This window comes from Dioscorea cayenensis, chromosome 20 (genome assembly GCF_009730915.1).
Source record: "Dioscorea cayenensis subsp. rotundata cultivar TDr96_F1 chromosome 20, TDr96_F1_v2_PseudoChromosome.rev07_lg8_w22 25.fasta, whole genome shotgun sequence".
Classification (NCBI taxonomy): Eukaryota; Viridiplantae; Streptophyta; class Magnoliopsida; order Dioscoreales; family Dioscoreaceae; genus Dioscorea; species Dioscorea cayenensis.
The window spans coordinates 29,327,098-29,431,899 of NC_052490.1; the positions used below are offsets into that span (position 1 = coordinate 29,327,098).

General features: G+C 35.2%; 10 protein-coding genes and 1 pseudogene across 16 annotated transcripts; 7 read left to right on the forward strand and 4 right to left on the reverse strand.

The window, feature by feature from the left end:
* The first annotated feature begins 599 nt into the window (after positions 1 to 599).
* Positions 600 to 5,391, forward strand: LOC120251543 (solanesyl-diphosphate synthase 2, chloroplastic). Its single transcript, XM_039260098.1, has 6 exons — positions 600 to 1,042; positions 1,150 to 1,280; positions 3,035 to 3,162; positions 3,248 to 3,351; positions 4,449 to 4,576; positions 4,662 to 5,391. Exons 1-6 carry the CDS (start codon positions 874 to 876, stop codon positions 5,208 to 5,210), a joined length of 1,209 nt encoding a protein of 402 aa, XP_039116032.1. The 5' UTR covers positions 600 to 873; the 3' UTR covers positions 5,211 to 5,391.
* Positions 5,392 to 5,988: 597 nt separating this feature from the next.
* LOC120251544 (transcription factor bHLH148-like) lies at positions 5,989 to 6,545 on the forward strand. The gene has a single exon (XM_039260099.1). It carries the CDS (start codon positions 6,098 to 6,100, stop codon positions 6,542 to 6,544), a length of 447 nt encoding a protein of 148 aa, XP_039116033.1. The 5' UTR covers positions 5,989 to 6,097; the 3' UTR covers position 6,545.
* Positions 6,546 to 14,610: 8,065 nt separating this feature from the next.
* Positions 14,611 to 21,142, forward strand: LOC120251542 (mitogen-activated protein kinase 8-like). 2 transcript variants are annotated; one of them, XM_039260097.1, is made up of 11 exons: positions 14,611 to 14,934; positions 15,008 to 15,083; positions 16,105 to 16,513; positions 16,857 to 16,984; positions 17,063 to 17,122; positions 17,949 to 18,098; positions 18,182 to 18,337; positions 18,507 to 18,718; positions 18,818 to 18,919; positions 20,083 to 20,258; positions 20,335 to 21,142. In XM_039260097.1, the coding sequence occupies exons 2-11, from the start codon at positions 15,060 to 15,062 to the stop codon at positions 20,754 to 20,756; spliced, it is 1,839 nt and encodes a 612-aa protein (XP_039116031.1). In that variant the 5' UTR covers positions 14,611 to 14,934; positions 15,008 to 15,059; the 3' UTR covers positions 20,757 to 21,142. The 2 variants fall into 2 exon arrangements, with proteins under 2 accessions (XP_039116031.1, XP_039116030.1); XM_039260096.1 differs by having other exon boundaries at positions 14,611 to 15,083.
* A 6,783-nt stretch (positions 21,143 to 27,925) lies between these two features.
* Positions 27,926 to 29,572, forward strand: LOC120251147 (serine carboxypeptidase-like 50). Its single transcript, XM_039259685.1, has one exon. It carries the CDS (start codon positions 27,944 to 27,946, stop codon positions 29,411 to 29,413), a length of 1,470 nt encoding a protein of 489 aa, XP_039115619.1. The 5' UTR covers positions 27,926 to 27,943; the 3' UTR covers positions 29,414 to 29,572.
* A 1,167-nt stretch (positions 29,573 to 30,739) lies between these two features.
* On the reverse strand, positions 30,740 to 38,006 carry LOC120251644 (beta-galactosidase 8). 5 transcript variants are annotated; one of them, XM_039260243.1, is made up of 20 exons: positions 37,809 to 38,003; positions 37,600 to 37,704; positions 37,307 to 37,502; positions 37,130 to 37,218; positions 36,975 to 37,055; positions 36,776 to 36,870; positions 35,957 to 36,027; positions 35,224 to 35,314; positions 35,037 to 35,154; positions 34,858 to 34,953; positions 34,671 to 34,719; positions 34,025 to 34,215; positions 33,838 to 33,909; positions 33,542 to 33,691; positions 32,621 to 32,671; positions 32,127 to 32,256; positions 31,376 to 31,521; positions 31,213 to 31,278; positions 30,948 to 31,042; positions 30,740 to 30,869 (listed from the first exon to the last, which is right to left on the reverse strand). In XM_039260243.1, exons 1-19 carry the CDS (start codon positions 37,968 to 37,970, stop codon positions 30,959 to 30,961), a joined length of 2,043 nt encoding a protein of 680 aa, XP_039116177.1. In that variant the 5' UTR covers positions 37,971 to 38,003; the 3' UTR covers positions 30,740 to 30,869; positions 30,948 to 30,958. The 5 variants fall into 5 exon arrangements, 4 of the variants coding, with proteins under 4 accessions (XP_039116177.1, XP_039116175.1, XP_039116179.1 ...); XM_039260241.1 differs by having other exon boundaries at positions 30,740 to 31,042; XR_005533465.1 differs by lacking the exons at positions 30,740 to 30,869; positions 30,948 to 31,042; positions 31,213 to 31,278 and having other exon boundaries at positions 31,386 to 31,521; positions 32,602 to 32,671; positions 37,809 to 38,005.
* Positions 38,007 to 48,906: 10,900 nt separating this feature from the next.
* Positions 48,907 to 66,901, forward strand: LOC120251405 (annotated as a pseudogene).
* Positions 66,902 to 79,018: 12,117 nt separating this feature from the next.
* Positions 79,019 to 82,700, forward strand: LOC120251929. Its single transcript, XM_039260580.1, has 8 exons — positions 79,019 to 79,838; positions 79,998 to 80,116; positions 80,401 to 80,483; positions 81,085 to 81,206; positions 81,342 to 81,512; positions 81,803 to 81,893; positions 82,216 to 82,390; positions 82,492 to 82,700. Exons 1-8 carry the CDS (start codon positions 79,796 to 79,798, stop codon positions 82,522 to 82,524), a joined length of 837 nt encoding a protein of 278 aa, XP_039116514.1. The 5' UTR covers positions 79,019 to 79,795; the 3' UTR covers positions 82,525 to 82,700.
* Positions 82,701 to 83,958: 1,258 nt separating this feature from the next.
* LOC120251645 (heterogeneous nuclear ribonucleoprotein Q) lies at positions 83,959 to 88,185 on the forward strand. 2 transcript variants are annotated; one of them, XM_039260247.1, is made up of 9 exons: positions 83,959 to 84,124; positions 84,785 to 85,708; positions 85,795 to 85,911; positions 86,474 to 86,614; positions 86,753 to 86,926; positions 87,019 to 87,223; positions 87,299 to 87,456; positions 87,548 to 87,633; positions 87,818 to 88,185. In XM_039260247.1, exons 2-9 carry the CDS (start codon positions 85,283 to 85,285, stop codon positions 87,969 to 87,971), a joined length of 1,461 nt encoding a protein of 486 aa, XP_039116181.1. In that variant the 5' UTR covers positions 83,959 to 84,124; positions 84,785 to 85,282; the 3' UTR covers positions 87,972 to 88,185. The 2 variants fall into 2 exon arrangements, with proteins under 2 accessions (XP_039116181.1, XP_039116180.1); XM_039260246.1 differs by having other exon boundaries at positions 85,225 to 85,708.
* Positions 88,186 to 90,424: 2,239 nt separating this feature from the next.
* Positions 90,425 to 94,471, reverse strand: LOC120251786 (polynucleotide 5'-hydroxyl-kinase NOL9-like). The gene is made up of 9 exons (XM_039260433.1): positions 94,185 to 94,471; positions 94,009 to 94,106; positions 93,880 to 93,913; positions 93,142 to 93,311; positions 92,833 to 93,016; positions 92,346 to 92,526; positions 91,720 to 91,834; positions 90,873 to 91,000; positions 90,425 to 90,652 (listed from the first exon to the last, which is right to left on the reverse strand). Exons 1-9 carry the CDS (start codon positions 94,361 to 94,363, stop codon positions 90,551 to 90,553), a joined length of 1,191 nt encoding a protein of 396 aa, XP_039116367.1. The 5' UTR covers positions 94,364 to 94,471; the 3' UTR covers positions 90,425 to 90,550.
* Positions 94,472 to 95,145: 674 nt separating this feature from the next.
* LOC120251896 (protein CLP1 homolog) lies at positions 95,146 to 98,924 on the reverse strand. The gene is made up of 10 exons (XM_039260547.1): positions 98,656 to 98,924; positions 98,493 to 98,558; positions 98,265 to 98,360; positions 97,823 to 98,064; positions 97,517 to 97,655; positions 96,512 to 96,568; positions 95,946 to 96,080; positions 95,564 to 95,799; positions 95,430 to 95,474; positions 95,146 to 95,345 (listed from the first exon to the last, which is right to left on the reverse strand). Exons 1-10 carry the CDS (start codon positions 98,845 to 98,847, stop codon positions 95,258 to 95,260), a joined length of 1,296 nt encoding a protein of 431 aa, XP_039116481.1. The 5' UTR covers positions 98,848 to 98,924; the 3' UTR covers positions 95,146 to 95,257.
* Positions 98,925 to 99,888: 964 nt separating this feature from the next.
* LOC120251845 (probable WRKY transcription factor 75) lies at positions 99,889 to 100,858 on the reverse strand. Its single transcript, XM_039260500.1, has 3 exons — positions 100,559 to 100,858; positions 100,356 to 100,475; positions 99,889 to 100,247 (listed from the first exon to the last, which is right to left on the reverse strand). Exons 1-3 carry the CDS (start codon positions 100,822 to 100,824, stop codon positions 100,049 to 100,051), a joined length of 585 nt encoding a protein of 194 aa, XP_039116434.1. The 5' UTR covers positions 100,825 to 100,858; the 3' UTR covers positions 99,889 to 100,048.
* Between the last annotated feature and the right edge of the window lie 3,944 nt (positions 100,859 to 104,802).

Here is a 104,802-nt window from a genome sequence, read left to right on the forward strand (position 1 = left end):
ACATAATAAGATTGTTCAAATTACTGCATAATTTATGGGAATATTTTTACATTACCGCAAACTAAATCATCTTAAAGGTTAATAAATCAAGCATGTTTTCGAGTAGAGTTAATTATTAGATAAAGCTAATAATAGTTTTACTTTATAACATTTTGTTGAAAGAGAGTCTTTATTCATGCAATCAAAGCTAAATTATATCATCAATTTAATTTTTCATCCTAAACTTATCTCTCAAAGTTATAAAACAGTCATCCTCCCAATAGAATTTTTTACAATACATACTTAAATAATGTATTGAAGTAAAAATTTATTAAATAAACTACTTTATTAAAAATGGCATAAATAAACTACTTTATTAAATAAACTTAAATAGCATTAATAAACATCATTATTTATTAAAAATATATAATTCTATTATTTTAAATATTTATTAAAAATAGGTACAACTACTTTTGTACCATTTTATCTTTTACCCCATAAATAAAAAATAAAAATAATAATTACAATACAAGGTGGCAAGATGAAGACCGCTCAAAGGCAAAGCTTTTCATCACTCCCCTGCCCCTCAAATGATAAGGAGAACCCGGTTCACAAATGCTCATGTGGACTTCATGGATCCACCTCTGAAAAACTTCTCCTTTCTTCAAATCCCACGCCTCCTCTCCCTTCCCCCCAACTTTTCCCACTTTTCCATTGTATAAATCATACTTTAATCACTGATTTAGTAACCACTTGCTTCAAGTTCCAGTCTTTGCTTCCTAGTGAACATGAATCTCCATTGCTCTTTTTACAACTAGTTGTAGCAGTTCTTTGAGTGTTATCTGTTGTAAGGACTGCGGGGCAGTGGTTATTAGTTTGAGTTCTGTGGAAAAGATGCTATCTTTGACTAGCCCAAGCTTGGATCTTGGGCAGAGGGGATTGGAAATGGCTTTTTGTAGTTGTTCTTCCAATTGGAGGTGTTTGAAGGCTTGCAAAAGGTTGGTGATGTCCAGACGCCGACAAGCTGTTCGATGCCGGGTCTCTGCTGCGCAGACGCAGCCAGGTTTGGTTAAAGTTGGGATTTTTATGCACTTGATTCTTTGGTTTGGTTGGGACTGTGTGTTTTGCTTGTGGTTTTAGTGATTTGGTTGTTTCTCTTTGGTCTTGTAGTTGATGTTCGGAGTTCAGGGGCTGTGGTTAGCACTAAAACTTCAGAGCCTGGGAGAATTCCCATTTCGGTGTTGTCCTTATTGGAAGTGGTTGCAGATGACTTGCGAACTCTGAACAATAATCTCAAATCTGTGAGTTTTCATTCTCATTTCTAATTCATTGTGTTTGGTTTTGTCATGGGGAAAGTGTTTGTGCATATGTTTCAAAGAACGTAAGATAGAATTTGTTGTCCATGCATAAGCTTTTGTGAGATAGTATAGAATTTTTTGACACCATGTGTATTATGGATGGATGATTGTCGAACATAGTTTCAGTGATGGTTTTTGCGAAAACATCATTTTCTGGTGGTCCTTGAACACTGGGAGAGAATGACTATAAATTCCTAATGAGTTGATGTCACAAACCACCTTTACAATATAAGGATGGTAACTCCCTTCCTTGCCGAGTGAAAGGCTGAGGGATCAACTCCCTCTTACAATGGTTGAGGTGTGGCTTGTCCTGGTTGTCCACTTTAGTAAACAAAAAAAAAAAAAAGGTTGATGTCACAATAGTTCGTGATTTGCTTATGGTGGAATTTCTTTTATAGATAGAAGTTTGGTAGGATTGAAATACTACTCTTAAAGATGAACGTAGCTCTTCTGACTTATTTTGGATGGGTTATGCTATGATCGTGACTAATCACATCATGGTAGGTACAAGATTTTGAACTTCTTTGTCTTATATCATTTGAGACGAGTGTAGTTGAAGAACATAAGGTGGTTGGATAGGATGCTGGCAATCTTTATCAAATAATTTTACTTATAAAAAGCTGTCTTTTGTGGAGAATACTATGCATGACAATGCTTTGAAAGAAGTTAATGTTTGGTGTTGAAATGTCAATTGTTATCTTCAATATTGTACCTTTAGTTTTGAATCTTAAAGATGTATTGATTTGAGTGTTCAAATATGCTAGTTTTTATCCTAGAACTGAAAATTCTTGATTGATTTGAGGTGCAAATGGTTCATTCTTTCTAGAGCTTGGCAAGCTACAACAGTTATAGTGTTTGGGTTGGGGGAATAAAATGCCACCAGATGTAAAGAGGTTGAGACATTCTGTTGTCAATTTTAAAATACAAGTTGGAGAAAACTCATATTTGAAGTTGGACGTTATGAAGGCGTGTCATAAATATCTATCTTACTGCTGTTACTTAAACATACCAATGATTTTGAGAGAATGTGAATTCATATTTTATCTCCCCAAAAATTTCCTTTGCGGCTTTGCGCCCACTATGCTCTAACTTGGTGGCTTCCACCTCTTAAACTTGAATAACTTTCAAGTAGGTTTTTGCTTTACCATTTTTACTCTTATAAAACAACCGGTATGAAAAATAGGGTTCATTTGGCTCCTTATCCAACCTTATCTGAGTTGCTGCCTTTTCAAATTTTGGTACTAATTGCACATAGTAAATCCTGAATATATCAATCTGTAAAAATAACGAAATTCTCCATGATCAATTGTATAGTTATATTTAGGGCTCACCTTCTCTGTTGAATTAACTATTTTAACTATCACAGAATCTTAACATTAAGGTATCAATTTCATGTCCAAATTTATTCTGGTTAGTCTAAAGTAGTCAAGACTTAAAATTACCCGTGAGTTATAGATATTGCCTTCTTTGTTTTTCGAACCAGACTTATTTTATGCATCAAATTTTTTTTCAGTGCTCCAAAAGACATCCAAGGTACAGGCGAATTGTGAAGTTGATACTAACCCTTAATAGTTTTGTGATGGTCAACATGCTAATAGTTTTGTTGAGATGTCCTGTTCTTGTAAAATACTTATTCCTTTTTTTTTGTATATTTTCTGCTTATTCCATGGATTGTGTGTCTGACAAACTTATAATAGATTGTTGGCGCAGAAGATCCTGTTTTAATATCTGCAGCAGAACAAATATTTAGTGCTGGTGGAAAGAGGATGAGACCAGCTTTAGTTTTCCTAGTTTCCTGGTCAACAGCTCAAATTGCGGGTTTGAAGTAAGTTCTCTTTTTCCACCCAAGATATATTTGAAACAAAATAAAGTACATTGGTTGGTTCATTTATTCACTATTTGAATTTCAGCGAGCTAACTACACGACATCGACGATTAGCAGAGATCATTGAGATGATTCATACTGCAAGTTTGATACATGATGACGTGCTTGATGATAGTGGAATGCGAAGAGGTATCTTGCTTTTCTAATAAAATTTTCAGTTTTTTATTCTATGCTTTCTATTAAAGCTCTTAATAAAAATAAGTAGTTGACGTTGAATTGATTGAGTAGTAAAGATTGTTTTTATTTAATAGAGAAGGAGATAATTGGTGCAATAAATCCAAGTTTATGTATGGGTGAACTGATTTTTATGAGATTGCAAACCTGCCACTAATATTTTTATTGAAAACTTGATGCTTCCATTGCTAACTTGGATCCTTAGCTTCTATTTCTTGAGCTGACAGATCTTCTATGTCATTGTATCAACAATTAGTTTGGATAAAAGAAACCAGATTTGTATTTCTTGTGGTTCATGCTGTTTTAACTTGGTATTGAGATTTACTCGAGAATTAAAGACATTTGCCAATTTGCTTGATTGCATATCCTTGTTAATGTTGTAGTTTTGGCTATCTGCAAGAGTACATATTTCTAGTGGTAGAAGCTATTTTGTTATTAATAGCAAGAGCCGTACCGCATTCTGATGCTATTCATTCTTGTCAAGTTCATGTGTTATGTTGTGCTTGTAGTTACTATTAGTTTATGCCATTCAGGTTTGCACATTCTCTATTACATGTAGCTAAACAAAATGGTGGCAGAACTCCTATTGATCTATCATGGAAAACCCCACAAACTGTGCATAACTCTTATTAATCTTGTAGAAAAAATAAATGCCGACAAAATATTAAACTAAAAATAATGATCAAACTGAATGAAATCAAATAAAATCCTGAAGAGTCAAATGCTAATTGGCTGGAATTGGACTTTGACCATATCTAAAGTTTCTGCTTGAAACACAAGCCTTTTCATGAATAATATGGTGTCAAATTTTGGAATGAGGAACAAGAAAAAGGAGGAGATAAGAACAAAAAGAAAGAATAAAATTTTTATGGTTTGATAATTGCTTGCATCAATGAAGGTGACATGAGATATTTCTCTTATCCGGTACTAGCAAAATTTATATCCTGTTGTATTTTACATCTTGTGGCTCGACAGCAAAATTTATATCCTGTTGTATATTCCTGACAGGGACTTATGTCGAGCCATTCATCAATTTGTTTTTATGAACACAGGAAAAGAAACAATTCATCAACTCTATGGGACAAGGGTGGCAGTTCTAGCGGGAGATTTCATGTTTGCACAATCTTCCTGGTTTCTAGCAAACCTTGAAAACATTGAAGTTATAAAACTAATCAGCCAAGTAAACACCTGAATCAAGCCTTGCAGTTCCCTTCCTGACACCCATATTATACCCCTTTGTTCTCACTAACTTGAATGCACTACAGGTCATCAAGGATTTTGCGAGTGGTGAAATCAAGCAAGCATCAAGCCTTTTTGATTGTGATGTCACGCTCGAAGAATACTTGATGAAGAGCTACTACAAAACGGCATCCTTAATTGCAGCGAGCACAAAGTCTGCTGCTATATTTAGTGGTGTTAACAGCAGCGTTTGTGATCAGATGTACGAATACGGAAGGAACCTCGGCTTATCATTCCAGATCGTCGATGACATTCTGGACTTCACACAATCAGCTGAACAACTAGGAAAACCTGCTGCTAGTGACCTGGTGAAGGGAAACCTGACTGCTCCGGTCATTTTTGCTCTCGAAAAAGAACCGAAACTGAGAGATATCATTGACACTGAATTCACCGAAGATGGTTCTTTGGAGAAGGCAATAGAAATCATCCATAAATGCGGGGGCATCGACAGAGCACGAGATCTTGCAAAAGAGAAAGCTGTCTTGGCAATACAAAATCTTCAATGTCTTACTCCAAGCAAATTCAGATCGTCACTCGAAGGAATGGTGATGTACAACCTCGAAAGGATCGCCTAGAAATGTTACTGTGAGTTGAAGGCTAAAGTATCACGACCGACACAGTAGCAAAGCGTAGAAGGAAAACACAGATAAAAAAAAAATGTTATCGACACACAATGTTACATTGTATTTGCCACCTTATTACAAGTAGGCTGGACAGAAATGTTCTCATAATAAAATCCATAATTTTTAATTATCATATATAGTCTCACTTTGTCACTCATGCTAAGGTTGATGTGTTTGTTGTTGATTGTTGTACTTGTATCAGCATTTACACATTGCTTTTATCTGAATAAATAAATTATTTATCAGTATTCAACCATTGTTTTACAGTAAATGATGACACCTCTTATTCTATATACATATATTTATATATTCCAAAGTTTGAGGAGTTTGTTTGATATGGAAGGGAAGAGCAGAGCATGGGCACCAAAGCCAGGTCAGTCAGGAATGTGCACATGAGAGAGAGGTTGGGCGGAAGAGAGACAGCGTGAAAAGGGTAGGCGCCGCACATGGTCACGCGCAGACTCCGTCGTAGTGTTGCATGTGGCTGCATGTGCTCACCAGCTTACCACAACTACCCTTTCACCTGGCTTCCCTTTTCCTCCCACCTTCTTGGCTTTGGCTTCATTGGCTCTGGCTTGGCTCTATAACTTATCATCCTGTTTGATAATATACACTTTATGACTCTATAAACATAAAATGATATATATATATATATATATATAAGAGCATAAATCACAAAGGGAAGCTAGTTGAAGCCAAACAAAGAAGAAGCTGATGATCATGAGCCAAGCCATGCATGCATGCAAACAAGCTCAGTTTTGGGTCCATTTCTTGCTGGCAGTTGACATTTCTATAACTCTTATCTCTCTCTCTCTTTCTCTTCTTCATCTTCTCCAAACATGGAGCTAGAGAAAAACAAACTTGACTCAAATAAAGCAAGAGATCTCAATGACTCAAGAACTGTAATAGAGAGAGGAAGAAGAATCAAGATAGCGGCGGAGATAGGACTTGTTGCTTCATCTAAAGGACGGCAATGGAGTCGAGCTCTTCACCGTCGTCTTCTTCGAAAGAAAGGAAGAGATTATAGCAACAAGAATGGTTGCAACAACTACCAAATGATGAATAATGTAGGTAAAGAAGATCATGAAGAAGGTGGTGATGAAGTGGTGGAGATAGAGAGAAGGGTTAGGGTCTTGCAAAGTTTGGTCCCTGGAGGAGAAGCTATGGAAATGGAATCCTTGTTTGAAGAGACAGCTGACTACATTGAAGCTTTGGAAGGGCAGGTCAGTGCCATGAGAGCTCTTGCCACCTTTCTTGATGGTTTGGAGAAGAAGTGGATCATGTGAGCTAGCTATATATATATTTTTTAATTTCTTTGATTCTTGGTTTTGGCTTTGTTGTTATTGATTTTATTATAATTTGTTAGGTTTTTTTTGTTTGGGAGAATATGAGTTCTTATATATGTAACTCATTGTGCATGTTATTTGTTTTCTCTAGTCAAGTTTATCAAAGATTGATTTACTAGTTGTTTTCTTAGGTACTTGTTCTCTAATTAACTCTTTATAATGTTGGCTTCTTATTAATGTAAACATAAGAGATGGCAAGTTGTCTTGAGATTTATTAGTTACGTGGAAAATTTTAAGCATATCTTTGTCTTGTTTAATAATATTTAATTCTGTTTGTATGAAAATTTTCATAAATCTTATTTATTCCCTTGGATAAAATTGGTAAATTTGGTTTTATATAAGATTTCCTTGACATGGGTTGAGACACGAGTTCAATTTCGTCCACTGCATGAAAGGTGAGAGAGTGTTGTGGTAGAGTGTGTTCTTTGTATATGAAAATTTTCTTTAATGCACATCTCTGGCATAAATCATACTATTCACCAAGCATGAGATAGGATTTGAACATTAGATCTCTTATGTTGGGCATTATGGCCGGGGTTTCGAAAATTTTTTGATTGTAGCTTAATTTTGTTAGGATACATGCTAAATTAGACTTCATATCTGGTCATTTTAAATTTTGACAATTATTTTAAAGAATGCATGTTTGATGGACCGGAATTTAAAAGAGGAGCACGGTTATATTAATGCAGAGGAGTTTGAAAGATTTTTTTTTTCTTTTGATTAGATTAGGAGATCATGTATGGAGTTATTAAAACTAAGATTAATTAAGAAATTATATTGGTACAAATAAATTTATTAAGAAAAATAAAAGAAATGGATCATAGTTTTAACCTTATAATGCACTAGAGTACCATCCTAATTCTAATAATTTGGTTTCTTAATGTTATAATGCATGAGATAATGTAAAATAATTATGATAAAAATATTATTGTATTTTTTTAAACATACACAATAATTAAATTTATTTTTTTTAAAAAAATAAAACTATTGTAAAACAGAATTATTTTTTTCTTTAATAAAGTAACAAAATCTTAGACGTGTTAATAAAAAAGTTAAGCCCTTCATTTTCACTTGAGAAAAAATGAATTATTATTCTCTTATTGTGAAGGTGTACATAACAAACTATGGCATGCCATGATAGTAACTATATTAATTATTTCATGATTTGATTATATACATTATGAGTAATTACAATATTGACCATTTATGGTGTGACTCTAAAATGCAAATTTTAACTATATATGAAAGAGAAATGATACTAAACACTCTTCTATAGTTCATACTATTAGGTTAAAATTTTTAATTAGTTTTTAATTTTTAGATGTTTTGTTTTATTCACAATATGAATGAAGTATGGAGTAACTTGATTTTAAAGCTTTTCAATCAAAGTTGTTAACTTCAGAAAAACTTCAAGTAATAATCACATCATTAAAATTGAAGAGCAAGAAATATACTCAAGTAATGATGTAATTATATTTTAAAAAACCCCTCCTTTTTTTTAAAGATTTTTACTAGTTATTATTTAATAAAAAATATGAATTTTGTATAATTTTATAGACATCCAAATACAAAAGATCCATTTTCTATTATCTTCTATTTTTGGCTTCAATATCCATTTTAAGTTTTCGATGTCATTTTGCAAAAAACATTTGGATGAATGACCTACTCAATCCACAATTTTAGAGTGATCTAGAATGAATAATGTCATTTATTGTAAAATTTCTACTTAGTTTGTTATCTCTTTTTTTGGTGTTTATGTAAATATTTTTAATCATTATTGCTGGTTATATCTCAACTTATTTTATATTTTTGTATTTTTTTTATTTTTTCATCAAAATAATTATAATATTTTTATTTTTAAATAAATAATAATAAATGGATAAAATTTTTAACATTTGGTCGTATTACACATGTCATGTGATAAACATCACCAAACGTACATACAAAATACATGTCCAAACTAAAACTAAGGGCCATTATCAACATTTGGGATCAAACCAATGGATTGAAATACACAATGAATACTTATCTTATGAGGCACATTGGGAGCCACATAATTTTAATAAATCTTAATACATGTGTGTGTGAGAAGATGTAGGAAAGTCCGTGAAATATTTGCACTTTTCCAATAAGTCCGGTAAGTTTGTCGGCATCGTTAGAGGGGTTTTTTTTTTCTTATTTTATTTGGATATATATATATATTTTTAAGGATAAAACTATGCTAACCCTGTCAACTTAGTAAATTACTTTGTTGCCCTTTCTCTTTTCCTTTTGGTGTGTATTAATAATATATACGGGATGAACAACTTGGCACAGTCTGGCCTGAGCACAGGTAATAATGAAAAGTTAACACCTTAACCCTTAAGTTATTAGGAACATGTAATAATTTCATAAAATAATGACTAAAATATAATGAGAAAAGTCAGACGGATTAAATAGAATTAAAAAATAAAAATTATCAAGGACTTTTGAGTAATTTTCTGATATGTATATATATATGAGACCAATCATTTATGAACCTCTGTAAATAAACAAATCTACCAAAGTTCACATCTACCAAAATTTACAAATCCGTCGTTGAATTAAAATTGAATGGTTCATGACATGAATAACGCATGAGCTTTTGAACAATAATAACATCTTATTAGTAATAAAAAAATGTGGTAAATAATGCATTGATATTTGTCTACAATTTTAGATTGTTAATTCAAACAATAACCAAGTGATTTTTATCTTCGAAACTGATTTATATCCTTTAAAAAAAATAACAAATACCGATGCTCTTTCACCCACCCACATATGTACAATAGTGTCAATATGGTTTATGTAATTGTTACACTCTCCTCTTTGTTATATATTTATCTTTTATTTTTTTCATTTTTTTTTCTTCTCAGGATGTTATTAGTGTAGCATGTGTAAATAATTATGAATAGTTTAGTCTCACATCAAATAAAGAGAAGAATAAATATATGTTTATATAATACATGATAATAAAAAAATCAAATAATTGGATTCAAAAAAAATATAAATGGGCCCTCTAATATATATATATATATATATTATAATATTATATTTATTTATTTAATCTAGGGCACTTGAGTTGAATTAAATTATTTATTTATTTATTTATTTATAATGAAAAGATGTTTTATCAGTTGTTTTCTCTAACCGACAAATTCAACTGTTAGTTCACAACTCTTCATCCTTTATAAATACTGAAAGGTTCTCATAGAAAATTATTACTTTTCTGCAAAGTTTAATTTTGGTGTTGTATCATGAAAGAATTGTTGCAAAACCTGGTGCAGATTTGAGGGCGATAAATTTCTAAAATACAGTGTTCCTACACGCCTCAAAATCCACTAAATCCTTCTCCCTCAATATCTGCTTTCTCTAACAGACGTCCACAGAAGGTATGCAATTTACATTTTATCATATATATATATATATTAAACATCTTTTCTCTTAAATTATTTTCATGTGGTGGTTCTTTCTATGCTCGTCTTCCCTAGAACGAAAAATACACATTCTTAATCAAATCATAAATATTGAAAGTGGTTTGCTTTTGTTGTTGAAAATAATTAAAAAAAATGACTTTAGCTTTGTCTGTATTGTAGATTTTGATTTAAGGATCGGCCTTTCTTTATTCTCCCATTTATTAATTGACATGATAAAAAGCAAGCTTCAATAAACCAACTATAAATCAAATATATATTTTTTATTTGGTTTTGGTTGGTTTCAATTCATAATATTAAAAGTCTGAATTGAATTAAATCGAATATTTTTAAAAAGAGGATGCATTCTCTGCCAACGTTCACAGATTCGTAATTTGTGAACGTTGATATGGGTCGTTGAATTTCAATCCAACGGCTGTACACCGTTCTATGAACAGTAATACTATGCATTATTTATAAACACAGTAAAAAGTGGGATGCATAGTATTTTAATCTGAACCATCCAATCAATCTCAGCACAGTAACTGAATCAATCACGGTCGTCCAATCCTATTAAAGTTACTGTACATCATATGCGGACGCTCTACGAACGTCCGCAGATGTTTAACCTTTTAAAAATTATAAAAAAAATTATATTTGACACGTCTCCTAAAACTTGTTTATATCATTTAAAATTTGCATTATTAATTAAAAAAGCACAGCCCCAAATTTCTTTTTTTAATAGATTAATTGTGATATAATTATAACTTTTTTAATTACCAAATTCTTATGTTCACTTGGATGATTGAATGTTATTCCCCTGATTTATTTATTTATTTATTTCATTTTTTACCTAAATATATTAACACCATTCGTAAATAAGATATTTTTATCCTAGTTTATTTTTCTGTCTGCACTTATATTTTACATATATTTAATTTATTAGTAAGGGTTTCTTTACTTAGGACATTTGTGAGACATCTTATGTAAGTGGAAGGTACAAATATTATAGAGCTCAACTTCTCACATGTACCATTTCTTAACACGTGATTTGTATATATTTGTCAAAAAAAAAAATCAAAATAAAAACCAAGTCAAATTCTTTTCAGTTTAATTTTTTTAAATAAAAAACAATCTAATTAGTTTTCTTTAGATTAAGATTATATATACATGCTCTTTCTTTAATTGAAGAGACACATACCAATGGATTGACATGATCTTATCCTACATTCAGAGAATGAGTTGGCAATTGAAGGTGATGTCTTTCTTGGATGTTGAGTGGTTATCTATGCTTTCACCATTGAATCAAATCAAACCTCTTTTGGACCTTTCAAAGTCCATTAATGGCCACTATATTGCCCATTCATACCATTCTCTCATTATTCTAAGTAGTGGACCTTTTTCTTCAATTATTTATTTCCCTTTCATTTGCTTTCCAACTCTCACTATCCATTCTTTCATTTTTTTTAATATAACTATTGCATTAATACATTAAAGAAAGACTAGATACAAGGCATGGACTTAGAAACATTTTCCTAGAAGAAAACAAACATTTTATGTCATTATTCATGTAATTAGATTGCCCTCAAGGGCAGGCCACATGATTAAAATCAATGCAAGAACCATCCAAATGACAAATTGATGCATTCAATGCTTCTCTTTGTTTGATACTACTCTTTATTTTGTTGAAAACAAATCAAAATCATGAGTTAGAATCATATTGGCAATATATATATATATATATAAATATACACACAATGTAGTTCCCTTTTTGGTATCTCCAAGTTCTTTTTCTCCTTTATATTTATGAACATCCCTTTCATTATTTTTATAGTCTAATATTTTAAAATTTTGATAACTATTTAAGGATTTTTTTTTAAAAAAATGGCATTTGAATAGCATTTGTTTATTAGCAATATACAATATTCTTTCACATGCATAATCTATTTCAATAGATTGTAGTATATATATACACATTATTTTATTTTTTTTGGTTGTTAATTTACAAAATGAGAGGAGTTACCAAGATGCCTAATGTTTATAAAACATATGTATTTTTCCGTGAATATTTTTTTTATATAAAAATTATAAATTAATAAAAAAAAAATTCATATGAATGTCTCGGAATTTGTATTTATGATGTGCCGTTTGAAATATAAAATTTTTCTTGCAAAACGACAATGAAACAATCTAACTAAGGTTATATTTTAGTCTGTAAACAATTGACCAAAACATAGGCCAACTTCATGGCATTCAACGCTTTTATTTATTTATTTATTTGTTAGATTAACTGTAAGCATATTATTCTTCCAAATATTTATGCCAAGGTTAATTATTTATTTCTTATAATTTTAAATGTAAGTTTGATCTTTATTAGTCTTTTTATTTTAAAAATATTTAATATAAATTTATGAAATATAAATATAATGAAACATATGCCATATTATCAATGACAATCTTAAATTTTAATCATTCTTAACAAATTTAAATATTACTTTATATATTTTTTACTAGGGTTCTTTCGATTTTAGAAGGCATTCAAATAAATTTATTAATTTTAATAAATATAGATAACTTACTAACCTTCAACCATTTTGCTGGTATAGAGTCAAATTTTTTGAGAGAAATATAATTACCATTTTCGTTTGCAAGAGTGGCATTTGTAAAATAATTATGAGAATAAAGCCAAGATGAATAAAAATGAATATATGGATATTTTAAATATTTTAGTTTAAAATATTATATAAATTTTCAATAATACTGAGATTTAAAAAAATAAATTTCATGGGATAAACATAATTTTTTTTAATGGGATAATGTAAATATAATTTTTTTATTAGGAAACGTATATATGTAAATTTTTGAAATATTTTTATATGTATATAAGTTTTTGATAAAATTGTAGACACATTACATTATTTTCATAGTCGAAGCTCCGGGTGATAAATAACTATATACTTTTTTAAAAGTAAACTACATTTATTGAAATATAAGATGAAAAATACAATAACATAAATAGAACAACACAAAAAAAGTAAGAAAATATAGAAAACAAAAATTGAAACACATTATAGTTATACTACGGGACCAAAAAAACCAGCAGAAGAGCAGATGTATCACTTTTTAGTCAAAAAAAATTAAAATCAGTATAATTATATATATTTATATATACACTATAAATTAGGGCCGTTTGGATGAGTTCCCGGGTGGAGCCAGAAGTTTTTTTTAGGGGGGCCAAAATTTTTTTTAGGGGGCAAGTAAAAAATGAATGAGGGAAATATTGGATTTTTATAAATATTTTTCTAAAACTATACTCTTTTTTAAATAGCATATATGTACTAATTTTTAGAAAACCATGTCGTGGAACAGTAAATTTTATAAAAAAAAATTGTTACTATATAACAATTTATTAAATGTCAAAAGGTTAAACTATAAAGTTTTATAATTTTTTTTTAAATTATAATATTTTTAGCCTATATATACTAATTTGTAAAAAAAAAAACAACTCATAAAACAAAACAATAGACTCTTACCAATATATATATATATATATATAAATTAATTTGTAAAATATTAAACAACTAAACAATAAAACTTCACATAGATTTTTTTTAAAATATTAGTTTATATATTATAGCCATTAATTTGATATATATTATTAAAAAAACAAAAACAAAAACCATGGGGCCATGTGCCCTTCTTTGGCCATCCCTAGCTCCGGCCTTGTGGATGAAGGAATGGGATAAAAATGAAGAGAATAGAATAGAAATGAAAATGAGAGGAATGAAGAGAAAAATGAGGATGAAAACTTTATTTGGTTGGTAAGATAATTTTTTCGGAAGCTAAAAAGTACGATAATGGGGAATGAAGTGATTTTTATATAAAAATTATTTAAATGATTTTAATTTTTAATGTATTTCTGATTATTTATTTTAATAATATAATTGAATAGTTTAATTGAAAATTCATTTTTTTATTGGTATAATATTTCAATATTGTAGTTTTTTTAATTAAATATTTTAAGTTAATTAAATGGATTGATTATTTTTTGGGGAGAGAGAGATTGCTAACACGTGAGAAAGAAGCTATGAGATTTGAGAAAAAAACCCTATCTTATGACAATATGAGTAAAATTGTAATTTTTTCTCAATAGAATAATTATTCCGGCTATTTTCTTTAGAGAAATAAATAAAGATGTTAGACGACTAAATAGCGAAATATTTTTATATAAGTAATGAATTTTTTGAGAGGATTCATTGCAGCATCCAAATAGACGGGTAAAATGTAATAAAATGTTATATGGCCAAATGTAAAAAAAAATCTGATGTACACGTGTGATTTGAGATTTGCAACCAACAACGACACGTGTTCAAGTGACCGTACGATGCGGATGCTTGACTGCCCGGCATCCTCCGGTCGGTTGGATCGCGGGACCCACACGCAAAAGCATCCAACGGATAAAATGGGGGGTCGATTTCACCCTCTAAAGTCCTCAAATTTACTATATACTGCCACTGTCGTATATACGATGCTCTTTTCTAGAAACCCCCCTTAAATACGGCCCAACGTTCGTGATCTCCAAGACCGTTCATTGCTCTTCTTTCTCTTCCGAATTCGATCGAAGGTTAGGGTTTGGATCCAGTTTGATCTCCTTCGCTGGTGGTGGTGGAGGTGAGGGTTGGCGGTGGTGGCGGAATTGGTGAGCTTTCTATGGTCGTGGTAGCGAGGGAGGTGAAGGCTAAGGTTTGGTTGAGTGATTGGCAGACCTGGGAGTGCATGAGGGTTGTGGTCCGATCTCTATGTTTTACGGAGACGAGAGGGCGAGACTGCGTGCTGTTGATCCGGAGCAGGGGCAGGTGGGGCAAATGCGGCTGATTTCTACTGCGACGATCGCGTCTGGTTTGTTTTCGTGGTAATTTATTGGGGTTTTTCATCCGAGGTTTGAGATTTTGAGTGAGGGTGTGGTGATTAGGTGAGGAGTTGGAAGAATTCGGAGCTTTTTGTGTTTGGATCTGGGGGGAAAGATGCAGCAAGATCAGAAGAAGAAGGTCTTGAATTCCTACTGGCTATGAACTTTCTTTTGTGTAGTTTTATGTGATTCGGAATTCCAGATGATTTGTGAACTTTGGGAGTTTTAATTGGTTGTTTTATGATCTCTTTCACTGCAAGATCGATGGTTTTTGAAAAAAATATAGTTTTCCGTCGGATATTTTTGTTTTGTTTTGCTTTGATTTCTGTTGCTTGTGATCTAGATTGCTTTTGACTTACCAATTTTGGACGAAGTTGTTTACTCGGAGAAAAGGCTGAAAAGCATTTTGCTTTTGGGATCAAGATCCTGTCTGTCCACAAACGGGATGATATATCATAAGTTTATAACTCTTGATGTTCTTCTTCTATTTTTGGTTTAGTGAGATGATTTGGTGTTAGCTTAATTTTACATGTAATTCTCCATCAAAATTTCTATTAACTTGCCCTTATTTATGTGAGAGTGACAGATTGTTTGTTAGAGTTAATCAGGTGTTGAGTTAGTGAATACTGTATAACTGGATGTGGCATAATGAATCAATGCATGAATGAATGAACTAACTGTTGCTGCAACGAAATTCAACTTGCTATGACTGAGAGTTGATGTGACAGATGCCTGCTTGACAGAGACTCAATAAGCCCACTGATTTCGGGAATGAGAGCTTGTTGTTGTTGTTGTTGTTGTTGTGGATAAGGAGAAGAAAATTAAATTGACTCTGAAATGTTCTTTTTCAGGCTTAGCTTTCTGGTTTTAGTGCATAATGGGTTTTTTCCCTGCTGAGCGTTCATTTATTTTTAGTTGCCCAGACATTTTAAGACCTTTCATAATGAGTTTATGTGTTTGATATGAATCATGCAATTTTCCTGCAAAATCCATATTAAATGGAAGTTTTTACTGCTGGTGTTGCAATTTTTTAGAGATTGTCAAATTGTTATCTAAAACCTGTAGTCTTATCTGGTAAACAGAGAGATGCTCTCTTGTTGTTTGATGCTTTACACCTTGGTTGGTGATATGACTGAATGCATATTATTGTCCTTTGTCAGAATGCGCCAGAAAAGGATTTCTTCACTGAGTATGGGGATGCTAATAGATACAAAATTCAGGAGGTCATTGGGAAGGGAAGCTATGGTGTCGTGTGCTCAGCTATTGATACACAGACTGGAGAAAAGGTGGCGATCAAGAAGATACATGATATATTTGAGCACATATCTGATGCTGCTAGGATTCTCCGTGAGATTAAGCTTCTCAGGCTTTTAAGACATCCTGACATCGTGGAGATCAAGCACATCATGTTACCCCCATCAAGACGAGATTTTAAAGATATTTTTGTCGTATTTGAGCTCATGGAATCTGATCTGCACCAAGTCATTAAGGCTAATGATGACTTGACTGGTGAACATTACCGGTTTTTTCTTTATCAGTTGCTCCGGGCGCTAAAATATATCCATACAGGTGCTTAACTTTTTCTTATTTTTTGCACGTAGGTTGTGTGCATGCTGTGTGCCTACATATTCAACTCTTTGTGGTCGGAGTATGTCCTCATACTCTAATTATCTGCATGCGGCTTACTGATCCCTGCTTATGTTAGGCATTCCCTCTTTTTTTTTTTTTAAATCGCATTGACAACAATTTCAGGCTTGATATTCTTCGGTAGTTATCTAACTGAAACTTAAACAGGAGAAGTTAATGCATACTTCCTTCTACACTTGGGTTTTAATTTCAGTTGTTGTTGTTGGTGTTGTTATTCTCTGTTATTGATTAGCATCTGTTAATATTGGATCTTTGTCAATTGCAGCCAATGTATACCATCGAGACCTAAAACCAAAAAACATACTTGCTAATGCGAACTGCAAGCTAAAAATTTGCGACTTTGGGTTAGCAAGAGTTTCATTCAGTGACACCCCGACAACAATATTTTGGACTGTAAGTTGAGAAGATGAATAAAAAACATTTACTTTTTTGGCATGGTTCTGTTTACTGATGCACTAGTGGATCTTGCAGGATTATGTTGCAACAAGATGGTATAGAGCACCAGAGCTATGTGGATCTTTTTTTTCTAAGGTATGCACTTATTTTGATGTAAATTCATCTTGCTGTTCAATCAATTAACAAGTACAAATTAACTAGTTGGAGCTTGGTGGGATATCATGATAAGCTTGGCATCTAATCTTCATACATTTGAATGATACCCACTTTATTTATCTCTAGAGAGTCCCTGGATTGACTTCTCATAACTGTTTAATTTCTATCTTCCTGTTTCTGAGGAAGCTATTTGTATTCAACTGTTTCCAACCACATGGTGGAGCTTCATAGACTTTTTTTTGGCTTGATTCCTTTAATTTCCTATCTTATGGTTGGCTGCTACATAATTAAGCAGAATGGTAGGGGAGGCGTCTTTGGCTATTCTTTGCGTTTGTGTGTGTGTGCACACTCGCCCGTGAGTGTGTGCAGGTGCGTGCTTGTGTGTACTGAGGGAATGCTTTTGAAGTCGCCAATATGAGTATTGGTGCAGGATTGGACCGATTGGTATAGCCAATGCTATATACATTAAAATTAGAGCTCCTGTCCTCTTATTGAAGTTCTTCTTTTCCAGGCAGACATTTTATACCTTTGTTATGTTATTACTTTTAATAGTTTTGTTTGTTAAGTAGTTGTCTTTGCTTCGGAGGGCATTTGATAAAATGAGGACACTGTTACTTTTAGTAATTTAAAAAATGCTTGTTCAGGAAGGATTTTGAACTCTCCTGCAAGCTGAAATTTCATTTCCTTACAGGTACTTGTGTTTAATCTGTTGTGAGGGTTTTATTAACAATTTTTTTTATGTATAATTTTTCCCTGAATGTGGTAAGTTTGACAATAGGTGGGTTTTTTTTTTTCTGTGGTGCAGTATACTCCTGCTATTGACATCTGGAGTATAGGCTGCATATTTGCGGAGGTCTTGACTGGAAAGCCTTTATTTCCGGGTAAAAATGTTGTCCATCAGCTGGATTTGATGACTGACCTTCTTGGCACTCCTTCATTGGACACTATTTCACGGGTATGTTCATTATTGAAACATCTATGTTTGCTAAAGAAAATTTGAAAATAGGTTTTTATATTATTCTTTTCGCTTGATGTTAGGTTCGAAATGAGAAAGCCAGAAGGTACTTGAGCAACATGCGGAGAAAGCAGCTCATACCATTTTCACAGAAATTTCCAAATGCTGATCCATTGGCAATCAAACTTCTGGAAAGGCTTTTAGCATTTGATCCAAAGGATAGGCCAACTGCCGAGGAAGTACGCTACACTTGACAAAAATCATGTTCTTTCATTCTTGCATTATTGTTGTTGTTATTATTATTATTACTACATTATTATCATATACTTGATGAAGCATGTGTTGAGTTTATTAATAATGATATTTCATTAAGAGGTAAAGTTGCTTCGGCCCTTTCTGGTGTTTCAGGCATTAGCTGATCCTTATTTTAAAGGTCTGGCTAAAGTGGAGAGAGAGCCATCATGCCACCCAATTACAAAGCTGGAGTTTGAGTTTGAACGGCGAAGAGTGACAAAGGAAGACATAAGGGAGTTAATTTTCCGTGAGATTTTGGAATACCGTCCCCAGTTGCTTAAAGATTACACTAATGGAACAGAGAGGACTAATTTCTTGTATCCCAGGTTTTTATATAGCTACTTAATTGGCATATCCTTTATGTTGAGTGTTTTTATCAAGTCTTCTAATGTTAAGTACTTATACGTATTCCTCATATCATGCAGTGCAGTGGATCAATTCAGGAGGCAATTTGCGCACCTGGAAGAAAATGGTGGTAAAAGTGGAACAGTAGTTCCATTAGAGAGGAAGCATGTTTCTCTTCCTAGGTAACTCATCTGTTTTTTTTTGTCTCTCTATTCAACCATCAATAATGCTTAATCTCCTCCTTTGGTTAAATTGGAAAAATTGTCAAATATTTCATGATTGCCATAGTAAAACTAATTCAACTCTGCATTGGATGGATAACTTCAACAATGATATTCAAACTTACTTGAACAAGGAAATGTAATATAACCAATGATCAAGTGGTCTATTGGTAGCTGAGTTCCCGTTAGAACCATTCACAAGTGGTGAAAGTTTGGATCACGGGTGATGGCATATTTCTGGGAGTGTGAGTAGTGGCAACTCTTGACATGAAATCATCTTTCAAGAATAAAAAAAAAAGTAAATTCTAGTCTTATTGCAGTGTCGTCTTCTTTTTCTTCTTAAATGCAAAGTCATTGTCTGATAACCTTATTGCATATCTCAAAATACCACTATATCTGAATGATTGATTTTGGTGTGTAACATCTATTTTCTCACAAGTTGTCAATTATGTCGGTGATGATGATCTCATGCTTAAGTGCATGTTAGATGGTTGTTGATTAATGATTTTTTTTGTTATGTGATTGAAAAATTTACATCATTTTATATGGCAAGGAAATTGTGCAAGTTTGTTTGTTTGTTTGCTTGCTTTTGCTTATTGTTTTTTCTTTTTTGTTTGCTTGCTTGCTTGATTGATGGGTTAATGGTATTTTCATAAGCAAATAAAGGAATGAAGATTCTGGAGAGGACCTGCTTGGATCTTCTTGCCTGAAAGGCTAATTAACTAACTTTTTTGTTTTTCGTAGGTGTTCCTGTGCTGTGTGCTTTGTCTAGAACTTCATATGGTTACGTGTTTCATACAATTAATATGTTATTAGCTTCTTCCTTTATGGTGCATATTTGGTTAATTTTCAGTAAATAAGTTGAAAATAGAATTGACTTCATTATCTGATGGATAAAGCTATATTTCTTGGATTATTTCAGCTTGATTGATATTTCATTTGCAACTAGACATTTTAATAACTTCATTTTTGGTGAATATTTCATTTATTGCCTGTCAATTGTTCATTTTCTACATTAGAGTTTGTGGGGACACTCCAGGGCCTATGGCCAAAGCAGAATTTTTCTACCTTTGGGTGTTTGTATGCATCACATTCAAGCATCTAACTTCTTGTATCTGATGTAGATCTACTGTGGTTCATTCCACTACAATTCCTCCGAGGGAAGAACATAATTTGGCTTCTGGTAGAGAGAGACAAATCTCAAATGAACTAATAACTAAGAACTCTAGAGATGCAGAAAGGTTACCCAGAAATCCATCAACCAGTATGGTGTTTCCAGCACACCCAGGGATTCCAATTGGTATATTCTCAACAATCATCATATTTCTATTGTCACATTTTTGCTCTCAGAGCTGACATGGTGTTTTGGCTTTCAGCTAAGTCAGGGAAAGCTACTGGACCTGTAATGCCATATGACTGTAGCAGTATGAAGGACGCTTATGACCCAAGAAGATTGATTAGGGATGCCACACTTCCTCCCCACCCCACAATGCGTCCTGCATACAGTTGCCACAGGAACACCAACAAGGCTGATAAAATGGAAGTTGAAAGGGAATTTCTACAGCAGCAAAAACCATCTCACCATTGCCTGGCTGGAAAAGTGGCACAAGAAACGGCTGTTGACATAAGACCTTCGCCTTTCTATCTTGCAGGGGTGACTAGAGCTGATCCAATTGAAGGAAACCTACTGCAGACAAAATCACCATTTAGCGGGATTGCCGCTGCTGCCGCTGCAGCAGCAGCTGGTGCTCACAGAAAGATTGGTCCTGTGCAATTTGGCATGTCAAGATTGTATTGAGCACTGATTGATAATGGGCTGTTGTTTCTCAGTGTTACAAAAGCGATACAATATGCTGGGAAAGATGATTGTGCTGCTGTTAAGGGAAAAATGAAGGGAAGAACATAAACTTTGGATCCTACATTTGCCTAGCAAACGGGTAATCAAAATGTGAGTGTGGGGATTGAATGGTCACTGGCGGAAGTCATTCACGCAGCTACTGCAAAGAAACCATGCCAAAGTGAGATGTAGAGAATGCACTATGAGGCATGAATAGTGAGCTCTCATTGTAAAACTTTTATATATTATACAAATAGTAGAACATATGTTCCAATTATGACGGTGCCTTCTATTCTATGATGGTGATGCCTGTTTTCAAAATTCTTACATGAACAAGAAAAACTTAATTTGGAGTAATGTTATATTCTGTAGTCCATTGAAGGTGTTGTTTCTGATGATGAGTTTGAGCCTTTGTTGTTGCCGGAGCATTGAAGAAAATGGAGGTGAATCAGATGCAATAAGGTAAGTCTGCTCCCCTTTACTTTCGAGGAAGACAAGGGCTATTGCAGGGAAGAAAGACGACTATGATGATGGAGCAGCTTTGGAGAACCAGGCCTATTGATGATAAAGAGGAAACAATAATGTTATAATGTAAGCCTCATAAAGACTTATGCTTTGCATTCTCCACTGTTATAGTAGTTTCTTCTCTTATGCAGTGGGCTGTTGATTATTAGATCTCCATCTAGTGATTCACCAATATCTAAGAGGTAGCTTTTTGTTGTGTTGTCAAGGTTGTTGTTACTAAATTTTTTATATGATCACTTATGATCTGGTGGTAGTTTGTTATGGATTATTTGCTTAGAATGAATTAAAAGGAGTTTTTGGCTGTCTAGTTATTTTTTTTAAATTTCTGTAGCGTTCTATTATGTTGTGGTTTTCTCAAATCTATTGAATATTGCCCGCTTTCCCCCAGATATGTAATTGAAATACTTATGCTGTTTTATGTTATCTAAATCTATTATACTTACCTGGACGACCATGTCTTGTATTTTTCTTTTCTGTTATTATTATTTTTTTGGTTGATGATAGCATATAATAAAAGTCATGCCTAGAGTCTTTAATAGGATTTAATTAATTATACAGCAGATATGTTTAGCTTGCTGTTTTTATACTTTTGTTCACTAAGCAATTGTGCTTTCTTTGGAGACATTTGATACAATCTCAAGGGAAATGCTTATTCAAGAATGACTTCATGCTCTCCTGCAACCTCAAATTTCTTTTCCTTTTGAGGTAAGTGTGTTCAATACTGTTTGGGTTTGACTGAGGCTATTTCTTCAGTATGATATAAATCATTGTTCATATATAAATATGTTTGGGGAATGCACTTACAAAATATCTGTCATTTATCACCTACCCTCTTTGGCCAGTCTCAGTTTAGAAAGATAACAAGTAGCATTTAAACACATAAGATGGTTGTTCTTGCTTGTTAAATCCTTTTTTCAAATTGATTAATAACCTGCTCTAACCTTGGCCATGTCGATAAAAGGAATGAAAATTTTGTATCAATCCTGATATTGCATATATAGTTGAAGTTTGAATTTGAAACTGGGGACTATATTTTCCTGTGTGTATGACAACTAAGATTTTGCATTGACGATCTTAAAGACAGTCAAGTGTAGTTAATTTGCTTCACTTGTTTGAGTAGTCAGACAAACAAATGAATCCATTCCAAAGTTTTGTTTAAGTAGACTTCGTACTTGTTCACTTTTGCATTTCTAATTCTTTTTATCAGTTTTTAATAACTTCAACTTTAATCCCTATTCCAGTAGTTATGGATGTATGTCTACAGAAAAGAGCATTTCATAACAAATTCATGTTATGGTATCTTGTGCCTATCTCTGTCATTTTTTTTACAATCTGAATTTGATCTTGTAATACTGTTGTCATATAGTGAGGATGAATGAAAAAAATAATGATGAAAATGTCGCATTCGGTGATGGTCAGAAGCTTCCTTTAGGTTTTTTAGTAATTAAGTTTCCATTTTTCATGTATAAGGTTTTTCTGAAGAAATTACTCATACAGCCAATAGAGATTTAGTGAGCTAGGAATTGCAAGAAACCGTGAACATGAGTATGAAGGAAGTAGAAATTGATTGTTAGGCATTTATTTAACTTCTTTTTTTTTTTTTTTTCATTAATAGAAAAGGGCATTGAAACTCCATCAGGGACTTGTTTCTCTGCTGTTCTTCCCATCATTGACTGTGAACATGACATAGTTAGTAACAGGGTTTGGCCCTGATGGCACTTCATGCAAATCAACATTTCTTATCATTCCACTGCTACTTTTATGTGCCTGAATTAAATTTCAGAAGACAATAGAGGTGTCAAAATTAGCCATGTACTTTATTAAATATTATTTATCTATACCACAAATAATTTAATAACAAGAAGAGAGGAGTTGAAATGGAAATGGAAACTTACTTGCTTGGCCAGACAATGAGCTGCTGCGTCAACTTCAGCATCGTCTAGAGCAAACAAAACTCCAAAATCCTAATTTAGTGCGCCATGATGGTTATTAGACAGAGAAAAATTTGAGCTAAAATGTTATGCATTTACCATTGTTTCTTCCTCTGAGCTCAATTGCAGCCATTGATGAATGAATACAGAGAATGAAGATGAAGAAGAGAGTAGTAGTAGTAGTAGTAGAAGAAGCCATGGTTGTGCTTGTGGAGCTTGAGAATGTGTGTGTGAATATTGTGTGAGTTGTAGATGATGAGGTTGAGATGGAGGTAAAAAACAAGGCATTAATTAAGTTGTTGTAGTGCCAGCAAGGAAATCCGGACAAGTTCATATAAAGTCATGAGCTTACGGTTTTGAAGTCAAAGGAGGTTTCCTCAAGGAACACTAAGAACACACACATTAAATGATATGTGTTTATTTTTAGATTAATTTATTTAGTAGTTGAAAAACGTTTAAGTGTGAAAGCAGATTTGAGAGTTGAGTTAGGCGTTAGAGACCATTCGTTTGCCTTAAACATGAACCTATCCGTTTAATAAAGAGATGAATTTTTATATTTTTAGTGAGATTTATGAGAGGACATGTTTTTTTTATTAACAACTCTTTAATGTAATATATTTATAGATAAACCATAAATTATATGAAAAGAAGTAAATACAAAGATCTGCATTAGGCCATAGACAAAAGAGGCAGACAGAAAGTTAGTCCAACCTACCTAAGGACTACCAGAGGTATATGGTTATACAATAGGACGAAACAAGGAAAGCATGTAAAAAAGTTGGCTCCTTGGGGACGATTAGTAGTAAGAAGGATCATCCATCTGTGTTAGTGCATGCAAGGGTATTCAGTAGGTCAAGCGCCATTAAATGGTTATATGGTAGCCTCGCTTAAGTTAAAAGATATACTGACAAAATTAAGGATGCATTTAATGGTGGTCATTGAGGGTCTTCAACTTGTTTCTTTTTGGCTCTGGAACAATCGAGATCTAAAGAAGGAACATATGGTAAATTTTTATGATAATCTAAGGAGGTGGACTAAAATGGTTGTTAAAATAAGGTTATTTTGCTTCTGCTTAATATTCTAAAAAAATTGCTGGAATGAAAAGCTTCTTTGATATGGGAGTTGCCAAGAAGACCGTACTTTTTGCCAAGGTAGTGTGCTGGCTGGCTAGATTGGTAGTATATAATTAAAATGATTTATATTTGGGAGGAAAATGGGCAATGCAGCCGTGCTATAGAAGATAGACTTGTTTATTGCCCTCCTAGCCATATTCCCCATGTTCAGGATTTTTTTTTATCCCATACTAATTAATCAATTGAAGATGATGCTTTTGTGAGGATAAGGACCTTTTCAAATAGTTGGACCCATGTGGTATGTAAGGGCATTCATTTCGGGGGAACTGGGTAGAAATGGAGGGAAGTGGTCTGACTTCTCTTATTTCTGGTGTTCATTTGTGTTAAAGTGATCCTCACTTCCGATTGAAGTGGATTTTGAACTAAACCCACTTAAATATTTTTTTTTTTTATTGAAGTGGAGGGAAGTGAACCAATCTATACAAACTCACTTCTTTACACTTCCAAAGTCAATTTTGAATTCATAGAACTTCACCAAATATTTAAATTCTTCGATTTTATTCTCACTTTCTGACAAATAAACACCAATGGGAAGTGATACTTCCCCATTTCCCTTCTTTCGCCCAGTTTCTCTGAAATGAACGCTCAAGTGCACCATATTAAGGAAGCAATAGAAAAATTTAATAAAAGAATCCTTGTTACTCTCAAGATACCGGATTTCATACTTTCAAGGGACTCAAGAGGGTTTATGCAAGACAGAAAATCACTAATAAAGGCTAGAGTTACATTGTTTTAGGATAGCGTTAGCCAAAGTTCTAAGGAAGTGGAGGTTGCATCCTGAATAACAGTTGTAAAAATTGAAAACAAATAAGGTATGTAATTTCCTTGCCCAAAAGAATGATTTTGTTAATGGAGATATCAGGAGAAGGTCCTGAAGGAAGCCTTTGCAATAATAGTTAAAGTGAATAACCCCCCATCCAGAACCAAGTTTGGTTAGAGCAAACTTTTCACCACCATTTATTTTAGAGGGTGTTGTTGAAGTTATGAAGATTAAAAATACCCCATCTCACTTGATTATGGGATTTGCAAATCCTATCTCAGGCCACAAGGCGAACCACAATAGAACCCAGGTTAAACCCATGCAAGGGGAAGTCTCCATGAGTATTATTAATCTCATGTACATATCATGCTGCCTGTTACACATAGAAAAGGGGGAGATTTTTGTAGTTTTTGCCCAAAAAAAAAAAGGCCCAATATATACTTTATCCCTTTCTTTTCTAAGAAATGGATGAAGGATATAAATCTCAACATATATATATATATATATATTATATAAAGGATACATCCAAAACCCATTGAGATGTTTATATATTGTTGTTAATAAATCTTATCTTGTGTTTGACGTCTTATTCATGCAACTTAAATAATTAGTATAAAATAATATTTCTGAAATTTTAAGGGAGTTAAAAATTTTATTTTTATTGTACTTTTTTTCTATTTGTTTGTATTGGTCTGTTTTAGGTTCTGTATTTTTTATTTGTTGGTTTTCATTTCCATCCCCAGTGGACACGTTCTCTTTTTGTACTTCTGTTTTGTTTTAATAAATATTTTTTTTTATAAAAAATTAAAATTTTTATAAATACGTGTGGCTGGTTCGTGTGAGAGAGAGTTTGGTGACATTATCTTTAAATAAAAAAAAAAAATTCAAAGAGAGAAGTAGCCACGTGACCAGCCACGTCATTCGTGTGGCTGGTTCGTGTGACTGCTTCGCTCTATATAGCATTACTCTTATATAAATTATATAAAAGCTAAATAAGTCAGATATGAAATATGTTCGGTGTTACATATTGAATAATAAATTGAAACTCTTTAAATAATAAATAAAATAAAATACTGAATCACGTCACTATATATATGACTCATATTTAAAACCAATGTTTTTAAAAATAATATGACACTAACGTACAATGGAAAACTGGCAGTGAAAGACAATGAATGGCCGACATATTATTGTATATATAGACCTTTCTATTGAAATCTCAACCAAATAAAATAATAAATCAGTCCCCACCAAGGTTTTTAGACCCGGACCAGCCATCGACCCGGAGAAGAGTAGGGGTCAGAGGTCGAGGGGTTGAACCGGGGTCAATAATTTTTATTAAAAATAATATAATTTTTAGTTATATATAATTAAAAAAATTTAATATTGAAGAATAAAAAAATAATAATAAAAACATAATTTTTAAAAATTTAAGCGAGTATTTTATATAAATAAATATTGAAGTACACCACATTAAAAATGTAAAATACACCCAATAACATAATAATAAAGTAATATAAAATTAATTGAGAAGCATAAAAATATTCACAAGGAAATACACAACTAAATAAATTTATTAAACAATTAAATAAAAATATTCCCTTGGTCTCTCCCTTCTTTAGTTTTATAATTTTACATTATAACCCCCAAACATTAATATATTATAAAAATAAAATAAGAATTAAAAAAAAAATTGGTTGGTGCAAACCCGGGTTGATGACCCGGTCGGGTCATCGGTTCGATCGCCCGGGTTGCCGGTTCAACCCCGGTTTTATCAAAATCTGGTTTTATATATTGAACCGGACCGGTTTTAAGGCCGGGTCCGGGTCAACCCAATCCGATTGTCCGGTCCGGTCCGGATCTGACAACACTGATCCCACCATCTTTACATGCACTAAGACTTTTATTCAATAAAAGTGAATATATATATATATATATATTGGAGAAATGTCGACAAACTATGACTTCCAACACGTGACGTTTAATTTGGAAGAAGAATATTTTTTTTTTAATAAAATGAACAAATAACTTCTCTAAACTGTTTTTATCTCTTATTGAGCAGGTAAAAAGTTATTATCTTTGTATTTTAACAGTGGTTTAAGAAGAATAAATCTCTCATGTTATAATTTTTTTTAATAAATATATTTATCAATTAATAAATTATTTTTAAAGATAGTAAATAAATTAATAATCAGTAATAATTAATTTTTTAAAAAAACCTAACTTCAATTAATTAAATAAATCCAACAAACTCCAAAAATAAAGCAATCATAATCTTTTGCCCTCATTACCGTCCAAAACATCCACAAGAGAATGTCAAGAAATAAATAATTACAGTAGTGCATTAATTACAATAGTTTATTTACTCTCTAAATATTTATTAACTCAGCCAAATATTTTACAAGATGAATAAAATTTTAACAATATTATCAGAAACTAAACTAAGTTAATAAATCTTTTATACCATACAATTTTAAATATAAAAAAAAATCACGTTTATACTCGTATAGAAATAGGACTCAACAACAAATAATGAATATAAACTACTTTACAATATTACACAGTATTATAACTAACAGTACTACCAATTTAGGAATTCAAATATTCAATTGAGCCATCCAATCCACAGCTCAATTATTTTTTAAGGAACTATCAAAATTAATAATCACCAAAAATTAATTATTCTTTTTTTTAAAAAAAAAATCCTTAAAAAAATATATATATATAGCATCAAGTAATCAAATAAATCTAACAACCTAAAAAAAAAAAAAGTCAAGCAATCATTGTCTAATCCCCCTCATGATCACCATTCCAAATCATCCACCTCTTCCTTCCCATCCCAAGTCCCAACACATCAATTCCATATCCATTACTCAATTCTCTAAGCCCATAAGTAACCAAACAACCAAAGAACCTCCACCTCCACCAATGGCCTCCACCCTCCTCCTCCTCACCATCTTCATCTCCATCTTCATCTCCATCTCCAAAGCTTCATCATCCCCATTCCCACCAGAAGCTCTCCCAACCAAATCCGGCTACCTCTCCATCAACTCCACCTCCAACTCCTCCCTCTTCTACACCTTCTACGAAGCTCAACACCCTTCCACTTCCACTTCCACCCCAACTCCTCTCCTAATCTGGCTCCAAGGCGGCCCCGGCTGCTCCTCCATGTTCGCCAATTTCTTCGAGCTCGGCCCTTTCCTCATCTCCTCCACCTCCCCCACTCTCCACCCCAACCCTTTCACCTGGAACCGCTTCTTCTCCCTCCTTTTCATCGACAACCCTATCGCCACCGGCTTCAGCATTGCCGCCTCCTTCTCCGACATCCCCAAAGACCAACCCACCGTCGCCGCCCATCTCTACACCGCTCTCCAACTCTTCTTCTCCCAAAACCCTCCTCTCCGTTCCCGCCCTCTTTTCCTCACCGGCGAGAGCTACGCCGGCAAGTACATCCCCTCCTTCGCCTACCACATTCTCCAACGCAACTCCGGTGCGCCACCGAGTCAAATGATCAACCTCCACGGCGTCGCCATCGGCAACGGATTAACTCATCCTGTTGCTCAAATCACCACCCACGCCGACACCGCCTACTTCACCGGCTTCGTCAATGCCAAACAAAGACAACACATGGAATCACTGCAGAGGAAAACAGTGAAGCTCGTCGAGGAAGAGCAATGGGTAGAAGCCACAAATGCTAGAATTAGAGTTCTTGATTACTTGCAGAACGTGACCGGGCTGGCCACGTTGTATGATTACAGTAAGAAGAAGCCGTACCAATCGGAGATGGTGACGGTGCTGTTGAACATGGAGGAGGTGAAGGTGGCGCTGGGAGTGGAAAAAGGAGTGGTTTGGGAGGAGTGTAGTGATGTGGTAGGGAGTGCATTGGAGGAGGATGTGATGAAGAGTGTGAAGGAGATGGTGGAGGAGGTAGTGAAGAAGAAGAGTAGAGTGTTGTTGTATTATGGGATGAATGATTTGAGGGATGGGGTGGTGACAGGGGAGGAGTGGGTGAAGGAGATGGAGTGGGAGGGGTTGGAAGAGTTCTTGAATGCGGAGAGGAAGGTTTGGGAGGTGGATGGGGAGATGGCTGGGTATGTGCAGAGGTGGGGGAGTTTGAGCCTTGTGGTGGTGGCCGGAGCTGGGCATATGGTGCCGACGGACAAGGGACGGAATGCGCAGGTAATGATTGAAGATTGGGTGTTGGAGAGTGGACTGTTTGGTAGGGATGATGGTATTGGTGAGAACCATGCTCGGCTGAGAGCTTGTTAGATGATGCAGTCATGCTTAGCAGAATCTTGAATAAAAAAAGTACTCTCTACTTAAAATATAAAATGTGTTTTGCCAACAATTTTTCTTAAATGCATCTAAGACCAGTTTGATCCAATTTTTCTTGCTGTATATTATGGTGGGCAGTCTCATTTGTAAGATCTATGATGATGTTTATTATTTATTTATTATAAAAAAGCTCAAAAGGTATTTATTAAAAGAAAAAAAAAATCACATTTACAATATAAAAAAAAACAAAAACAAAAGCACAAGATAAATATTAGCAATACATAGGTAAACAATTAGACAAAAAGCTTTTCATAATCCATGTTGAAAGATCACAACGCCGATGCAAAAAGAGTGAGAAGTATGTAAAGGATAGTATAAATCTTAGGATCACCAACTATTATGAGAAGGTTTTTAATGATATTAATCCAAGGATGAACTCTCCAGACATATTATGTTCATGTTGTTGCGAATCTCTAGTATATATTTAAAGAGAAACATTGAACTCCATTGATGATACAGTGAAAAGTTGTCAAGTAGCTTTGGGATATGCGGGCTTTTACTTCTTGATTGGAGAAGTTTTCCACACTAAACCGAATCATACATTTACGTTTTTAATTAGAATAATGCTATTCATTTCATTCAGACCACTTTTCATAATGCGGAGGAGGATGGAGGTGTTTGATTTTTGCCTTTTTGGTTGGAGGTTTTCAGAATTGTTGTTTTACATGTTCTGGGTTTTTACATATTTATTAAATAAAAACAAATTGTCAAGTATTTTTTTAATAAATGGGGATAGATATTGACAAAGAATGAATTTGCACCATTTATTTATTAAGTGTTTCTTATTTATTTCAATTGTCTTATTTAGTATTTCTTAAATATTAAAAAAATATTCTTTAAGAAGAAGATGCCACTTTCCTACTTATTTATTTATTTTCGTGGAGATGGGAAATCTCAAATTAAAAATTATTTATAAAAAGATGTTTTTTTAATTAAAATTATTGCGCAGTTTGACTTTAAAAAAATTCAAGAATTCATTAACCACTGCATTTATAAAGTCATATTTATTTATTTTTATAAATATAAATAAGCTACACAGCTACACACCTCAACCATAGTTACAAGAGATTTTGTGAAAAAATTAAACTCACTTTTTTATTTTGGTAGAAAATGAATTAACATTATCCTATCTTTGAAAAAAATAATGTTTGTATATTATATTAATATAAAAATGAACATTGACACCAACACCACCTACGGAAATCATAATCAGATATTATATATATATAAATATTGACGCATAGTTTGATATAAAAATACTTGCATAAATATAAAATTATATATGCACCAAAATACACCTATTCGTGAATAGTTTAAGTTGTTTTTCCCCCCATCCATTAAAGTATGTGTGATGCCAGTTAATTGCAGGCATCAATTACAGGCTTGTCAACTGCAACCCAGGGAAACGCTGACAAGTCCATTAAATATTGAAATAAGGCTGTTGATTTAAAGAAAACACAAGCATTACCTTACACACCATCATGTACCGCCACATGAGAAGTCCGGATTTTTCACTAAATTAAGTATGAGTTCAGGATGAGGAGAATGCAACTCCAATATAACCTGTGAAGGTTGCACAAAATCAGTGTTGAAGAGCTTAGGCTCAAGAATAAAAGGCCAAGTCTGAATACATGCGCGCAACGGTGAAAAAAATTACAGGGGTGGTCTGGCAAAAGCAGCAACTTAGACTGAAAGGAAATTCTTGGTCAATCAATAGAAAGAGTTGAACATACCACAATATTTTCACCATGTTGAAGGATTGGTGCAGGAACATAAAGAGAGCACTGTGGTCCCTTCACCTGCAAATGGTTTCATTTTTCAATATAACATTAAAACAAGATAAAGAGTGCTTGGATGCAAACAAATCAAAATACGTGTCGAATGATAGGATTATACCGGCCAGAATCTTCCGATGTTGAAGTTATTAATGAAAGCAATCCCTTTTGTCCATCCATGAAATGATATATATGTATCTTTAACTTGATTCTTGTGGTCAATAAAAAAAGAACCTTGATAAAATCTTGGTTCTTCTGTCATGCCCTCTGCCAAACAAATGCAAAGCAAACTCATTTTCGGTGGGGAAAAGTACCATATACTCAATCAGGAAAGAAGACAGAAAGGATATCTTAATATTGGTAAAAAACCAGATGTTAACACAGCGTTCTATAATGTTTTATAATTATCAGTGATTCAAACAATCTTTGTGCTAAAACAGAAATTTAAACCATTTCAAAGATTCACTTTCTTGTAACTTCCTACAACGCAAATATGAGCGCCACAGCTATCTGATGAGCAATCACATGATGTGCTTACTGAATCTCCAGTACTTAATGCGTCAGCGCCTCTTACTAAATTCATAGAAAGACATGCAATGCCATCCTCAACTAGAACAACATTAATGAATCAGCTTAAGCAAGACATGATTTTGTTCTATGAAGAAAGATATTTACCACAAAAGGAGTGATTTGTTCTTTGGAGAAAGGAATTTAGCACAAAAGGCACAACTGAGCCAGATATGATTTTGATCTATAAAGGAAGAAATTTAAAATGGAAGCCACCAACAACTGGCTTTCTTTCAAGTTAATCTTGAGAATGTAGGCAGCAATGTAATTGAGTGAATTTTCTTCTAACAATCAATCTGACTCACCATTTTGAGGATCTGCAACTTGCATGATTGGATTGACTCTCAATACGCTGCTCAAATTGTTAAATGAAACAGGATAAAATCTCCATCTATGGAGAATGATTCCATCTAGAATAACAGCAGACAGTATTCCCTGAACAAGAATAAATTGCAATTGAAATTAATTTCTGAAAACTAGACAAAACTCAGAAATAATAATTTGGTGTTTTCTCACAAACTTTTAAAAAATTGTGATTTTCTTAACAACTTGTAGTATTTATATCTTCAGACAAAAATGCTTTGAGTATTTTTTTTTTTGGTTACAAAATGCTTTGAGTATTGGAACACTGTCAACAAGATTAATTCAGGAGGGCCATCTTGGTTGGTATAAATACATGAAACCCTGCAAGAAGTCTTTTTCTAAGTTGAATGTTTGCATTCATATGATAAAATGGATTGAAATAAAACCTGATACTCATCAACTACCAGAAGGCATTACCGTCTATCAGACTGTGTACCTTCCTGTCATGTATGTATGGTCCATAATTCAGGCGACCCATGTTTTCCACCTGACATTAGAAAGATAAAACACCAAAAAGAATCAAAAACTATACACAGACATAAAAAGAATATCATGGTAAGAAATCCAAATTGCAAGAAATTAAGTTCTTCTGATCCAATTAATTTAGCTAATTTGGTTAAGCTGCATTAGTTCCATTGTTAGTATCATGATGCTTCCATTAGTTGCTGCTGAGACAGGCACTTACAGAATGTTGTTAACTTGTTAAAATAGCTATCTGAATTAGTTATCATGAATATGGAGGGATATATTTTTTTTTTTTTGGGTCCTAAAAACCTTAATAGTCCAATCCTACACTTGCTTTACTAATGACTGGAAAAGTTCTCATGGTGTACAAAAATTTGATAGTTCCACAAGAAGCAATGAACAATTTTCTCTTAGTGCAAACCAAGATGCTATCAGATATGGTGAACATGCTCAACACAATTTGCATTGTGTGGGTGTCAATGGACAACAAAGTTCACTTGAGCAAAGATGTAGGTTTTATGTAGTACTAGATCAACATTGACTCTTAGTACCAAATTTATGCTATCATATATCTATATCGTGTAGAGATCAACAAAAATGGTGACACTAGACAGCCCACGAGTTTTAGGGACAAAATTGAGAATGCTTATTCTAGTGTATATCTAAATGTTCTTCTCTTACATGGGGAAAGGCTGATATATGTCAACCTTGTTTTTCTCCTCTATACAGTGATAAGATTTTTTGGGGACCACAGAAACCATGCAAAGGGACATAAAGGAAAGCCATCTATTCAAATAACTACAAAGTGCGAAAAGTAATCAATTTTCTAAACATTGATCCAGAAAATAATGATCAGGAATGAATGCATCAAAAGGAGTCAGAATATACTTGCCAGAACAAGTACGCTAACATTTGAAGAACATTTAATATATGGAACTGCAAGCTCCCTATTGGACCATCTTTCTATGGCACCGATAAACCTAAGGCTTCTTTCATTATCATTTAGTGAACATTGGATAAATACTTGTGCTCTATCATGCACCTGCACAAAAATAAGGAACTGTCAGACTCAAAAGCCTTTTTGTCATAGCACATTCAGTGCTTATTCAAATGGAATTGGTAATTTATAGTCAAAGCAGCCTGAACTTTGTTTAATAAGAAAACAAAAAGCTTTTTGGCAACTCAAACCTTTGGTATTGAAATAATGCTTCCAGTTTTCTTCTGAGAGTACTCTGAGGTGTAAAGTAAAAATCCATACAGCTGAAATACACCACAAATTCTTCAAACTTAGAAAATAGGGTTGATTACTATCCATGAGACCATAAGTTGGCGAAAAGATGGTTAGATATCACTACACATATGAAAGGGTATGTACCTGACCAATTGACTCCATTGGAACTGGCTGATCTCTTTCAATCACCCCCATAGGATCACGTAAGACATGGAGCAGTTCAAGCAAAGAGGATACCTTGCTAACCTTAACAGGACCATATCTGGTTCTCTCATTGTTGGATGGAAATGGAGGAAGAGATCCTCTACTGTATTTCTGTGATACATTCCTTAAAGCTGAAAACAAGATAATATATCTGTCAGAAGTCAAAACAAAGCTTTTAAGAGAAGCACACATATGCATACAGAAGTTGAAATGGCAGATAGCAATTCATCCAGCGATTATGTGTGCAATACAATATTAGAACAGACGGGTGACCATATCCATTGGTGCTCATAATCAAAAAAATTTCATTAAGTGGAAACACAATGGAACAGATACTTCAACCAGGCCCTTGAGAAAAACCAAAGTTTTCCTTCAGAACCACTTCCTATTAACCTGGCTTCCAAAAGTTCAAATAAAAATTTGGAAAGGAAATCCACTGGCCATAGGAAAGTCCAAAGGTAAACCATTCCATACAGAAGCACCAGAGGCAAGATATTTGCATACGTCATATCAGTGAAAATTCTTAAATAAGCACAAACTATGATGTGTTTGCGAATGTTAAAATCTAAAATGTAACTGAGTGCACCTTCAAATTTTAAGTTCTCCACATCACCAGACTCTTTTATTGGTGCATCCTGAATGACAAATAATTGGTTAGTGAGACAGTTTCTCTTCATGTCCAAGGCCAGAAGTTTAAGAACTGTTGGTAGATTGGGCTTGTTATCATACCATATTTTGAAACAATCAACAAGAATTTCATTGAACAGACTCACATAATCATAAGAAGTGAGGTCAGCCTTGTAGTCTGTCTCATTGTCACCAGTATTTGCACCACTGAAAAATCCAAAATTTGTTCCACCATGTGCCATCTGGAATGAGAAAGAGCTGTTCAACTGCAATAGGGAACAGACAACGAAATTCCAATGGATAAAGAACAAGATAAGGACCATACATAAAGCACGGCAGAAGCATTCAAAGATAAAATCTTTTCTAGTGCTGCTGCTGTAAAATTGGCATCGGTCTCTGCAATTCTCTCTCCCCAATGTGTAAGCCAACCAGTATAGAATTCCCTGAAAATGAGGGCTATTAGCATGTTGAAGATATAATAGCACTCCAATCAAAGCAAATGTTTAACTAACGCTATCAGGGGAGGAGATTTTCCACGAGAATTATATTTCTTTTGCAACTGAAATATAGGCCATGGATCATCTCCAGTAGAAAAATCAACAGCTGCATATTGTTAGATGAACATTAATAAATTTGACATGCATTGAGCCAATCTATTGCAGTTTGTACCTTTTCATTCAAAGACAAAGTTGATTTACATTGCCATTTTACATCATGAAAATGAGTACAGTTATCAAAAAACATTAGAAACTGAATTTGCATTTGTTTTGAGCACATAACATGGAGTACAAATAAAACATCCAATGCATTATCTAAGTTTTGTAGATCAGAATCAGATGTCAGTCAGTTCACAGGAAAATGTGGACAGGCGTAGCATTCCAAAAGTCATGCAAAGATGTACATACCTTTTTCTTATAGTCTAATTGGTTGTCAAATATTAAAAATAATAAAATAATAAAAAATGAATATCAACAGAAGTATAATAAGCTATCATAGAAGTTTAAGAGGATTGATAGTTTCATATTAAACAGGATGGTCGGTTAATGATTGCTTTGGAGGATAGATTTTTTTTTTGCAAATGCAGGAAAGAATAAAATTTTAACCATAAAAAGTAAGAGAAAAATATGATTTTAAATGTTTATTTGACAGAAAAGGCAACTCACAAAGATAAAAAACTAGAGTGATAAATTTTGTATTAGTGAAGGGTGAAGTGTGCATGCCAAAAAGGCAATCAATAAACATCACCCGAATAAACTTCTTCCCCACGAATAGTGCCCTTATCCAGAAGGTCTCTGGAGCCCCCATCTGTTGTGTACCTGCAAAGAACAACCAATATCACTGAAGCATAATGAGAGACAAACTTCTATCTGATCCTTGTTGCACATCAAATCTTTGATAGAAGGTTAGAGCTATAGTAGTCTATAGAGAAAAATGCATTTATAGGTTCTCCAGTTCTCTTGGCCTATCAGTTTGTACAGGAAGCATGCTATCTAAGTATTTAAAGGGACAGTGAAATGGCTTAAACTCAAAACATTCAATCACTTGAAGTGGCCTACTGAGAGATAAAAGGCTGTAGTGACAAGCTCTTGACATGTATGATGGTAAAGATACCAGCTATTAGCAAAAGCAATTTATATCTGGCCCAACAATAAAATTGTGTATAAAACGTATCTCTGATAACAGATAGGTTTGTGTTGGATCTTTACAAACCATAAATTAAAAGTTCCATTCTCAAAGATCCAACATGTCAATTTGGTTTTCTTCATGCATATATAAATTATTGCGCTAATACAATCAAACCAGTGAAGTGCAGGCCATAGAATGTACCCACAACATTGACGGTTCATAACTCGAAACTGGCAGGTAATGGTCAAAATAAAATCAAAACTAAAATAAAAATGCAAAGAAAAATAAAATCATTACAAAAGCTCAATTAAGGTAAGCAAAAAACCAATGCATTTTACACTAAAATACATAGCACACAAGGCAGTCTATAATGATTGACGGTGATTTGTTTCTAAAAAATTGAAGCACAAGGAAGATTTTGTACAGGCAATAACATACAAAATAATTTCATTCCCAAGGTATCTTCTAGCCAAAGCCACAAGATGTCGAAGATAGGGCTGATCATCACCATATGATCCAAACTCATTTTCCACCTGACCAAAAATGCCACAAGATTAAACAAATCCAAATTTAGATTGGGTGACAAATGAGTCTTGAGCATCGTTTGTAGATCCCATAATAATAATAATTTAACTACCTGAACCATAATAATAGGTCCTCCTTTATTGTACAACAGAGGGAGTATTTTAGGAAGCAGAACTCCCCACCATTTATCAACCTGCAAAAAAAAAAAACATATTGTAAAATCAAACGGTAAAACGCAATCTACATTCAGATCAAAAGAAACCATACCAATCGAAGGAATGAAGGATCAGAAGATCTCAGTTTAAGAGCTGGTTCTATGTTCAGTAACCAAGCGGGAAAGCCGCCTAAGTCCCATTCTAACATCAAAATGTGAATTTCCAATGAATGCTAAATTATAGTCGGTTTCTTAAATTATAGGGAATAGGGAGATGCACAAATACTCACCACCACATATGTACGGCCCAGCACGGAGCATGACAAGAAACCCCAGCTCCTGTGCAAGCCTCAGAAACGATTCGATGTCCGCCATGCCATCAAAAACCCATTTTTCCGGTGAAGGTTCATGCAAATTCCAGGGCACATAGGTCTGGATAGTATTCAACCCGAGTGCCTTCGCTCTTAGAAGCCTGTCCTTCCAGTACTGCACCATCACAAGGCTCCAAATTAAGCAACCAAATCACCAGGATCATTGCCACTAAGAACGATCATAGATGGCAATATAAACAGAAGAAAAACACCTGGGGAACAACGCGGAAGTAGTGCAGATCGCCGCCGATGATCTGAAAGGGCTGGCCGTCCTTCCAGAACTTGTCGTCAGCGATCCAGAACCCACGATCACCACCCTATTCCATGAAGACAAACAGAAACCATCAGTGCGGCCGAACCTAGGGTTTTCAAAATAGTGAATGGAATTCAGCGAGGGAATGAGGTGAGAATGGGGGCTGACCTCGGACTTGGAGTGATGACTGCGAGGCGAGGAGAGGGCGGGAAGAGCGGGGAAGAAGGAGGCCAGAGAGACGATGGAGAGGAGGACGAGGAGGAGCTTGAAGCTCCAGCTCGAGGCCATGGCTCTCGCGCATGCGCTTCCGACAGTTCGACGCTTGCTCATTTCCCGGACTACCCACTAGTGCTGCGTGCTATAACGCCTGAACCACTGATAGTGCGTGATTACTGGAAAAATAAAAGATTATCTATTAAAAAATATTTAGAGTGTTAACCAGGCTTTTTTTTTTTTTTTAAATATTATATTTTTTTAATTATTTACCAAAAACAAGTATTTTTAAATTAATTATCAAAATGCGCAAAAAATACCATGCAGTGTACGGTACTTTTTTTATAATAGTTTTTATATAAAATTTTACATTTACAACCTTACAAATTTTTTGAATTAATTTTTTTACAAATTTATTTATATTTTACAATGGTTTTTTAATATAATATTTTACGTTTTAGTCCTTATAATTTTTTTAAATTAAAATTTTTTCTCACAACTCTATTTAAAATTTACAATGGTTTTTTAATATAATACTTTACGTTTAAGTCCTTATATAAGAGAGCCTTAGTGTTGTAATCGAGATATAGTTCCGAACTCTCAAAACCTCTTCAAGTAATAAGAGAATTCCCGAGTTTGATCTTTTGGAGAAAGGCGATGTCACGGGAACCCAGGGACAAACACGTGGGGGAGCCGCGCTCACCACCGAACCGTGTTCTCACCTTGCGCGAGATGGGGATCGAACTCGGGAGCCACGCTCGACACTCGAGGCGAACACCCTACGCAAGGGACCAGATGTCAATAGACCAAATGGTCGTTGGCTAAAACCGAGTTTGATCTTAGGACCTTCGTTTTCGCTTTAGATATTTTATCTATCCTTTTCATCCGTTTAGAGTATAATATCTGCTTTTTTTTTAATTACAAATGACATATGTTAGAAAGAATTTAAATTAAGAAATATATATAAGGACTTAAACGTAAAGTATTATATTAAAAAATAATTGTAAATTTTAAATAGGGATGTGAGAAAAAATTTTAATTTTAAAAAATATAAATAGATTTGTGAAAAAATTAAATAAAAAAAATTTGTAAGGTTGTAAATGTAAAATTTTATATAAAAAACTATTATAAAATTAAAAAGAAAATTTAAATATTACCCATGTGCAAAAAAGTACCATGCAAGTACACTGCATGGTACTTTTTGCGCATTTTGATAATTAATCTAAAAGATACTTATTTTGGTAAATAATTAAAAAAAATACAATATTTAAAAAAAAACCTGTTAACTACTGGAATTATTATATTTTACCTAAAAAATCATCATTATTATTATTATTATTATGTATTTTGGGATTATGACCTCCTGACAACAAAAAGTAAAATTTTAAGTCAGCTCGAGAGGGGAAAATGCTGAGGCTAGGGCTGTAAATGAGATGAGTTGAGCTGAGCTTGGGCATCGCCACTATTTTTAACAGGTAAAAATCCTATGAGAGTACCACATTATGACCAACTATAGAAATGGATACCACATTTCAATTCGTATCTTTTTGAATATCACACTTCAATTTCATTTTGACAGGAGGGTACCTGTCCATTTCGGTTGAAGAATTGTTGACGTGGCCGCCGGAATGTCCACGTAGTATACATTTTGACAACTCATTTACTTGTATGGACACGCCAGCAAGGATGTTTTAATCCTTGTTAACCGATTTGTGCCACGCCAGCCCAATTTACATGTCAACTCAGCATCCCACCCTCTCTTCTCCCTCGTCTTCTACGCTTGCCCTCTTTTCTCACTGTCCATCCCATGGTTTTCTCCTCCTTATTCTCCTCCTTCTTCTTCTTTTTGTCCTTCTTCTTCTTTGATGCTCAAACCGAAAGACATAATCATTGTAACGCCTGAAGGTTGTCTGAAGGATTGTCTTCTTCGATTGCATAAGCCTCATCCAGCTCTCTGTTTATCTATTTCCCTTTCTCTATACCAACACCAAGATATTTTCAGTTCTATGTGAATGTTGTAGCAAGATCTCCCTTTCTCTATATCAGCACCAAGATATTTTCAGTTCTATGTGAATGTTGTAGCAAGATCTCCCTTTCTCTATATCAGCACCAAGATATTTCCAGTTCTAGGTGAATGTTGTAACAAGTGTTCATCCGTTGATGAAGGTTATTTTTAGAATAGGGTTTCATTTTGATGTTGTAAGGGGTTTATTGATTGTCAAGTGTTGTAGTAAGGGTTGTCATTATAAAGATTTTATATCAATGCTGAATTTGTAAAGAAGAACATCAATATTTATAAAATAAATTGTTTAAAAATATGCTTGACATCCAAATGCCAACACGATGTAGCAATATGAAATTATGTATGTGAACACCTGTATAATTTGCAGTAATCTGTATACCAATAAAAATTGTGTATGTGAACACTTGTAAATAATTTACAGTAATCTGAATACCAACATGATGCAGTAATATAAAATTGAGTATGTGAACACTTGTAAAATTTGCAAAAGTCTAAATGCCAACAAAAATTGTGTATGTGAACACCTATAAATAATTTACAGCAATCTAAATGACAATATGATGTAGCAATATGAAGACAAGCATGACAAAAGTTACATGTTTTGTTTATAACAAAGAAGACATGCTACAAAACTTTTTACATAATGAAAGTACTCAATGTTTGTACACTTTTCAAGCTTTGCACAAACCCATTAATACTGTACAATCACAAAATTTGCACATTGAAGAAACCAAAAAAAAGTGTTTTCAAACACTCCAAATGTTCTGCCACTAGAACATTGTTGATAACATTCACAAAAATTGGCAACGTACATTTGCCCAGGCTTCATTATGCTCATTGGGTACCACCAAAAACATCAGGCCCTCTAGGACCATGTGGCACCCATATATTTTTTTCTTTTTTGAAGCAGCCCCATCTTTAACATTCATAGGAGGTCTTGGTACATTAATTCTTTAGGTTGATGGAGTTTTCTACATCTGAGGCTGATCTCCTTGACTTTCTTTTTGCCTTCACTAGTTGCCAATTTCATTTGAAGTTGATGAAACAACAAACCCTATTCTAAAAAATAACCTTTATCAACGGATGAACACTTATTACAACATTCACATGGAACTAGAAATATCTTAGTGCTGATACAGAGAAAGGGAGATTTTGTTACAACATTCACATAGAACTAGAAATATCTTGGTGCTGATACAAAGAAAGGGAGATAGATAAACAGAGAGATGAAGGAGGCTTATGTAATCGAAGAAGACAATCCTCCAGACAATCCTTTAGGTGTTGCAGTGATTATGTCTTTTGGTCTGAGCATCAAAGAAGAAGAAGGACAAGTAGAAGAAGGGCAAGAAGAAGAAGAAGAAGAAGAAGAAGAAGAAGAAGAAGAAGAAGAAGAATACCAGGGAATGGACAGTGAGAAAAGAGGGCAAGCGAAGAAGACGAGGGAGAAAAGAGGGCGGGATGCTGAGTTGGCATGTAAATTGGGTTGGCATGCCACAAATTGATTGACGAGGATTAAAACATCCTCCCTGGCCCATCCACACTAGAAAATGAGCTATCAAAATGCATGTCACATGGACATTCTGGCATCCATGTCAACAATTCCTCATCAAAAATAGGCAGGTACTCATTTTGATAGTTGCCCGTAGTGTGGTACCCTCATAGGATTTTTACCGAGCCTGTGGTGAGCTCAAGCCTTCTTTAATCAAGCCAAGTTAAGCTCGAGCTTACTTCAACTGAGCCCAAACTGAGCTCGAGCCTACTCTGAGCTTTTCATGAAATTCTGATGCTCAGACTTGGCTCATTAGGTTGATAAAGCTCAGTTATTTTTTCATAAATAATACATCATTATTATTATTTAAAAAATAATATTAAACCTTCTTATAATAAATATTATAAATTAATCTTATATTTTACTTAAATTATACTCAATTTACATGTAATATTTTTTGTAGTGGATTATTATTAATAATCCCACAAACAACCATGCAATATTATTATAAACAAGTCTATAAATGTTTTATATAAATGAGTTTATTAATGATACTATAAGTAATTTTAATAATGATTCTTATAAATGAGCTTGTTGATAATAATATAAATGAGCCTCTTAATAATTTTTATAAATAATCTTTTAATAATACTATAAATGAGTTGTTCATGAGCTTTAACAAGGCAAATTTATTGGTGTTTGACAAACGCCCCTTTTCGTATGTCCCGCAAGTGCACGGGTTTGTCGAAGTAATAAAATCCCAGATGAGTGGGGTATCGTATCCACAGGGAGTAGGGAATAAAAACACTTAAATTGTTTCTTAACTAAGTGAAAGATGAATAGTGATATGTGTGATAAGATATAAAATAACAAAAGTAAAAGAACAAGAAAGAGAGCACAAGTAAAGGAGAAGGTAAGGCAATTGATATAAATAGGGTACCCGGATATTGTTCCGCCTAGGACAATCATTTCAAGTGCAAGGACCCTCTATTATACTTTCTAACTGATGCAATAATGAGTCGTGGAGATCCTTAAATATATGGTCCCAAATCTAAGGTCAACCATGCCTAACTCTATACATGTCTCGGAGGAGAAATTGAATAACCTCTCAACCTCGCACTCGTATAGAATTGCAATGAGTTCTAGGGATTCCAAGTGATAAATCCTCTTCCTAGATGTAGACCTAACCCTTTGGTTCAGGTGGAAGGTCCCTAGCCATAATTAAGCCCTATGCGCTAAAATCACTTCAATCTACTAAGCCCATTCAATTAAGCCCTAGCCGCAACTAAGCCCCAGCGGAAGGTCATCCTTTAGTCCATTCACTCTACTATGACCGCAAAGAACTTGAGGAAATGGAGGTAGAATAAATCACATCGGAGGGGAAAGGGGACGTTCCGCTACCTCTCGACTCATCCTCTCAACCCTCTCCAATCTAACTTTGCCTAACTCTCGTGGTGTGTCACTCACTCACAAGGGTTACCAACAAGAACTATCAACTCTAGTGTCACTCTAAGGGAGTATTTATATAATCAAGAATTCAAGATTGGAACTCAAATAAAACATCAATTAATTGAAAGCATAATAAAGAGGTTCAATGAAACGAATACATCCTAGGGTTCACAAATACCCAAGTACCCACTAGGGGGTTTAGCTCTCCATGGAGCTAATTACAATAAATGAAATCAAATGTAAAAGCAAAGAATCCATAAAAAAAACCCCTCGATAGTCGTGGTGATGGTCTTATGGAGAGTCCTCTACTCGTCCAAGGGTCCCTTTGTCCAGCCTAGGATATACCTCGCCGAATCGATGCCGATGAAAGCTCTCTCACTAACCTTCTTCCAAACGGAGGGCGATGTTGGAGCCATAGAACCTCTCTGAATCTCTAGCCAATACCTCTCAAAACCCTAGCCGAAACCCCCTCTCAAGTTGGGGAAAAGATGGAGAAAAGAATGCTGAAATCAGGGCTGAAATCGGGGCTGAAATCGGCTTTTAAAGGCCTGGAATCAGGAATCCACACGCCCCTGTGGATTTTTCACACGGACGTGTGGAATTTCCACACGCCCATGTGGATTCTCTGTTTTCATCCTTCTTCGGGCGTATGTGAATAGTACCTGCTACAGTGTTTGCTGCATTGTTTGCTGCAATGCCCTGCTACAGTACATGCCCGAAAAACTCTCGAATCCATGCTTTCATCGAGGTAACATAAATGGGCACACGTTTACGTCGTAGATCGCTTTGCTTCTTCACTAACGGACATGTTGGTGGAGATCTTGTTATACATGCACAAGCCAGAATGCTTGAATGTGACTGCCCTTGTGTCCCTCCAAATCGTTGTGCTAACTTAAATACGAGCAGGTTGGCACACATTCCCTCATTTCGAACCAGACTTATGTCTTCGCGTTTGAACCTTCTCAAAATTTCCTCCAAATGGTGCATTTACGATCCACATTGGCTTCTTTCTCTAATATTCGGCCTCACAGCCCTATTTGCATAAAAATAACATAAATACACGCATATTAGCGTTCAAACCCGATAAAAGTAATGCTCATCATAAGGAAAGAACACTTAGCATTCTTATCCCACAAGGACTTATTAGTGTTCAAGCTCTGCACGTTTATCTTATGAGTTTAAAAATTGCACTTAAAAATCACTAATTTACCTTAATAAGCAAGTAGAGTTGAGCCCTTAATTAGTCAAGCCTTCGAGCTTTCAACAAATGAATTTGTTCTTTATGGCCTACTTGAGAAAAAAAACATTTTTTAGGGCTGTTTAGTGGGCTCACGAGCAGGCTCATTATCATATTTGTTTAATGTACTCATTAGTAAGCTTTGAAGAAAGCTCATTTAGCAGGCTTATGAGCAGGTTCATTAAGAAGGCTCGTGAGCAAGCTCGTTTAATAGGCTCCTTAGACTTAATGAGCCGAGCAGTATGTGGCTCGAGCTCGGCTTGATTAATAATTTGAGCTTAAAAGTCAAGCTTGACCTCAGCTCGATTAATTATTCGAGCTCAAAAGTCAAGCTCGAGCTCGGCTCAAGCTCAGTTCATCTACTTAATGAACGAGCTTTTTTTGAATCGAGCTTCGAGTAGCTCACGAGCGGCTTGGTTCATTAGCAACCCTGCTTGAGGTTATTATATTTGGTGAATGAGGGAGAGGATGAGGAGGATAATAAGGTAGTTTGGCTTGAGAGAACGAGTAAAACAACTAGTTACCTCGTCCTTACTTGGGATATGATTGGTGTTCACCACTAACGAGAAGCCTAAATCTGCATCTATTGTTATAAACTTTTCTCCGGTTGATGCTTCCCTATCAACAATTTGACATCTTACATAGGGGCTCATAATTTTCATGCAAACGATGAGTATGGTAGAGGTCAATAACTCATAATTTTCATGCAGAGGGCAAGTATGACTCGTATATTTCATGTGATGATGACGAAGGAGGCCCTAACTCACCAGGAGGGAACCTCAATGCTTCCATTATCCCCTGTGAAGAGGGGTATGTTGTCTCTCTAGCAGCCTTTGGATGTGATGAAGGACGTTGCTGACACAGTGGAGGTGATTCACTCCCATGCGCAGTTCATGAATGAGATATCTCGAAAGACTAAGGATTTGACTATGATAATTGTTGAGAGCTCCTCTCACAGGATTGGGCCCCCCCCACATGGAACCATGCTGGTGTGCTTCTAGCACCTAGGCTATTGAGAGTGACCACTTTTGAATCATGGTCGAGAGAAGAAACATGCCATAGAGGCATTGGTAAAACCCGATATAATCGTAGGTTTTTTGCTCACCACTAGAGCACCCGTCGATCCAACCAAGGTTCTAATAGAGATGGCAGAGGCGTCATATTGTTTGGGAGGATGCACAACATCCCTGGTATATCGTACAATGTTGACAGTGATGCATTGGTCCACATTAGACATGGGCGCGGGCCGTCCGAAAAACCGGCCCAGCCCGGAACCGGTTCAGTGACCCGACAGGCCGGTTCATTGACCCATAATCGGCCCGTACTATAGACGGGCCGGTTACTGGTTGGGATTTTCCCAACCCTTGACCCGGCGGGTCGGAACCGGGTTGGACCCGGCGGGGCGGGCCTAACCGGGTTGGGTTTTTTAATATTATTGTTAATTATTATTTTTTTAACTAAGTGCAACATGGGTTTATTGTTATTATTTTTTAATAAATGCATGTTGGTCATGGGATTTGAACCCATGACCTTAAACTTGGACAACAAAAACAAACCACTTGAGCTACAATTTATTTTTGACATTTATTAGAAAATTATATATAGATAGACGTAGGATATGGATCAAAATATTTTACATATATATTTAATTTATAAAAATTAAGAGACCATATAATAAATTAAAAAACTATATAAATCAATCTGTAAAATATCAAAGTATCAAACAATAAATTTTCATAGATATTTTTCTTTAAAAGTAATTATTTTGTCAATCGTATTTTGGCTCATAAGCACTAAGTCCCTACACATGCACACTCTTAAATTCTATTAAATATGGGCACTCTTATTTGTCACATATATATTAGATTATTTTGTTTCAATTTATAAAATAAAAAATAAAATTACAAAAAAATGTTTTTAAATTATGTATATTAATTCATAAAAAATATATTAGTAAAAAAGGAATATCTTTGAATAATGGTTAACATCATATTATTTTGATTAGTAACTTTTTTTTCAATGACAACATGATGAGCATAATAATAACCCTATAGTTAAAGACTAAATTGAAATCTAGAGGCAACCTAAACTATAATAAATAAATAAGTTGATGATAACTTTAATTTAAAATAAGAATACTACTTGATATGTAATTTTTGTTGAACTTAAAAAGATGTGCTAATAATTTAATTTGATAGATAAACAAATTAAAATGTAACTTATTTTCTCCTTTTTGAAATTATTTTGATATTTCTTAAAATTTTTTAAGTTATTATAAATTACTTTAAATTTTTTGTTGTTTGGAATTAAATTTTTTAAAAAAATTTGCAGCTTTTTTATATTTATTTATGGTTTATATTTAAACAAGAAAGATATGCAGATCAATTGGTTAATGTGATAATCCCCATGGTTGTGGTCCTTGGTTTGAATCTCATCCGTGGCATCATTTTTGAAAGTTTATCCATTTAGTTTGTAAATAAAATATTGTAATTTAATAATAATGTATTATTTAACCTAATAAAAATGGTAAAAACCCGCCGGGTCAAACGGGCCTGGCCCGGACCCGGCGGTTTCTATGATAAGACGGGCCGGGTCCGGTTCATTCTTTGAGTGAACCGGACCGGCGGTTCTACCGGGTCAACCCGGCTCGGCGGGCCTTTTCTGTAGCACGGGCCGGTTCCGGGTCCGGTTTTCACTGAACCGGACCCGACGGGTCGGGCCCGGCAGGCCTGGTTAACCGGCCCGTGCCCACCTCTAGTCCACATCGTGACATTGGATGACACATCAACATCCTTTAGTCGTAAGAAGACATGTGCCTGGCGAGCCACATGCTAATGCATGTTCAAATTCAAAACCTTTAACTCCACTAGCTAACACTTGAGTCGATTATACCGGTTTATATATAGTCATGCAACCCTTTTCCCATACATGTTGAGCATTGTTATGATATTCCACCAATGAGCTATGAGGTATCTTCCCTGATTGCACGTGTTACAAAATCCTTCAATGTGCCAATTTTCATCCCCAATGCTTTGCAACTTGTTTATCCTTCCAAGCTAGTTGCACCGGAGTACGTATCAACCCTTGGTATCCTAATTCCCTTCATGCTTGAGGATATTGTATCCCATTAAGGAGATAATAAGATGATGGGACTTGCAGCTACCTCGATATTAACCTTTGAGCAAACCTTCGGTCAAGATCCAGAAGTCAAGAGACTGTATGAGTCGATGTTCAAAGCAATGACTGTTGGATTACCAATGGACCATATATTGGCAAATTGGGCACACATTGGGCTTAAGAATTAGTTATTAGGATATACAAGAGCAAGGGTTGCTTTGCAAGAGATGGAGGTGGTTTTCAAAAATTGCATGAGTGAGGTGTGCATGTCGCAACATTGTCGCCGAAGGACAAGCCCGCATGTAAAGCTTTTACCATCATATGCAACAGGTTAGTTTTGAACTTGGTTTGTAATGTACAATATAGTCAAGTGCCCAAGCTTTCATCTACAATGTACCCAATATAGGCACACTAGAATCCAAATTTGAGGGCCAAGTTACCATATCTGAATCAGGCATATATGCATTCGGGCCAAGTGAACCCAAGCTACACCAATGAAGTTAAGTTATTCCACTACAACATTAATTAAAATATTGTTCCTGAGCTTAGTGTGGACTGGCCCATTGAGAAGCATAGTCCATCCAAATGCTTGAAAAGTGAATTTCCAAAGCTCAATTAAAAAGGGCTAGCTTCCTGTCCTTCATATTTCCAATTGATAAGTGGCTACCACCTTTAATTAAATATTTTCATCATCTTTCGTGGATGATCAATTTCCTGCAAGGATTGCGACTTGAGATTCTATTTTGCTTTTGAGATAAAAGGGATTAAGTTAGAGGAATCAGTTTGTTCTGCTAAGTGTAGTCTTTACTTCTCTAGAGCAAGCGAAGTATGGGATCCAGGAGAACTATTATCTTTCCTGGCACTAGGTCAATCTCTCCGTTTTGTCATTGTCAATGGCTAAAAGACCTCGTCTCTTTGGCCAAATGGCCTTGGGTTCAATCGTTTCCTCCATTGCTTGTTGTATTTTTTAATTTGACTTCTATTAATGTCATATATTTGTTCCACCTCTAATGGAGTGTTGTTTGCATTCCTCTTCTTTTATGTATTTTTGTTCCTTTGGTTTGTTCACTTATGTTTTTTTTTTAAATAAGAATATTTCACATGTCAATAAGAATATTTATGTATTTGAAGCATGCAAAACTAAAAGGTTTTTAGTCAAATGACATTGACCCCACTATGAAAAGAGTTCGTGTGAAGATTTCATTACTCAAGTTCAAAATCCACAAGAAGGAAATGTGATAATATGTCTCTAATTGTGAGTGTGAGTTTATAGCATAAAATCTTATGTCACTAAGTGAGGGTGCACGACTGGATATTCAAATTTCGGGTTATATGCAAGCCCTTGATTGTATATATACTTGTCGCATTTATCAAGATTGACAATTGCTTTAATTCAAAATTTAGAGATAGATTATTTTTTATATAATTAGCCTTGCTTAATTCATAGGTATTGCCAAACTTTCAACTTTAGAATTTTTATTTTTGTTTTTTTTAAATGTGGACATATTTTACCAAAGTCAAGTGTCTTAATTATTTTTAAGTCGGGCTCTCCAATTGACATGCAGGTCGCCTCGAAGGATTCCTCAACCAAAGCCAACCTTCGTAATTATGGAAAATTGGCAGGGGCATTCTAGTAATTTAATTTTGCCGCCAAAAACCAAATCTTGTAATTTAAACGCCACCGTCCTCTTCCCGCGTTTAACCCGATCTAACCCCATGTCCTTCCTCGATTCCGGCGATGGTCGAGAAGCTGCGCCAAAGAGGAGATCGAAGTTTACATCTCCCCAGTTCTGACGACGATCCGGAGTTCGGGGACAGAGATCATGGCGCCGGCCCTGGCCCTCGGCCTATTGCCTTTCGGTTCGAGCACCGTTAAGGACATCATCTTCTTCCTAGTTTTTCTAAATATACTCTTACCATTTCTTTACCATATGCGCGAGAGCGAGGTAATCTCCCTCTCTCTATCACAAGAGCGAGGTATTTCTTTACCATTTCTAGGTTTCGTCAGTGTTCTTTCAAGATTTATTTCTGTTTCTTGAATCGGATCCTGTTTTCCGGTGCTTTATATGGGGTTGCATGCTTGAAATGTCAATGCTGGAGTTTTTGAGTCGTTCTGTACGATAGATTTTGATTCTTGCTCGTTAGGGCTGATGGCTGGTTCCTTCCATTAATTTCTGACTAAAATTTCCTCTTTTTTTGCTTACAAGATGTCGTTTCTTGAGCACTTAATCTTGAATTTTGCTCTTTTAAGTATTGATGATTTTGAAGGTTATTGTGATCATTATCTATAATTCTAATGTTAAATTAATTTGGCCTTGACAAATTTGTATTAATGTTGTCATTTTCTTTTCCTTGATCTTTGTTAGAATTCACAGAGATTGATTCCACTTTTTCCTAGATATAACATGCATTTTTGATGCTAAAAGTTATTACATCATCGAGATTGGCATACTTTACATTATATCTCATTTCATATTTCAGAGCAAGCCATACCAGTGCACAAGAGACGAGAGACTGGTTATTCAACTGTTCGAAAGTGAGTTTCACAAATAGGTTTGATGTTCATTTGAGATGTTGTAAGCATTGCAGACTGCACATGTGCTATCTCATGTTCATGTATTGATGTTTTTATTCAATATTGTGGGCTTTAGGCACTCAATATTGGCATTCACTTTGACAGAATCCCTTTTCTGCTACCACCTCATGGAAGGAATGTGTTGAGCTTCAGAAAAATGAGCCATCAAGTAAAGAATTATCTCATGCGGTTCTTTTTTCTTTTATTTTTTATATACTGCATCATGAAATGGAAGCCTGCGATTTATTGATTTATTTCGCCCTTGCTGGAAAGTTTAGTCTTAAATTTGTTATGTGCAGTATTTTGAAAGCAGTTGATGGCTTCTGAACAATCTATGTCTGGTAAATTAGCCGCCTCTTTATGTGGTTTTAAATGTTTCTCTTGTTAAAACATAATGTTTTTTTCCCTCCATAATCTTCTTTGTTCTCTTTCATTTTGCAGTTCTTGATAAGCAAGTGATTAACATGGTGTATAATGTAGCACGTATTCATCCAGAAAATGAGACTATAGGATACATTCTCATCTATGCTGAGGGAGGTTTAAATTAACAGCTGGTGGCTGTAAGGCTTGTTTACTTTTGTTATGACTTAACAGTAGATATATTCATTTTCTTTTGTTAATGCTTCACCAGTCACATCGTAAATTTTAATGTTCTTTTAAATAGCATGGACTCATGATTCATAAGCACCCACAAGATTAAGAATCTATTTGACATATCAACCCTATTATGACCTGGGCTCTTTTTGCATAGCAAAATGTGAGGAGATATTTATAACTGATCTTTATGATTGAGAAATCTTGTTCTTTGTTATTAACATCATGTTAGAAGAACTGAATAGCTTGATAGGTTTATTTACTCTTTGTTTTTGGGGAACATGAAAAATCTACCTTTTATCAAATGCTAATACTCAAATCTTTCTGTCCAGTGGAGATCAAATTGATAGAATGGATCAAGTCCTCATTCCTTGAACAGCATGCATGTATGACCCTTTGGGTCTACATATAGAAATGAACAAGTATACATACACATCCATACATACATATACGTTTATACATACATATACATGTATACATGCATATATGTAGAAAAGTCAAAGATATGTAAATAATTAGTCACGATTGTATAGCTGTAATTAGGAATTAGTTTCCTTATTTTTAGAAATCAGATTTTATTTTCTATCTAATTATTAGCAATCAGATCCTATTTTCTAGGATCTGATTTTTTGTATGTAATCTTTTTCTCCAATATAAGACCTATTTGGTCTATTAATGAAATTAAGAAGGGCATAATCCTTTTCTCAAAAACTACATGGTATGAGAGCCAGGTTCTTTTGCAGTAACCTTTTTTTCCTCTTTTTTTAAATGGCCTCCTCTACCACCGACTCCAGAACACCGGATTCGACCACTACTTTTTGTTCCTTTAGTTTCCTCTAATATGGATTCTTCTCACTCGTCCATGCAAGTTCTTGTTCATCGCTTGAATGGGACGAAATTATCTTGAGTGGTCTCGATCGTTAGGGCGGCCATTGATGGCCGTGGAAAACTTGGCTATTTGACAGGAGAAATTGCTGAACCTGATTCCAATGATCCCTCTTATCGGGCTTGGCGTTCAGAGAACTCCTTAGTTACTGCGTGGCTTCTTAATTCAATGGAGATTTCCATTGCTAAGCCGCATCTTTTTATGAAATCTGCCAAGGAGGTCTGGGAATCAGTTAAAGCCACCTATTCCGATCTTGAGAACTCTTCTCAGATCTTTGAATTGAAGACTCGTTTATGGCAATCCAAACAAGGGTCTCGAGATGTTACGACCTATTACAACGAGATGGTTTCATTATGGCAAGAGCTTGATCACTGTTATGATGACCAGTGGGAGAGCCCTTCCGATTGCGTGCGCCAGAAGAAGAAAGAGGAGAATGATCGTGTGTTTATGTTCTTGGCTGGTGTTCATCGCAACCTTAATGAGGTCAAAGGGAGGATCCTTGGCTGTAAACCTCTTCCCTCGATCCGAGAAGTCTTCTCGGAAATTCGACTTAAAGAACTTCGCAAGAAGACAATGTATGTCGACATTGATTCCACTACAACCGGTCCTGATTCTTTTGCCTCTGCCCTCATTAGTCGAAGTACTGACAATGACAAAAAGAAGAGACTATATTGTGATTATTGCAAGCGGATGTGGCACACTCGTGAGACATGTTGGAAACTCCATGGCAAGCCGACTGCTGGGAAACCTCGCCATGAAAGGGCTCTTCACGCTATGACCGACGCTTCTCGTGACCATCCTTCTCCAATTGAACAACCCTCCTTCACTCGGGAACAAGTTGAGCAATTGCTGAAATTAATTCCTTCTCAATCTCAAGATCCTTCCTGTTCCATTGCAAAATCAGCCGGTAATAATTCTTTAATCTCTTCCTTTCATTGTTCCACACAAAACTGCACTTGGATTATTGATTCAGGTGCCTCTGATCACATGACTGGTTGTTCGCGTCAGTTTTCCTCTTATAAACCGTGTGCAGGAAATAAACGAGTTCGTATTGCTGATGGTTCTTTCTTTATTATTGCTGGTATTGGGGATATTAAAATTTCTCCCATCCTAACCCTTTTTAATGTCCTTCATGTTCCGAGTTTATCGTGTCACTTAATATCCATTAGCAAACTCACAACTGATCTTGGTTGTAAGGCTGTTTTTTCACCTTCTACCTGTGTCTTTCAGGAGTCGGCCTCGGGGAAGATGATTGGACAAGCTTGGGGGTCTGAAGGATTGTATTTCTTGGCTGATGGATTCACCAAAAATAAAGTAACTCAATCGATTTCCTGTTTAAATACTGTTTCTAGTTTGAATATTTATGATATTTATTTGTGGCACTATAGATTGGGTCATCCAAGTTTCTTCTACTTAAAACATTTGTTCCCTGGTTTGTTTGGCAATAAAAATCCCTCATCCTTTAATTGTGATATTTGTGTGTTGGCAAAAATGAGTAAAAGTTCTTATCATCCACTCTCGTATAAACCTTCGAAACCTTTTGCTTTAATTCATAGTGATATTTGGGGTCCATCCCGTGTCACTACTTGTAAAGGATATCGATGGTTTATAACTTTTATTGATGATCATACACGTGTGTGTTGGACCTTTCTTCTTAAAGAAAAAAGTGAGGTACCCTCTATTTTCAAGAACTTTTATAACATGATTTTTACTCAATTTGGTGCTAAAATTCAAATTTTTCGAAGTGACAATGGTCGGGAGTATTTTGCACAATGTTAGGGAAAGTTTTTTTCGGAAAAGGGAATTGTACAACGGAGTTCATGCAATGACACACCTGCTCAAAATGGTGTTTCTGAGAGAAAAAATCGACATCTCCTTGAAGTTGGTAGGGCTTTAATGTTTTCTGCAAATGTTCCTAAATACTTATGGGGAGATGCCATTTTGCATGCTACTTCTTTAATAAATAGAATGCCATCTAAGATTCTCAAATTAAAGAAGCCAATTGATATGCTACAATCTTTTTTTCCTCAATCACGCCTATTCCATTCCATGCCTTTAAAAATGTTTGGATGCACTGTTTTTAAAAAAAATCCAAATAAAAAGAGTAGCAAACTTGATCCGAAGGCTATAAAATGTGTGTTTGTTGGTCTTGCCTCTCATCAAAAAGGTTTTAAATGTTATCACCCGAATTCAAAGAAATTATTTATTTCAATGGATGTCAATTTCTTTGAAAACATTCCTTTTTTCCATTCTCATCTTCAGGGGGAGAATAAAATAGAAGACTCGAATTCTAATCAAATATTGATTCACGAGAAATTAAACTGGTTATCTAATCAAACTTTAATTCCTGAAAATTTAATCCCTCAAAGTAATGGACAACCTAACTTGAACTCTGATCTTGTGTTGCCACAAGCATCTCATCAATCTTTTCAAAATAAAAACAATGTTCAAATGGAAAATAGATTTGGGAAAGTTTATTCTCGGAGAATCCACCATTCAAGCGATCAACCGAACAAACTCACAAACTATCCGACATCCGAACCCGGAACCCGGCGCCACCTTCTAGTAAGTCATGTGATCCAACTCTAGATCTTCCAATTGCTCTTAGGAAAGAAAAACGCTCATGTGTCAAATACCCCTTATCTAATTATGTGTCTAATAAACATCTCTCATCCCAATAGTCTGACTTTACCACTAATGTATCTGTTGTTCAAGTTCCTAATAATATCTGGGGAAGCTCTTAAAAAGTCCCGAGTGGAGAATGGCTGTTTTTAGAGGAGATGGATGCTCTTGAGAAAAAAATCGACATGGAAAGTTGAGTAGCCTCCAAAGGGAATTCCTACAGTTGGGTGTAAATGGGTGTTTACTCCAAAGTTCAACAGTGATGGATCTCTGGAACGATACAAAGCTCGTCTAGTGGCCAAGGTCTTTACCCAAACCTACGGTATAGATTATACAGAAATATTTACTCCTGTTGCTAAATTAAACACAGTTCGAATTCTACTCTCTGTGGCAGCAAATCTAGATTGGCCTCTACGCCAGTTTGATATAAAAAATGCCTTTCTAAATGGCAAGTTGGAAGAGGAAGTCTACATGCTACCTCTACCTGGATTTGAACACAAGTTTGGTTCCAAGGTCTGCCGCCTAGAGAAAGCTTTGTATGGGCTGAAGCAATCTCCTAGGGCTTGGTTTGAGAAATTTACTGTAGTTGTAAAGAATCAAGGCTACAATCAAGCATAATCGGATCATACCTTATTTACTCGCCTCTCCAAGTATGGTAAGATCACAGCTTTGATAGTTTATGTGGATGATATTCTTATCACAGGTGATGATTATGAGGAGATTGAGAAGATGAAGGTTCGACTTTCAAAAGAATTTGAAGTCAAAGATCTTGGAGAGATGAAATACTTCTTGGCTATGGAAATAGCTAGATCTAAGCGTGGGATTGTTGTGTCACAGAGGAAATAGCTAGATCTAAGCGTGGGATTGTTGTCCTCAGATACTTGAAAGGTTGTCATGGCAAAGGATTAATCTTCAAAAAAGGGGGAAAACAAACAATTGAAGCTTTCACGGATGCGGATTGGGCAGGATCAGTCACTGATAGGAAATCTACTTCTGGTTATTGTACCTTTGTGTGGGGGAATCTCGTGACATGGAGAAGCAAGAAACAAACTGTCGTAGCTTGTAGCAGTGCTGAAGCCGAGTACCAAGCTATGGCAAACGACATATGCGAACTTCTATGGATTAAGAGGATTTTTGAAGATCTTAGACTTGAATTGGAACTACCTATGAAGTTATACTGTGACAACAAAGTAGCAATAAGCATTGCGCAGAATCCAGTTCAGCATGATCGAACAAAACACATTGAAATAGATCGGCATTTCATGAAAGAAAACTTGGAAGCAGGAGTTATTTGTATTCCCTTTGTTGCATCTGAAGACCAAACTGCAGACATTCTAACCAAGGGGTTGTTCAAGTCCTCATTTGACTTGCTTGTAAGCAAGTTGGGCATGTATGATATATACGCACCAACTTGAGGGGGAGTGTAGAAAAGTCAAAGATATGTAAATAATTAGTCACGATTGTATAACTGTAATTAGGAATTAGTTTCCTTATTTTTAGCAATCAGATCCTATTTTCTAGGATCTAATTATTAGCAATCAAATCCTATTTTCTAGGATCTGATTTTTTGTATGTAATCTTTTTCTCCTATATAAGACCTATTTGGTCTATCAATGAAATTAAGAAGGGCATAATCCTTTTCTCAAAAACTACAATATACAATCTACATCTAACACAAATATCTTATGACTATCTTTGGAGACTTTGGAGTAGAAGTTGTGCTCTAATTCAGAGGTTTCTTGGTTGGTTCTTCTTGCCCTTAAACAACTGTAGCTTGTTCCTATCTGGATTTAGTTATTAGATGTATATTTTCCTATATGAACTATGTAGGTTGGTTAGTGTAGTAATTATAACTGCCCAGCTTTGGTTTATTGCATATATGCAGTGTTGTTGCTATTGCAAAATTATTGAATGCTACTCTAGTCTTGCCAATTCTTGTTCAAGATCCAATCTAGGGAGATGAGATGTGTGTATGGTCTTCAAGATCATATAATTCTTGCTTATCTTTCATTAGTCAGTGGCTTCTTTGACTGCATCATTAACTCAATGAAAATAAATTTAGGCTTTGATTGAAGGGATTTTGGTTTGATTTTGAGGAAGCAATAATGAACAATTGATATCTTTGCATCACATCATAACTCAAGTGATGTATGCTTATATGAAGTTTAAAGATGCATATGATGTAGACCATTTCATTGATTACTTGAAAGATGATGTGTGTATTGTGCGAGAAACCCTTGACCGGATTGTTAACAAAGATCTGTTGTATAATAGCCATAGGTGTGTGTATTGTTACATCTTTTCTTCATAACTTTTACTGCCTGAGTATCCAAAAGTCATACTGCAATTCTCCATTTCTATTTAGTTTCTTAATGTAGGGTAGCTCTTATGAAGCCATTGATTTTGTTATTTTGACTGATAGAGGTTATCATCACTATGTATCTGAACTGTTTTATGGAAAAGCCATTCAAAATGCTTTTTGATATATTGTCTTAGGTGTTAGACAATCAATGATTACTATAGCTACGAGAGCCTTCTTTAAATTTCTTTGAGCTTCTAATTGGAGAGAGGGGTGGAAGGGTAACTAGGGCTGGAAAATCTTCAGAAGGCGAAGAGATGTTTGCAGAAAAAAGAAAGGAATGAGAAATAGGAAAGAAGGAGAAGTCAAAGATTTTGTTTTTTTGTTTTTTTTTCTAAAATCTATGAGTTGGTGTTGTTAGATGTATTATTGTATTGTATCTATTTGTATACATGTATATGTATGTATAGACGTATATGTATACTTATCATGCTCTATATGTAGACCCAAAGAGTCACTCTTGTAACTTGTTCAAGAAGATAGACTTGTTTCACTTTCTCATTCTCTCTTCTTCTAACATGGTATTAGACGCCTAGATTCCTCCGGCCACCACCACCTCCCTTCTCTCTTCCACTGTGCGCACAGTCGGCTATCTCTCCCTCTCTCTCGCCGGCCTCTTTCTCAAGCTGAGCCTCCCTTTGTCAACATTTGAAAGGGGGTGGGGGGTGGTTATGTATACTTGTTTGTTCTATAAGTATGACCCAAAGGGGTCATACATAGTTAGGTTGGCTAAATACATATCCATCTTCTATCATGGTATCAGAGAGCTTGGTGTTTTTTTTCCTACCCCTCCGCCAGCCCCCGAGCCCATCGCGTGTTTCCCTCCTACACCGGATTCTTTGTCAGATTGGTCTTCGCTTAACCGGATCTGTCCCTTCTTTGCTGGCTTTGTCATTTTATTAAAAAAATCAGTCAGTTGTCTTTCCTTCACGAGATTTGTTGCTATCTCATTGGATCTCTTCACATTATCTTACATTCAGTCAATAAAAAAAAAATATGCTGGATTTGTCTTTATTTGCCTGATTTTTCTCTTTCACCAGATTTGTCTCTATTTTCCAGTTATGCACCTTCGTCGGATGTGACGCTTCCTTTCTTTACCTTCACCCGTCTAGTGTTATTAAATAATAATAATAATAATAATAATAATAATAATAAAAAGAAGGTTTCTCCCCGGCACCGCTGTCCCTCCCAAGAACTTCCCTCTCAGCCACCACGCTCAACCTCTTTGACACTCCCCCCACGCCGTTCGTGCTGCCACTACCGCCGATCTGAGGATCCGCCCATCTTTGTCGGTTTTTTGTTAGCTCGTCGCCGATATTTTCATTTTGCTGGAATTCAGTCTGAATCGTCGTAGCTCTGATCATTCTTCTTGTTGGACTTCGCTCTTCGACGGCCCTTCGCTGTCAAGGTCGTTTATTCTTCATTGGTGATCGCTTTTAGCCCTTTACCATCTCCGGCCACCACACAACACCAACTTCTCCGGCCGATCCATTCAAGTGTATTCACGCCTTGACCAATTGAATCTTTCACGTGCCATTCAACGTCTCGAGAAGGACATTTGTCTCATCATTCAAATCCCACAAACACAAGCTGACAAAATGGTGGGTCATTCTTTATTTGTAGAATTTTTTCCAAACAAGATGGTGCTAAATTTGCTAGGGTCCGCCAATCCATCCCATTCCTAGATTCCAGGCATTTCAAACTTGTTGCCCACTTGTTCTCATACAGTGCCCGTTGTTTCCCACTTGTTTCCTTACTATTTCCCCTACAGTGTCAGTTATTCCTGTTACTATTTCCTATAGTGTGCGTTGTCCCTTACTTGTTTCATCTTAATGTTTCTTTGCCGGTTTGTTTCTTGATTTCGCCGGTTTTTACCGAATTTGTCTTTTTGGCGGTTTTTTTTGGCTGACGTTGCAGATGTGATGAACTTCCCTTGTCGGATTGTCTCTTGGCCGACGTTGAAGTTATTACGAACTTTCGTTGTCAGATTGTTTCTTGGCCGGCATTGCAAGTTTTCACGAACTTCCTTTGTCGGATTGGACCATTTGGTTTGTTTTTTGGCCGGCGTTGCACATTCTCACGAACTTTCGTTATCGGATTGTTTGCCGGATTTGTGTTTATCCGGTTTTGTGCTCAATTTGCCACAACGCGCATCCGATCTTCTCAGCTCGTCATTCAGTCACTCTCCTATTGCTGCTCTATTTATTTCGTGTTATCCAAACTCAAGCCGTTCAACCCGTTTTGAGTTTGAGGGAAGGTGTTAGATGTATTATTGTATTGTATCTATATGTATACATATATATGTATATATAGACATATATGTATACTTATCATGCTCTATATGTAGACCCAAAGAGACCCAAAGAGTCACTCTTGTAACTTGTTCAAGAAGATAGACTTGTTCCACTTTCTCATTCTCTCTTCTTCTAACAGTGTAATTTGCTTGAATCTCTCCATATTTTGGTTTAAAACATAAGAATTTGAAGGTGTTGAGTGTGGCTAAGAGTTTCCTTTGAATTCTTTATACTTTGTGTTTGAAATTAGTTGTGCAATGCTTACAAGAGGTCATCATTTTATTGACATCTTTGGTTGGAGTTATTGTACCTCCAAAAGGAGAAATTTGGAGGATGTCATTAATGGTCAAAGCATGACATGTGCAAATATGTCTTTGTATTATAATAATTATTATTGTTATTATTATATTTATTTTTATTCTCATCATTACATAAGTGTGGTATATATTATAGGCATGTTGTGGTTCTCTCTTTATGTTTTCATGGATGTGTATTATAGTGGATGAATGAGAAGTTGGGAGGTGTGTTATTTATCTTTTTTTGAGTGTGGCTGCTAAGTGTAAGAGAGTATGTGATGAAGGACAATGCAAGAAGGATGTCTTTGTGTAGAATCTTTTTTTGAGTGTGGCTGCTGAGTGTGGCTGCTAATTCTAGTCCATTTAATGAGTAAATGGACTAGAATTAGACACTGTCATACATGGAATTGCTAAAGAGTGAATTTTTCAGGTTATAGTTATTGATGAGCTGCTGGAATTTTGTCCAAAATCTGGAGGTTATAGAGGAAGAATTTGAAGGGGGTTTAAACTGAAAAGTTGTAGTTAGTTGTTTAAACTAGCTACCTGCAAAATTTCATATTTATTGGCCATGTATCCCAGGAGATATAATCCTTTTTATTTGGCATGACCTGGAGGCATTGGCATGCAGGCCTGCAGATTGTGTGATAAATTTAGGATTCACTAAGTGGAATTAGACAAAGTGCTCAATATAGAAGATAGTCTTTATCATCTTGACTTTCAACTTGTAAAATTTCAGGTCTATTGGATTTGTAGATTAGGAGTTATGATTCATTTAATGTGCTTATGTAGGGTGATGTCTTTGTGTAGAATCTTCAGGGTTAGTAGGATTTTTCTTACACTTGGAGATGGAATTTGGGGAAGTATTAAACAAAAAAAATTACTCGCGATTATCCTAACTACCCATCTGCAAAATTTCATTTCATTTGGGGATGTACCTCCAAATATATTTATGCATGAACGAGTGATGTCTGAGCAGCAAATTTGCAGCAATTTAGGAAAAGTTTGAATGGATGCCATAATTTTAGGGCTACTTTGAATAATCTAAAAGTTTAATGTGGGGTGACTCTTTGAGTCTAGTTGTCTTAGAAGAAGGAATCATGTGATTTAGTTAAGTGCGGTGAAAGATATGGAGGAAATGGTACATAGAGGTCTTGAAATTCATATATTACTTGAGCCTGCACATGTACCCTTTGTAGACATTATGAAGGAGAAGTGGAAGAGATGCTTAGCTTGTATAAGCATATGTGACTATATATATATATATATATATGTTGGCATGTGTAAAGTGGTTTATGTATGCATGTGTGCTATGTTAGGTGGGACATATGGTTATTCTTGTGAGTGAGTGTTGAAAGGAAATTACTTTGTAATCAAGGTTGGTTGTGAGTATTGATATGAGATGTATTCATGAGTAGTTTGGTAATTTAATAATAGTTATATGCTAAAGTTAGCTTAATGTTATTGTAATTTACTGTAACAACATAAAAGTTCTACCCTTTTTCTTTTTATTTATTTTTATCAAGGATGGCTGGGGAATGTGAAGAAAGGGAAGAGAGTGAGATATGAGAGGGGTGAAAGGAGTGAGAGGTAGAAGAAATGGAGACCGGTTCGAAGCTTAGAGGTGTGGTGTTACTTTCTAACACCAGGGATTGAAGTCCTACATGAGCAAGGAATTGTTACCTCAAAGTGTGCTTAGTAATAAGGTGAGGCTATCATAGAACTCCTAAAGCATGTGGGAAGCAGTCACCATCTTGATGTTGGTGTTGATAATAACATTGTTCAGATTATTGTTGTTATTGACCCTAGTGATTTATATGTTGTATCTCCGTATTATAAATCTCCTTAGTTAGAATATTAAATGTTCTTATATGCCGTTAGTCTAGAACACTGGGAGGTGTTGTATGGATCATGGAGAATTGTAACTTGTATTGGTATGTACTTTTGAACTATCAAAAGCATATGCGTGTATTTGTATGTTTGACTTGGTAGGAAAGCTTTTGTTTAAGCATAACTTGTACATGCGAGGGCCATATATTTAATAAGAAAAGTGTGCCTAATTTGAGTGATCTTGGCATTTTATTTTTTTAGAAGTAAAGAATAAGTTTGTAGATACTTGTGTGGGTATATATACACACACATATATATTAGTATTAAAAAAAATGGGTATATAACTACATACAAGTTTTGAAATCTCCAATGTAGCTTACAAATATCCTTGCTCTGTAGGTAATTACTATGGTTTACACTGTAGGTTTGGTCTGGGCCATCACAGCAATGTTATACTAGTTTGTCTATGAGTGATGTTGTGTACTATTTTAAAACATTCGATTCACATGCAGCGTTGTAGTCTACAATATTGTAGTACTCAAAGCAATATAACATTAGATTCCCTTTTGTGGAATTATCGGGCAATATTGGTTGGAGCATCAAGAAATGTTGTTTTGTTCCATGTGAAGGTTAGAAGTTAATGATTTCTTGGAGGAAAAGATTCTGGTCTTGAAAGAGGAAATAAAAGAATAAGAAAAAAAAGGAAAGGAAGGGGGAATGATGAGAAGAAAGCTAAGGGTTAAAGGTGAGAGGTTACAACCAATTGCCAAAATTTGATTCTATTAACACCCACCACTATTATGACAGACATGATGATACTCTTGAATTCATGGAGATGGTGTAGCTTCTACATGCTGTTATTGCTCATGTGGCTGGGCTTTTGTTGGTGTGCATGCATGTAGTTAGGTAACCATAAGAAGAATTCTAAGTTAGAATTCCAAGAGCTTTGAGAAGGTTGTTGAGGTTGTTAAGGTTGTGAGTTGAGAATGGTCAAACAAAATGTTAAGTGCATGGTAATACCCATAAAATTTATAGTTAGTATTGTAGTTTTCTATGGCCTATTATGGTACTACTATGCAAGATATTGTGGCAGCTACTCTAGAGAGTCACTATAGTATTAAGAGAGTATTTTATAATTTGTTATTTAGTGACTGGTGTAAATGGTTATATTTGTGTTTGTAAAAAAACTACATCGGATTGAATTCCTTTAGCTCTAAAGGGGGTACGTAGATAATTTAATTCGTTAAGTAAGCGAAGTATGTCAAACCACCCTTGAAATTGTAGTGGATTTATGTTATGTCTTACTTGCTAAAGAAAGTTTGATGTGGTTTGGTTGTATATATCCATATACATAGGTCTATGTATGTATTTTTTTGCATAAAAGGCTTGAGATGTTATTTTGGTTCATAGTGAATGCTTTATATTGGTTTGACCTTAGTATACTGTTCATTTATTCAAACATGATATAAACTTGCTTAGCTTGTTTTATTTTCATCCATCATTATATATTATCATTTATCTGTTATTTCTATGTTGTGCATTCAATATAATCATGGGTGTATGGTGATTTGAGCCATGCTTAATATTTCCTTGCATACATTATTTGTATTTCTGCATGATGTAATTTTATGGTGACGCGGGGCCTAGAGCTCTTCATACTACATTTGGGGTCCTCACGGCTTGGCCTATCGAGAGGCGGCGTGGGTAACCGATATATTTGAACCCATTTATGAGGTGCTGAGAAATTGTAATGGGGGAATATTGGTGGGTACCTCTAGTAAAATTGGGACGTCATTGACAAGTTCCCCTTGCTTATATCCCGCAAGTGCACAGGCTTGTCGAAGTAATAATCACGGGTGAGCGGGGTCGAATCCACAGGGAGTAGGGAGTGAAAATACTTAATTTGATTCTTAGCTATGTGGAAGATCAATTGTGATAGGTGTGAAATTGATTCAATTCTCAACAATAAAATCAACAAGTGAAAGAGCAAAAGTAAGAAGAAGGTAAGGCAATCGATAAAGATGGGGTACTAGGATAATGCTTCACCTAGGATAATCGCTTCAAGTGCAAGAACTCTCTATTATGCTTCCTAATCAATGCAATGGTGAGTCGTGGAAATCCTTACATACATAGTCCCAAATCTAAGGTCAACTATGCCTAACTCTATACATGTCCCGGAGGAGAAATCGAACAATCTCAACACCTCGCACTCGCATAGAGTTGCAATGAGCTCTAGGGATTCCAAGTGATAAATCTCTTCCTAAATATAGACCTAACCCTTTGGTCCAGGCGGAAGGTCCCTAGCCACAATTAAGCCCTAGATACTAAGATCCTCTCAACGCTTTACTCCATTGCACGCGCAACTAGGCCCCAGCGGAGGTTCATCCCTTAGATCATTCACTCTATTATGGCCACAAAGAACTCGAAGAACGGAGGTAGAATCTATCACGTCGGAGGGAAAAGGGGACGCTCCTGTACCTCTCGACTCACCCTCTCAACCCTCTCCAACCTAGTTTTGTCTAACGCTCGTGGTGTGTCACTCACTCACAAAGTTATCAACAAGAACTCTCAACCCTAGTGTCACTCTAGGGGAAATGTTCATACAATCAAGCATTCAAGGTTGGAACTCACAATAAACACCAATTTATTGAAAGCATAATAAAGAAGTTCAATGAAACGAATACATCCTAGGGTTCACAATCATCCAAGTACCCACTAGGGGTTTAGCTCTCCATGGAGCTTAGTACAATCAAAGAAATCGAATGTAAAAGCAATGAATCCATAAAGAAACCCCCTCGATGGTCATGTCGATGGTCTTGTGGAAAGTTCTCTACTCGTCGTCCAAGGATTCCTTCGTCCGGTATAGGATACGCCTCGATGGAAGCTCCCCTACCAACCTTCTTCCTAATGGAATCACGATGTCGGAGCCATAGAACCTCTCCAAAACCTTGGCCAATACCCCTCGAAACTCTAGCCGAAGCCCTCTCACAAGTTGGGGAAAAGATGGAGAAAAGAATACCAAAATCGAGGCTAAATCGGCTTTAAATAGGGCTGGAATCGGGCAACTCCACGGGCGTGGACGCTACACGCGCCTGTGTGAAATTTCCACACGGGCGTGGATAATTTCCACATGCCCGTGTGGATTCTCTGTTTCTGTTATTTTCGGCCGGCTGTGAACAGTAACTGCTACAATGTTTGCTACAATACCTGCTACGGTACTATGCCAAAAATACTCCCGAATCCACTTTTCATCGAGGTAACATAAACGGGCACACGTTTATGCCGTGGATCGCTTTGCTTTTTCAATGACGGATAAGTTGATGGAGATCTTGTTCTATGTGCATAAGTCGGAATGCTTGAGTGTGACTGCCCTTGTGCCCCTCCAAATGGTTGTGCAAACTCAAATACAGGGAGATTGGCACACACTCTAGCATCTCACACCTGTCCTATGTCTTCGCGTTTGAACCTTAGCAAGATCTCCTCCAAAATAGGTGCATTATGATCCACATTGGCCTATTTCCTTCATACTCGGCCTCACAGCCCTACCTGCGTAAAAGTAACATAAAAACACACATATTAATGTAAAAACCTGAGAAAAGTAATGCTCAACATAAGGAATGAACGCTTCACATTCATATCGCACAAGCACTTATCAGTCATGATTCACGTGTGTGGTCTTAGTGGCTAACGTTTAGGTAGCAATCCTGATGGGCTCGGATTTAACCGCGACCATGGCCAAGTTCAAGCTAAATTTTTAGCAAATCCTTTGTTATTTCTGTCTCTTTTCAGTATTTAGGGTTTAAAAATATGTTTTCTATTTATCCTTGTTTAGATGAAATTGTTTATTTTGTTACATGTTTATCCGCTCACTGAGTAACTTTGTTACTCATAATATCTCATTCTTATATTTTTCAGACTTGTCTTCTTAACTTACCGTGTACTTGTGCTAAGTTTTTCAACATCTTGTTTTGCATGTATTGCTGGTCAACTTTTATTTGCTATTGTAGTAGGGGACCTACAAGAATGATTTGAAAATTTGTATTTTTATCTTTGTCTTGTGAATTTATGTAATTTTTGTGTTTTAATTTATTATATGTGTAAACCTATGTGGGCTTGATGGTTTGAGAAAATTCCTATGATTTGCATTTTCTATTATTTTACAGAAAACCTATTCATAGGATATTAGTAGCCTAGTGATGTTTTGAAGAAGTGAATTTGTATATCACCTATTTCAAGATATTGCTGCGGTTACCACATGCCTGGATTTGGGTTGGGGCATGATGTATATTTCATGTACATGTTAGACCTGCTGCTTAGAAATACATTTCATCACTCGAAAGCACATGAAAAAGGCATTTGTTAATGTGTCATTGGCATATAATGTAATACTCATAATTCTGCTACAGAATTGTCAAAAATATCCCAAATTATGTGTCATCCAAGCATTATCTTGACAATGAATTACCAAGAATCAAGGCAAAGAAAATACTGGTCCTAAAGCCCTTTATAGACAGGGTGGGGATATTGCCATATTTACCCAAGCTGTGGTTGAAGTCCATCAAACTTCTTACTTTTCTTCGAACACGCCTTCATTACTAAGAGACTTACAAATTTTCAGGTATACAAATGTTCCATAAGAAATCAACAGATTGAGATACATGGTTACCAATCATGCTTTGAGATTTTTGCCAGAAGTTGAAGAAATAACAAATCCTTTGGTATCAAGAATTAGGATGCAAACTAACAAACCAACGGCCTTCATGTAACCTCTCTTTTTATCAATAGATTACATCTGAACTCATCATTCCTTATGCAAGAGATTTTGTAATCTTTGTTCTCTCTCTAACAACAAAACACTTCACTTGAGATACAAGAAGGGATAATTGGTCTTTTGTTCTGTAATTTTATGGGAACCAAAGAGAGAAAGAGAAGATGGATAAATATAGAAAGAAACAATGGTCTAGTTGTTGGAAATATAGTACCACATCGGTTGTGTAATAGAAGTGTTATGGGTTTATATATATGTATAAGGGTTGAGCCACTAAGTCTTGAGACTTTTTCGTGTAAGGTCCTTAAACTCATATAGAGCTCATATAGGGCTCACTAGTATGAAAAATATAAAATCTAACATGGTATCAGAGCAATATAGTAGAGCCACCGATGTGGTACAAGTTTATGTGTGTATGACCTCCATGTGTGTAGGACCTCTGAGACACAAGTAGTGTACAAATCTATGTAAACAGACCTCTGGTGTACAAGTCTGTGCAAGTTCGACAGAGTTGAACTTGAGGGATGGTGTTGGAAATATAGTACCACATCGGTTGTGTAATAGAAGTGTTATGGGTTTATATATATGTATAGAGATTGAGCCACTAAGTCTTGAGACTTTTTGGTGTAAGACTCCTAAGCCCATATAGAGCATATTTAGGGCCCACTAGTACCAAAATATAAAATCTAACATGGTATCAGAGTAATATAGTGGAACTCAATATATATTTAAGTGGTGTACAAGTCCATATGTGTAGGACCTCTGAGACACAAGTAGTGTACAAGTCCATATGTGTAGGACCTCCATGTGTGTAGGACCTCTGAGACACAAAGTAGTGTACAAGTCCTGGTAAACAGACCTCTAGTGTATAAGTCTGAGCAAATTCGACCGAGTTAAACTTGAAGGAGGGTGTTGGAAATATAGTACCACATCGATTGTGTGATAGAAGTGTAATAGGTTTATATATAGGTATAGAGGTTGAGCCATTAAGTCTTGAGACTTTTTGATGTAAGGTCCCTAAGCCCATATAGAGCCCATATAGAGCCCACTAGTACCAAAAATATAAAATCTAACACTAGTCATTACAATGTGAGTGACTCTTCTCCATTAACTTGCGGTTGTTTACAAGATGGTCTTTATCTTTGGAAACTAACTCTGGGAAAAGGAAGAAAGAAAGTGCCCACTTGAACCTGAAGAAATAGTTGTGCTCTTTTGATCACTAGGTTATAACATTATCACTCAAATTTACATTGCTTTAGGCCCTATCTACGTCGGGGACATGGAATGGCTTTCTTACACAACATGTTCCCTTATATGGTAAATCTCATTTCTTTGTTTCTTCTTGGGGATCTTTGTATGAATTGAGCTGAAATAAAACAACATTTCCTTGTTCTTTCGGATTTTCAGGTTAAAAAAGAAGAGCCGGTGGTCAAAGGGGACTTAGATGGTTTAAAGAAGCATGTAACAAAATTGGCAGCACTCGAACCTCTTTATGTCAACTTATGGTGGTAACTTTTGGGTTAAACACATGAGGTGTTTCTAAGTCCTTCAAAATGACATTCCTTAGCTAAAAAACTCCTCGATTTGGAAGTCCTTTGGTCGATTGCATGTGGGGGTCGATTGCATGACCCCTTCCCTCCCCACCTTTTTTGGCCTCTTTGGATTGAAATGTTTCTCTTGGGTGAGTATTGCTAGGGTGTCTTCCCAGGAAGAAGACCCTCCAAGGGTCCAAGGTGAAATACTAGAAAAACTAAAGAATATGATTAATGTTTTTGTTCGAGTGGATAGTAGTCTCTGTACAAGAGCAAGTGAACAATTTCAAAAATGCTTTGTATGGCAAGTTTGATCAAAAGGTTTTCGTGGCTATCTTGTATAAGCGTCTCCTTGCTTATTGTTACACTTGCAGTTTGGTTAGGTACATCCCAAGTGCATATCATTGCTGGGTTAGGACTCTGTTTGGAGATGGTACTTTTTTTGGATGATATGCTTTTGCGGATCGAACATTGGGAGATTTTAAGAATCCATTGGAATCTTGGGAGCCAAGGCTAGCCATGCAACCGGGGTCTTGATTGTTTGACCCTTCAAGATGGACAACAGTGGGAGGAGGGCGATGGTTTTGGCCCATGGTTAATGGTGGCACGACAGTGTAATTGGGTACAGAGGCCGAGTGGCTATTCGGTGAGTTCTGCATTAAGGAAAACATGGTGCCTACTTTAGTTCAAGCAATGGATGGTGTGGATGCTAGACACATAAACAAAAGGGTAGCTTCCAACAAATCTCATGGCAAAGGTAGTGGAAGTGACAAGGTTTGCGAATTTCCAATGTTTGACATATCCCACCAATGTTTCCAAATCTTGATGTGCTACCGTCATTGCCACCTTTTATGCACAATTGCTCTATTCAATCTCATGGGGATGTGGTGTCACATCCAAATAAATGCAATAGCTCTCCTAGCAGTGTAGGGAGTAAGGCACCCATTGTAGCCACACGTTTAGGATTAGATAGTTCCTAAGAGAAGAGGGTGACTGATTAGTGGGGAAAGAAAAAAGGGTATTGATGAAGAAAGTGAGGACTAATCAGGGTTCACTTCCTTTCTTTCTCACATTGGCATCGCCAACCATCGGATCACCTCCAAATTCCGATGGATTGCAATCGCATGGCATGATAGTTGATCGAGTGTCCAAAGCCTTATTGAGCTCTCAATCTCGACCAGAGATAGGAGACTATGACATGCTGGACACTTTCGGGGGAGATGTTAAGGACAATGAAGATGGTGAAGATCCTGGTGACACTAATGATGACATGACTCTTGTTAAATTTCAAGTGGAAGCCGAAAGGGAAGCTTTGGCACCCAAAGGCTATGCCTAAGGAGGCTTGTTGAAGAAGAAAGGGAGAATGGAGTTTGTTCCTTTTGAGAATCGGTCGTTACTTATGTCCTACTCTTGAATTTATGACGAATTTGCCTAGTCTTTGATCTCTACTTTTTATAATTACCTTTCCTTGTCTTTATCCTTTGCCCAATTTTTTTTTATTATTTAAGAAATGAAAACCCTTAAGGCTTTGTGTTGGAATTGCAAGGGTGTTTCACGTGTAAACACAATCAATAGATTTTTTGATCTTCTTCGGAAGCATAAGCCCAATTTGCTGTGTTTAGTTGAGACTTGAGCCAATGTTGACCGGATTAAGAGATTTTATAACAAGTTTTAGAACTGGGCTTGGCCTGCCATTCCGGTTGTCGATTACTCCTGCGGTATCACTTCTCTAGTAATCTCCAGAGTTATGTTTTACTTGGTAGTTTTGTCATATTTACCTAAAGCATGGGTTTTCTCTATTGTATATAATGGTCAAAAGGTTGACACTCATTAGAAACTTTAGAGAAAACTTTCAAGCATGCCTAATTTAAATCGCCCTTGGCTCATCATGGGTGATTTCAACTCTATCTTTCCCCATTTGAGCACAAGGGTAGTCCTTATTCTTATTGTGTATAAAGCTAATTATTTTTTGGACTTTATTGCTAGCAATCTTTTCTTTAATCGAGGGTATGTGGGGATATTTCTTCTGATTATACTCCTTTTTTGCTTGCCGTTTCTCATTGTATTTCTGAAAAAAAAAAATTGGGTTTTTCATTTTAACAATTATTGCCTTGAGTATCCTATATGTCATCATATCATTAATAGTGACTGGAAGTCTAACACTAATTCTAGTCCTCTTAATGCTTTCATCTTGTCAATTGTACTAAGATCAAACTCATTACCTGGAGATCCACAGGTTTAAATTATGTACACAGAGATATTAGAGACAATGCATTATGAATTAAGGAATTAGAGGGCTTGGATTGTGTTGTTGATTCTCTCTTTTCTAATTTTTGTAACCTTTGAGTTCTATATAGTAAATACAATCCTTTACTTCGTTAGAATTCCTTGAAATGACGCTAACATTCCCGTTTGATGTGGGTTCAAAATGGCGATTTTAATTATGGGTTCTCTCATAATAGTACTTGTATCCACAGACATAAAAATTGAATTGCTCATATTAAAGATGGTTAAGGTAATGTCTTCATAGATAGATCTCACATTGAATATTGTTTCTTGACTTGTTCTTCCAATCTGTAGTCTACAAATGGTGAGTAATCTACTTTTGATATTTTGCATACTCTGCCTATGGATCTTAAGTGCATTCTAATATTGACAAGGTTTCTCTTATAAGGCTTGTTTCCAAAGCTGATATTTGAAAATCTCTTTGCTTTTTTTGAACTAAAAAAACCCATGACCTAATGGTTTGAATATGGAATTCTATTGATTTTTTTGGTATGAAATTGGTGACTGCTTATTTAATGATGTTGGTTTTTTTTTTCACGCGGCTTCTCTTCCAAAATCCTAGGGTAATACTTATGTGGCTTTAATTCGTAAAAATGATAAGCGCAAGGTTGTCACTAACTCTCATCTCATCTCCATCTATAATGTTTGTTATAAAGTTATTACTAAGATTTTGGCCAATAAACTTAGAAATGTCTTGTCCAATCTGGTCGGTGGAGAGCAATGTGGTTTTATTCCTAGGCATTGCCCTATGAATAACATTTTGTCTGTTCAAGAGGTAGGGCATTCTATTGAACATGATTTAAAAGACCACCTTAGGATGATAGTTAAAATAGATGTTGAGAAAGCTTATGATACCTTAAGTTGCAATATTGTTTTTGCCACTTTAGTTAAAATAGAATTTCCTCCTGTTTGGGTTTCTTGGGTAGGGCTTGTCTAGCTTCTGCTAGGTTCTTTTTCCTCATCAATGGTCAACCCTCTAGTTGGCTCTTTTCATTTAGAGGAGTTCACCAAGGATACCTTTTATCTTCTTACCTTTTCATCCTTCTCAAAATTTGACTACCATTCTCAATAAAGCTTTAGATATGAATATGATTCTAGGATTTAAGCCTAGATTGAGCCTTAACTTAAATCATCTTATATATGCTGATGATCTTCTCCTAGTTATCAAAGCTAATAGGAAAGTTGCTCGGAACTGTAATCTATACCTTTCCATCTAGTCTCAGTAACTGAGTAGCATCCTAACTTTACCAAATCAGAAGTTTATTTTCCTAACTGGCTTAATAAGAAAGTGTGCAAAAGTATAAGCTCAATTTTGAACTTTAAGATCAACAATTTTCTTTTTACTTAGGAATCATGATTGCTTCCAAAAAGCTTAGTTTGAATCTTTTTTGGCCTATGGTCTCCTGAATTTCCAAAATTCTTGCTAGCTGGAATCATACTTCCATTTCTAAAGCTGGAAGAGTTATTTTAGTTCCATTCTTTCAACTTCTTTACACTATCATCCATCTTATGCTGTCCTGGATGGCATTTTGAACTCAATTGCCAAACTGGATAGGGGATTTCCTTTGGGTTAATAATGCCAATCGGAGTGACATCCAGCTTGTGAGTTGGAACATTGTTACCCTTAACAAATCTGAAGGGAGTCTAGGCATTAAAAATATGAAATTGGCAGATTTGCTTTGATGGCAAAACATATTATGAACTTTTTGAATTGCATAGAGATTGCTTAGGTGAAAATTTTAAATTTTAAATATGGATCATTTCCCAACTAATTACTCTTGGTTCTTTAGATTCTTGTATAAAATTGTTGAAGTGATCAAACCACACATTTGATTCAATCTGCTAATCCACAGTACATTTCCTGTTTATGATGTATGGTGTTTTGAAACTCCTTTGGCCTTCAAGCCAACTTTTTTCAGTATGGATTTAAATTTGGAGAATATGTGGGTGTGGGATTTGATTAAGGAGGGCAGATGGGATCATAGCATGTTATATAATCTACATGGTCTTGATTTAGATTCTCCTACATTGCAAAGGAGCAATAGTACCCCAAATTCTGCCAATTAATGTGTTTGGCTCCCTTCTACTCACAGTAATAGATTTTATTCCTCTATATACAAATTTTTTAATAGTAGTAATATGGACTATTTTCTTGGAATGTTTAGCTTAAAGTTTGGAAATTTATTTAATGTCTCTCCTAAAATAAGTTCTTCACTTGGCTTTTGCTTCATGGCCTTGATGCCTTGAATATGGCTCCCCCCACTCTTTGTGTCTTTTGTGGTAATGATTTTGAAAATTTGAATCACTTGTGTATCAATTATCTTAAAGTTAGGGATATTTGGATCCGAATCAATGTTTATTTAAGTACTAATGTCTGCTAAAGAGGGTATATCGCAAATGGTGGGTGACTGAACTTACAGGATTGCAGGCACTCAACTTAGGCTGCATCTATAATGGCTGCTACTTTTTGTCTGTTTTGAAAATGCCGATGTGATGTAGTGTTCAAAGGCATTCAACCGGATTTTGCAAAAATCTCTTGTAGGGCCATTGACCGTGTCAAAGAATACATTAATAGGATGAAGTATAAAATGAGGATGTTTCTCTTAAACTTAGATTTTCACTCTTGTTCAGGATTATTATTGTTTACTGATGCTTCTTGATCCAGTGAGGGCACAACAGATGGAATTGGCTTTATTGTTATTTCAAATGACAAGAGAATTTTTATGGCAAGATGTCAAACTAAGGCAATGGAATAGTCACTTCAATTGGTTGCAAACAAATGTGTCAAAATTGGAGTTTTCACAGACTGTGCTAAAGTTTTACGTGCCATTGAAGGTCAAGAGAGTGTTGGGATGTTACCATATTTGGGGCCCTAACATGTGAATAAAGTGGGCCATCCCACTTAAATAAAAAAAAAATTGAAGCTATGTCATGGAAGGGTAAGGGCAAACTTGAGTTTTCACATAAGAAGCCTATATGTGTAAAAACTCTCTTATTCATAGAGAGTGTGAGACATAGAGAGAGGGAGAGAAGGAAAAACAGAAAATGAAGATGAAGAGGAAGAAAGAATGGGGCTAGGGTTTAAGCAAGCAAGACGATCAGACTGCAAACAGTACCGGATTTTGCTCAAATTTCGGATAGTGAATCCTTGTGGGTAGTTCTCCAAATCTACAGGGTTTGATCTTCCTTTGATCTCTTCTTGATGTCATTGTTACCCATTTTTGAGTGATGATGATGTGCATGTGTTGTTGAGGGCTTCTCCTGTTAAATTCTCATGTCATTGTGCTTGTATACCTCTAGTTAGCTAGAGAGAAATCCTTTGTAACCCCATTGCTGATATAGTGGAATCATTTCAAGTGGCTCTAAGGAGTCCTGTGGGTTTTTCCTTGATTTGAAGAGGTTTTCATGCTAAAAACATTATCTTGCATTTATTGTCTGTATTTGTCTTGTTTAGAGGTTATTATCCTATTCTAGATGACAAAGAGAGTTTATTTTTTCATTTGTAAAAGTTGTGTTGTCATAAAGAGGTCATACACCTATAAAGGAGGTTGCGTAACCCAACCAGGAAGCATATGTGCAAGTGTGTACCCCCATACATCAAGTATGCGGTCGCACAATGTCACCAAAAGAATGTGCGAGCTATTGTGTGCCCGCACAAGAAGGCACATAGAGTTGGTAAAAGGGTGTGTGGACAGGTTTGAGACAGTATACATGAACAGTAAGGGTAAGGATAAGTGTGTAGGCAGTATTATGAACAATACTTTCATTGAAATTTTTAACTGTTGAAGTACTGGGAACCTCGACAGAGAGGATAGAGTAATTGGCACATATCAACTGTTGTTAGCAATATCACTTTGCAATTAAGTTAGGAGGAGATGCTGCAAGTTGAATTAATCCCCAGGGAATGGAATGCAATAGTCACTAAGCTGCTGTTTAAGGAAGAAAATCTCTATAATAGTGTCTTTTCCACCAAGAGAGAAAGAGAGAGAGAGAAAGGCCACAATGGTTGATGAACATCTGCACTACCTTTGGGTTTAGTTCTTGAAGTCTCGGTTGTCTGATCTTCTGTTTTATAATTTCTCTAAGTCTATTTTAGTTTAGCTGTTGTACAACTCTATTATTAAAAAAAAGAAAAATAAAAAAAACTTTGTAAAGCTCATCTTTGGAGCTCGCATGTACATAAAGCCAGCTAAGAGTCACTTGTTCGAGATCCTTGGTGATCTAGACATGTACTGGGAGGCGTTTAAAAACTAGGCCAAGTCTATGCACAGTGTCATAGACTTGGACTTCTTCCAACGACCCGTGCTGCACTTGATCATTCTTTCCTAGATCAAGTCAGCCTAACTCCTTCCTTTGCATTGGATCCCTACCAAAGAACCAAAGGAACTTGAACTTACTTAAGGCTTAGGAAAAGAACTTACCAATGAAGCTTGGAGACTTAGAGAAAACTTCGTATTATCTATTGAATGCCCTAATCTTACAACTCTTCTTCTTGATGTCCCCAAAGGCAAGACCTTAGGGGCCGTTTGGTTCGTGGTAATGACATATTACCACGTAACGAGATTACAATGGTAATATGAGTGGGAATATTATATGGTTGGGAATATTGCGGTAATTTAATATAACCATGTTTGGTTGGGAACTCTTATTACCGTGAATAGTTCATTACCGTGTTTGGTTGTCATGGTAATTAATTTGTTAAAATATAAAAAGTTATAAGATTACCATGGTAATCCAAGATAGACACCAAATTTGGTGGTAATAGGATTACCACTTTCTTGGTAATATTTATAAGTTGGTAATGTGATATTACCATCCGCATTACCACCGGTGCAATGCCAAACGTGGTAATATTTTCAGATTACCACGTAACACGTGGTAATCTTTCTACATTACCGCGAACCAAACGGCTCCTAGGGGTATTTATAGTACTCCACTTCCTTAATGGACAGTAGGGATCAATTCGATCCAACGGCTAGAAATGAGACTCTAGAGAACTCCTTGAAAATATCTAAGGTTCTCTCATATCCTAGATTTTTCTATCTTCTTTTAGGTTCATGGAGAGGACTCTAGAATATTCCACACTTTTCTATATTATTCTATATACAACGTTTCATTACAAGACTTAAAAAAATTTCTAAGTATAGGAAGGAACCTTCCATGAAGTTGCCTTGATCGAGCTGTGTCGCGCCGTGCCTAACAATAGGTACCGTACTGGACTATATGAAGTGACATTCCCATTTTATGACATTTGGGAAAACCCCCTCGCCCCTTACATGTGTAGTAATTGAGTCAAATACTTATGCACGCTCGCAAGCATAGATGAATATGTTGCGTTTCAACCCATTTGGGCTAGAACAATAAGTTGGGTTTTCGCCCAATATAAAAATAAATGTTGGAAATATAGTACCACATCGGTTGTGTAATGCAAGTGTTATGGGTTTATATATAGGTATAGAGGTTGAGCCACTAAGTCTTGAGACTTTTTGGTGTAAGACCCCTAAGCCCATATAAAGCCCATTTAGGGCCCACTAGTATTATAATATAAAATCTAACAATGAAAAAAAAAAAAAAAAGAAGATGTGTCGTTTAATAGAATGCCAAGGGCATACGGGTAATCTCATGTGAATGTCCTATTTGTGTAAAACTCTCATTCTTGGGATGAGAGTAAAAAAAAGTGAGAAGGATGAGACAATAGAGTGGGAGAAAAAAACTAAGAAGAGGAAGGAAAAGGCAATTAGAGCTAAACTTGGCAAGAAGATCAGATGGTGATCGGCGTCGGATTTCATCTACATTTTTAGGTAGAGAGCATCCTTGCTAGTAAGGTTCCTAATCCTTTGAGTTGATCTCCTTAAATCCTTGTTGATGTCATTGTATTCATCTTGGGAGATGATGATGTATGCATGTCTTGTTGAGTCTTTCCTTGAATACTCTTGTCTTTGAGTTTGTATGGCTCTAGTTAGCTAGGGAGATCCTTATAAACTCCATTAATTGATCTAGTGGAAGCATTGTAAGAGACTCTAAGGAGTCCCGTGGTTTTTCTCTCGATTCGAAGGGTTTCTACACTAAAATTGGTGTCTTGTATTGTTTACTTGCGTATTTATCGTCTTTGCAGTCATTAACCCTTTTTAGGGCACAAAGAGGGATTATAATTGCACTCTTAAGGGTTGTATTTGACCTAGGAGGGTCTTGAGCCTATATGGAGGCATATGGAAGTGTTCAGGGGGCATATGAGGGGCATATATAAGATATATAGAAAATCAAAGAATTTTACCTAGGGCATACGGGTTTCATGGGTAAGTATCACTGGTGGCCACAAATGTTTCGTAAGTATAACGCTGTGGCCACATACGTTTTTTTTATAACGATGTGGCCACGAAACTTGTCTCCGGTCACACTCATGGCCACAATTTCATGTTTGGAGGCTGTTTCCGGCGAAGGTGCTGAGGTGGCGTCCGACGTGGATGGCTCTATAATTGGCCACCTCAGCACCTTCGCCGGAAACAACCCCCAAACATGAAATTATGGCCATGAGTGTGACCAGAGACAAGTTTCATGGCCACGTCATTACAAAAAAAAATGTATGTGGCCACAGCGTTATACTTACGAAACATTTGTGGCCACCAGTGATACTTACCCCGGGTTTCATACGGCTCATATAGAGGCCGTATAAATTTTTTAAAGAATTTGCACTAAATCATATGGGTGGCATCTCGATCGTATAGAGACTATATGCACAAATAATAAATTGCTACATTATCATGAACAATGATTTTGCTGCAGTTACTTCTGTAGAATTTTTCGTTGTTTCAACACAAGTGACCCCGATAAATAGTATCAGAGCGTTAAGCTGACAGAGGCAGTTCTTGTGATCTAGAATGGAATGACAAAATGCATGTGGGATGATTGAACTAAATCCTTTCAATTATGCAATTTGGAAGAGAAGAATGTAAGACTTGTTGATTGTGAAAGACCTATATCTCCCTGCTATGGGAAAGGCAAAGCCAAGGAAGATGGGTGATGATGAATGGGAGATATTACATTTGAAAGCATCTGCTACGATTAGGCAATGGGTTAATGCAAGTATCCTCCACCATATTTTTGAAGAAGTGAAGGTTGATGAGCTATGGAAAAAACTAGAAGCCATGTACAAGAAGAATCCCTTCAGAAATAAAGCCATAACCATCAGAAGGTTAGTGAATTTGAATTATAGAGATGGAAGAAGTATGACTTAGCATACAAATGACTTCCAGGGCTTGGTGAACCAATTGATCTCTATGAAGATGCCTCTTGAAGATGAGTTGCAAGCATTGCTACTTTTAAGCTCTCTATCGGAGAGTTGGGAAACACTGGTAGTATCTCATGGTACTTTATCCCCTGGAGGAATATTAACAATGGAGATGGTGAAAAAAAATTTGTTGAGTGAAGAAGCCAGAAGAAAAGAGAAGGTGAATATTCTTTTAAAGCACTCATATCAGAAACCCATGAACATCGTGGAAGAATTGCAAGTAGACTTCCATAGGGTTATAGGGATAGAGAAATATCCAGAGGTAGGTTAAGAAGCGGGAAAAACATCAAATGTTTTCACTACAACAGAGTGGGTCATATGAAGAAAGAATGCAAATTCCTAAGGAAAGAACATGGTAGAGGAAGTGAAGAAGAGAAAGAGACTAATAGAATAGCCACAGAGGGTGACATTTGTGTTATCTGTGATGATAATGGTATCAGTCTTGTTAGTCAAGAGAGTAACTGGATGCTTGACTCAGGAGTGTCGTTCCATGTTACTCCTCATGATGAGATCTTTAGTTCTTACTCTAGTGGTGACCTTGGGAATGTGAAGATAAGGAACAATGCTACATCAAAGATTGTGGGTATTGGAGATAATTGGTTGGAGACAAATCTTGGGTACAAGTTGCTACTCAAAAATGTCAGGCATGTTCCAGACATGCGCCTAAACCTAATATCCACAAGCAAGCTTGATGATGAGGGGTTCATCAGTTGGTTTGGTGAAAGTAAGTGCAAGCTCACCAAAGGCTCCCTAGTGGTTGCTAGAGGAAGAAAGATGGAAACACTCTATATTTTGTAAGCAAGGCTTCACAAAGGAGAGATGAACACAGTTAAAGTGGGTGTAGACATCAATCTATGTCACAAAAGGCTTGGTCATATCAGTGAAAAAGAATTACATCTTTTCGCTAGGAACCAATATCTACCCAACTTGGAAGGTATAACTTTCAAAGCTTGTAATGATTGCTTAGAGGGAAGAATACATAGAGTTGCTTTTCACTCATGTTCCCTATGTACAAAGTCATGTATTCTTGATTTAATTCATACTAATGTAAGTTCTATGCTAGAGAAAACCCTTGAAGGAGCACAATATTTTTTAACCTTCATTGATGACCACTCAAGGAAAGTGTGGGCCTCTACTCTGAAGACCAAAGATCAAGTGCAAGGAGTTCCATCTCAAAGTTTAAAAAGAGATAGGGAAGAAGCCGAAAACAATCAAGGCAGAAAATTATGGTGAGTATAGTGGGCAGTTTGAATGGTATTCCAAACTCAGTAGTATTAGGCTTGAGAAGACACCTGCCAAGATACCTCAGTTGAATGGTGTGACAGAGTTGATGAACAGGGAAATAGTTGAGAGGATCAGATGGATGCTTTCTCATGCAAAGCTGCCTAAGTTCTTTTGGGGGGAGGCAATGAGAACTGTAGTTGATTCGATCAATTTTTCTCCAATAGTTGTTTTGGATAGTGGTGTACCAAACAGAGTTTGGACTGGAAAAGATGTTTTTTATGATCACTTGAGAGTGTTTGCCTGCAGGGCTTATGTTCATGTCTTAGAATATGGAAGGTCCAGGTTTGATGGTGTTAAGGTGAAGCCATGTGTTTTCATTGGGTATTGCCATAAAGAATTTACATACAAGTTGTGGGATCCTGTTAACAAAAAAATTGCCAGGAGTAAAGATGTGGTATTCCTTGAAGGCCAGGTGACAGATTATGGCAACCAAGGTGAATTCCCTAGTTCCTCTGTTGGAGTTCTTGTCAATTTGGATCTTATGTCCTCTCTTATGGTGAATGCAAATCAAGGGGGAGGTGTCTAAGAAGATGGTAATGAGACAAGGGTAATTTCAACCTATCCAATTGATAATGTAAAGCCAATTGAAGGGGAAAAGCAAGCCTATCTGACTGATGGAGTGAGGCCAATTGAAGGGGCAGGACAAACTCATTCAGTTGATGCTTTAGAACCAATTGATGAAGAAGAAAAACAACCATCACCAACACCACAAGTGGAGCCTCAGTTGAGAAGAACTACTAGAGAGCATCATTCTTCTAGTAGATGCAGTGTTGAGTCTGCCATGTTTAGTAATGGTGGAGAGCCAGAAACCTACCAAGAAACTAAGCTACATAACAAGAAGCAGAAGTGGTTTAAAGTTGTGCAAGAAGGAATGAGTTCCTTGCATTAGAACCACAATTATGGCTTAGTGAAGCTGCCAAAGGGCAAGAAGGTACTCAAATACAAACTAGTATACAAGCAGAAGATCTTACCTAAGGAGGAGCTTGAAGCTTATAGGCGAAGGGCATGCTTGATTGAGCCCCCAAATGGAGCTGAGGGGGAGGTCTGTTGGGTTTCAGCCCATTTGGGCTAGAACAATAAGTTGGGCTTTGGCCCAATATAAAAATAAAAAAGAAAAAAAGAAGCTATGTTATTTAATAGAATGTCAAGGGTATAAGGGTAATCTCATGTGAATGCCCTATTTGTGTAAAACACTCATTCTTGGGATGAGAGTAAAAAAACATGAGAAGGATGAGCCCATAGAGTGGGAGAAGAAAGAAACCAAGAAGCGAAAGGAGAAGGGGATTAGGGCTAAACTTGGCAAGAAGATCGGATGGTGATCAACGCCGGATATTGCCTATATTCTTGGGTAGAGATCATCCTTGTTAGTAAGGTTCCTAATCTTTGAGTTGATCTCCTTAAATCCTTTTTGATGTCATTTTATCCATCTTGGGAGAGGATGATGTATGCATGTCTTGTTAGTCTCTCCTTGAATACTCTTGTCTTTGGGTCTGTATACCTCTAGTTAGCTAGAGAGATCCTTGTAAACTCCATTATTTGACATAGTGGAAATATTGTAAGAGACTCCAAGGAGTCCCTTGGTTTTTCCCTCAATTCTAAGGGTTTCCACGTTTGCTTGCGTATTTATCATTTTTGTAGTTATTAACCCTTTCTAGGGTACAAAGAAGGATCGTAATTGCACTCTTAAGGGTTGTATTTAACCTAGAAGGGCCTTGAGCCCATATGGAGGTATATGGAAGTGTTCAGGGGGCATATGAGGGGCATATGGAAAGTATATAGAAAATAAGAAAGTTTTGCTTTAAGGCATACGGGTTCCATACGGCACTGATATCCCTGGAAGACATGCAAAAACCTGGACTGAAACTGAAACTATTTGCCAGAAGATAGATGAGATTCCACATGGTCAAAGAGTAAGTAAGCTGGCCTGGCCCAATCTGGTTTGTGAACCATATAGGTCTGGTCTATTTGAGATACTTTTCATCCAATTCGAAGCCACAGGTCAGTTTCAACCGGAGTATGGCTCAATCTCCACCACCTGAGAATGCTCCACAAGACGGCGGTAAGCCTGATCCCTGAACCTTCCGTTTTCTTCTGCGTTTTTACATCACCGATCTGGTTTCATGTTGGGAAAGCGGAGTATTCAGAGGCACACACAAGATAGGATCTCACTCATTGATTTTGTAAACATTTGTTATTATTGTTGCTTTGTTTGCTTCAGTAATTTTTGAAGATAGGGTCCTTGTACTGAACAAGTATGGGGAAATGCTTGTTGGAGTGTTGAGCAAAGCTGGTTCTAGGAAGCTTGTGATTCTTTGCCATGGGTTCTGTTCTTCAAAGGTTTGCAAAAAATATTCAGTTTGTGCTTATCTAAGGACTATAATTTTCTTTATGGAGTTCAAAAATAACTGTGTTACTAGAGGGCTTTTGTTGTGTCATGTTCATTTGCAATTTAAATGTTGCAGGTTTAGAGTATATAATACTCTTTGGAGGAATTTGGTTCATTCTAGATCATCTAGCAGTTTAAATTGACTCTTTTAGTTTCTATGGAAAGAATGTATTTGGTTGTTTGAGGGCTAGTACTATGGTTCAGTACATTTATAAATTCTTTTGGCTGATTCCAGGGGGATAGAGTTATGGTTAATCTTAGTACGGCGTTATCAATGCATGGAGTGAGCAACTTCAGATTTGATTTTTCAGGAAACGGGTGAGCTACTTATAACTTGATGCCTAATCTATATTCCTCACTGTTTTTCTGCTGTTATCTCAAATATGATTGTTGATACTTTATGGAAATTTATTGTTTTTATTAGTATGACCTTGTGCCAAACACCACCCATTTTATTGAACTTTAATACACCTTTTGCACTTGATCTATTTAAATTGGTAATCCATTCCTAAAAAGCTATCACATGGAAGTCTCTAATCAAATTGGAAAGGGATAAAGCCACTAATGGTCCTTCCAGTGGATTTGATTGTTCATTTTGGTCCCTTAAGTGGAAAAAAAAAATACTCGCTTTCATCTTTAGCAGAACATGAATTGTTCAATTTGTCCTTCTGTCAGTCTACACTTTCATTTCCAAGTTATCTACAAATAAATCTTACTTTACCATTGAGATACATGGTCTTATGGTCTAACGTGCTCATGAGTGATCATTTTATTTTATTCTCTGATTCTCATTGGTTTCCATATGACAACTCTACATTAAACCAGTATTGAATGTTAAATACCATAGTGTTTCATGCTATTATGGAAATAATGTGTGCTAATTTAGTTCATTATATGCTCAATGCTGTTCATTTTACAGTGAAAGCCAAGGCCAATTTCAGTTCGGCAACTATAGAAAGGAGGCTGAGGACTTGCATGCTATAGTCCAACATTTTTCTGAAAAAGGTTATGAAGTTATTACTATCGTTGGCCACAGTAAAGGTTAGTCCTTACATGAGCAAGTTATGCAGTCTTTCTCAGTGTACCTGTCATTGGACTTGTTATCTTGTTTTCTTAATTCCAAATATTTTCCTTCTTGATGGAAAGCTGGAATTTAATGGTTTTTCTCTATAACAGGAGGAGATGTGGTGCTTTTATATGGTTCCATGTATGATGATGTTGGGGCAATCATCAATATTTCAGGTCGTTTTGATTTACAAGATGGGCTTGAAGAACGCCTCGGAAAAAAATTTATGGAGAGAATAAAAAGAGATGGGTATCTTGATCTTGATTTGAAGAAAGAACAAGGTAATGCAGAATCAATGTATTCTCTTTACCATAATTGTTGTTTATATGTTTGCATTAACATTTGATCATTTGCAATGCATGTCTATTTGGCTACTTGTTGATACTCTTCAGACGGTACATTATTTTGTTTTCCTTGTGTTAGGTATTGAAAGTGAATTATCATGAAAAACTGTTTGCTTTCTCAATACGATCTACTTGAACTTCCTGCACTTGTTCTTTTCTTTTGAAACATGTAACAACTTGAATCCTGGAGTTGAGAAAACTACTGGTTGATTGCAACCTTTTTCTAGGAAAAGTGATTCGGGTGACTGAAGAGAGTTTAATGGAACGGCTCAACACTGACATGAAAGCAGCAGCTCTCTCCATTAGCAACAAATGCAGGTCATAATAAATTTCTCACAGTGACCACTTTTGAATTCTTTAATTTGTGGAGCCAGCATTTCAGGCATTATACAATTTCTCCCAAAACCAATGAGCAGTTAAGCTTCTTTAGGACCATTTCTTAGACATCTCATTTGTGATATGATAGTAAAAGTATTCAATAAGTCTCACTTAGTGGTACAAGTTACTTTATTTTTAACAGTCTTGAGATGGACTAATCCAATACAATCCAATTGTAATTTGTCTAAATAGACTTACACCTCATTGTGTGCATCAGTGTTCATCTCTCACTGCTTGACAACATTTACTCTTATTATTACAGAGTCTTGACTGTTCATGGTTCAGCAGATGAAATTATACCAGTACAAGATGCTTTCGAGTTTAGCAAGGTCATTCCTAACCACAAACACCATATTATCGACGGTGCTAATCATTGCTATACTGAGCATGAATCTGAGTTAGCTTCTATTGTTGTTGAATTCATAAAATCCATTCAGGTACCTCCCAAACCCAACATTGAACTTTCCCTAATTTCTGTAATTTTTGAAGTCCTCTCTTCTAGAGTTTGATTTATTACTCGAATTAAATTGCAAAACAGGATGAAGGTGTTGGAGCAACTGGAGGGAACTAGAGCTCCATTCCAAATTTTTCGCTGTTTTTCGTGTTTGTTCCATCATCTCAGATTATATTACCATTTGCTCGGTTGTGATCAATGCTCAGCATGATCTTATTATCTTTGAAATGTGCACTTTTGCAGACCTTGTATTGTTATGCATCTCTGGACAATTTCATCAAGTCTTTGTGATATATTATTAGCCTACGCCTTTTTTAGGTAAATTTTTTTATAGGGCATTAAACTATGATCCATTTTCATTTTGGGGCTCAAACTTCAATTTAAATCAAAATGATTACTCAACTTCAATTTTGTTTTACCAGAGAATTATCCTTTAGATTTTGGCTTATTTTTGATGATGTGATGCTAGAATTTTCTTGTTAGCAAGTGAAATAGAATTGTCAGTTAAGCAAACAACGCACCATACAGAGAATTTAAGGTATATACACCATAAAAAAAAGGTCAAAATCTCTCCGGTGATCGCTCGATGAAACAAAATTGAAGCTGAATAATTATTTTGATTCAAATTAAGTTTGGATTAAAAAAAAGTCCTAGTTTGATCCCCAATTAAAAATTTTACCTTTTTTTTTATTTATTCACTTACGTTCTTTTTGAGTTAATAATAAAGATAAGTCATAGTGATTAGTGACCGGGGCCAATCTTCTCCTCTCAAAATCAAACTTAAATGATATAATAATTAGAGCTCTGCTCGTGTTGAAATACATTCAAATAAAAATTAAAGTAATTTGGATTTAAGTGATGGATTAAGCACTTTAATTTGGATTAACCTAATTCTGGTGAGTCATGGTGTTAGCTTAATCCCTCCTCTGGATTATGTAATTTAAAATTATTTCTAAAAACCCATATATATATATATATATTCAATTGTAGGATGTGACTAAAATTCAGACATTTGATATTTTGATTGATCCGTGTCATACTCGTGTTAATGTTAGGTTTGTTGATAAAATTGATCATGCATATGAGATAAATATAAACATATTATGATGTTGATATTTATTTAGAATAACAAATAGTTTTATTATACAAAATTACAGTTGTCATTGTCAATAACTTTTTAATATATTAGTACCAAAAATCTCCTACAATAAGATGTTTGTCTCTACTAATGAGACAGATTCCAAATTTAGCACATGCAGAGGAGAGCATAAGTGTGTGTTGAGAGATCTTTATCTCTGTGTACTGATTTGTCCAAATTTTGTAAAGTTTTTTTAAAAATAATCATAATTATTTTGTAGTATAATGACTTTAAAAAATATTATTTATATTAAATTTAAATAACATATAAGTAAAAAAACAATTATCCAGTTTGGGGGATTAGAACCCAAAAAGAAAAAAAATAATAAAAAATTTTAATCTCATCTTTTTCTTAAGAGATATATATAGGCCATAAAAGTTTAAATAAACAGGGTTGGGCCCAGGCCCAGTAAGAGCGCCGGTGGATGGCTTCATTGTAATTCTGGCGTCGTTGGTATTGGCGGATTTTTAGCGATCTAGGGTTTGCAATCTATTGCGATTGAAAATTTGGGGATTTTCATTGCTCTCGAGTTCTTGGACCGTGATTTTCTTGCGAACATCGTATCATCAATTCTCGTTGGTATCTTTTCTATCCTTTTCTTCGTCTTTTGTTCTCTGATTTCTGTTCTTATATATCCTGAAAGAGTCGATTTACGTGAACCAAAGGCTAGTTTTTTTTTTTTATTCCTCTCTTTTCCTTGGAGTGTTTTTTGATTCTTGCCTTTAATCTTTTGATTTTTGTTGGGAAGTTTGGAATTTTGCTGGATTGAAAGAGCTATGGTAGTAGTTGCATTAATTTGTTGTCGCTGATGAGCGATTTAGTGCTATTGATTTGGTTCCTTTGATCATCAAAAGGTGCAATGGATGGCACGTTCATTCATTTTGGTTTTGGCTCTTGAATGATATTGTATCAGCTTTGCTTTACTCTATAAAATTATTGGTTTCTAAGCTTTCCATCATTCATAGTTCTCTTCTGAGATTTGAAGTTTTGGTCTTTGATTTAGTAGAATGGAAATGTTGATTGTTTTAAGAAAATTCAACACAGGTTTTATTGAATGGCTATCATATGTGATATTTATTATCTTTAGGATGGTTGCTCTTTGTTTATGTTGTTATATAGTAATTCGCTATTATGGTTGATGTTGTTGTACATTTTTTCGAGTTCACTGTCTTGTCATATTTTCAAAAATCTCACCTCAGATTTTTTTTTTCTTTTTTTTGATTTTTTTTTCTGTTCAAGCCCTTTTGGCTTCACTGGAAGTGAACAGATTGCTGCATCTAGGTTCCTTGCAGAATATTATTTAACTATATGCAACCAATTCATCTACTGATTTCTTATGCCTTCTCTTCTCATCCAATCTCCTTATTGTTTCTGATTGGCATTATCAGTATTTGATGAATATGCTTTAAAGCGGTTCAATATGTGTTGGAGTTCATATTTGAGTCTTTGTTTTTGAACCTGCTTAGCATCATCTTCTTGACCATCATTTTGTATTTCTTTCTCTTCATTTTCTCTATTATTACTGTTATATTTGTCACTCCTTTGAGAGAAATTCAAACTGATACTCCTTTAAACCAACTTCATGGCTTGGATTGAACCAAGATTCTTATTTTGCATATATTTTTGGCCTTTCTGTTGTTTGCCTCCTTTCTATAATTATATGCTTCCTCCTGCAAAAGCATCTGGCACCTGTGCTTCCTCCATAGTTGCCTTTCAAGCATCCTTGAGATACATAAGATGCCAAGGACAAGAGCGAATGCTGCTACTGTTAAGGCAGCTGAACCAGTAAAGCCTGTTGAAACTGAAGAGCAGGTGGAGCTGGATGATCCTGAGGATGCAATGGAAGAGGAGGTTGAGTATGAAGAAGTTGAGGAGGAAATTGAGGAGGTGGAAGAAGAAGAAGAGGAAGTTATTGAGGAGGAGGAGGATGTTGAAGAATATGATGGTGAGGATATAGCCGGTAATGGAGTCAAGTCAAATGTTGCTCCTGGGGGTGACAATAGAATGAAGGAAGATGAGAAGGAAGGAGCTGACAGTGACCTACATGCTGAACTTCTTGCTCTTCCTCCACATGGCTCTGAAGTCTATGTTGGTGGCATTCCTCATGACACCTCTGAAGCTGATTTAAAGAGCTTCTGTGAGTCTGTTGGGGAAGTAACTGAGGTGAGGTTTGCCTTTCTTTTTTCATTTTCTTTCATGATTCTATCAGCAAGATTAGATTTGTGATTAATGTTTTCTAAGATTAACAGGTTAGATTGATGAAAAGCAAGGACTCATCGGAGAACAAAGGTTATGCATTTGTTACTTTCAGAACTAAAGAATTGGCGACTAAGGCGATAGAAGATCTGAATAATTCTGAATTCAAGGTAACATTTATTTTTTGGTTTTAACTATTTTTTGGTTCCCTAGATTTGAACAAGGTATCATTTCTGCATGTTGTTCATTCTAACTGAACCAATGTTTTTGCACATGAACTTTCAAGATTTTGGCTAATGATACTTTATGCAACCTTTCGTTGTCAATTCACAATGCTGCCATTTATGTATCAGTTACCTAGCAACTTTTTCTTCTACTGAGTGATTTTTGGGTATGTGCCATTTGGCAATAAAGATGGATTTGAGTTACTCATTTATTATCTCACTGCCATGTGGTACATATCCAATGGCCTCGGTGCAACACAACTCAATGCATGCAAGAATTCCCCTTCTACATCTTCAGTGATTCCCTATAGTTAGTCTTCTTTTTTCATCTGTCTGGTCCTACATAATGGGTTGCGTGCTTGACTTGATGAACTGTCTTAATCGGTTTGATCCTTCAGCATATAAAGACAATATTTTAAGCTGTTGCTTCGAGTTTCAAGGATAATGACTTTGTTTAGGTTTTATTTTATCCTAATACTCACTTGAGCATGCAACATATACATATTAGGGAAGGAAGATCAAGTGCTCGACCTCTCAAGCAAAACATAGACTGTTTATCGGCAATGTTCCAAGAAACTGGGTAGAGGATGATCTAAAAAAGGTCGTCACAAAGATTGGCCCTGGAGTTAATAAAGTGGATCTGATGAAGGTAATGCATAACATGCCCCTCATCCCCATCCTATCGTTACTTAAGCAATTCAATTCTTGGTTAAGAATTGAATTGCTATAGCACTGCTATTTTACTGGCTCTCCTGACAACTTGAGAATGTTAATTTCTCTTTTATAGGATCCACAGAATTCCAGCCGTAATCGTGGTTATGCTTTCATTGAGTATTACAATCATGCCTGTGCTGAATATTCTAGGAAGAAGATGTCCACTCCGAAGTTCAAGTTGGACTCAAATGCCCCTACTGTAAGCTGGGCGGACCCAAAGAGTGGAGATTCCAGTTCCAGTTCTCAGGTTTTTATTAAACTTTATCAGAAGTTTTTTTGCTATTTGAGAATATGGTTGTGATCCTTATAGTTGTTGTTTCTATCAACTTATTTTTGAAGGTAAAGGCCGTTTATGTTAAAAATTTGCCTAAGGATGTAACAAGTGATCAACTAAAAAAGCTGTTTGCGCATCATGGTGAAATTACCAAAGTTGTGCTTCCTCCTGCCAAGTCTGGGCAGGATAAGCGATATGGGTTTGTTCATTTTGAAGAGCGTTCGACTGCGATGAAAGCACTCAAGAACACCGAGAGATATGAACTTAATGGTGAATTTCTCACTATTTTGTTCTCATATTTTGCAAACATAGTCTAACTACTGATGTTTCTGTTTACATGAACAGGTGAAATTCTTGAGTGTTCTCTTGCAAAACCTCCTGCTGATAAGAAAAATGAACCAGTCTCTAATGCCCAGAAAGGTGCTCTGTTGCCAAATTATCCACCCCGAATCGGACATGGACTGATGGGTGGTGCTTATCCTTTAATGCCAGGTTTTGGACAGGTAAAATATTATGATTTAGATGATGGTTCTGTGCTACTCCCACGTCTCAATTGCCGTCCCCTGATAAACTATGTTTTTTTTTCTCTTGCAGCCAATGATATATGGTCGGGGACAAACCCCCGCTGGCATGGCGATGGTGCCAATGATATTACCTGATGGGCGTCTAGGATATGTCCTGTAAGAAAAAGTTTCTTGATATCTACTGATTATATAGACTAGTTATTGTTTTTGACTTATGCCAAAATTCATTCATGAAGAACTGAAACTGGTTAATGGCTTAAAATTTAAATATTGCATCATGTCTATATAAACGGACTTTCTCTCGTCACTGTGCATCATTTTCATCAAACGTATTTTGCAGGCAACAACCTGGAGCACCTATGCCTCCAGCACCGCGTAGTGGTGGGGGCGGTGGTGGTGGTGGTGGTGGTGCAGGTAGCAGTCGAGGCGGCAACTCTCATGGCGGACGGAAAAACAATGATAATGACCGCGGCCGAAGATTTCGCCCATACTGAACTTCTTCAACCTTCTTATCCTTTATGGCTTGTGCAAAGCATATTAGCTTGTAACATTATCCTTTACTCAGTGTTTCTGTTTTTAAGGAAAAAAGATGTGATAGTTTTGCCACCCATCTTTAGAATTTGAAGAGTAGGGGCCTAATTATCAAATCTTTGGTGATGAACAAATATAACCTTATGACTAGTGTTATATTTCCTTGCTTTGATGATCTGTTTGTTTTTTGTTTGATCCATTTGTCATTTAACCAGTGTGTGTGTGTGTCTTTGTGTGGTGGATAAGCCCTTATTTTTATTTGCATATGGATCCTCCCTTTGTTTGGGAATATATGAAAGCTCTCAAGTCAAATGGCCAAAAAAGTTTAAGCAACTATTTATCTCATATATATATATATATATTAGAACATGGTTTTAGTATATAAATTTTAAATTTATATCTCTTTTATGTTAAAAGCGATCTGTATCTATTGGATGAGAAAGCCCCATAATTATTCTACACAATTAAAATATTTCAAGGCATACATGTATTTATATATATATATATATGGAAATATGGAATTTTATGGGGGCCATTAGGCCATATATGAAAAAATAAAAGAACCCTTAAAATTGGCTCAAAAGCTGCCTTTTACAAAGACATCCAACCAAAAGTTTTGCAACTAAACCCAACATTCTTACAAAATTACCCCAAGATATAACCAATGTCCTCCATTAATCCTCCAATATATTATTCAGCACATACCTTTTAAAGCTTTGGTGCAACAAAGACTTATCTCCAACTCCATAATGCTCCAATGAACATTGATCCTCAAGCTCCTGCCCAACAAACAAAACAATCTGGCGATCTTGTGGAGTTTCTTCTTCTATGAAAATCATGTCCTTGATTTCATTAATGGTGGTTGACCCATTCACTTGCAGTTCTAACCATTTGGAAGTCCATGTCTCAACAAAGATTGTGTACTTTTTTTCATTCAAATCCTTATCAAGATTAACCTTTTTCTTCTTTTCATGATGAACTACTTTTCTCCCAACCTTCTTATGTTGTCCCTTTATAGAAAAAGCTCTTCTCTTCTTGGTTCTTGATTTTGGTGCCATGGTTGCTTTGATTCTCTTTGACAACAATGCCATGGTTGACTTGAATTTCTTTGTCACTACCATTGTTTTATCTCCTGCAAAACAAAGCTTAATTTTGCTAATGAAGAATATATGTACATGTGTCTACTATATATATTGTTGATGTTTTTTAAAGGAAAAAAAAAAAAAAGAAAGAGAATTTTTCTTTTACCATTTTTTACCATTTTGAATTTGTTCAGAAAGGATTGCTATTCTTTGTGAATTATATATACAGCCTATCATACCATTTATGGATGTATTTGTATCTTTAATATCAATCAATGTTATGAACAAAATCAAAAGAAATGGTATTTGCTTTTAACCCTTTTTTAATATGCAAGAAATAGACAAGCATGTTTTATAAATTACAATGATTTTTCATGTGAGTAAAAAAGAAATCAAATATCAATAAGAAACAGTATCTTACCTCTTTGAAAATCCTTGCAAAATCAAAAGGCCAATTGAGAGAAAGATGATGATGATGATGATGCTTGTTTGTGTGGGACGTGGCCTTATTTATAGGCATTGAAACAGTAACATGGAATTGACCAGGAGATAAGAGCAATTAATGTGGTTAATTGTTGTTAATGAATTGGAGTAAAAAACTTTCTACATTTGATTGGATATGTTATAACTCTTGTCCTTCTCTCACTATCACAAAATTGGCAGTTTTTTTTTAATTTGGTATTTATGTATTTATGTCTATATAATTATTGGTATAATATTCTCCTTAATTATCATTCTTTTTTATGGTAATTTTCTTTTTTAAAACACAGGTTTAAATATTTTTCTTTTTTAGAAATATCCTTATTTAAAATATTGGCTTTAATTTTTTTTCCCCCTGGTTTTAATAAGCAAGATGAAACACCAAATTTTTTTATATATAATTTTTTAAAAAATAATAAAATAAAAATGAAGCCGTTGAACATCAAAATATAAAATAAAGCGGGCTTTTGAAAGTGTGTTTCAAATATTAGTTTCATGCAAAACAGGGACATATTGCTCCTTTTTTTTTAAATAAGAATATTTAAATTTTTTTTATTTTAACCTGATTGTTGTAAATTGCCCTGCCATTAGATGACCAAAAAAGCAAAAATCTAAAAACAAATAATTATAACAGTGAGTAATCAAATTGCACTAATTAAATGAGAAATTCTACAATGCAAAGTCATTTTTATTTCTTATATTTTTCTGTTGGCTTCTTCATAGTATTAATGACATGAATTATAGAAGCCTTTTTATCAACTCTGAATATTGAAAGATTAAAATTTCATATAAGAAGAGTGATAGGAAGAATTAAAAAAAGGGTGAACTATTGAGGTTTAATGATACATTGTTATTGTTGTTGTTGTTGTATTAAAAACTTAATGATATAATGTTTACACCCATAACCTCCCAAATTGTCTATTAACAATCATCACAGCCTGTGAATTTCCCATCTGATGATCATGAAACAAGAGCTCTATCTAAGTTGCTTTTAGTCTGGTCAGAAGTTTCGTCGTCTCAGCCATCTGGGCAATGTCATCTGATGGATTCGATGTAAGGGACGCTGCAATACATCCATGTACCTAAACGATGAAACAAATAAAGTTTCAAATCTTGTTCGAAAGTTTTCGATCTTGTAAATGCTGCAGATTATGTGCTTTTGGTTGAGTTTAGTAACTCAAAGTTAAGGTTTCTTTGTTATAAATTATATTGGAAAAATGGAAGCATTTTATGTAGCAAGGGAATGGATTCTGACAATTTAATTTTCACTGGAAAAGGAAAAATAATGAAGAAGATAATTACCTGCAACAGACAAGTAGGAGTTTCAATAGATCCCTGCAAAAGAAGATCTACTTTCTTCATTCTGGTTCGAGGCACAGGTGTGATCAAATAGAGTAGATCTTTGGTTATGTTTACTGCTACGACAAATCCTGATTGAGTAAATAAAGGAAGAAATATTATGATAGGATTCATGTTCAGTGTTTACTGAGTACAAGCTGTTATCGAAAATGTTGTCGTAGTTTGGACTGAATATAACAGAGAATGGAGATAGTTGCTTATTATAATGAGATACTACAGAATAAATAAACAAGTCTTTGCCCTGTTTTTAAGAAAAATGCCTCCACTTTGATAAGCTAAGGAACACATTTAGATCTGACAATGGAATTCATGGTGGATTGAAAGATGTTAGATACTTTTGAAATGTAATGATGTCACGGAAGCAAAAACTTAGCAGGCCGGCTTTTAATTATTACATCTGTTTATCTATGGAACATACTTGAGCATGTGTATATGTAATGAATTTGTGTATAAAGCTGCTGTAATACAAGAAAGCATGACATCAAGGAGGGTTTATAGTTTTTATTTCTAATTTTTTCTCTGTTTTTGATTATTTGTATTGTATTACTTCTGGGTTTGTTAGTGTGTTTGTTTGTCTTGTTTTGCTTCTTGGTTTGTAACCCCTTAACGCTTTGTTTTCTTCCTTTTATTCAATAAATTCAGCTCTCTGAGCTCTTTCTCCAAAAAAAAAAAAAGGAGGGTTTATAGAAGAACTTGGCACATTGAGGAAATATCATGGCATTTTATTAAGAAAATTCTTAGCTTTTTTCATAAATGGATATAAAGCATCAGAGAATGAATTTGAGATTACCGAGTCCAATGCACCACCGAGTTGTGTAATTTTCAGATTCTGAAGGCAACATGGAACTGTCTCCCAAGCCAACAATAGACTTGTCCAAACTCTGAAATGTTTCTGAACTAGGAGCCTGAGGTAACAATTTATAGCATAAACAAGAATATGAATAAAAATCTCCAGAAGGGAATGGCCAAATTTCACAAGAAAGGTTTCCATATCTGACATAATATATTCTGAAGAACAGAGATTTTGGGACAGAAACATCAATAATCATATTTATTTGTTATAAAGGCAAGGTTAAGGAACAAAGAAGAGAAGCCGAGGGGAAATAGCACAAACAGTGGTGAATATTACTTAGAAAGGTAACTTGCCCACAACAAACATTGTGACAGATGAATGATCTTATATTTCATGCTTGCTGAGTGACAATGTCAAATAGCAATATCCATGTGGCTGAAGGACTAGGATTGCTCAACACAGTCGGTTCAATCACAAAAATTTGGATCTACCAGAATCAATGTGATAGATAACAATATCTATATGTTATCTATATGTAATAGAGTTCAAAGTGTCAGAAAGGAGATGCAAATTGAATTTCTAAAAAGCTTATCATGATAAATAATATTATACTTGTGGCAAACCTGATAATGGAAGCCAATGACTCCAATTTCTGAAAAGTGAAGTTCATAAAGATGAACAGTAGCAAAGCTGTGAACAAGCTCCTTGTAGGATGAGATGTCGAAGTCTCTAGGCATACATTGCCTAAAATAAGAAACAATTCGAAGATCTCGCATAACACGTGCTTCCTTTTTCATTGACACACTGCCACACACATGTTCAGCACAAGAAAGATTTGGAAGAAGAATAAGAATCATTAAAGACTTGGAAATTTTTTATTTTACTATCTCTGTGATTCACTCACAATATACTTGAAGCATAAAAGGCATGCAAAATAGTAAACACAATAAAGATCAGATTTTACAAATTGAACAAATCATATATATGCCCAAAGTCATCACATTAAATTAAATGGAGTGGAATCATAATAATATAAAGCTTCAAAAAGAAAAGAGCTTAACAAATGCACAAATATCTGCATGCAAATGCCTAATGATGCATACTACTCACAATCGAATAGAAGAATCATCAGATGTTTGTGGGATTTCAATCAAGTTAATTTGTCCCTTTGCGGACTTTTCCAACCAGAACAATCCTCTGGGGAGATTTTTCTTCTCATGAGAAGTGCGAAACTGAACCACATGGGTTAAGTTGATATATCTGAGGATCTCCACCAACAGATTGTAACCAAGACCTTACATACAAGATAAAACAGGATAAGAATTTATACTTAGCATAGATGAATTTGGAAAGAAAATAAATTTTAGTTAATTTTCTGAGGAAGTGCTTGAATCAAAACAGACACTGCTGATATCTTACCTTTCACCCATCCACTTGTATTCACAATAAGAGGTAACATAGGCTTGCGAAGACCATCAGTCTCACGAGCTTGATAGTGTTCTTTGATATAATGATCATATAATGCATAGATACTATTTAGATAGGCGTTTGGATCATGTTCAGCAGAGACACCACCATAGAAAACACATCTGAAGGCAGCATAAATGTATGTCAAATTGTCAAATAGCAGTAAGTTCATCACAGAACAGACAAACAGAGAAAAACATAAAAAGAACTAAGACAAGACTGTGGTAAGCCTATATTAAATCAACATCTATCATCTTCTTGTGAAATAGTACAACTCTGCAAACATTTAAATGTAAATTATATTGTCCAACTCTTGATAGATACCATGCAAAAAGAAACAAGTTCGGACATCCTGAAACACCTACTATCGCATCATACAAATTCATGAAGCTATTTATGCTCATTTAAGCAAAGAATGCAGAATGAAAAAGCAGAAGAAAATATTAGGGGTTGATCCAAACATCAATGTCACTAGTTGCGCTCTTTGCTTCTGAAAGTAAAATTACAAAATGGAACTCTATCATTGAAACAGCTCCACATCCATCTCTTTATAAGTAACAAGGCAACCAGTGTATACAGTACATCAAGATACTTTGCCAGTGATTCAAACAGGTATAAATCAAGCATCAATTGAGGCAATCATCAGGCATACATTTAACACAGATTAGCATTCACATCAAAGTATCTTACCTCTCTGGTATCTTCAAACACAGAATGGACAAATCTGCAAACACTTGAAGCTCAATCACTTGTGAAATTTATCAATCAAACAGATCAAGAATCACCATGGATAACCTCACAATTCACAAGCAAGCAAACCTGGGATCGGATTGTCAAAGATGAGCAGCGAGATGCATCCCGGAGGAGAGAACTCCGCCTGGCCAACATCAGTATCCAAATAAGCCACACGCTCATACCTGATCATCACCAAGGAACAACAACTAAATCCAAGGACGCACAACCAAAAGAAGCAGAGCAAGAGGCAAAGAACAGACCTTTTCAAGAGAGTGTTCAAGAGATGGAGAGAAAACGTCGACTTTCCACAGTTCCCCGGCCCGCAGACGAGAGATGTGGGTGGACGCCGGGATGAGGAGTCATAGGCAATGGAGTTCGCCGCCTCTTGCCACACCGGTGGGATCTCCACGCCGGGCAACGCCGAGTGCTCTCCGATCATGGCTCTCTTGCTCTATCTCTCTCTCGCTTGATCGATCGCAAGAAGGCAAGAAAACAAGCACTTTTGGGTGTTCGATTTCAGCGATCGATGGAAACGTTGTGAAGAATGAGCATTCGAAGAGAAGAGCATGATGATGCATGAATAAAGCGAGGGAAAGAAAAGAAGGGTTCTTCGTTGGGCCCCACTTCGCTGACGTGTTGGGTTGGTGGGCCCATTACAAAAGAAACACATTTGCTTATTTATTTATTTATTTATAATTATGTATACAAATACAATGGCCGTTTTTTCAAATGTCAAATCCGTGAAAAATAGTGATATTATTTGATTTTTAAACTTAAATTGAAATAATTCTTTTAAACGCTTTGTCTGTCTGTGTAATTTTATTTATTTATAATTTTAATATAAATATTTTTAATAAATAGTTCATGATTTCTTTATTAAAAATTTAAAAAGTATATAAATAATTTAAAGAGGAAATCGTAGGTTTTTTCTAATTAAAAATAGAAATTCAACTCAGGTTAAAATAATTATTTTAACGTCATTGTCTGTACAATTTTTTTCATAATTTTAATATAAATCTTTTAATAAATAATTCATGACTTCTATTAAACAAGAAAAGTATGCAACTGATCTAACGAGGAAACCAAAGGTTTTTTTTCTAATAAAAAATTTTAAAAAAAAATAACTTAATAACACGTAATTTTGCTCCATTTAAGGGGGTGTAAGTCAGAATCTCAAAATAAAAACCATAAATCACATTCACTTGCAATCATCAACACAAATGACAAAACAATGATATGTATAAAAATAGGATTTTTTTTATAATTAGTAACAAAACTAGTACACATAGATTTGTCCAACATTCTGCATAGAATCAGAAGTTCTTCTGCTCATCTAGTTCTCTAACCATGTCAATGTTCCGACAATAAGTAGCTTGCTCGGGAGATCACCGCCGCAGGGTGCGAGATAAGTGAGCTTCTTCCTGTAATGTTACAGCACCATCTTCATTATAACTTATCGGAACGGAAATATACATGTTTCAAGAGGGTGTAGCATTTGTTCATACCTTTGGATGTCGATGTCAGTGATAAAGATGAACCCTGCAACATTACTGTGGTGAATTGCAAGGAATTGTCAGAGATCTTCAACAGATGTATGAAGTTTATAAAGAATGGTTAGCTCATGCAATGGTATATTTACCTGGAGATTATTTGGTCGGGTTCCTTGGCATATGAAACAGCTAAAACCAAATGGAGTAAGTCACGGTTTATGTTGACAGAGACGAGCCGTGTAGGATCGGCAATAGGCTCTGCACCAATAGGGAGTGCTGAACGAGGAGCTTGTGGACCGCCACCAATTCGATAGACTGATATGTCGCTGAAATTTACTATGTTTGAATGCGGAGATTGATCATTTGTAATCCCATAGAAGTATTCCTTCAGTTTTGTAGAGAGATCTTAAGTAAGCATTACTCCTAAAGACAGGATCTTAACTAAACTAGCAGAAATCATAAGCAAAACAATAACAACTGAACAAGAAAATTAGCTTGAGATGAAACATGGTCTCGATAACTGCAACTTACCCTAATTGCAGAGCTTCTAGATTTCTGACGGACCTTAACATTCCTCGTTACAACACCACCGGACTTGTGAAGTTTTACAACATCCACATTAGGCTTGTTCTTAAGTACAGCTTTCAGCATGCTCCAAAGTTTCTCCTTCATAAAATATCCAGCAGATGTGAATTTCAGAAATACAACTGGAAAATTGGATATCTAAGTCAAAATGCACGGCTGTCATTCAACAAAACAATTTCAATTTAGCATCAGTCCATCAAACTAATACTGGGGAGTATATGGTGAGCATAATTATTTGGTTTTGAACTTACTCAAAGAATTTCCAAAATTATCCAAATAACCTAAACATTTTAAAATTGAAGAATGATGACTGCTTGTGTAAGGAGTTCAGAATCATCACGATCCATAGGATAACATTCAAATACATATATACGTGCAACAAAACTATGAGAAAGCATCCAAGACGTCAACTTGAAATCAAAAGTGGCACACACCAATGCTCTTGTATGAAGAAGATACTATGCAAACAAGGATCTAGCAGCTATAATACATCTGGGTATTACTAACTTTACCTGTCCCAAGACCAGAACCACATTGGCATTGAAGGTGTCGATTGAATGGAGAAGCAACTGCACAAGAAAATGGTGCAGAAATCAATCCCTTGCAATAAGGAAAATAAAGGCCCATAACAGATTGGGTAGACAGCCTCTTTAAAAGAAATTTGTCAACTTTGAAGCAAGAACAATGTTGTTAAGGGCGCAATCCGCACCTGAGGCGCTAGGACCCTTATATCGCCCGAGGCACAAGCCGCAAAAAAAAAGCGCACTGATCAAAGTAAGGTGCACACACATAAAGAATATATAAATATATATATATATGGTATATGATAGACAAATAGAAAGCTTAAAGCCTTAAACTCTAATATTAATAAACTTGTCTTATTTTAAAGTCAGAATTCTATTCCTAAAATCATAAGCAATTAATAATCATCATCATTAATGTCAAACTCTAAATTCATGTTTTCATCTTCTTTTCCTTAGTCAGAATCCTTGTTCGGTATCATAGCCATCTACATCATGCTCTACTTCATTATCATCTTCCTCTTCAACAGCTGAAAATTTTCTTTTAATAGGCTTAAAAACTTTTCAAATACCAATGCCTAGTAAACTGTAACTCTTTTAATAAACTTAAAAACTTTTCAAATACCAATGCCTAGTAAACTGTGGCTCTTTTAAACAATAGAAGGCCAACAGTTTTTTCAATCAGGCATGTCTTTTTTTGCACCTTGGCTTCAAAAAAATGCACAAAAAAAGCAAAAACCCTCACGACCCTTAGAGGCGCTAAGGAGGTTTAACACCGCGCCTGGGCACCTAGGCGCGCCTTAACAACACTGAGCAAGAACATGACAGCTATTGATCAATTGTGAAAATGAAGAACAAAACAGGGTTTGAATTTTCAAAGGAGTTGAATTTATTTGTGCACCAGCACCCAGAGGAGTTAACTATATGGTTTATGGTAGTGCTAAACAACATAATTATCACCAAGAAAAATACAGAACAAAAAGGATGAAGAAGCACCTCATAGCCAACACCTTCAACCCACCCCATGGTGTTGATCACCATGCCAGCGGCTCTTGATTCAGCATTGCCAGTAAACTGTCTTTCAAGTGTCCGAGACAATTCCTTGACAAGAACTTTGTATAACTCTGCATTGACACTGTGAAGTGACAAACTGAATGATGTTTCCTGAATTTAAGACCTTTATCATATAATTTCTGAAAGCAAAACAAATATTCTACAGTTTGAATCAAAAGAACTAACATGGAGAAGTCAACCACTTACATGAATTGAATGCATAAAAGAACCAAACTACAAATTACATACCTAGGACTTGCGTGCCCATAGAAATACACAATTGGCATTTCTAAAGGAATCCCTTCCACAATATCTATTGGCATTTCAACAGGAGTAGCAGCAATACATCCAGGAATAGAGATAGATCCTTGGCCAATATCTAAATCAACAAAAGTAGGTTTCCAGCCCTGCTTGCAAGCCCAGCTAAGTAGCATTTTGCACAAGCTACTTTTACCAGAATCGATAGGTCCAACGATGATAACCCTGGGACCCTGAACCACTAAAGCAAATCATATAGCTGAAAATCAAAAGAAAATTAGCACAGCTTCAACCATCTGTCAAACTCTCAAACACCAGAACCATACTGCTCAAATTTTCAATTTCGTGATGCAAAAGAACTCAACACAGAAATTACAAATAAAAAGCACACAAAATAAGAGAAAGATCATAAATTTCACGGAAGAATAGATACCTGCGAAGAATCCAAATCATCATTTGGCGCCGCTCTAGCGCGAGCCCTTCTCCCATGTAGAATAGCATGAACATTCACATAGCTTACCATTGGGGTCTAGAGCAAACCAAACATCGAAAGCATGAAACAAGAAAAAAAAAAACCCCCCAAATTTTTCAGTAAAAACCAGGAGCTAAAAACTAGAAAAACGCAAAGGCGGCAGCTTTCCCCCAAAATCCAAACACAAACCTCGTCAGCCACATAAACATCACTATTCCCATCGACTTCGATCGTCGCTCCATTCCACGTGAAAATCTAATAAACGAAATCCAAATCACAAACAAAAGAAGGGCAAAAACCAGGCTTTGGCGCAGAGGAAAACCAGGAAGAAGGAGAAGAAGAGAGGACTCACAGCAAACTTGAGGCGAGGGGGAATGGTGAGCCAGTTCTCAGGAGGAAGCTCGGCACCGAAGATCTCAGCAGTGCCGGTGAGAAGCCGAATACGAAGCGGGCCATCTGGACCGACCTCCACCCTCAGCTCGCTCTCCTTCTCCAGTTTGAACTGCCGTGTAGACGGCGGCGGCGGCGCTTGGCCGGAGTTCATTGCCGGATCACCGGAGCCTCGAACCAAACCTAGTGACAAACTATACTTCGCGAAAACCGCACCAAAAATACCCAAAATTGCAATTCGCACTTCATTGTTTTTTTAATTTATTAAATTTTTTTATCATTTCCATGGGCCTTGGGCCATCAAGTTTTCGGCATTAAATTTTAGAAATTATTTATTAATTAATTAATTATTTTTTTTAAGTAGCATGTATACTTTCTCAAAATTAATAAGATTTATACTAATATATATCTATTTATCCATAAAATTTCATAATAAACAAACACTTTTTTTTTTTTATAGAGTGGTTAAACCACAAATACATTAAAAAGAAAAAAAAAAGTATCATAATAAATTTTACTTTAGAGAAATTTATCCCTTTTTCTTTTGCATGAATGAATGGCAAACAGAATATGACATCCTAATAATTAAATTGTATATTTTGTTAGCAAACTAAAATTAAAAGAGCTAATTTAGTTTTATCACCAATCTTCGATGCTACTTCAGGAGAATACTTCATCAATGGCATCTTAGTTTTATTGATGAGAATGATCAATTGTGGAAATATATCTTACTAAAAGAAATGATGGAATCCACTATACCCACTAATGCAATGCAAGCATATATTCTAAAGTACTTTTATCACAAGAAAATCTCCTAAACATTTCCATAATATTAATTTTAAGAACATATAATACATGTAGAGACTGTATCCAAATGTAAGAAGTAACAGCAGCCAATGTTAATTATATATAACTGATATATATATATATATAACTGATATAACTGAAACAAATCTTATATATATCCCTTTGCTTTCAACTAAACTAACTGAAATAAATTATACAGAAAACCCCTCCTTCTTAGAAGTGATATATAGTGCATGGAGAAAGCTTTGCAATGTTAATTAAAGAGAACAAACCAAATGAGTGATTAATATTGAGATGCAAATTAAGTAATTTAAGTGCCAAAATTTAAACTAGGAATAACTAGCATGTATCTAAAATTTCACAGAGAATAATAGAGAAGTGAAGAAGGCTTTCACTTATATAAACTGGAAGATCAGAAGTACTAAGTTCATTACAAGGGAAGATTAAGGGATGAGAGAGAGAGAGAGATACAACCCCAAACAAGCATTACAACTAATTAAACATCAACATGCATGCATGCATGCATGGATGAAAAACTTAATTATACATCAAGGTGTAGACCGCATTTGGCAACCAGACACTAAGAACTGACCAGAAGTATCATCTCTCATTGTGTCATAAATAACACTAGGACTAGTATGATTATGAACACCATCATAAGTGGTAATCACATAGTTTGGATCCTCTCTATCCCTCTCCACCCTCTTCTTCACTGAACACCCTTCAGTTGAACACCTATAATAGTTCCTGCATTAATTATAATCAAACACCCTTATCAGTAAATCAAACTCTTCTTTCAGTACTGCATGCACTAAAATGCAGTGCATTAATCTCAGTTTATATATGATCACATACCTTGGATGTGAATTATTCTTCACTGATTTCTTCCCATACTTCCTCCACTTAAATCCATCATCCAATATCTCCACCTCTGACTTTGTTCTAAACGCCACTCTCATTCCTCCTTCCATCATACTTCAACCACCCAAACCCAAACTCAAACTCAGACTCAAACTTAAACTCAAAACAAGAACCAGAAAGTGAAAACTAAAACTTACCAAGTATTACTGCTGGAGCTGCCACCTTGCATGACTTGAGAAAGCTGCTGCTGCTGCTGCTGTTGCTGTTGTTGTTGCTGTTGCTGCTGCTGCTGAACAGCATCACCAATGTCATCATCCATGTTGAGCAAGTACTCAGCTATGTCAAAAGGACTGTGGAGCTGAGGCTGAGAATTAGGATCAGGATCAGAGAAAGAATGATCAGGAGGAGTGGTGAAGTTGGCCATGAAGGCCGGGACAAGCCAGGGAACTCCGGCAGCCGCCATGATGAGCCTTGGCCGGTAATCTATTTAACAGGACGTCTTCATGGTGTTTTAGGGTTTGCTTCCCAGTGAGCTTCCTTTCACTCCATGGCGAAGTTTCTTTGCTGTTGCTCATCGCCACCACCGTTCCCCAGCCGCAACCTGGTCTTTGGAATCGCGTTTCCCAAAGCTTATGACGTTTCCCACGTGCATTCCTGGAATCATCTCAAACCCTAAGTCAGCGCCATGACTTCAAGTTTGTTACGTGGGCTTCTGGTTTGAACACGTACTGGATTTAGTTGTTTGGTTGACTGTTGCCTCGGGATCTGTGTTTGAGTCTTGCATGAATTTTTTTGGGCGGCTGTGAATTTTATTTGAAAAGTTTTGTTTTGTTTTGTTTATTTTTAGAGTTTAAAAGGGGAAAAAAAACAGTGACACAACTGCTGTCTTCTTTTAATTGAAATGATTTATCTATTTTTTTATAAAAAAAACTATTGTATAATACATCAAATTTTTATATAGTAATAGGTGAATAAATTGAGGGTTTAAAATCAACACATACTGTTAAAATGGATTTTAGGTAAATTTTTGGTAAAAAAAATCATATTTATTCATTTTAGGTTATATTGTGGAAGGGATTTATTAGTTTAATATGGTTAATATAAATTTTTGGACAAACATATAACAAACTTTCTATTTTGATTGAGTTAATAATAAGTCTCTAGTTTTTGCATTTATTTATCTTTTAATAAGCCTTAAACTGTCGGCTGTTGATGGCTATTGTAAAAAACAAAACAAAAAAAAATTATCCATGATTTATGTTTGGCAACAATGACAACAATAAATCTTTTCACACGTGTACCTGACTTAATGTTTATGGTCTTTATGATTTTAAACATAAAGGTGTGAAAAATAATATTATTAAATATATATAGTATCCAAATTTTTTAGGGCGGTTTTGTTTGACTTTTAAAATAAACTTCTAATAATTATACAGCTTAATACAGATATACAGGATTTGAAAGTACATGACCTTACAGTTATTTTACTAATTTTATCTTATTGTTTACTTCGAGGTTTACTATTTTATTACAACAATAAAATGTGAAATATGCTATGTTTAAAAATATTACAGTAATTTCTTATTATCACTTTTGCTTGAAAACTTATATTACTTTAATATTTTATTATTGTGTTTGATTCGATCAATGTGGTTGAAAGCTAAAAGTCTGAAAATGCCTTTAAATCTAAAATTTTCAACAAATTTAAGATAAAAATATGAAAAAAAAAAATTTCACATGAAAATATAATTAAAAATATAAACTAAAATTTATATATCACTATATCATAATCAATATATATAATTATTAAAATATAAATTGAAATTTATAATTAAGGTTAAAAAATTTAATTTTGGGTAAGGGATAATTGAGTTTTATTATTAAAAATTAAAAGTAAACTCATCTTAAATAATTACATTGTAAGAGTAAAATTGTCTAATTTTAGCATAGATTATCACCATTGATAATCCAAGATGAACAGTTATTTTGAATGTAATGTGATTATCTAGTTTCTTAATAATATTTCACTATTAAGATTTTCTAATGACTATTAACATTAATGGTGCTACAGTTCAAACATGATAATATTTTTAGATTCACTTGATTCTCAAAAATATTTTCATATAATCGCGAACTAAATAACCGTTCCGGGTCGTTTTGTTCACAAAAATGTTACAATATTGTTCAAAATAAAATTATTGGAAATATAATTCCAAGTCATGCTAACGAAAATATGTGCAATTTATGTTTGATTGACAAAACAGTTATGTAGCTAGATTGTAACATTAATATGTTTAATTAATTAGGAATCTTATACTATAAACTGTCTTTTTACTAAAATACCATTATGTAAAGTTACCAAATATACTACAATTGTGAATAGGAATGTTGTTTTAATAATAAATATTTTTAATATTAAAAAAATAAAATCTGAACTTTAAAATATTTTATTTTATTAAATCAAAAATTTTAATTATTTTAAATAAAAATAATTTTTTTCTTCAACTTAATATTTGAAAAAAAAATATCAAATGTTTTGCTTACACTACAAGCAAGAAACTGTTGAATTAGAAACAGTAATTTAGCAACGGACTGGTTCTGTTGCGATTTAATAACTGATTAGCAATGGATTAGACCGTCCGTTACAATGTTACAAACAAAATTTAGGACTGTTTCAAAATTTAAAACGTAAATGCCATCGGTGGCTAATCCGTTTCTGTTTTAGAAACCGGTAAAATATTCGTGGAAAGGCAAAACATGAAATTTTCTTACTTTTGAATTTTTAAAAAATTTATGTTTTCAAAATGTTTTTGAATTTAAAGGTTATAATGGAGGAAATAAAACTATTGAGTTAATATATAATAATCACATTATCAAAAATATTATCAAAATTATTAAATTACAAGAATGTAATGATTCCACCTAAATAATTAATCAAATGAGATAAGCTTATCGCCATTATAAAAAATAATAATAATAATAAAAATAATGATGTAGTACAGTGACATACCAAATAATAACTACCATATTCAATGAATGACCGTATATAAAATACTTTCGCTTCTCATTCCGAAGTCAAATGGTTGGGGATGGTTCACCCATATTTCTAATTATTATTATTATTATTATTATTATATATATATATATATAATTTTAAAGTCAAAAAGTACACTTTGTCTAGTATTCCACGGAGGCAACAGCCAGGAAGAGTCATGCTCAGCTCATGCTTGCCTTTTTCCAGGAAATTTAATTCCATAATTGAAACAATTAAGTTATCAGATATTCAGAGACATAGAGCCCACCAATTGACTAGTTTTGTCTCCTTCAGTTGAGTAAAACACTACACTAGAGCATCACAAACAACACTATCATTATCTTTACTTCTTATTTGTTAATATATAGTAGAACATTTGAGGGAAACTGCTAGGAAGACAGTTATTTCAGTTACATTGGCTTGTTTGGTGGAAATCATGGTTATGACAAGGAAATTTCCATGGTTGAAAATTTGGAAAATACAATGAATCTAATTATCTATGGTGGATGTCGTTTTTATCATCAAATGTGATTTTGATTAATATCATCATGTTTTGTTTGGTATCAATTTTTTTTGTTTTTTTGTTTTTTATCTTCAAGTTGTATTCTTAATCACTTGTTTATTAGTTTTACTTTGACAAACAACTCAAGTGTTAGGCAGAAAAAAATATTAACTATGAATAAATTAGGGAGAAAATTTTGACAGTGACTTCTTGAATTAATATATTAAAATAATTAGTAGTCACATATTAGTTAATTAGAAAATATGGATTAGAATATATAAATTTGGGGTTCTCATTCTATCAGTTAAATTTTTTAATTGAATTAGGTTAGATAATATATTTAGTTTATATTTAATATGGTATTAGAGCTAGTTTATTTAATTTATTTGTGACGTGATTAGTTAAAATAGACTACTATATCAATTAATTTAGAAAATATAGATTGGAATATATAAGCTTGGGTTTCTAATTTTATAAACTTAAACTTTTTGGATTGAATCTGACCCAAATAATATGTTTGATTTACATCTAAACTAGGGTTAGAATTTATTTATTTAATTTATTTATGATGTAACTAATTAAAATAGACTATGATGTATCAAAAGGGTGAATTTTAGTAGTCTTCTATTACTATCAATCGACATGAACTTAATCAAGAAAGCTTTTTTTTTTTTTGTTTTGTCTTAAATGAAAATATAGATCTTCGCTTTTGATTGGTGTAAATGAAAAAAAAAATAATGATGATGATTTGGCATGGCCAATAAAAAGAATTACAAATAAAATTTGCTTTGAATATGGCATAGCAGCCTCAAGACAAACATGTGCTGAATTAAGAGAAAGAAGAAGGAAGCCTACTTTTGATTTTTACTTTCTTTTGTTTGGCACAATGTTCTCTTGTCCACTTC

What these genes read in the sequence shown, in the direction of transcription:
- LOC120251543 (XM_039260098.1), top strand. Translation starts at nt 874, where the DNA reads ATGCTATCTTTGACTAGCCCAAGCTTGGATCTTGGGCAGAGGGGATTG. An exon ending in TGCTGCGCAGACGCAGCCAG is followed by an intron (nt 1,043 to 1,149) that starts GTTTGGTTAAAG and finishes TTGGTCTTGTAG; the next exon opens with TTGATGTTCGGAGTTCAGGG. An exon ending in TGATAGTGGAATGCGAAGAG is followed by an intron (nt 3,352 to 4,448) that starts GTATCTTGCTTT and finishes TTATGAACACAG; the next exon opens with GAAAAGAAACAATTCATCAA.
- LOC120251544 (XM_039260099.1), top strand. Translation starts at nt 6,098, where the DNA reads ATGGAGCTAGAGAAAAACAAACTTGACTCAAATAAAGCAAGAGATCTC.
- LOC120251542 (XM_039260096.1), top strand. Translation starts at nt 15,060, where the DNA reads ATGCAGCAAGATCAGAAGAAGAAG. An exon ending in AGCAAGATCAGAAGAAGAAG is followed by an intron (nt 15,084 to 16,104) that starts GTCTTGAATTCC and finishes GTCCTTTGTCAG; the next exon opens with AATGCGCCAGAAAAGGATTT. An exon ending in ACTAATTTCTTGTATCCCAG is followed by an intron (nt 18,719 to 18,817) that starts GTTTTTATATAG and finishes CATATCATGCAG; the next exon opens with TGCAGTGGATCAATTCAGGA.
- LOC120251147 (XM_039259685.1), top strand. Translation starts at nt 27,944, where the DNA reads ATGATCACCATTCCAAATCATCCACCTCTTCCTTCCCATCCCAAGTCC.
- LOC120251644 (XM_039260243.1), bottom strand. Translation starts at nt 37,970, where the DNA reads ATGAGCAAGCGTCGAACTGTCGGAAGCGCATGCGCGAGAGCCATGGCC. An exon ending in GACCTATTATTATGGTTCAG is followed by an intron (nt 36,871 to 36,974) that starts GTAGTTAAATTA and finishes ATTTTTGGTCAG; the next exon opens with GTGGAAAATGAGTTTGGATC. An exon ending in AACATGGTGAAAATATTGTG is followed by an intron (nt 31,043 to 31,212) that starts GTATGTTCAACT and finishes CAACCTTCACAG; the next exon opens with GTTATATTGGAGTTGCATTC.
- LOC120251929 (XM_039260580.1), top strand. Translation starts at nt 79,796, where the DNA reads ATGGCTCAATCTCCACCACCTGAGAATGCTCCACAAGACGGCG. An exon ending in TCCATTAGCAACAAATGCAG is followed by an intron (nt 81,894 to 82,215) that starts GTCATAATAAAT and finishes TTATTATTACAG; the next exon opens with AGTCTTGACTGTTCATGGTT. An exon ending in AATTCATAAAATCCATTCAG is followed by an intron (nt 82,391 to 82,491) that starts GTACCTCCCAAA and finishes ATTGCAAAACAG; the next exon opens with GATGAAGGTGTTGGAGCAAC.
- LOC120251645 (XM_039260247.1), top strand. Translation starts at nt 85,283, where the DNA reads ATGCCAAGGACAAGAGCGAATGCTGCTACTGTTAAGGCAGCTGAACCA. An exon ending in TAATGCCAGGTTTTGGACAG is followed by an intron (nt 87,457 to 87,547) that starts GTAAAATATTAT and finishes TTTCTCTTGCAG; the next exon opens with CCAATGATATATGGTCGGGG. An exon ending in GGGCGTCTAGGATATGTCCT is followed by an intron (nt 87,634 to 87,817) that starts GTAAGAAAAAGT and finishes CGTATTTTGCAG; the next exon opens with GCAACAACCTGGAGCACCTA.
- LOC120251786 (XM_039260433.1), bottom strand. Translation starts at nt 94,363, where the DNA reads ATGATCGGAGAGCACTCGGCGTTGCCCGGCGTGGAGATCCCACCGGTG. An exon ending in TTGAACACTCTCTTGAAAAG is followed by an intron (nt 94,107 to 94,184) that starts GTCTGTTCTTTG and finishes GGTGATGATCAG; the next exon opens with GTATGAGCGTGTGGCTTATT. An exon ending in TCATTGGCTTCCATTATCAG is followed by an intron (nt 91,835 to 92,345) that starts GTTTGCCACAAG and finishes TTGTTACCTCAG; the next exon opens with GCTCCTAGTTCAGAAACATT.
- LOC120251896 (XM_039260547.1), bottom strand. Translation starts at nt 98,847, where the DNA reads ATGAACTCCGGCCAAGCGCCGCCGCCGCCGTCTACACGGCAGTTCAAA. An exon ending in CCCCTCGCCTCAAGTTTGCT is followed by an intron (nt 98,559 to 98,655) that starts GTGAGTCCTCTC and finishes TTCGTTTATTAG; the next exon opens with ATTTTCACGTGGAATGGAGC. An exon ending in CTAGAAGCTCTGCAATTAGG is followed by an intron (nt 95,800 to 95,945) that starts GTAAGTTGCAGT and finishes ACAAAACTGAAG; the next exon opens with GAATACTTCTATGGGATTAC.
- LOC120251845 (XM_039260500.1), bottom strand. Translation starts at nt 100,824, where the DNA reads ATGGCGGCTGCCGGAGTTCCCTGGCTTGTCCCGGCCTTCATGGCCAAC. An exon ending in AGCTCCAGCAGTAATACTTG is followed by an intron (nt 100,476 to 100,558) that starts GTAAGTTTTAGT and finishes GGGTGGTTGAAG; the next exon opens with TATGATGGAAGGAGGAATGA. An exon ending in AAGAATAATTCACATCCAAG is followed by an intron (nt 100,248 to 100,355) that starts GTATGTGATCAT and finishes TAATTAATGCAG; the next exon opens with GAACTATTATAGGTGTTCAA.